The sequence below is a fragment of the Lethenteron reissneri genome, chromosome 57 (genome assembly GCF_015708825.2).
Source record: "Lethenteron reissneri isolate LAM-NWPU_2019-01 chromosome 57, ASM1570882v1, whole genome shotgun sequence".
In the NCBI taxonomy this organism is placed as follows: domain Eukaryota; kingdom Metazoa; phylum Chordata; class Hyperoartia; order Petromyzontiformes; family Petromyzontidae; genus Lethenteron; species Lethenteron reissneri.
Window position 1 is genome coordinate 9,293,894 of NC_083835.1, and position 109,352 is coordinate 9,403,245.

A 109,352-nucleotide genomic window follows, 5' to 3' on the forward strand; every position below is an offset into this window, starting at 1 on the left:
GGGTTTGTGACAGCATCACGATGACGATGATGATGACGGGGAGTGTTGTCACCACTTGTGTGTTGTGGGGGGTGGGGGGGCATGTCAAGGGGCCGCGATAATGGCCACCAGGGGCCAGTGGCCCACGGGGGCCTTGCGACAAATGCAGGTTGGGGGCTATGACGCCAGGCAGACGGTGGCGGCGGTGGCGGTGGTGACGGTGGTGACGGTGGTGGTGACAGTGGCGGTGGTGGTGGTGACGGTGGCGGTGACGGTGGTGGTGACGAGGTTGTACGAGCAGTCGGTTGAGGGATGCGGGGAGGAGGCACGTGCCCTGACATCCCACCCACCCGTGCCCCCCCCCACCCGTGCCACCCCACCCGTGCCCCCCCCCACCCGTGCCACCCCCACCCGTGCCACCCCACCCGTGCCACCCCCACCCGTGCCACCCCCCAACCGTGCCACGCCACCCGTGCCACCCCCACCCGTGCCACCCTCACCCGTGCCACCCACCCGTGCCACCCTCACCCGTGCCACCCCCCACCCGTGCCACCGCCACCCGTGCCACCCCCCATCCGTGCCACCCACCACCCGTGCCACCCCCACCCGTGCCACCCCCCCCCCCCCCCCCGCCCCGTGTGTGTGGTGAAGTTACTCGCAGATCGACGCCAAAGTCACGAAGCCGAGAGGCAAGAACGGCTGCCCTGAGACCCTGCGGGCGAACACGGTGAGCGAGTGAGCGCACGAGGACAAAGATCACCCGTGTAGCCTCAACAGACTGTTGGGGCAAGTGCTGTTAGCGAGTAGCAGCGCCTATGAAGGCCGGCACGGCGCACGAGAGGGTGGGTGGCCAACTCCTCGCTGTGTGTGGTGAGTGTCGTGGTGAGTGGCGTGGTGTCGTGGTGAGTGGCGTGGTGAGTGTCGTGGTGAGTGGCGTGGTGAGTGGCGTGGTGAGTGTCGTGGTGAGTGGCGTGGTGAGTGTCGTGGTGTGGTGGTGTTTCCCCGCTGTGCGTGGTGAGTGTCGTGGTGAGTGTCGTGGTGAGTGGCGTGATGAGTGTCGTGGTGAGTGTCGTGGTGAGTGTCGTGGTGAGTGTAGTGGTGAGCTGGTGATGGACGGGGTGGTGTGGTGAGTGTCGTGGTGAGTGTCGTGGTGTGGTGGTGTTTCCCCGCTGTTCGTGGTGACGCAGCTGCGGGATTCCGAGGAGCGGCGGGTGACCGTCTCCCTGTCCCGTATCCGGCACCTCGTCCCGGAGCCTCTCATCATCTAGTGAGTGGCGGCCGTGACGATTATCTGAACCGGTCCTGGGCCTAACCTAGGTCGACTCAGCCTCAAATGAGTACCTTGTGTGGTGTGTCAAGTGGGGATGACCCTGCCGAGGCTGCGGTGCCTCAAATATGGGAAGAAGTCACCCTCTGTGAGTGGCAGGCTGAGGTGCCATCTGTTGAGGAAGTACTGAAGGCGATCCAGAGTCTGAGAACAGGAATTGCACCGGGCAGAGATGATCTACCAAGCGAAATGCTGAGGGAGGGTGGCGTTTGTGCACAGACTGCCCTACATGACATCATAACAAGTCTGGACCACTGGACGGGTTCCGCAGGATTGGAAGGATGCCCTGGTGGTCCCCCTCTTTAAGAAGGGGGACCGTACCGACTGTAACAACTACAGGGGCATCTCACTCGTCAGTGTGCCGGGAAAGGTCCTGGCAAGGATTATTCAACATCGCCTTGCCAGGCACGCTGAGGAGAGGCTTGCGGAGTCCCAATGCGGTTTCAGGAAAGGGCGGTCCTGCACAGATGCCATATTTTGTGTCTGCCTGCTACAGCAGAGATGTAGGGAATTCCAACAAGACCTACATCTCTGCTTTATTGACCTGGTCAAGGCCTATGATACCATCAGTAGGCCTGGGCTCTGGGTTGTTCTTCGTGCTTTCGGAGTCCCTGACCCTCTGCTCACGATCATTAAAGACCTTCATGATGGTGAGCGGGCCCTGGTAAAACTTTGTGGCCGGGAGTCGGAGCCATTCCCCGTACACCTTGGGGTGCGACACGTAGTTCGTGAAGCCTTCGATGGCTCTACCGGAGGAATTTCCATCTGGTACAGATACAATGGGAAGCTGATTGATGCCCGGGTGTGGTCAAGGGATGGCTCCCTCTTGCTCAACCATGTTATGATCTGGTAATTGCTGCTCACTCAGAGGAGGAGTTGGAGGCTCTTCTGCTAAACCTGGAGCTTGCCAATAAGAGGTGGGACCTTACCATAATTCCACCAAAACTAAGCACCTGCCTGGTTATTTTGTACCATTGGATACTTCACCCCCACAACTCCCAATTGGTGATGGGGCAGTTGTGGAGAGAGTGGAGAGTTTGCCATACCTGGGCAGTGTGCTCATGACTGGCTCCGGTTTAACAGCAGAGGTCTCACTACGAATCAGTCGAGCGGCATTGTCTTTTCATCGGTTGCATAACGCTGTGTGGAAGCTACCTGGTCTGTCGTTCCACACGAAGCTTCAGGTCTTCTCGGCCACAGTCATTCCCTCCCTTCTCTACGCTTGTGAAAAATGGACCCCCCTAATGGAACATCTTCGCTAGTTAGAAACATTTAGGCTGGCCTGCCTACGATCCATCCTGGGTTTAACCAGGCTGGATTGTCTGAGGAGCTCACAAATCCTTGAAAGATCTGGACAAAATCCCATCGGTGAGCTTCTCCGACAAGCAAGGCTGCGTTGGCTGGGTCATGTGGACTTGCCGATGACTGGTGCCAGCAGTGTCAAGACGGCCTCTTTGGAGGAGGTTCGTGAAGGACGCTACTGGGCAGTTGAAGGCTGTCGCCCTCCAACAACAACGGAGGGCGGAGGAGCGACGCTCACAACAACGAGCGGAGCACCGGGTGGCTAAAGCACAGCAAGTCGGCACAGTAGGGGGCACAGGTGGTGCATCAGCCACTCATCTCAGTCAGTCGACCCGTGGCACCTGGGTCTGTCCCGTGACCTCGTGCCAGCGGGCGTTCGACACTTCACGTGGCCTCAACGTGCACATAGCCTGGCACAAGCGTCGTGGTGACATCACCGTCACTTGGTGGCGAATGGCGTTTGTTGTGTGTGATGGTGTCTGTGTGTGTGATGATGTATCTATATCCGAGTGCGCGCGGTGTGCATGTGTGCATGTGTGCGGTGTGTGATGGTCTCTATGTATGTTTGTGTGTACACGGTGTGTGTGTGTACACGGCGTGTGTGTTTGTGTGTTCACGGTGAGTGTGTGTGTACACGGTGTGTGCACGGTGTGTGTGTGTGCACGGCGAGTGTGTGTGTGCACGGTGTGTGTGTACACGGTGTGTGTGTGCACGGTGTCTGTATACGCGGTGTGTGTGTACACGGTGTGTGTGTGTGCACGGTGTGTGTGTGTGTACACGGCGTGTGTGTGTGTGTGTACACGGCGTGTGTGTGTGTACACGGTGTGTGTGTGTTCACGGCGTGTGTGTGTGTGTGTGCACGGTGTGTGTGTGCACGGTGTGTGTGTGTGTACACGGTGTGTGTACACGGTGTGTGTTTGTGCAGCGTGTTTGTGAACGGAGAGTCTCGCCAGGCGCCCGTCAGGCTGATCGTGCCGCGCCGCGTGCTCGCCAGCTGGGAGCGCGTCCTGGAGCTCGTGTCGCAGCGCGTCACGCTGCGCAGCGGCGTCGTGCGCAGGTGCTGGGAGCGGGGGCGGCGGTGGGGCCGCTAGCCGTGGTGGGACTATTGGTGGGGTCGGTAGTGGTGGGGTCGGTAGTGGTGGTGGGGCTAGTGGTGGGGTTGGTAGTGATGGGGTTGGTAGTAGTGGTGGGGCTAGCGGTGGGGTTGGTAGTGGTGGGGTTGGTAGTAGTGGTGGGGCTAGCGGTGGGGTTGGTAGTGATGGGGTTGGTAGTAGTGGTGGGGCTAGCGGTGGGGTTGGTAGTGATGGGGTTGGTAGTAGTGGTGGGGCTAGCGGTGGGGTTGGTAGTGATGGGGTTGGTAGTAGTGGTGGGGCTAGCGGTGGGGTTGGTAGTGGTGGGGCCGCTAGCGGTGGTGGGACTATTGGTGGGGTCGGTAGCGGTGGTGGGGAGGTGCTGCTGATAGTAGTCATGGTGGTGGTGGTGATGACGATGATGGTGATTGTGATTATTATGGTAATGATGATAATGGTGGTGATGATGGTGATGATGATGGTGTTAATGATGTTGGTAATGATGATGGTGGTGATGATGTTGGTGATGACGATGTTGGTAATGATGATGATGATCGTGATGATGATGTTTGTGTTGTTGATGGTGAAGATGTTGGTAATTGTCTCGGCCTCGCTGTGCGCTGCGTTGCATCGCTAGCTGAGTAGATAACCTCGCATTCAATAAACCCTCGGAGCCAGGATGAACGTCCGACTCCAAACGTCATTTATTGAGTTTAACGAGGTAAAACTGGTGAAAAAACACATATACAGCATCTGTTATAACCTGGAAACACCAACACAATGAACACCTCAGCACCAGAACATTGTCCAGATAACATGTTTCCCAGCAATAGACCCTGGATGGACCAAGCCCCCACACTACCAACTGAACAACTACACGAGAGCACAAGCCGCTGCGTTGCATAAAGGCACATCGTGTATTCATCACACTGCACCCCAAATGTACAGCATTGCACATAACACTACACTGTGGATGAGATCAGGGGCGGTTTCTTCATTAGGGCGATTGGGCGACGCACCACCAATGTCATTCAACCACAGAGTCACGCTAGCCGTCACTGTCAGCCTCTAGATATAGTCCAATTAGCGTCATGTCACGTTCTGTGGAGTACCGCCTCTTTTTGGGCGATTTCACTCTGGCTGAGAATCGCCCCGAGTGGCCCCATAGACTTACATTCAAAGATGATTTTTTTCGAACGGGGGCGCTCCAATTGCATTCTCTATGGCTTCCGGGAGGGCAAGCCCTAACGTGCTTACGTCATCATACGTGCCAACGTCATCATACGTAAGCACGTTTCATCCAACAATATAATTTATCGCCACTTAGTGGAATCTTTAATAAAATAAACTTGAGTGGTTTGTTTTAATAGTGAGTATATAAACAAACAAGATGTATTGTAAGAGTCACTTTATTTTTCATTAATATTAAAGAAGTGAAGTTGCCTTTCCATGCTTAAGCTGTTAATTTATTAATTGCATGGGTGGACCGTATCCTTATCAATCATCCAGACATTTGCCCCCCCTGAGAGATTTTGCAGGAGCCGCCACTGGATGAGATACTTCGTCATCTTTGCTCTCAGGATCGCAACATAGCCACCTGGGCACAAGTCTGACTCGACCTACTAAATCACAAGTAACATCCACAATAAGGAAAGTTGCCGCCATCTTGAATTATGTGCGTAATGGCCGACGCCCGCGTGGTTAAGCGGGAATCTTAATTCGCAACTTCCTGGTCACGTGACCAAAACCAGCATCAAAAACAGGAAATTGCTGTGTACATACGCCCTCCCCCCATCTGCCGTGAGGCAAAACTCCTGCCGTGAGGCAGAACAATGATCGTGATGATGATGTTTGTGTTGTTGATGGTGACGATGTTGGTGATGATGATGGCGATGATGATGTTCGTGTTGATGGTGCTGATGACGATGGTGATGATGATGATCGTGATGTTGATGTTTGTGTTGTTGATGGTGACGATGTTGGTAATGATGGTGATGATGATGTTCGTGTTGATGGTGCTGATGACGATGATGGTGACGATGGCCCCAGGCTGTACTCGCTGGAGGGGCTGCCGCTGACTCACGGCTCGGAGCTGCAGAATGGCCACGGCTACGTGGCACTGGGCCGGGAGCCCTTCCAGGCGCGCCGCTACGGCCTCGACACCACCGCCAGCACCACCACGCCGCCCGCACGGCGGGTCCCGCACGGCCGGCGGTACATGGGCACCATCACCACCATCACTACTACCACTACCATCACTACCACCACCATCACTACCACCATCACTACTACCATCGCTACCAACACTACCATCACTACCATCACTACTACCATCACTACCACCACCATCACTACCACCATCACTACCATCACTACTACCATCACTACTACCATCACTACTACCATCACTACTACCATCACTACCACCATCACTACCATCACTACCATCACTACCACCATCACTACCACCACCATCACTACCACCATCACTACTACCATCACTACCACCATCACTACCACCATCACTACCACCATCACTACCACCATCACTACCACCACCATCACCACCATCACTACCACCATCACTACCACCATCACTACTACCACCATCACTACTACCATCACTACTACCATCACCACCATCACTACTACCATCACTACCACCACCATCGCTACCATCACTACCACCACCATCACTACCACTACCATCACTACCACTACCATCACTACTACCATCACTACTACCATCACTACCACCACCATCACTACCACCACCATCACTACCACCATCACTACTACCATCGCTACCATCACTACCACCATCACTACCACCACCGCCAGCACCACCACGCCGCCCGCATGGCCGGCGGTACGCGGGCACCATCACCACTATCACTACTACCACTACCATCGCTACCATCACTACTACCATCACTACTACCATCGCTACCATCGCTACTACCATCACTACTACCATCGCTACCATCGCTACTACCATCACTACTACCATCGCTACCATCGCTACTACCATCACTACTACCATCACTACCATCGCTACTACCATCACTACTACCATCGCTACCATCACTACTACCATCACTACTACCATCGCTACCATCGCTACTACCATCACTACTACCATCGCTACCATCACTACTACCATCACTACTACCATCGCTACCATCACTACTACCATCACTACTACCATCGCTACCATCACTACTACCATCACTACTACCATCGCTACCATCACTACTACCATCACTACTACCATCGCTACCATCACTACTACCATCACTACTACCATCGCTACCATCACTACTACCATCACTACTACCATCGCTACCATCGCTACTACCATCACTACTACCATCGCTACCATCACTACTACCATCACTACTACCATCGCTACCATCGCTACTACCATCGCTACCATCGCTACTACCATCACTACTACCATCGCTACCATCGCTACTACCATCACTACTACCATCACTACTACCATCACTACTACCATCGCTACCATCACTACTACCATCACTACTACCATCGCTACCATCGCTACTACCATCACTACTACCATCGCTACCATCGCTACTACCATCACTACTACCATCGCTACCATCGCTACTACCATCACTACTACCATCGCTACCATCGCTACTACCATCACTACTACCATCGCTACCATCGCTACTACCATCACTACTACCATCGCTACCATCGCTACTACCATCACTACTACCATCGCTACCATCGCTACTACCATCACTACTACCATCGCTACCATCGCTACTACCATCACTACTACCATCGCTACCATCGCTACTACCATCACTACTACCATCGCTACCATCGCTACTACCATCACTACTACCATCGCTACCATCGCTACTACCATCACTACTACCATCGCTACCATCGCTACTACCATCACTACTACCATCGCTACCATCGCTACTACCATCACTACTACCATCGCTACCATCGCTACTACCATCACTACTACCATCGCTACCATCGCTACTACCATCACTACTACCATCGCTACCATCGCTACTACCATCACTACTACCATCGCTACCATCACTACCACCATCACTACCACCATCGCTACCATCGCTACTACCATCACTACTACCATTGCTACCATCACTACCACCATCACTACCACCATCGCTACCATCACTACCACCATCGCTACCATCGCTACTACCATCACTACTACCATCGCTACCATCGCTACTACCATCACTACCATCACTACTACCACTACCATCACTACTACCATCACTACCACCATCACTACTACCATCACTACCACCACTACCACCATCACTACTACCACTACCATCACTACTACCACTACCATCACTACTACCATCACTACCACCACTACCACCATCACTACCACCATCACTACTACCACTACCATCACTACTACCATCACTACCATCACTACTACCATCACTACCACCACTACTACCATCACTACCACCACTACCACCATCACTACCACCATCACTACTACCACTACCATCGCTACCACCATCTCTACCATTACTACTGTAGTAAGTATATATGGAGGCTTGACGACAGGATCGGAGGCACACTTATTTATTACACCAACACTGTTATTACAGGTCACCGGGCTACAGGGATTTCTCGACAGCTAACCCCTCTAGCCTATACCAACTCCTCCACTACGGGACTAGGGGAGGCTATCTGTCCCAGCTTGGTTAAGCTGGGATCCCGGCTCCCTGAGTCACCAGACCAGCTTCGTCTGGGCTCTCGGGGCCACGCCACCGGCTTGCCCTGGTCGGCCCTTAGAAGGACAGCGAGCCAGGGGAGCTCCGGGGCCTATACTAGCAGGTCTTCGTTCTTCACTGGTTAAAGCTGAGTCCCGACTCCCGAGCCTTTCGGCTCATCACCTTTTATAGGACTTGCCCCCAAGGGGGGGCCCGTGGGGGATACACATGCGGACGTCGGTGCGAGCGCCACCCTTGTGTACGGCCGTAACCCCGCCCCTTGTGTTTGTTGGCCATCCGTGGCCATGCATAATCACACCTCAGCATTCGTAGCCATGCGCAATTACACCTCTACATCACCCCCCCCTGTACAGCTCGCAGCCGTCCCCGGCTGCAAAAAAAAATCAGAATAAAGGTGCATCCCTCACGAAAACCCCGTGTGTGTGCCTCGCGTAATTTTTAACAAGAACAAGAAAACCCCAACAAGAACAACAAGAGGAAGAGAGAGAGAGAGAAAAAAAAATAACCCGACGCACCCTCCCCGGATAAATACCCCAAAAGCAACATATATATACACTCCGGACGCCACCTTTCCCATTGTCCGCAAGGCCCCCCAACGGCCGACCTCACAACACCCCTTCCCTTTTGTCCGCAAGGCCCCCCAACGGCCGACCTCACAAAAGTCTGCGCGTTTTGGCGCGCGTTCTCGCGGCGGGCCCGTCACAAGGGCCCGTCCCGGCACGCTCAGTGATGGTTGTTGACGGTCCGGGTGCAAGAGGGTCAGGCTTCGCTGCCGAGTGACCCCCGACCCCTCCGGGAGGGGTTGGTGGGCGTGGGCCCGTCACTCCTGTTTCACCTGGGGACGGAACAGTTGGCGTCAGGTTAGGCGAGTGCAGCGACGACGGGGAGTCGGCGACACCCTCACACGTTTGGCCATGCGTGTGTGTGTGTGAACCCCGGGGCGGCGTGACGAATGGTTTTAACCTTGAGGGGTGCACATACCACCGGCGCCTCCCCCATTTGACGCGAACACATTGCGGCCGCAAAACCTGCACGACCTCCACTGGCCCCCGCCACGGCCGTACCAATTTCGACGAGGTTGCCAGCGGCACCTGAGGACAGTGCAACCACGCCCTGTCCCCTGGTTCCCATTTGACCACCTGCACCCGCCCCAACCGAAGCCTCTCGTTCGCCTTCTGGCGGAGTTCAGAATTTTGCACGGCCGCTTCCCGCGCCTCAGACAATTGAGCGATGTTAAATTTAACGTGTTCGGACAAATTAGACTTCGCCTGGAGCGCCGAGAGCTTCAGCTGGGTCGCCACAGGGGGGTTAACTTCGCGCCCATACATTAAAAAGAAAGGGGAAAATCCGGTGGCCGCATGGGGAGCCATTCTGTAGGCCTGCAACACACCGGCTATGCGGAGGTCCCAATCCATCTGGGATACCGACACCTGCTGGGACAGCATGGACGTGATGGTCCGATGCAGCCGTTCCACCATCCCGTCAGTTTGTGGGTGATACGGAGAGGTCCGAACCTTCTCCGTACCCAAGAGGTCGCACACCTCACGTAGGAGTTTACCAGAAAAATTCCTACCCTGGTCAGTAAGCAGCCGTTCCGGAGCACCCTTGTCGAGGACATAGCCCTGGACAAAGGCCTCCGCGATGGCTGCTGCCGACTGGTTCGCCAGGGGCCAGGCCATAGGCCATCTCGTGAAGTATTCAACCCCCGTTAGTAAATACCTATTGCCCCTGGGTGTAGCGGGGAATGGGCCAAGTATGTCCAGAGCGACGAGCTCGTTAACCCGGGAAACTTTTATGGACTGCAGCGGAGGGTTGGACCCCCTAGCAGGTGGCTTCCTCTGCGCGCATTGCGTGCATGACCCCAAGAGATCCCCCACGTCCTTTTCCATGCCCGGCCAGAAGAAATCTAGCTGGAGCGTGGCAAAGGTCTTATGAACCCCCAAGTGCAGAAGCCGCTCATGAACAGCCCATACCACCTTACCCCTTAAAGCAGCAGGCACCACGAGCCGCTGGCGCCGGGTTTTACCGTCCCAGTGCATTAAAAGTCCCTGGAACAACCCCCACGAGTCAACGTTTTCCACCCCCTGGCCAACCCCCCCGGCGCGACGGCGCAGAGCGAGGAGGGAGGTGTCCTCCATTTGGAGGCGTCCCCATTCCGCGACCGACAACCCCAGCAACGAATCCCTCCCTTCTTGCTCGATAGGACCCGAAACCGAAGGCGCATCGGCAGCGGCCACGAGGACCGAATCGGTGGTGACGTTCGGAGGCCTACAACGGCCCGAACCCAAGAGGCACGCGCACTCCGAAGTGGGTGGCAATCGCGACAGGGCGTCAGCGTTCGTGTGGCGGAGACCCTTACGATATGTGGTGACAAAGTCATAGTCCTGGAGAATCTCCAACCATCGAGACAACTGGCCCGATGGTTGTTGAACCCGCAGGGCGTATTGTAGGGCGGCATGATCTGTACGGACGGTGAATCGCCGACCGTACAGATACGGGCGGTACTGCTGAATGAAATAAACAATCGCCAATAATTCCCGACGGGTAACGCAGTACCGCTGTTCGGCTGGAGACAGTACCCGACTACCGTAAGCCACCACATGCTCTACGCCCCCAATGAGCTGGGACAGCACGCCCCCGATGCCCGTGTTACTTGCATCTGTATCGAGCAAGAAGGGTTGTGAAAAATCCGGGTAATTCAACGGCGGAGCCCCCACCAAAGCATTTCTGAGGGCGCGAAAAGCAGCCTCCTCCTCCGGCCCCCAATGAAACCTGACTCCCTTGGACGTCAAGGCATGCAATGGTTTCGCAATCGTAGCGAAGTCAGCCACAAATCGCCGATAATACGACGCGAACCCAATGAAACTCCTGACCTCTCCCACAGAGGTGGGAGTCGGCCAGGAGCTGACGCATTCCGTTTTGGCGGGATCAGTGGATATCCCCGAGCGCCCAACAATGTGACCCAAATATCGCACCGATTCGCGGAGTAAATGGCACTTCTGTGGTTTAAATTTCAAATTGGCAGCCCGCATTTTGAGAAAGACAGCACGCAACCTCTGGAGGTGTTCCTCGAAGGATTTGCTAAAGACGATGACATCGTCTAAGTAAATCAAACACGAATCCCATTGCAAACCTGCCAAGACCAATTCCATTAACCGCTGAAAAGTTGCCGGCGCAGAATGTAAACCCATCGGCAAGCGGTTAAATTGGAAGAGACCTTGCGGTGTACGAAAAGCAGTCTTAGGTTTCGATTCGTCATCCAGAGGAAGCTGCCAGAATCCAGATAGCAAATCGAGGGTGGAAAAGAATCGCGCACCGGCCAAGGCGTCGAGCGACTCATCCATCCGAGGAAGCGGGTACGCATCTGCCACAGAGATTTTGTTTAGACGGCGAAAGTCGACACACAATCTCAGTGAGCCGTCGTGTTTTTTCACCAAAACGATGGGCGCGCCCCACGGGCTGTTGGAAGGGGAAATGATATCGGCGGCTAGCATGTCATCAACAGCCGATTTGACATGATCCTTTTCGGCGGGACTCAACCGAAAGGGATTTTGGCGGATTGGCGCGCTGTCACCCGTGGCAATATGGTGTCGCAGCAATTTAGTACAACCAATATCAAATTTGTGTTGACTAAAAACGTCAGCAAATTCGCTCAGGAGAACTCGCAGCTGCGCGCGCTGCGAGTCGGACAGGTCCACTGAACCCGCGCAAAGCGCATCCAGCCATCCGTCATCACAGTCCGAATGCGGTCGCGACGGAGGATCGGTGGATACCTGACCCACGAGTGGTTCCTCATAGGGTACCGGCGTTGCGTGTGCAAGCACGGTCCCTTGAGGAACCACGGCCGTTCGCGATCCCACATTAAGGACTGCAATGAAGGGGTCCCCATCCCCTCTCACCATGGTCTGAGCCGCGAGCAAATCGGGTCCATTGACCCCGGCCCGAGATGGTCCCAACAAGACCCCCCTATCCGCAACCCCTTCATTAAACGGCCGACGCAACCTAAGAGGGACGAGCATCTGAGCCCCCGGAGGTACGCGCACAGTTTTTGTCACGAGCGCCTGCACGGTGGCAAACGCCCGACGCTCCGTGGTGGGGGAAGACAAAAAAGTAACGCGTCGGCCCGATGGGAGCTCAATGCACCCCTGGTCAATCAGGATACGGATGGGCATTTTGGCCAAGAAATCCGTCCCCAACAGGCACGGAACCGCGAGTGAGGAGGAAACCAAAACAGGGCCAGATAACTTAATGTCTCCGATGCAGATAGTGGCGCGGATTTGCCCAATAATGCCCAGCGAGCCCCCGTTAGCGGCATAGCACGGCACGTCAACAGGGAGCAAGGGACGACTTTGAACGGGAAGGATGTTATAAATCAAATCAGATATAATGGTCGCCGATGCCCCTGTGTCAATTAAAATCCGCACCTCTACCCCATCAATGTGACCGACCACGACCGATGATCCCGCCGACGCAGCAATGACACGATGGGCGAGCTCCGACCACTGACCCGGTTGGAGCGCCCGCCGCATTACCGAACAATCGCGCGCGACGGATGGGGAATTTGGAGCCCTGTTTAGTTGAGCGCGTGAGTGTGTGTCGGATGTGTGCGTGGGCCAAACGTGTGAGGTGCCGCGACTCGCCGTATTTCTCTGCTGGAGCTTGGGAGGAGACGGCGTGGCGTCCTGACGAGGTGTCGCCCCGCGCTGACGGGGAGCCCCGGCATCCTGACGCAACGTGGCCTTGCAGGCCACAGTTGTAGCAGCGTGTGAGCGCCCCCGATGTCCTGGGCTGCTCCTGGCGGCTCGGTCCATTCCGAGCCTGTGGTGCCGCCGCTCTCCATTCCCCTCGCCGCTCCACCCCGCAGACCTCCTCCGATGGGAGGGCGGTAGCCGCCATGGCATGGCTGGCCGCCCCCTTTGCCGCCTTTCGACGAAGGGACCGCAAGCCCCCGTGGATGTGGCGCGCGACCAGCAGGGACGACATCTCTGCGTCGTCTTGAGCCAGGACGTTGACGTCCAGCTCGTCAGCGAGTAGCAGCAGCTTCTCAGCCACCATGGCATCCACTCCTTCCTCGTCCATCCTTGGGAAAGCAGCCTTCGCCAGAGCCAGGAGGGCCGTCCGGAAGGCCAGGGGTGACTCGTTGGCGCCCCGACTCCGATCGTGGAACAGCTGCCTGCAGTCCGAAGGCGGCCCATAGACGGCTGACAGCAGCTGCAACGCCAGGTGTAGAGTGGCGCGCTTTTCCCTCGGCGCCGAGGTGAGGGTAGCCAGGGCGTCGTTGTCCAGCATCGCTGGCAGCGCGCGTAGGGCCTCGGCGTCTGACCAGTTCGCCATCTCTTGATGAGCGATGAACCGCCTCTTGAAGCCGCCCCAGTCTCCGTCAGCGCCGACAAATTCTTTAAGAGGCGGCAGACGTTGTTGTAAGGCGGCGTCCGTGGCCGCAGAACGCTCTCCGTCGCTCCCCGCCGATGATACAGTGTGGGCGGGCCGTGCACATGGCATCGCCGGTCGCTCCGATGTTGACGCGCCGGCCGGCGTTGATGATGTCACGGCTTGTGCTTGGCGCTCAGCAGACACGTGACGCGGGCCGGCCCCGCCCTCCGCTCGTACTGTAGAGATGGCGGGAAATTTGACCGCGAGCCGCGTCGGGGTGGCGGGAAACGTCGCCCCGCGCCGGCTGCCGTCGTCGACCCGCGCTGCTCCTCCAGCCCCCAGCCGCGTGATCTCCTCCAACGCGGCGGCCGCGGCGTAGAGCAGGTCCGCCAGGCGGGAGTGGGCCAGCCGGAGTCCTTCGGCCGACGCATCCCCCTCCTCCTGTCGTAGCGGCGCGGGCGTACTCGGCCCCGGCTGCTCCGATTCAACCCCGGCCATCTCTGGTGGTGATTCGGCCGCGGCGTCTTCCATCTCCGACTCCCTGGTACGTGTCGTCCCTCGTGTGTCCATCGTTGGACGTTTACTTCTGACCCCAGATGTAGTAAGTATATATGGAGGCTTGACGACAGGATCGGAGGCACACTTATTTATTACACCAACACTGTTATTACAGGTCACCGGGCTACAGGGATTTCTCGACAGCTAACCCCTCTAGCCTATACCAACTCCTCCACTACGGGACTAGGGGAGGCTATCTGTCCCAGCTTGGTTAAGCTGGGATCCCGGCTCCCTGAGTCACCAGACCAGCTTCGTCTGGGCTCTCGGGGCCACGCCACCGGCTTGCCCTGGTCGGCCCTTAGAAGGACAGCGAGCCAGGGGAGCTCCGGGGCCTATACTAGCAGGTCTTCGTTCTTCACTGGTTAAAGCTGAGTCCCGACTCCCGAGCCTTTCGGCTCATCACCTTTTATAGGACTTGCCCCCAAGGGGGGGCCCGTGGGGGATACACATGCGGACGTCGGTGCGAGCGCCACCCTTGTGTACGGCCGTAACCCCGCCCCTTGTGTTTGTTGGCCATCCGTGGCCATGCATAATCACACCTCAGCATTCGTAGCCATGCGCAATTACACCTCTACACTACTACCACTACCACCATCACTACCATCACTACCACCATCACTACCATCACTACTACCATCACTACCATCGCTACCATCACTACTACCACCACCATCACTACCATCACTACTACCACTACCATCATCACTATCATCACTACTACCACTACCATCACTACTACCGCTACCATCACTACCATCACTACCATCACTACTATCACTACCATCACTACTACCACTACCATCACTACCACCATCACTACCATCACTACTACCACTACCATCACTACTACCATCACTACCATCACTACTACCATCACTACTACCATCACTACCATCACTACTACCACTACCACCATCACGACCATCACTACTACCACTACCATCACTACTACCATCACTACTACCATCACTACTACCATCACTACCATCACTACTACCATCACTACTACCACTACCATCACTACTACCATCACTACTACCTCCACCATCACTACCATCACTACCATCACTACCACCATCACTACCACCATCACTACCATCACTACTACCACTACCATCACTACTACCACTACCATCACTACCACCATAACTGCCATCACTACCACCATCGCTACCACTACAGCTGGTGGTGCATCTACCAGTGAATGGCGGGTATTGGTGGAGGTATGGGGAGCGGTGGTGCAGCGGTTAGCGCGCTGCGCTAGGAACCCGGCGATCCGAATTTGATTCCTGCTCACGGCCACCAACACCAGTGACGATTATCTGAACCGATCCTGGGCCTCCCTTAGGTCGACTCAGCCTCAAATGAGTACCTGATGCGGTGTGTAAACATCGCCACTGGAGAGACAAAGGCGGTCGGGCGTGGTGCTGGCCACCCACCCCCTCGTGTACCATTCCAGCCTTCATAGGTGCTCGGTAACAGCACTTGCCCCTACAGTCTGTTTAAGGCTATATGGGGGGTCTTTGTCTTTGGAGTTGATGGTGGTGGTGATAGTGGTGTTGGTGGTGATAGTGGTGTTGGTGATGGCGGTAGTGTTGGTGGTGGTAGCGGTAGTGATAGTGGTGGTAGCGGTGATAATGGTGGTGGTGAGACCGTCAGAGCCGTGCACGGTGGTTGCGGGACCTGGCAGAAGGAAGGGAGCGATGGCCGCGTGCAGAGGTGACACCAGCGCTGACCCCGTCTGTGTTTGTGTGCGTGTCAGACACAGACTGCCTCCACTGCAGAAGCAACCGGCTGGGGTGAGCACTCATCACCACCACCATCACCACCAAGATCATCATCATCACCACCATAGTCATCACGATCACCACCATCACCATCATCACCACCACCATCACCACCAAGATCATCATCACCACCAAGATCATCATCACCACCATAGTCATCATGATCACCACCATCATCACCACCACCATCACCACCAAGATCATCATCATCACCACCAGTCATCACGATCACCAATCAAAGGGCTGCCAGGTGAAAATTAGCATGTTAATGAGAGATGAGCATGTTAATGAGAGATTAGCATGTTAATGAGAGATGAGCATGTTAATGAGAGATTAGCATGTTAATGAGAGATGAGCATGTTAATGGGAGATCGCAGAGCCACAACGCACGGGCCGGCACGTGAGGTGGCTGTGTGATTGTGAACCCTGTGAAAGCGCAAGTTTGAAATGGGCGTAAAGCACAACTCACATCGGAAGGTGGTAGGATGGGAACATCACAGCCAGTTATGACTTAAACTGGTTGATAACGTCCTTCCAATGATTGTTCAGTTGGTACCCATCTTCTTGGTTGAAATTGTGTCTGTGTCCATATACAGTATATGGATGGCTTCATGAACAAATCTTTTTTGATTACCAGTGGGCTTGCAAAATTCTTTGTCTTAGAGAAATCTATTTCGTGTGAGCCCACCGCATTAAAACAATGATCAGCCACGGCCGAGGTATTTGTCCTACCGTGTTTTAGATCTGTCTTATGTTCACGAACACGGTCCGAGACTTGTCGCTTAGTTTCCCCAATGTAACTACTGCCGCAGACACAGCTTAGTTTGTAGACGCCGGGGTATTGCATGTCAGGGATCACATCCTTCACAGATGGGATCAGATTTCGATTTAAAGCTTTCGTGACTGCAGGGATTCATCTTCTTGGTTCTTTCGGTAAAGTCACGTAGAAGGAAAGTAATAAAATAATAAAAATAAAACATAATAAAATTATTCTCACGACGTTTCGGCCACAACGCAAGCAGCCGTCCTCAGGTGAAAACCAGGTCTGTCGAGGCGACAGCGTCTGAATGAAACGGCACACGAGCTTGGAGCATATATATAAGCTGGGCGCCTTGACAAAGGAATTTGCATATCAAGAGGAATTTAGCATATTTATGGGAAATGCAGGAATGTGATTAGTACTGCATATGCATGTGCATTATGCAGGATTAACAGCATCAAAGGGAGCTGCAGTTGCTGCTGCTGCTGCAGTTGCTGCTGCTGCTGCAGTTGCTGCTGCTGCTGCAGTTGCTGCTGCTGCAGTTGCTACTGCTGCAGTTGCTGCTGCTGCAGTTGCTGCCTTATCCATTTTAATATAACACTATGTATTATTCTACCCACCCTAATGTGTATCACACTGCTATATATTTACTATACAATTACGACACCATACAATTTTGGTATAGCTACCATCATTGAGTAGGTCCTGAATTTTGTTATTGTAGGTGGTTTTGTCCATGATGACTGTGGCATTGCCCTTGTTTGGCTGAGAGAATGTCGCTAATAGGTGTCTTAGCATTTTTGAGGATGGCAGCGATTTCCGATCTTGCCATGTCTGCAGTAATGTGTCCCAAACCCTTAAGGGCTACGTCGACTTGGGCAATGATATCATCAACTGGGATGTGTAACTGGACATCAATTCGGGGGGTCGTGTTCTCTCCCGTATGTAAAAAAAATGGTGGACGCGTGAGGGGCCATTCTATAGGCAGCCAGTACCCCGGGAACATGCAAGTCCCAGTTAAGCTGGGACTCGCTGACCTGATGACTCAACATGGAAGTCAAAGTCCTGTGCAACCGCTCCACCATTCCATCCGTCTGGGGGTGGTAGGGCGACGTACATACTTTCTTTGTTCCCAACAAATCACACACCTCCTGCAGCAACTTAGGAGAAAATGTTTTACCCTGATTGGTCAGAAGGTGCTCAGGGGCACCCTTATCCGTCGAGGAATGCCTCGGTGATGGCCACCGCCAACTGGTGGGGAAGCGGCCAGGCCATCGGCCACCGTGAAAAATATTCGACGCTCACCAGTAAATACTTATTCCCACGAGGGGTGGCAGGAAATGGACTGAGGACATCAAGAGCGGCCAGCTCATTTATGCGGGAAACTCGAATGAATTGCAACGATGGATAACAGGGTTTAGACGGGGGTTTCCGCAGAGCACACTGCACACACCCCTTCAATACATTAGCGACATCTTTCGCCATACCGGGCCAGAAGAAAAAAGAGCTTAAGTGTGGCTAGCATCCTATACACACCGAGGTGCAGCAGTCGCTCATGCTCCGCCTAGATGTTGTAACGGCGCAACCCTCCGTCCCAATGCATAAGCAACCCGCCTCTGAGGATGACAAGAGGCTACTCCCCGTTGATCAACCACCCCCGTCCGCCCCCTTGATACGGCATCGTAACTTTAACAGGGAAGCGTCCTCAACCTGGAGGCGTCCCCACTCCACATGGTCCAATCCAATAACGGCATCATGCACCTCAAGACCGTCAGCTTCTTCAGGGGTGTCAACCTCGACCGGAACTGCAAGGGGAGGGGCAAGACCTCGGCAGCCATCTTACAGCGCCCCGAACCCAAGAAACACGCGCACCCGTCGCTCGTTGGCAATCGCGACAGGGCATCCGCGTTCGTGTGTCGGGTACCTTTGCGGTAGGAGACAGAAAAAGAATAGTCCTGCAGGAATTCCAACCAATGTGAAAGTTGGCCAGACGGCTGTTCAATATGCAGCGCGTACCGTAGGGCTGCATGGTCATAGCGCACCTCGAAGTGTCTGCCATAAAGATAGAGGTGATAACTGCTGCACAAAAAAAACTATAGACAAATGTTCCTGGTGTGTGACACAGTACCATTGTTCGGCCAGTGACAGGCACTCTGCTGCCATATGCTACAACACTCTCCACGCCATCCACGACTTGAGACAGAACAACACCAATTCTGCTGGTGTTGCTAGCGTCTATATCAAGAACGAACAGCAAGGAAAAGTTGGGGTATCGGAGCGGAGGGGCATTGACCAAGCCATCCCAAGGCGCAACAAATGCGGCCTCCTCCTCCTCCTCCCCCCAATGGGACTTCTAATCCTCTGCCATCAGGGCGTAGAGAGGTTTGGCGATAGTGGTGAACCCGGCGACAAAACGGCGGTAATAGGATGTAAAACCAATCAAACTCCACACCTCCCCCACCGACGTGGGGGTCGGCCAAGAATGCACACACGCGGTTTTGTCCGGGTCCGTCGCTATCCCTGATTTACTGACTATGTGGGCAAGGTACCAAACAGATTTTTGGAGCAGGTGACATTGCTGTGGTTTAAATTTGAGGTCCGCCGCACGCATATTAAGAAAGACAGCATGTAATCGTTCCAGATGTTCTTTAAACATACGGCTAAAAACGATAACATCATCCAGATATATCAGGCACAAGTCCCACTGGAGGCCAGCCAGAACCAGTTCCATGAATCGCTGGAACATAGCCGGAGCGGAGTGAAGACCCATCAGAAGCCGATTAAATTCAAATAAGCCTTGTGGTGTATGAAAGGCTGTCTTGGGCTTAGAGGACTCATCTAGGGGCAACTGCCAAAATCCCGATAGGAGGTCAAGAGTTGAAAAATAATGTGCTCCTGCCAGAGCATGCAGGAACTCGTAAATTCGAGAAAGAGATCTTATTAAGTTTACGGACGTCAACACAGAAGTGCAAACTACCATCCTGCTTTTTAAGAAGAACAATCGGGGCTCCCTACGGGCTGGTGGATGGCGAGATAATATCAGCGGCCAACATCTCATCAACTACCAGCCGTACGTGGTCTCTTCCTGTGGGGCTCATCCGGTACGGGTTCTGCCGGATGTGAGCGGCTTCGCCTGTATCGATGTGGTGACTCAAAAGGGTAGTGGGGCCAATGTGAAATTTGCCTTTGCTAAGCACATCGGAGAATTCACGCAAAAGCGCCCTCAACTCCTTCCTCTGAGACTCGGACAATTCCAAATTTTCAGAACAAAGCGTATCCATCCACTTTTCATCAGGAACCTGTTGCGGCTCTATATTTGACGCCACCCCCACCCCACTAATGATGTTTTCCTCGCGAAGCGCTGGCAACGCGTGGGCCAGCACGGTGCCCTGCTGTATGACAGACGTGTCCAACCCTGCATTAAGGACCTGAATGAACGGTTCCTGCTCATTGGACACCAGAGTCTGGGCCCCCACCAACGTCAGCCCACGAATGGCTTTGTTTGAGGGTCCAAGAAGGATTCCTCCTGCAGTCACCTCCTGGTCAAGTGGCTTCCGCAATTGTAAAGGAACCAACATTTGCGTGCCGGGAGAAATCTTTACGGTCCTACTCGCAAGAGTTTGTACAGTGGCGTTGGCCATGCGCAATCGAGTGGGAGAAGGCAAAAAGGCCATGCGGTGGCCCGATGGCAATTTGAGACAACCTTGGTCAATTACAATTTTCAGGAGCATCTTCCCCAGGAAGTCAGTCCCGAGCAAGCAAGGAACAGCAAGGGACGTTGACAGAAGAACTCGTCCCGTCAATTTGATGTCTCCAATACACACCTCTGCCGTTATCTGTCTAATGATGCCCAATGAGCCGCCATTCGCAGCAAAGCACGGAACCCCGACAGAACATAAGGTCGGACGACAAGGACATGTTAAAAATCAACTCAGAAATTATAGTCGCGGACGCACCGGTATCAATGAGCATTCTAATTTCAACCCCCTCTATCATTCCGATAACTGCAGATTAACCTGCGGCCGCCGCTACCACTCTAAGGGCCAACTCTGACCACTGACCCGGTCGGAGAGGCCAGTCAGCCCGAGCAAAATCTGAACCCTCACACCCGGACACACGATGGGAATGAAAACCATCTCAACGCGATGAGTGAGGTGGATTCAGGGGCCGAGTGTGTGGTGTGTCGCGATTCACCTTGGAATATAGTGGAGTGGAGGACGGTCGGGTGGATGACGGCGGTGGTCCGGGGAGGCGTCGTCGCGACACACGGCTACCCGACGAGACGTTCCTGGCAGGCCGCAGTTGTCTCGCATGACGAGCCCGCTCCCAGGACGATGAGAGGTCTTCCGCCATTAAAGTTGTTCATCCCGTCGCACCATGCTGTCCCCCCGCCAGCCTCCGTTTTGAGCCAAAGCACAGGCTTGGACGAGCTCCACGTCTTCGGGTGTATCACGCGTCTCATGAGGTGCGGTACACGCTATCAACCCCTTATGTCGTTGCAAAAGAAAGTGCGCCTGGATGCATCTTGCAACTTTGAAAGAAGATCAATCATTTTCGTCGACAGCTGGCAGGACGATGTTGAGGTCCTTCGCCAGCGTCAGCAATCTTTCGAGGACCAGTAAGTCGACTCCGTCGTGGTCCATCTTCAGAAAGGCAGCCTTCGCCAGCGCCAATAGTGCACTGTGGAAGGTGAGAGGGGCGTCTCGGCCTCCCCCCTCCTCTGCACAGTGAACTTATGGCGAATATTTAACGGCAGTTTGGAAATTGCCGCCATCTGGGTGAAGGCTTGCTGAAGCGTGGCCCTCTCTGACGGTGTGATGGTGCAACACGCCGCCAGGGCGTCGTCGTCAAGCGCCTCCGCCTCCGTCCATCCCGCCAAGTCACAGTTTGTCTGGAACCGGCGCCTGAAGGCCACCCGGTCACCTCCCGCGGCTGAAAATTATTTAACGAAAGGTAGACATCACCTGAGGGATGGAATCTCGACAGGCAAACTTGGCGCACATTCAGACTTGGCAGGCTCTCCGTCCCGCTCCGCGAAAAAAATGGCGGCCACGTGCGCGGGCTGCACCACTGGAGGTTCGACCCCTTTCAGCTCCGGTGCTCTCTCCTCCACCGCTGGCTGTTCACGGTCGAGCTCAGCGACCATCGTGGCCACGGCCTCTAGGAGTTCCGCGAGGTGGGTGCGGAACGTGCGGCGCTCTTTCCCTGACGGCGGTGAGCTGTCGCTGAGATGGTCATCGCGATGCTCTTCCGGCGGTGCCTCACTCCCGTTTTCCGGGGTCACCATCCCCGGGGCTGTCTGGGGAATAACGCCTTCGTTGTCCTCGTCAACGTCCTGATATGTCGTCTACGTCGTGTAAGCATAACCTAACTCAGTCTATCTTACTGACATAAAAAAAGTTTGGATATTTCTAACGCCAGTTGTAATGGGTTCAATTGAGTCGCCGAAGTAGACTTTGGAGGTAACACATTTATTCAGCTACAACACACGGGGTAACTTCCCCTTAACAAAATAACAACCTAAGGTGGTGACCACCCAGCTTACTATGCTAGTTACTTCGTAACTGCTACTACGGACCGGGACCAACGACTTCGGCCCGGGTCCACGTGTTGGAGACTCGTTGAACGGAGATCGTAGACGACGGGTTTCTTCCAGGATGCACAACAACCACCCTGGTCCCTCTCGGGACCCGGCTTTTATTCTCTGTGGCATAGCCGGCTCCACCCTTGGCCACGTCCACCTTCCAGAATCCTCGGGAAGGATCTGGGTCCCAATCACGTGACCCCCCCCGAGCCCCCTCATGGTGCCCCTCTGTCAACTTAACCAGTCACGTGTCCTCCCGTGTCAACCAGAGTGCCATGGCCTCACACAACCCGATCCTTCGGTCGGCACCCACACAGCCTGTCCTGTAGGGTCGGCACTGCACTTAAAGCGTGGTGCCATCCAGCTCTATCATTTAGTGCACACCATGCGCCTCTAGGGCCGGTACTACACCCGCAACACGGTGGTATCCGGCGATGTCGCTGCACCGCACGCCTTGCCCCTCTAGGGCCGGTACTGCACCCACAGCATGGTGACTTCCAGCAATGTCACTACATCAGTATTAACACACACACATTGTAGTATTAACACACACACATTGTAGTATTAACACACACACACACTGTAGTATTAACACACACACAGTAGTATTAACGCACACACATACCGTAGTATTAACACACACACTGTAGTATTAACACACACACAGTAGTATTAACACACACACAGTAGTATTAACACACACACACTGTAGTATTAACACACACACAGTAGTATTAACACACACACTGTAGTATTAACACACACACAGTAGTATTAACACACACACACTGTAGTATTAACACACACACACCCCATTGTATTAACACACACACAGTAGTATTAACACACACACTGTAGTATTAACACACACACTGTAGTATTAACACACACACACTGTAGTATTAACACACACACTGTAGTATTAACACACACACAGTAGTATTAACACACACACTGTAGTATTAACACACACACTGTAGTATTAACACACACACAGTACTATTAACACACACACACAGTAGTATTAACACACACACACTGTAGTATTAACACACACACCCCATTGTATTAACACACACACTGTAGTATTAACACACACTGTAGTATTAACACACACACAGTAGTATTAACACACACACACTGTAGTATTAACACACACACATTAGTATTAACACACACAGTAGTATTAACACACACACTGTAGTATTAACACACACACAGTAGTATTAACACACACACACACTGTAGTATTAACACACACACACCCCATTGTATTAACACACACACACAGTAGTATTAACACACACACACTGTAGTATTAACACACACACAGTAGTATTAACACACACAGTAGTATTAACACACACACTGTAGTATTAACACACACACAGTAGTATTAACACACACACAGTAGTATTAACACACACACACACTGTAGTATTAACACACACACAGTAGTATTAACACACATAGTAGTATTAACACACACACTGTAGTATTAACACACACACAGTAGTATTAACACACACACAGTAGTATTAACACACACACTGTAGTATTAACACACACACAGTAGTATTAACACACACACAGTAGTATTAACACACACACACACTGTAGTATTAACACACACACACCCCATTGTATTAACACACACACAGTAGTATTAACACACACACACTGTAGTATTAACACACACACTGTAGTATTAACACACACACAGTAGTATTAACACACACACACTGTAGTATTAACACACACACAGTAGTATTAACACACACACACTGTAGTATTAACACACACACTGTAGTATTAACACACACACAGTAGTATTAACACACACACACTGTAGTATTAACACACACCCCATTGTATTAACACACACACAGTAGTATTAACGCACACACACTGTAGTATTAACACACACACTGTAGTATTAACACACACACAGTAGTATTAACACACACACTGTAGTATTAACACACACACAGTAGTATTAACACACACACACTGTAGTATTAACACACACACACCCCATTGTATTAACACACACACAGTAGTATTAACACACACACTGTAGTATTAACACACACACACTGTAGTATTAACACACACACTGTAGTATTAACACACACACAGTAGTATTAACACACACACAGTAGTATTAACACACACACACTGTAGTATTAACACACACACACCCCATTGTATTAACACACACACAGTAGTATTAACACACACACACTGTAGTATTAACACACACACACTGTAGTATTAACACACAGTAGTATTAACACACACACACTGTAGTATTAACACACACACAGTAGTATTAACACACACACAGTAGTATTAACACACACACACTGTATTATTAACACACACACTGTAGTATTAACACACACACAGTAGTATTAACACACACACACTGTAGTATTAACACACACCCCATTGTATTAACACACACACAGTAGTATTAACGCACACACACTGTAGTATTAACACACACACTGTAGTATTAACACACACACAGTAGTATTAACACACACACTGTAGTATTAACACACACACTGTAGTATTAACACACACACTGTAGTATTAACACACACACAGTAGTATTAACGCACACACCATAGTATCTCTCCCCCATGCTTCTCCCCCACGTCTCTCCCCCGTGTCTCCCCCGTGTGTTGTTGTCGTTGTGCAGAAGCCCAAGCGAGCTCTGGGCGACCACGACTCCGAGGCCCAGGTGAGGACCACATGCGGCCCCGGCGGGCCGTGCGGGCCGTGCGGGCCATGCGGGCCGTGCGGGCCATGCGGGCCGTGCGGGCCGTGCGGGTCGTTGAGTTCACAATGGCCATGTCGGAATCGCCGAGCCGGCACCACAGAGCGATAGATCCTGGGTTGAATCGAACTGGTGTTGCTCCGGCACTGGCAAGTCGACGGTCCAGTGTCCGGGTCAACAAGCATTGCCTTCCATTGCTTGACCCGGGTCGCCCCCTCGTGAATGCGAATCCTCTCCTGGGTCTCTTTCAGAGTTCTCATCGCATGGCAGCACAAAATCAACTCGACGCTAGGGAATGACGCATCTCCTGCCATCGTATCACTTCTGTGTGTCCCGATAGGTCCCCGTGTATCTCTCTGTATCTCTTCTGTGTCCTGATAGGTCTCCGTGTATCTCTCTGTATCTCTTGTGTGTTTTGATAGGTCCCCGTGTATCTCTCTGTACTTCTTCTGTCTTGATAGGTCTCCATGTGTCTCTTTGTACATCTTCTGTGTGTCTTGATAGGTCTCCGTGTCTCTCTCTGTACCTCTTCTGTATGTCCTGATAGGTCCCCGTGTGTCTTTCTGTACCTCTTCTGTATGTCCTGATAGGTCTCCGTGTATCTCTCTGTACCTCTTCTGTGTCCTGATAGGTCTCCGTGTGTCTCTCTGTACCTCTTCTGTATGTCCTGATAGGTCTCCGTGTATCTCTCTGTACCTCTTCTGTGTCCTGATAGGTCTCCATGTATCTCTCCGTACCTCTTCTGTGTCCCGATAGGTCCCCGTGTATCTCTCTGTATCTCTTGTGTCTTGATAGGTCCCCGTGTATCTCTCTGTATCTCTTCTGTGTCTTGATAGGTCCCCGTGTATCTCTCTGTATCTCTTCTGTGTCTTGATAGGTCCCCGTGTATCTCTCTGTATCTCTTGTGTCTTGATAGGTCCCCGTGTATCTCTCTGTATCTCTTGTGTATTGATAGGTCCCCGTGTATCTCTCTGTATCTCTTGTGTCTTGATAGGTCCCCGTGTATCTCTCTGTATCTCTTCTGTGTCTTGATAGGTCCCCGTGTATCTCTGCGTACCTCTTCTGTGTCTTGATAGGTCTCCGTGTGTCTCTTTGTACATCTTCTGTGTGTCTTGATAGGTCCCCGTGTATCTCTCTGTACCTCTTCTGTGTCCTGATAGGTCCCCGTGTATCTCTCTGTATCTCTTCTGTGTCCTGATAGGTCCCTGTGTATCTCTCTGTACCTCTTGTGTCTTGATAGGTCTCCGTGTATCTCTCTGTACCTCTTGTGTCCTGATAGGTCCCCGTGTATCTCTCCGTACCTCTTCTGTGTCCTGATAAGTCCCCGTGTATCTATCTGTATCTCTTCTGTGTCCCAATAGTTCTCTATGTATCTCCCAGTATTCCATCCATGAATCTCCATGTCGTTCTGCTTACCAAGGTCCCTCCTTACAAATGAGACTCTGAACTAAACTATGACAATTATTGTATTATTTCATCAGGTAAGGCCCCGCTGAGCTGCTAGGTGGCTCTCTTATTTTGGAAACGACTCGGCCATCACAAGCGATAGCAGCTCAACAAAGTGACGGCTTCTCATCATCGTCATCGTCAACATCCTCGTGTTGGAAATTCATACAAAGGAGCCAGATGACTCACAACGCATAGTGGCGTCGATTCTAAATGCCCAGTGGTGAAAATAACCCCAGAGAGACCCGGAGAAAAATCCACGCGACCACGGGGAGAGAGACAAAGAGACACCGCAGACTCCAGAGTCAACTTCTTGAACCGTTAAGAATTCGGTTGCTCCGAGGCGAATGTAAAGCAATAAAAGCCAGGGCGGACCTGAGTTTGACTCCTGACCACCGTTGTGGTGGACATTTTCCCGCATTCCCACAGCGGGTGACGAGTCGAAACCAGGGGATGAAGCTTCCCCACAAATTGGTGCCGAGCGGACGGATGGGCCGGATGATGGGCGGTATTTGAACTTGTCCCCTAACAGGTGCAGGCCCTGAACAGCGTCCGTGAGCGTGTCAGGATGGCCGTCAGGCAGAGCAGCAGCCTCGCTCAGCTGTCGCGGGGCAACACCCTGTCCAGTCTCGTGTCCCTCACGGTAACGGCAACGCCTCGAGCATCGGGCAAGGAAATCTCTGAGTCAGCTGCTTTGCCCTGCCAAGAGAGAATCTCTGAGTCACCTGCTTTGCCCTGCCAAGAGAGAATCTCTGAGTCACCTGCTTTGCCCTGCCAAGAGAGAATCTCTGAGTCACCTGCTTTGCCCTGTCAAGACAGAATCGCTGAGTCACCTGCTTTGCCCTGCCAAGAGATAATCTCTGATTCAGCTGCTTTGCCCTGCCAAGAGAGAGTCTCTGAGTCACCTGCTTTGCCCTGCCAAGAGAGAGTCGCTGAGTCACCTGCTTTGCCCTGCCAAGAGAGAGTCTCTGAGTCACCTGCTTTGCCCTGCCAAGTGAGAGTCTCTGAGTCACCTGCTTTGCCCTGCCAAGAGATAATCTCTGAGTCACCTGCTTTGCCCTGCCAAGAGAGACTCGCTGAGTCACCTGCTTTGCCCTGCCAAGAGAGAATCTCTGAGTCACCTGCTTTGCTCTGGCAAGATAGAATCTCTGATCCAACTGCTTTGCCCTGCCAAGACAGAATCGCTGAGTCACCTGCTTTGCCTTGCCAAGAGAGAATCTCTGAGTCACCTGCTTTGCTCTGGCAAGAGAGAGTCTCTGAGTCACCTGCTTTGCCCTGCCAAGAGTGAATCACTGAGTCACCTGCTTTGCCCTGCCAAGAGAGACTCGCTGAGCCACCTGCTTTGCCCTGCCAAGAGAGAATCTCTGAGTCACCTGCTTTGCCCTGCCAAGAGAGAATCTCTGAGTCACCTGCTTTGCCCTGCCAAGAGAGAATCTCTGAGTCACCTGCTTTGCCCTGCCAAGAAAGAGTCTCTGAGTCACCTGCTTTGCCCTGCCAAGAAAGAGTCTCTGAGTCACCTGCTTTGCCCTGCCAAGAGAGAGTCTCTGAGTCACCTGCTTTGCCCTGCCAAGAGAGAGTCGCTGAGTCACCTACTTTGCCCTGCCAAGAGAGAATCTCTGAGTCACCTGCTTTGTCCTGCCAAGTGAGAGTCTCTGAGTCACCTGCTTTGCCCTGCCAAGAGAGAATCTCTGAGTCACCTGCTTTGCCCTGCCAAGAGAGAGTCTTTGAGTCACCTGCTTTGCCCTGCCAAGACAGAATCTCTGAGTCACCTGCTTTGCCCTGCCAAGAGAGAATCTCTGAGTCACCTGCTTTGCCCTGCCAAGAGAGAATCTCTGAGTCACCTGCTTTGCCCTGCCAAGAGAGAATCGTTGAGTCACCTGCTTTGTCCTGCCAAGAGAGAGTCGCTGAGTCACCTGCTTTGCCCTGCCAAGAGAGAATCTCTGAGTCACCTGCTTTGCCCTGCCAAGAGAGATTCTCTGAGTCACCTGCTTTGCCCTGCCAAGAGAGAGTCTCTGAGTCACCTGCTTTGCCCTGCCAAGAGAGAGTCTCTGAGTCACCTGCTTTGCCCTGCCAAGAGAGAATCTCTGAGTCACCTGTTTTGCCCTGCCAAGAGAGAGTCTCTGAGTCACCTGCTTTGCCCTGCCAAGAGAGATTCTCTGAGTCACCTGCTTTGCCCTGCCAAGAGAGAATCGTTGAGTCACCTGCTTTGCCCTGCCAAGACAGAATCGCTGAGTCACCTGCTTTGCCCTGCCAAGAGAGAGTCGCTGAGTCACCTGCTTTGCCCTGCCAAGAGAGAATCTCTGAGTCACCTGCTTTGCCCTGCCAAGACAGAATCTCTGAGTCACCTGCTTTGCCCTGCCAAGAGAGATTCTCTGAGTCACCTGCTTTGCCCTGCCAAGAGAGACTCGCTGAGTCACCTGCTTTGCCCTGCCAAGACAGAATCGCTGAGTCACCTGCTTTGCCCTGCCAAGACAGAATCTCTGAGTCACCTGCTTTGCCCTGCCAAGAGAGAGTCGCTGAGTCACCTGCTTTGCCCTGCCAAGACAGAATCTCTGAGTCACCTGCTTTGCCCTGCCAAGAGAGAGTCTCTGAGTCACCTGCTTTGCCCTGCCAAGAGAGAGTCTCTGAGTCACCTGCTTTGCCCTGCCAAGAGAGAATCTCTGAGTCACCTGCTTTGCCCTGCCAAGAGAGAGTTTCTGAGTCACCTGCTTTGCCCTGCCAAGAGAGAGTCTCTGAGTCACCTGCTTTGCCCTGCCAAGAGAGAGTCTCTGAGTCACCTGCTTTTCCCTGCCAAGAGAGAGTTTCTGAGTCACCTGCTTTGCCCTGTCAAGACAGAATCTCTGAGGCACCTGCTTTGTCATGGCAAGAGAGAGTCTCTGAGTCACCTGCTTTGCCCTGCCAAGAGAGAATCTCTGAGTCACCTGCTTTGCCCTGCTAAGAGAGACTCGCTGAGCCACCTGCTTTGCCCTGCCAAGAGAGAATCTCTGAGTCAGCTGCTTTGCCCTGCCAAGAGAGAGTCTCTGAGTCACCTGCTTTTCCCTGCCAAGAGAGAATCACTGAGTCACCTGCTTTGCCCTGCCAAGAGAGAGTCTCTGAGTCACCTGCTTTGCCCTGCCAAGAGAGAATCTCTGAGTCACCTGCTTTGCCCTGCCAAGAGAGAATCGTTGAGTCACCTGCTTTGTCCTGCCAAGAGAGAGTCGCTGAGTCACCTGCTTTGCCCTGCCAAGAGAGAATCTCTGAGTCACCTGCTTTGCCCTGCCAAGAGAGATTCTCTGAGTCACCTGCTTTGCCCTGCCAAGAGAGAGTCTCTGAGTCACCTGCTTTGCCCTGCCAAGAGAGAGTCTCTGAGTCACCTGCTTTGCCCTGCCAAGAGAGAATCTCTGAGTCACCTGTTTTGCCCTGCCAAGAGAGAGTCTCTGAGTCACCTGCTTTGCCCTGCCAAGAGAGATTCTCTGAGTCACCTGCTTTGCCCTGCCAAGAGAGAATCGTTGAGTCACCTGCTTTGCCCTGCCAAGACAGAATCGCTGAGTCACCTGCTTTGCCCTGCCAAGAGAGAGTCGCTGAGTCACCTGCTTTGCCCTGCCAAGAGAGAATCTCTGAGTCACCTGCTTTGCCCTGCCAAGACAGAATCTCTGAGTCACCTGCTTTGCCCTGCCAAGAGAGATTCTCTGAGTCACCTGCTTTGCCCTGCCAAGAGAGACTCGCTGAGTCACCTGCTTTGCCCTGCCAAGACAGAATCGCTGAGTCACCTGCTTTGCCCTGCCAAGACAGAATCTCTGAGTCACCTGCTTTGCCCTGCCAAGAGAGAGTCGCTGAGTCACCTGCTTTGCCCTGCCAAGACAGAATCTCTGAGTCACCTGCTTTGCCCTGCCAAGAGAGAGTCTCTGAGTCACCTGCTTTGCCCTGCCAAGAGAGAGTCTCTGAGTCACCTGCTTTGCCCTGCCAAGAGAGAATCTCTGAGTCACCTGCTTTGCCCTGCCAAGAGAGAGTTTCTGAGTCACCTGCTTTGCCCTGCCAAGAGAGAGTCTCTGAGTCACCTGCTTTGCCCTGCCAAGAGAGAGTCTCTGAGTCACCTGCTTTTCCCTGCCAAGAGAGAGTTTCTGAGTCACCTGCTTTGCCCTGTCAAGACAGAATCTCTGAGGCACCTGCTTTGTCATGGCAAGAGAGAGTCTCTGAGTCACCTGCTTTGCCCTGCCAAGAGAGAATCTCTGAGTCACCTGCTTTGCCCTGCTAAGAGAGACTCGCTGAGCCACCTGCTTTGCCCTGCCAAGAGAGAATCTCTGAGTCAGCTGCTTTGCCCTGCCAAGAGAGAGTCTCTGAGTCACCTGCTTTTCCCTGCCAAGAGAGAATCACTGAGTCACCTGCTTTGCCCTGCCAAGAGAGAGTCTCTGAGTCACCTGCTTTGCCCTGCCAAGAGAGACTCACTGAGTCACCTGCTTTGCCCTGCCAAGAGAGAATCTCTGAGTCACCTGCTTTGCCCTGCCAAGAGAGAGTTTCTGAGTCACCTGCTTTGCCCTGGCAAGACAGACTCGCTGAGTCACCTGCTTTGCCCTGCCAAGAGAGAGTTTCTGAGTCACCTGCTTTGCCCTGCCAAGACAGAATCTCTGAGGCACCTGCTTTGTCATGGCAAGAGAGAGTCGCTGAGTCACCTGCTTTGCCATGGCAAGACAGAGATTATGCGATCTGGTGGTGGTGGTGATGAGATCTGGTGGTGGTGGTGATAAGATCTGGTGGTGGTGGTGAGATCTGGTGGTGGTGCTGGTGGTGATGATGAGATCTGGTAGTGGTGGTGATGATATCTGGTGCTGATGGTGAGATCTGGTGGTGCTGGTGATGAGATCTGGTGGTGGTGATGAGATCTGGTGATGATGGTGAGATGTGATGGTGGTTGTGATGAGATCTGGTGGTGCTGGTGCTGATGGTGAGATCTGGTGGTGGTGATGAGATCTGGTGGTGATGTTGAGTTGAGGCCATACCGAACGAGGCCGTACAGAGGAGCAGAGCGCTCGGTTTGCTACTCCGGTGGAGACAGCAGAGGGAGGCCCTCAATCTGCAGCGTTGTTGCGCTGCTGCTGATGTTGTTTCTGCTGCTGCTGCTGCTGCTGTTGTTGCGGCTGCTGTTGTTGTCTCACAGATGGACAATATGTCCAAGTCGAACGACAGAAGCGAGGTCGGGAGCCCCGAGCTGAGCAGCCCGGCAGATCCCCTGGTAAACAGCGCTCCCTGCCTCGTGTGGACATCAACGCCGCGATCATCTATCATCGTCACGATCATCGTCACAATCATCGTCACGATCATCAGGGGTGGGCGGTGTGAACGGGCGGGCAGGGAAATGCGCGTGCGGGGATCGGAGTGGAGGAAGCTGATCGGTTTCTATCCACGGTCCGCCATCGTCACCGTCACCATCGTCATCATCATCATCACTGTCACCATCATCATCATCACTGTCACCATCATCACCATCTTCGTTGTCACTATTATTGTCATCACTGCCACCACCATGTCCACCATCATGACCACCACCATCAACAACCGCCATTCGCCACTAAGTGGCGGTGACATCACCACAACGCTTGTGCCATCACCACCATGATCACCACCATCACCACCACGATCACCACCATCACCACCATGATCACCACCATCACCACCATGATCACCACCATCACCACCATGATCACCACCATCACCATCACCACTATGATCACCACCATCACCACCATGATCACCACCATCACCATCACCACTATGATCACCACCATCACCACCATGATCACCACCATCACCACCACGATCACCACCATCACCACCATCACCACCATGATCACCACCATCACCACTATGATCACCACCATCACCACTATGATCACCACCATCACCACCATGATCACCACCATCACCACCATGATCACCACCATCACCATCACCACCATGATCACCACCATCACCACCATGATCACCACCATCACCACCATGATCACCACCATCACCACTATGATCACCACCATCACCATCACCACCATGATCACCATCATCACCATCATGATCACCACCATCACCACCATGATCACCACCATCACCACCATGATCACCACCATCACCACCATGATCACCACCATCACCACTATGATCACCACCATCACCACCATGATCACCACCATCACCACCATGATCACCACCATCACCACCATGATCACCATCATCACCACCATGATCACCATCATCACCATCATGATCACCACCATCACCACCATGATCACCACCATCACCATCATGATCACCATCATCACCATCATGATCACCACCATCACCACCATGATCACCACCATCACCATCATGATCACCACCATCACCACCATGATCACCACCATCACCACTATGATCACCACCATCACCACCATGATCACCACCATCACCACTATGATCACCACCATCACCACCATGATCACCACCATCACCACCACGATCACCATCACCACCATGATCACCATGATCACCACCATTACCACCACCACGATCAACACCACCATCAACACCACGATCAACACCATCACCACCACCATCACCACCATCACCACCACGATCACAACTATCACCATGATCATCACCATGATAACCACCACCATCACCACCATCATGATCACCACCATGAACATCACCATCATGATCACCACCATGATCATTACCACCACCATCACCACCACCATCACGATCACCACCATGATTACTACCACCATCACCACCATGCTCACCACCATGATCATCACCACTACCATCACCATCACCACCATCATGATTACTACCACCATCACCACCATGCTCACCACCATGATCATCACCACTACCATCACCACCACCATCATGATCACCACCATGATCATCACCATCACCACCATCATGATCACCACCATGATTACTACCACCATCACCACCATGCTCACCACCATGATCATCACCACTACCATCACCATCACCACCATCATGATTACTACCACCATCACCACCATGCTCACCACCATGATCATCACCACTACCATCACCACCACCATCATGATCACCACCATGATCATCACCATCACCACCATCATGATCACCACCATGATTACTACCACCATCACCACCATGCTCACCACCATGATCATTACCACTACCAGCACCACCACCATCATGATCACCACCATGATCATCACCATCACCACCATCATGATCATCACCATGATTACTACCACCATCACCACCATGATCACCACCATGATCATTACCACCACCATCACCACCACCATCACGATCACCACCATGATTACTACCACCATCACCACCATGCTCACCACCATGATCATCACCACTACCATCACCATCACCACCATCATGATTACTACCACCATCACCACCATGCTCACCACCATGATCATCACCACTACCATCACCACCACCATCATGATCACCACCATGATCATCACCATCACCACCATCATGATCACCACCATGATTACTACCACCATCACCACCATGCTCACCACCATGATCATCACCACTACCATCACCATCACCACCATCATGATTACTACCACCATCACCACCATGCTCACCACCATGATCATCACCACTACCATCACCACCACCATCATGATCACCACCATGATCATCACCATCACCACCATCATGATCACCACCATGATTACTACCACCATCACCACCATGCTCACCACCATGATCATTACCACTACCAGCACCACCACCATCATGATCACCACCATGATCATCACCATCACCACCATCATGATCATCACCATGATTACTACCACCATCACCACCATGCTCACCACCATGATCATTACCACTACCATCACCACCACCATCATGATCACCACCATGCTCACCACCATGATCATCACCACTACCATCACCACCACCATCATGATCACCACCATGATCACCACCACTGTGCTCGTTCACCCAGGAAGAGGACTCGCCGAGTTTTCTCACGACACACGCGCCGCACCGTGCCGGACTGTGCCAGACCGCGCCGGACTGTGTCGGGCCGTTCCATTCCACGTGCGTGCGCGTGCAAGTGCGGAGTGTGGAGTGTGGAGTCCGGAATGTGGAGTGTGCGGAGTGCAGAGTGTGCGGAGTGTGGAGTGTGGAGTGCAGAGTGTGGAATGTGGAGTGTGCGCGTGCAGAGTGTGGAGTGCGGAGTGTGCGAGTGCAGAGTGCGGAGTGTGGAGTGTGATGAGTGTGGAGTGTGGAGTGAGGAGTGTGCAGTGCGGAGTGCGGAGTGTGGATTGTGGAGTGTGTGCGTGCGGAGTGTGTGCGTGCGGAGTGTGCGCTTCGGGTTCACGTGGGGGTGGTGGTGTGTGACGCCCGCTCCGTGTCTCGTCTCCCAGGCGGGTGACGCCGCTCACGGCGCTGACGACGACGCCGCCGGGGAGGGGCGGCCGTCTCCTGCGGGCAGCCCCGGTGAGCCCGGCTCCCCTGGACGACCACGTGCCGCACCGCGGCAACACTTGCACTCACCGCGTCGCTCCCCCCACTTTGAGATGCGCTTCTGCGGCTGATATTAGGAAGCCACTGGAGCTAGGCACTTGTAAACCAGCTAGTCTAGAACTGCTTTTTTGCGTGTTAATTTGTCGTCCTCCGATTAGCCACGGTTGCCTACGTACGGCGCGAAATTTCAACGTACGCACGTACAACACCACTATACCACCAACACCACACCACCACTACTACCACTACCACCACCACCGCTACACCACCATCACCCCCACCACTATACCACCACATCCACTAGTCCCGCGCCTCCAATTATCTCGGTTGGCTACGTATGGTGTGAAAGAAGTTCACCATACACACAGACATACATACGCACTCTCCCTCTCCGTGCGTCCCCAGAGCGCGATGAGAGCACGGGGGCTGAAGCGCCGAGCGAGAGAGCGAGCGCAGCCCCCGAGGAGCTGGGAGACCATGAGGAGGACGAGGAGGAGGAGGAGGACGAGGAGGTGGTGGGGGAAGAGGAGGAGGTGGAGGAGGAGGAGGCGGGGGAAGAGGAGCCTCATCCAGAGACTCCGTCCGCCGAGGTGAGGCCACCGGGGATGCTCGATTTGGATAGGATCAGGATCAGATCGGGATCAGGTTCGGGACGGGATCGCGCGTGATCTTTGCCACAGAATAACCGTGAGAGGTTGAGAGGCTGCGTGGGTGTCCCAGAGGTCAGGGCCACTGCGGGGCCTGGGTTCCAGTCCAGCTCTGAGCCGCCCAACTTCAGAGATTCCACCGCGGTCCCAGGTGTAGCGAGCCGATGGTCGCAGCCCGGTAACCAACGAATGGACAAAAACACCGTTCATCGCACTCAGCGTTCATCGCACTCACCGTTCATCACACTCACCGTTCATCGCACTCAGCGTTCATCCCACTCACCATTCATCACACTCACCGTTCATCACACTCAGCGTTCATCGCACTCAGCGTTCATCGCACTCAGCGTTTGTCTGCACAGAATTTGCCCGAATTGCATTGGTCACGTGCGTCGTGGGAAGGTGCCACCCCCCCCCCCCCCCCCAGCGTGGCTATGATTTAAGAAAGGGGGGTCCTGGAAGGATCATTGGGAGGAAGCATCAAACTCGCGAGGGCCGTCCCTGCCACGGCTGGAATGAATCGACGATCAAAACCAGGAAGAACAACCACGCGCACGCATGGATCTGTACCGCTCTGTAAAGCACGCACGAACACACGCACGAACGGATGCACTGACGCACGCACACACAGACACACCAACGCACGCATGCATGGACGCACTGATGCACGCACACACAGACACACCAACGCACGCACGCATGGACGCACTGACGCACGCACGGACAGCCGCAAGCACTGGATTGACGCTCTCAGCCCGTACCAGACGGCGTTAACGTGAGACGAGAGAAAGAAACAATGAGTTGTGTTCCTCAGCTGCCAGTGGCGGAGGAAGAGGAGAAGGAAGAGCAAGAGGAGGAGAAGGAAGAGGAGGAGGAGGGGGAGGAGGAGGAGACGACGGGAGAACGGAACTCAGACTCTGAGCCGCCTGAGACCACCGTGGAGCCGCCCACTCCACAGCCCGACGCAGACAAGGGGGGAGACGAGGTGGTGGAGGAGGAGGTGGAGAAGATGTAGGAGGTGGAGGAGATGAAGGAGGTGGCGGAGGTGGAGAAGGTGAAGAAGGTGGAGGAGGTGGAGGAGGTTGGAGGAGGACTCGTGGCGATTGAATCAATTGGAGTCGCCTGTTTGCTCGTTCTGCAACTCGTCCTGGGAATCACGCACCAGCGTCACACGCGGGCAAACGTCGCGGACAAGAATGCCCAGTTATGCAGTGACGTCAAAAGTAACGTGTTACCGATTACTCGAGGGCCTGGGAAGTAATCCGTTGCCGATTGATGAAGGGATTCTAAAGCAATCCGTTACTGATTACTGGATTCTAAAGTAATCTGTGACCAATTACTCGAGGGATTCTAAAGTAATCCGTTACTGATTACTGGATTGTAAAGTAATCCGTTGCCAATTACTCGAGTGATTCTAATGGACGCGATTCCCGTACCGGGTTGGGTGACCCCCACGGCTCGACTCCCGGCCACGGCTAACATCAGTGGCGATGATGCGAGGTCTGAACCTCGATCCCCCCCCCCCCGCACGCTCCAGCATGGGGAGAGGCCTTCATCTAGCAGTGGATCGACGAGACTGTGAGAAAGGGGCACGGGGGGGGGGGGGGAGTGGGAACGTGGGGACAGTGAATATCTGTGTCCCCGTGTCTCCATGTCCCCGTGTCTCCGTGTCCCCGTGTCTTCGTGTCCCCGTGTCTTCGTGTCCCCGTGTCTCCGTGTCCCCATGTCTCCATGTCTCCGTGTCCCCATGTCCCCGTGTCTCCGTGTCTCCGTGTCTCCATGTCTCCGTGTCCCCATGTCCCCGTGTCCCCATGTCCCCGTGTCCCCATGTCCCCGTGTCTCCGTGTCCCCGTGTCTCCATGTCTCCGTGTCCCCGTGTCCCCGTGTCTCCGTGTCCCCGTGGCCCCATGTCCCCGTGTCTCCGTGTCCCCGTGTCTCCGTGTCTCCTGTCTCCGTGTCTCTCGTCTCCGTGTCCCTGTTCCCATATCCCAGCATTCCCGAGTCTCCATGTCCCCCATGTCTCCATGTCCCCCGTGTCTCCATGTCCCCGTGTCTCACATCGTGTCGGTACTTTTGCTCCGCGAGTCGCTGCTGGTAACCCACGAGCTGGACGCTGTCCGCACCTCACTATCTGCGGCGATGGCATCAACGTGAGAACATCGACCCAACGTCGCATGCAGACGTCGGGGTTCTAAATCGCACAGACGTGCAACTCACCACCATATTTACCCTTTACCTGGTGCACCGCGCGCGTGCGTGTGTGTATGTGTGTATGTGTACTTTGTGCAATAATAATAATAAATGGTATTCAGTCTCAACGAGTCTCAAGAATCCTTCCCCGAGGCCGATCATTCTGCCAAGCGGTACCTCCGAGGGTTCGGGACTTCTCTCGTTTGGGATAAACCCCCCGGGGGGGGGGGGGGTAACCACACCAAGCGCCGTGCTGCACACGAAGGGGCGCCGTGACGCTCGAAGCCACGCACAGATGCATTCACGAATCCGTCGCCGCACCGAACATCGTCTTGGCCGGCACGCAGCTCGGGGACTTTGTGTTACGGTGTTACAATAAATGTGTTGTCTCGAAAAGGAACGCCTGCGACTCAGTTGGACTCACTCCAGATCCATAATAGGTTGTTTTGGGTTAGATCACGTAAATATACAAATGTGTCGTTAAACCCGCCACCAACCGACACAGCCAATTCGTAAGGGTTGTCACGTTAACAGAACGTGCCAATTCGTTACCAGTACAGCACACCGCTGCGTTGGGAGAGCCAAGCCACAACATTCACAATCTGAGTACGACGTTTCGCCAGTAATTACAACTAGCTTCATCAGGCGACAGACAGATTTGTGAAGTCCACCTGTTTCGTTCCTTAAATAGAGGCGTAGATGTGATGACAACACTTGTGCGCTCTTCCTGCGCGAATCAATGTCCATTGTGTGTGTCGTGTTGTGGATTCAGGAGACGTCGGAGATGATTCTTGGAGGCAACACTATTTATTAATGCCACACTCGGCAGTATAGTCTCACATCACTCAGGGCTACACCACTGTCTGGGGAGGTACTGTCTCCGGGCTAACGTGCCCTAACACGGGACTACACTCAGGGTCCTCCGGCTACGGGTGCCTCGGGGGAGGCTATTCTAGCTCGCCCTCACCAGGGTGCGAGTTGCGACCACAGACCCACTGGACCCGGCCCTCACAAGGACGTCGGGCCGGGGGTTCCCAGGGTCTCACCACTGAGCCGCACAGAGTCCCGGCCCTGACAAGCACAGCGGGGCTAGGGGTGTCAGGGCCCTATCTCGCTGCTCTTCGGCTTCGGTCTTCAACTGGCCCAGATCGGCTGGGGAGGTGCCCTTCTATGCCCCTTGCCCATCGAGGGGTTGGGGGGCTGCGTGGGATCCCAGGGGGCACCAGGGGGCTCAGCTGTGTGGGATCCTGAGCCCCCAGCAGCCCCTCCTCTCTTGGGCTGGCACTGCAGCCCTCCCCTGGCGGTACGAGGTACCGCCCTAGACGGGCCCCGTCCACCATTGCAGGTAAGTGCGGCCCATCTACGGCGCTACGTGTGGACTAAAATAGCCGTACCAACGGTAATCCCTATTGAAGTATGGTGGCTTGTATAGGTATGCGTTTAAACAATGTCTTATTTGATGATTCGCTTCCGAGCAGCACGAAGTCTGTAACTATCCGAACGGTTAAAATTATTTTAATTTCTCCCAATTTCGATAGGTTCTCTAATTAGTCTTGGCTAGTAGCTACTTTTGCACATAACTTTAACATTATCAAAATCAATTGAGTGTCCTTATTGGCACGCGTGTTCTGCTACTGCTGACAGTTGTATTTGGGAGTATTTAATATTTATTTGTTGTTATTTTAGTATCGTGCTGATCATTCATCCTGTTCACCCAACATAGCATTTAAGGAACGAAACAGGTGGACTTCTCCACAAACCTGGCTGTCGCCTGATGAAGCTGGTTGTAATTACTGGTGAAACGTCGTACTCAGATGGTAAATGTTGTGGCTTGGCTCTCCAACACACCGGTGTGCTGTACTAGTACACTACATTATACATTACACTATACACTACACTACTATACACTACACTACTATACACTACACTACACACTAGTGCTGTACTAGTAACGAATTGGCACATTCTGCTTACGTGACAACCCTCACTAATTGGCTGTGTCGGGTGGAGGCGGGTTTAACGATACATTTATATATTTACACGATCTATTATGGATATTGGTCGTGAAAGCCTACGCGTTCAACATACATAACATGGTTGACCAATAGGGAGCCATCCCTTGACCGCACATGGGCATCGATCAACCTCCCATTGTCTCATACCGACACGTTGTAACAAGTCACCTGCTTACACTTTATTCACCTGTTTTTGCGCCAGTTATAGGCACTCCTATAACTATCTATACGGTCACATATACTGACTTCTCCCCGCTCTTATCTATTCTGCACCTCACTTATCCTGCACTCAGCAGCTCTGCTCTGTGACTCCGCACACAGCGTCTTCGCACTCAGCGAAGACTGTCCACCCCTCATTGTGACTGGAGCCAGAGCCAGTCCACAGGACCTCCTGAATACCGCACAGATCCAAGCGGTACCGGTCCAGCTCCCAACAGAGGGGCAGCCTCTCCTCCGCAGTGAGCGTGTGAACACTCCACGTGGCCACTCGGTGCCTGTTTGCTGTTTCTGGAGGAACCCCGAGGGTGCGGGTTCAGTTTCCTGGTTCTGCCAAATGGGGTTTGGCCAGGAGACGTCATAAATGCATGTCCCCCTGGGGCCTCGGGCACAAGCTTCGTTAAGATTTTTTTTCACGTAGTTTAGTGGTACACAGATTGAAGATGGAGAGTTACCAGCCCCTCGCACCCATCCAGAGCCCTCTTTGGCCACAGTGTTGGCTATAAACGCCATGAGGGGAATGGCCACTTGAAATTGGTCCTCCCCCCATGGCACTGCTCACCACAGCGTTACCGTCCTGCACCACCGAGAAGTTAGGGGATTGTTTTGCCGGACTCTCACTCGCACACCCACCCACTCGCACACCCACCCACTCGCACACCCACCCACTCGCACACCCACCCACTCGCACACCCACCCACTCGCACACCCACCCACTCGCACACCCACCCACTCGCACACCCACAAACAGTTGTTCACTTACTCATCTACTTACTCACTCGCCACATTCACAGTCACTCATCCGCTCACTCACACGCCCACTCGCACAAAGATCACCTGTATAGCCTCAGCAGACTGTTGGGGCAAGTTACTGTTCGCGAGCACCTATGCAGGCCGGCATGGCACAAGAGGGGGTTGGGTGGCCAGCACCACGCCCGGCCCCCTTTGTCTCCCTCGCAGCGATGTTCACATAATGCACGAGGTACGCATTGAGGCCGAGTCGACCTTGGGGAGGGGCCGAGGACCGGTTCAGATATCCGTCACTGGTGTCGGTGGCCGTGAGGGGGAATCAATCTCGGGTCGCCGGGTTTGGGAGCGCATCGTACTAACTGCTGCACCACTGGCTCTCCACAGAGTGAGGTCCCCAACACCCACTGACGCAAACGTGTTCCTGTCATCACGTTTATTAAACTCACAACATCTACATCAACAGTGTGCATCCGCAACGTCTCCCCGTGCTTTCCTGTGCGCCTACCCACATCGCCGCGGGTTTCCCCGTGTGTCCCCGCGTCTTCGTGTCTCCCTGCGGCTTCCCGCATCACCTCGCCTCCCGTGTCCGCCTGAATCCAACCTCCGGGGGGTTGTCTCCGTGTCTCTATGTCGCAGTGTCTCGGCGTGAGTGTCTCTGCGACTCCGTGTCCCCGAGCCTCCGTTTCTCCGTGTCCCTGTGTCCCCGCGTCTCCGCGTCCCTCCGTTTCTCCGCGTCCCCGTGTCCCCGAGTGTCCGCGTCCCCGTGTCCCCGCGTCTCCGTGTCCCCGCGTCTCCGCGGTTTGTTGTCCCCGCGTCTCCGCGCCTCCGCTTCCCCGCGTCTCCTGGTCTCCAAGTCCCCGTGTCTCGCATCGCGGCCGTACTTTCGCTCCATGAATCGCTTCTGGTAGATCATCTGCGGGAAGTTGTCTGTGAGCACGCGCACACCACACAGCATGGTTCATCGTCAGCAGCCCGCCATGGTCTATACACTGCTGCGAACATGCCGCACAGCCCCGTGTGTTATAGCGCTCACAGTTGCTGTGATGCCACACACATGCCATCTCACTCTAGCATGCGAGCTCACTTCCTTCGCTCGCTCACTCCCTTCGCTCGCTCACTCACTCGTCTCAGCGGTCGGTACCAAGTCTACACCTCGTGTTCTCCGATCTGCGCCCACTCTTTCTCACATGTGCATGTATGTACGTATGTTCGCGTGTACGTTGAACTTGTTTCGCACCATCATACGTAGCCAACCGTGCTAAATTGAGGGTACGGGGGAAGGACAACCAACTAAACACGAAAAGTGCATAGCTTCAGTGGCTTCCTAATAGTCTATTGGGAGAATGTTCCAGACAGCCGGAGATGCGAATCTGAAAGGACAACTGTGCGTATGAGTGTAAGTTGAGGCCTTCATCGGTGCTACTCACTAAACAGCACTTGCCTTAACAGGCTATACGGGGGACCTTTGTCTTTGTGTGTATGTACATTGAACCTATTTCGCACCACTGTACGTAGCTAACCATGGTTAATGGGAAGTGTAGGATTACAACAATCTAAACACAAAACGCAGTTCTAAAGAAATTCGTTTGTCAATCACGATCAGGGGGTGGGGAACGTCCGGCCCGCGGGCCGTATGAGGCCCACGAAATCATTTGGTGTGGCCCTGCCAAGGCAACCGCAGGTGGGACTAGAAGTTATATAAATCTAGGAGCAAACCTGGAAAAGCAGTTGCGAGTAGCAACATCATCAACACCAGCTAATATCACACGCCTCGCCAAAGAGAAGCAGTTCAAGCCATCGCATTAGGGGTGAGTTAATTAAATGTTTGACCAAACATAACAGGCTAATTTTTAAGTTGATCATTTTGTATGGCCCGCAAATGGTGTTCTAAATATCCAAATGGCCCTTGGCAGACTCAAGGTTCCCCACCCCTGATCTAGATGATGATGTAAAAGTGCATAGCTCCAGTCGCTTCCTAATATCTGAAGGAGCGTTCAAGAAGGCAGAAGAATCGCGTCTGAAAGTGCTTTCTGCATCTCTGTGTCAACCCCAGTGTGCGCACCTCTCCACCCTTCTCTACGTCCATGTGTATGCTACGTGTAAGTGTATACACTGCGTTTGTGCACGCGTGCTGTGTGTCCTACGTGTGTGATGTGTGTGCTATGTATGTATAGGCTGTGTTTACACTGTGTTGTGTGTGCTGTGTGTTCGTATATGGTGTGTGTCCTGTGTGTGTACATGCTGTTATTGTCCTGTGTGTGCTGTTTGCACGTATACGCTATGTGTGTCCATTGTGTGCTATGTTTGTGTATATGTTGTGAGTTCAGGCATACTGTGTTTGTACATATATATGCTGTGCGTGTTCTGTGTGCGTTATGTGTGTGTATATGCTAGGTGTGTATGGTGTGTGTGTACATGTATATGCTATGTGTGTGTGTGTGCGTGCTGCGTATATTTGCTGTGTGTGTTGTGTCCTGTGTGTGTGTGCTTGCGTACTGTGTGTCCTGTGTGTGTGCTTTTGTATTGTGTATCATGTATCTGTGTGCATGCTGTGCATGCTATGCGTGTGCCTGCTATGTGTGTGTATGCTAGGTGTGTATATGCTGTGTGTGTATATGCTGTGTGTGCTGTGTATATATGCTAGGTGTATATGCTGTGTGTATGCTGTGGGTGTGTATGTGTGTGATGTGTGTGTATGCTCTGTGTGTGTATGCTGTGTGTGCTATGTGTGTGTATGCTGTTTATGAGTGTATGCTGTGTGTGGGTGTATGCTGTGTGTGTGTTTGCGTGTATGCTGTGTGTGTATGCTGTGTGTATATGCTGTGTGTGTTTGCTGTGTGTGTATATGCTGTGTGTGTATGTGCTCTGAGTGTGTATGCTCTGTGTGTGTATGCTATGAGTGTATATGTATGCTGTGTGTGTGTATGCTGTGTGTGTGTGTATGCTGTGTGTGTGTTTGCTGTGTGTGTGTTTGCTATGTGTCTGTATGCTGTGTGTATATGTGCTCTGTGTGTGTACACTATGTGTGTGTACACTATGTGTGTGTGTGTATGTTATGTGTGTGTATGCTGTGTGTGTGTGTGTATGCTGTGTGTGTGTGTGTATGCTGTATGTGTGTACACTATGTGTGTGTACACTATGTGTGTGTGTGTATGCTGTGTGTGTGTATGCTGTGTGTGTGTGCGTGCCGTGCGTGTGTTGCTGTGGTGCATTATTAAGCCTCACGTTTTTCAAGGGCATCTTGAGCGGCCTTCATCTCAGCTCTTTGAATACTGCACACGCACACACAGGTACACACACAGGTACACACACAGGTACAGACGCACAGGTACAGACGCACAAGTACACACACAGGTACACACACAGGTACGCACACAGGTACACACACAGGTACACACACACACACACACAGGTACACACACAGGTACACACACAGGTACACACACACAGGTACACACACACACAGGTTACACACACACACAGGTACACACACACAGGTACACACACACAGGTACACACACAGGTACACACACACACAGGTACACACACAGGTACACACAGGTACACACACACACACACACAGGTACACACACAGGTACACACACAAGTACACACACAGGTACACACACAGGTACACACACACACAGGTACACACACAGGTACACACACACAGGTACACACACACAGGTACACACACAGATATACACACAAGTACGCACACAAGTACGCACATAGGTACACACACAGGTACACACACAGGTACACACACAGATACACACACAAGTACGCACACAAGTACGCACACAAGTACGCACACAGGTACGCACACAGGTACGCACACAGGTACACACACAGGTACGCACACAGGTACACACACAGGTACACACACAGGTACGCACACAGGTACGCACACAGGTACACACACAGGTACACACACAAGTACACACATACACACACAGGTACACACACAGGTACACACACAGATAATCGTCACCGGTGGTGGCTGTCGCTTTGAGCCACCATCGGTGACTATTATCTCAACCGCACCAAGGCCTCCCCCCCTAGGTCGACTCAGCCTCAAGTGAGTACCTCATGCGGTGTGCAGCAAACATCGCCACTCGGGAGACACAGGCGGCCGGGGCGTGGTGCTGATCACCCACCCTCTCGTGCGCCGTGCCGGCCTTGACGGGTGCTGCTACTCGCTAACAGCCCTTGCCCCAGCAGCCTGTGAAGGCTGCACGGGAGTGGGTGGGACCTTTGTCTCGGTGCGGCGTCTCACCTCTGCCCTGTGCCGCAGCCCAGTCGCTCCCCCTTGAAGTAGACGGCCACCGTGTAGGTGCGCGCGTGCGAGGGGCCCAGAGTCTGGAGAATCCTGTGGGCAGAGCACATCGTGTGAACACACACGGTCCCTGTGTGTACCTGTGTGTGCCTCTCTGTGTCTCCGTGTGTACATGTGTGTGTGTATCGCTGTACGTCTGTGCGTGTCTATACATGTGTGTATGTGTGCATCCGTGTTTGTCTGTGTGTGTGTGTGCCTCTGTGTGTCTATGTGTGTCGCTGTACGTCTGTCTGTGTGTCCCTGTGTGTCCCTGTTTGTGTGTGTCGCTGTACGTCTGCACGTGTCTATACGCGTGTGTGTGTTTCTGTGTGCGTCTGCGTGCTTGTTTGTCTCTGTGTATGTCTCTGTGTGTGCGTCTCTGTGTGTGCGTCTCTGTGTGTGCGTCTCTGTGTGTGCGTCTCTGTGTGTGCGTCTCTGTGTGTGCGTCTCTGTGTGTGCGTCTCTGTGTGTGCGTCTCTGTGTGTGCGTCTCTGTGTGTGCGTCTCTGTGTGTGCGTCTCTGTGTGTGCGTCTCTGTGTGTGCGTCTCTGTGTGTGCGTCTGTGTGTGTGCGTCTCTGTGTGTGCGTCTCTGTGTGTGCGTCTGTGTGTGCGTCTCTGTGTGTGCGTCTGTGTGTGTGCGTCTCTGTGTGTGCGTCTCTGTGTGTGCGTCTCTGTATGTGCCTCTCAGTACGTGTGCTTTTTTATATATGTGTCTATGTGTGTGTGTAGTGCAACGGTTAGCGTGCTGTGCTACGAACCCGGCAACCCGAGTTGGATTGCCGCTCAGAGGCAACACCCTTGACGATTATCTGAACCGGTCCTGGGCCTCCCCTAGGTCGACTCAGGCTCAAACGAGTGCCTGATGTGGTGTGTAAATATCGCCACTGCGGAGACGAAGGCAGCCGGGCGTGGTGCTGGCCACCCACCCCCTCGTGTGCTGTGCTGGCCTTCATAGGTGCTCGCGAACAGCACTTGCCCCAAACGTCTCTTGAGGCTACACAGGGGATCTCTGTCTTTGTCTGTGTGTTTGTCTTTGTGTCTCGGTGCATGTCTCACTTGTAGACAGGGATGTCTGGCTCTCGGCCCTCTGTTCTCAGCGTGAGGCAGCACTGCTGCAGCTGGGACTTGGGGTCATTCCAGTCCTGGTTCAGTATGAACTCCTGCGATGACAACCACACACCAGGCACACAAACACTTAACCACACATACAATCACACACCCAACCATTCACTCAACCCCACACAACCACTCACTCAATCACACAACCGCTCAGTCACCCACCCAACCACACACTCAATCAACACTCAATCATTCACTCAACCATACAACCACTCAGCCGCACACCCATACACACCCAACCACTCAACCGTTCAGCCAAACACACAATCACACACCCAGACACACAACCACTCAGCCACACAACCACTTAGCCACACAATCACTAGGCCACACACCCAAACACACAACCACTCAGCCGCACACCCAATCACACAACCAACCACTCAACCACACAATCACTAGGCCACACACCCAACCACTCAACCGTTCAGCCAAACACACAATCACACACCCAACCACTCAACCACACAATCACTAGGCCACACACCCAACCACTCAACCGTTCAGCCAAACACACAATCACACACCCAGCCACACAACCACTCAGCCACACAACCACTCAGCCACACAATCACTAGGCCACACACCCAAACACACAACCGTTCAGCCAAATACACAATCACACACCCAACCACACAACCACTCAGCCTCACAACCACTCAGCCACACATCCAACCACAGACCCAACTACACACTCAATCACACAACCGCTCAGCCACACATCCAACCACAGACCCAACTACACACTCAATCACACAACCGCTCAGCCACACATCCAACCACAGACCCAACTACACACTCAATCACACAACCGCTCAGCCACACATCCAACCACTCACCGAATCAACAATCAACCACAGACTCAAATATACAACTGTTCAAACACAGTCGACCACTCAACCACAAGCATGCTCACTCAACCTGGCGGCGTTGCATGTGGTGAACGGAGTGGTGAGTGCGTGTGGTGAGCTGGCACTCGCCTTGAGCCGAGGAAAGAAGCACACGTCCATGAAGCAGCGCACGTACTGAAGGTCCTTGTCTATGTAAAGGGCGGAGAGGAAGGCTGTGGACAGAAAGACGCAGACCAGGCAGCTTCCACACAGCGTTATGCAACCGATGAAAAGATGCCGCTTGATTGATTCGGAGTGAGACCTCTGCTGTCAAACCGGAGGCGGTCATGAGCACACTGCCCAGGTATGGGAAACTCTCCACTCCAGATGGAAATTCCTCCAGTACAGCCATCAAAGGCTTCACGAACTACGTGGTCAAAATAGATGTTAAATAATGTGGTAGCCAGAGGACATCCCTGTTGTACCCCATGGTGTACAGGGAATGGCTCCAACTCCCGGCCACGTAGTTTTACCTGGGCCCGCTCACCATCATGAAGGTCCTTAATGATAATGAGCAGCAGGTTAGGGACTCCGAAAGCACGAAGAACAACCCAGAGCCCAGGCCTACTGATGGTATCATAGGCCTTGACCAGGTCAATAAAGCAGAGATGTAGGCCTTGTTGGAATTCCCTACACCTCTGCTGTAGCAGACGGACAGAAAATATGGCATCTACGCAGGACCACTTTTCCTGAAACCACATTGAGGTTCTGCAAGCCTCTCCTCAGCGTGCCTGGCAAGGCGATGTTGAATAATCCTAGCCAGAACCTTTCCCGGCACACTTAGGAGTGAGTTGCCCCTGTAGTTGTTAGTCTGTGCGGTCCCCCTTCTTAAAGAGGGGGACCACCAGGGCATGGTTGAGTTTTCCTCGGGGAGGCCCAGGCCCGGTTCAGATAATCGTACATTTGTGCGCGTGTGTGTACGTGTATGCGAGTATGTGTGCGCGAGTGTGTGTGTGTACGAGTGTATGCGCGAGTGTGTGTGCTTGTGTGAGTGTGTGTGTTTGTGTGTGTACATGTGTACGCGTGTGTGTACGTGTGTGCGAGCGCGAGTGTGTGTGCGCGAGTGTGTGTGTACGAGTGTATGCGCGTATGCGTGTTTGTATGCGAGTGTGTGTATGTGCGCAAGTGTGTGTGCGTGTGTGTGAGTGTGTGTGCGTGTGCGCGAGTGTGCGAGTGTGTGTGTGTGTGTGTGGGAGTGTGTGTGAGCGTGTATGCGAGTAAGCGAGGAAGCGGGTGAGCGGGCGAGCGGTGAGTGAGTGTGTGAGTGAGTGAGCGAGAGAGCGAACGCGTGGGTGAGTAAGCGTGAGCGAATGAGTGAATGAGCGAATGAGTGAATGAGCGAATGAGTAAATGAGTGAGTGAGCAAATGAGTGAGTGAGAGTGCAAGTGAGCAGATGAGCGGTAAGTGAGTGGGTTAGCGGATGAGTGAGTGTGTCAGTGAGTGAGAGTGTGAGTGGGTGAGTGAGCATGCGAGAGGGTGAGTGAGCGAATGAGCGTGCCAGCGAAAGGGTGAGTGAGCGAATGAGCGTGCGAGCGAGCGACTGAGACAGACCATTTGTCCATGTATGCGTGCGTGCGGGTGAGCGTGCGGGTGAGCGAGCAGGTGGGCGAGCAGTGAGTGGGCGGGTGGGTCAGCCCTAGCGCATGCACTCACACTCGAGCAGGTCGGCCAGAACCTTGGTGCGCATGAACGAGCGCTGCGTCTTGTCGTTGTTGATGGCGAAGTTGGGCAGCCCGAGGTCCAGCGCCACCTTAGCCTGCGTGCGGTTGTTCACCAGCGAGCTCCGCAGCAGCTGCGCCACATCGCAACCACAACCACATCACAACCACAACCACACCACATCGCAACCACACCACAACCACACCACCACAACCACACCACCACAACCACACCACCACAACCACACCACAACCGCACCGCAACCACCGCACACCACCACAACCACCCCACAACCACACCACATCGCAACCACACCACACCACCGCAACACAATCGCAACCACACCACCGCACCGCACCCACACCACACCACCGCACCACACCACACCCACACCACACCGCACGGGATATCATACGTCACAACCACGGCACCAAGACCGCCATAAGCTATAACTCATAAACTATTTAAATTTTTTCTAGATTTGAAGCTTTCGTGGCTGCAAGGATTCATACTCTTAGGTTTTTTTCGGTAAAGTCACGTAGGTAAAAAATTAAATTAATAAAAGTTAAATAAAAATACAATAAAATAATAAATCACGACGTTTCGGAGGCAACACAAGTCTCCGTCATCAGGTGGGACCGTCACAGCCAGATTTACTGTATCAAGTGAGGCAAAAAATTCCAAGATACAAGCTCTTAAATATAAGTTAAGGGGGGGGGGGAGGAGGGGGGCAGGAGCTTATCTGAGTGTGGTAGCCAATGAATGGAACGTATTGTGGGGGGGGGGGGGGCTAAAAGAGAATGTTACCACTGAGCTTTGTAGCTCTTTGTCAGAAGCGACCTGGCTAATACTAATGACAGCTCAGCCAAGTCGCTTATCATCGTGCGGACATTGATAGACGCCATATACTCAAATCGTGTGGTGATGTTGATTATAAAAGTGGAGGAAAAACCGGAGGACCCGGAGAAAAACCCACACGACCACGGGGAGAGGTGTCACGCTCAGGATCGAACCAACGACCTCCTTTATACCTGGCCTTTGACTAGCACAGAGACCCGTAGACTCACGCAGAGACACACAGACTCACACAGACCCGTAGACTCACACAGAGACCCGTAGACTCACGCAGAGACCCGTAGAATCAAACAGAGACCCGTAGATTCACACAGAGACCCATAAACTCACACAGAGACCCGTAAACTTACATAGAGACCCGTAGAATCACACACAGACCCACAGACTCACACAGAGACCCGTAGACTCACACATAGTCTACACAGACTCTAACATAGACTCATAGACTCACACAGAGACCCGTAGACTCACACAGCGACCCTAAGACTCACAGAAAGACCCGTAGACTTACACAAAGAGACCCATAGACTCACACAGAGACCCGTAGACTCACACAAAGAGACCCAAAAAATCACAATGAGCCCCGTAGACTCACACAGAGACCCATAGACTAACACAGAGACCCAAAGACTCACAGAGAGACCCGTAGACTCACACAGAGACCCGTAGACTCACACAGAGACCCATAGTATCACACAGAGACCCAAAGACTCACAGAGAAACCCGTAGACTCACACAGAGACCCGTAAACTCACATAGAGACCTGTAGACTCACACAGAGACCCGTAGACTCACACAGAGACCCGTAGACTCACACAGAGACCCGTAAACTCACATAGAGACCCATAGACTTACACCCCGTAGACTCATACAGGGATGAGTCAGGTGAATAACGGTAAGCGTGTGGTGAGAGCATCATCGTGAGTGGCGCAGTGAGTCACGGTGAGTGCGGTGAGTGCGGTGAGTGAGTCATGGTGAGTGGGTCACGGTGAGTGGGGTGAGTGGGGTGAGTGTGGTGAGTGTGGTGAATGGGTCACGGTGAGTGGGGTGAGTGTGGTGAGTGGGGTGAGTGTGGTGAGTGGGGTGAGTGGGTCACGGTCAGTAGGGTGAGTGTGGTGAGCGTGGTGAGTCACGGTGAGTGTAGTGAGTGTGGTGAGTGTGGTGAGTGGGTCACGGTGAGTGTGTTAAGTGGGTCATGGTGAGTGTGGTGAGTGAGTCATGGTGAGTGTGGTGAGTGTGGTGAGTGAGTCATGGTGAGTGTGGTGAGTCTGGTGAGTCATGGTGAGTGTGGTGAGTGTGGTGAGTGTGGTGAGTGTGGCAAGTGTGGCGAGTGAGTCATGGTGAGTGGGGTGAGTGTGGTGAGTGTGGTGAGTGAGTCATGGTGAGTCATGGTGAGTGGGGTGAGTGTGGTGAGTGTGGTGAGTGTGGTGAGTGGGTCACGGTAAGTGTGGTGAGTGGGTCATGGTGAGTGTGGTGAGTGTGGTGAGTGTGGTGAGTGGGGTGAGTGGGTCACGGTGAGTGGGGTGAGTGAGTCACGATGAGTTCGGTGAGTGTGGTAAGTGTGGTGAGTGAGTCATGGGGAGTGTGGTGAGTGTGGTGAGTGAGTCATGGTGAGTCATGGTGAGTGTGGTGAGTGTGGTGAGTGTGGTGAGTGTGGTGAGTGGGTCACGGTAAGTGTGGTGAGTGGGTCATGGTGAGTATGGTGAGTGGGGTGAGTGGGGTGAGTGGGTCACGGTGAGTGGGGTGAGTGAGTCACGATGAGTTCGGTGAGTGTGGTGAGTGTGGTGAGTGTGGTGAGTGTGGTGAGTGTGGTGAGTGAGTGTGGTGAGTGTGGTGAGTGAGTCACCGTGAGGTGGCCCTCGTGGTGCTCTGGGAAGTGCCGGTAGAGGTATTCCGTTGTCACCATCTGCATGATGGAGTCACCCAGGAACTCCATGCGCTGATTGTGACCCCTGGGCGAGGGGTCAAGAGGGGTCAAGTGGGGTCAAGACAGGGGTCAAGACAGGGGTCAAGTGGGGTGTGGGGAGCCAGGTGGGAGCTGCCGAGACCGGGATAGAGTCCCGATCGCAAGCGCAACACAAACAATAAAGTGCAGCAGGAAGCACGGAGCAATCGGCACAAAAGAAACCACATCACATGAAAAAGTTACACTTTAGTGAGTGGTGAGCGAGTGGTGAGTGAGTGGTGAGCGAGTGGTTACTGAGTGGCGAGTGAGCGGTGAGCGAGTGTGAGCGAGTGGTTACTGAGTGGCGAGTGAGCGGTGAGCGAGTGTGAGCGAGTGGTGAGTGAGTGGTGAGTAAGCGGTGAGCGAGTGGTGAGTGAGTGGTGAGTAAGCGGTGAGCGAGTGGTGAGCGAGTGGTGAGCGAGTGGTGAGCGAGTGGTGAGTGAGCGGTGAGCGAGTGGTGAGCGAGCGGTGAGCGAGTGGTGAGCGAGTGGTGAGCGAGTGGTGAGCGAGTGGTGAGTGAGCGGTGAGCGAGTGGTGAGCGAGTGGTGAGCGAGTGGTGAGCGAGTGGTGAGTGAGCGGTGAGCGAGTGGTGAGCGAGTGGTGAGCGAGTGGTGGGTGAGTGGTGAGCGAGTGGTGAGTGAGTGGTGAGCGAGTGGTGAGCGAGTGGTGAGCGAGTGGTGAGTGAGCGGTGGGTGAGTGGTGAGTGGTGAGTGGTGAGTGAGTGGTGAGTGAGTGGTGAGCGAGTGGTGAGCGAGTGGTGAGCGAGTGGTGAGCGAGTGGTGAGTGAGTGGTGAGTGAGCGGTGAGTGAGCGAGTGGTGAGTGAGTGGTGAGCGAGTGGTGAGCGAGTGGTGAGTGAGTGGTGAGCGAGTGGTGAGCGAGTGGTGAGTGAGTGGTGAGCGAGTGGTGAGCGAGTGGTGAGTGAGCGGTGAGCGAGTGGTGAGTGAGTGGTGAGTGAGTGGTGAGCGAGTGGTGAGTGAGTGGTGAGCGAGTGGTGAGCGAGTGGTGAGTGAGTGGTGAGCGAGTGGTGAGCGAGTGGTGAGTGAGCGGTGAGCGAGTGGTGAGCGAGTGGTGGGCGAGTGGTGAGTGAGCGGTGAGCGAGTGGTGAGCGAGTGGTGAGCGAGTGGTGAGCGAGTGGTGAGCTCACAGCGTGAGGTGGTTGAAGCCTACGGTGCGCAGGGTGAAGGCCCGTGCCAGCAGGCGGATGTGAGAGAAGTCCACCCCTGGTGAGCGAGTGGTGAGTGAGTGGTGAGTGAGCGGTGAGTGGTGAGCGAGTGGTGAGCGAGTGGTGAGTGAGTGGTGAGTGAGTGGTGAGTGAGTGGTGGGTGAGCGGTGAGTGAGCGGTGAGTGAGTGGTGAGTGAGTGGTGAGCGAGTGGTGAGTGAGTGGTGAGTGAGTGGTGAGCGAGTGGTGAGTGAGCGGTGAGCGAGTGGTGAGCGAGTGGTGAGCGAGTGGTGAGTGAGTGGTGAGTGAGTGGTGAGCGAGTGGTGAGCGAGTGGTGAGTGAGCGGTGGGTGAGTGGTGAGCGAGTGGTGAGTGGTGAGTGGTGAGCGAGTGGTGAGTGAGTGGTGAGCGAGTGGTGAGTGAGTGGTGAGCGAGTGGTGAGTGAGCGGTGAGCGAGTGGTGAGCGAGTGGTGAGCGAGTGGTGAGCGAGTGGTGAGCGAGCGGTGGGTGAGTGGTGAGTGAGTGGTGGGTGAGTGGTGGGTGAGTGGTGAGCGAGTGGTGAGCGAGTGGTGAGTGAGTGGTGAGCGAGTGGTGAGTGAGTGGTGAGCGAGTGGTGAGTGAGCGGTGAGCGAGTGGTGAGTGAGCGGTGAGCGAGTGGTGAGTGAGTGGTGAGCGAGTGGTGAGTGAGTGGTGAGCGAGTGGTGAGTGAGTGGTGAGCGAGTGGTGAGTGAGTGGTGAGCGAGTGGTGAGTGAGCGGTGAGCGAGTGGTGAGTGAGTGGTGAGCGAGTGGTGAGCGAGTGGTGAGCGAGTGGTGAGCGAGCGGTGGGTGAGTGGTGAGCGAGTGGTGAGTGAGTGGTGAGCGAGTGGTGAGTGAGTGGTGAGCGAGTGGTGAGTGAGTGGTGAGCGAGTGGTGAGCGAGTGGTGAGTGAGTGGTGAGCGAGTGGTGGGTGAGTGGTGAGTGAGTGGTGAGCGAGTGGTGAGCGAGTGGTGAGTGAGCGGTGAGCGAGTGGTGAGTGAGTGGTGAGCGAGTGGTGAGCGAGTGGTGAGTGAGTGGTGAGTGAGTGGTGAGCGAGTGGTGAGTGAGCGGTGGGTGAGTGGTGAGCGAGTGTGAGTAAGTGGTGAGCGAGTGGTGAGCGAGTGGTGAGTGAGTGGTGAGCGAGTGGTGAGCGAGTGGTGAGCGAGTGGTGAGCGAGTGGTGAGTGAGTGGTGAGCGAGTGGTGAGCGAGTGGTGAGTGAGCGGTGGGTGAGTGGTGAGCGAGTGGTGAGTGAGTGGTGAGCGAGTGGTGAGTGAGCGGTGAGCGAGTGGTGAGTGAGCGGTGAGCGAGTGGTGAGTGAGTGGTGAGCGAGTGGTGAGTGAGTGGTGAGCGAGTGGTGAGTGAGTGGTGAGCGAGTGGTGAGTGAGCGGTGAGCGAGTGGTGAGTGAGTGGTGAGCGAGTGGTGAGCGAGTGGTGAGCGAGTGGTGAGCGAGCGGTGGGTGAGTGGTGAGCGAGTGGTGAGTGAGTGGTGAGCGAGTGGTGAGTGAGTGGTGAGCGAGTGGTGAGTGAGTGGTGAGCGAGTGGTGAGGCGAGTGGTGAGTGAGTGGTGAGCGAGTGGTGAGTGAGTGGTGAACGAGTGGTGAGCGAGTGGTGAGTGAGTGGTGAGCGAGTGGTGAGTGAGTGGTGAGCGAGTGGTGAGCGAGTGGTGAGTGAGTGGTGAGCGAGTGGTGAGTGAGTGGTGAGCGAGTGGTGAGCGAGTGGTGAGTGAGTGGTGAGTGAGCGGTGAGCGAGTGGTGAGTGAGTGGTGAGCGAGTGGTGAGTGGTGAGCTCACAGCGTGAGGTGGTTGAAGCCCACGGTGCGAAGGGTGAAGGCCCGTGCCAGCAGGCGGATGTGAGAGAAGTCCACCCCTGGTGAGCGAGTGGTGAGCGAGTGGTGAGCGAGTGGTGAGCGAGTGGTGAGTGAGCGGTGAGCGAGTGGTGAGCGAGTGGTGAGCGAGTGGTGAGTGAGTGGTGAGCGAGTGGTGAGTGAGCGGTGGGTGAGTGGTGAGCGAGTGGTGAGCGAGTGGTGAGTGAGTGGTGAGCGAGTGGTGAGTGAGCGGTGGGTGAGTGGTGAGCGAGTGGTGAGCGAGTGGTGAGTGAGTGGTGAGTGAGCGGTGAGTGAGTGGTGAGCGAGTGGTAAGTGAGCGAGTGGTGAGTGGTGAGCGAGTGGTGAGCGAGTGGTGAGCGAGTGGTGAGCGAGTGGTGAGTGAGCGGTGAGGTGAGCGAGTGGTGAGTGGTGAGCGAGTGGTGAGCGAGTGGTGAGCGGTGGTGAGCGAGTGGTGAGTGAGCGGTGAGCGAGTGGTGAGTGAGCGGTGAGCGAGTGGTGAGTGAGTGGTGAGCGAGTGGTGAGTGAGTGGTGAGCGAGTGGTGAGTGAGTGTGATCGAGTGGTGAGTGAGCGGTGAGCGAGTGGTGAGTGAGTGGTGAGCGAGTGGTGAGCGAGTGGTGAGCGAGCGGTGGGTGAGTGGTGAGCGAGTGGTGAGTGAGTGGTGAGCGAGTGGTGAGTGAGTGGTGAGCGAGTGGTGAGTGAGTGGTGAGCGAGTGGTGAGCGAGTGGTGAGTGAGTGGTGAGCGAGTGGTGAGTGAGTGTGAGCGAGTGGTGAGCGAGTGGTGAGTGAGTGGTGAGCGAGTGGTGAGTGAGTGGTGAGCGATGGTGAGCGAGTGGTGAGTGGGTGGTGAGTGAGCGGTGAGCAAGTGTGATGATGGTGAGCGAGTGGTGAGCGAGTGGTGAGTGAGTGGTGAGTGAGCGGTGAGCGAGTGGTGAGCGAGTGGTGAGTGAGTGGTGAGCGAGTGGTGAGTGAGTGTGAGCGAGTGGTGAGCGAGTGGTGAGTGGTGAGCGAGTGTAGCGAGTGTGAGTGAGTTGAGCGAGTGGTGAGTGAGTGGTGAGCGAGTGGTGAGCGAGTGGTGAGTGAGTGGTGAGTGAGCGGTGAGCGAGTGGGTGAGTGAGTGGTGAGCGAGTAATGGTGAGTGGTGAGCTCACAGCGTGAGGTGGTTGAAGCCCACGGTGCGAAGGGTGAAGGCCCGTGCCAGCAGGCGGATGTGAGAGAAGTCCACCCCTGGTGAGCGAGTGGTGAGCGAGTGGTGAGCGAGTGGTGAGCGAGTGGTGAGTGAGCGGTGAGCGAGTGGTGAGCGAGTGGTGAGCGAGTGGTGAGTGAGTGGTGAGCGAGTGGTGAGTGAGCGGTGGGTGAGTGGTGAGCGAGTGGTGAGCGAGTGGTGAGTGAGTGGTGAGCGAGTGGTGAGTGAGCGGTGGGTGAGTGGTGAGCGAGTGGTGAGCGAGTGGTGAGTGAGTGGTGAGTGAGCGGTGAGTGAGTGGTGAGCGAGTGGTGAGTGAGCGAGTGGTGAGTGGTGAGCGAGTGGTGAGCGAGTGGTGAGCGAGTGGTGAGCGAGTGGTGAGTGAGCGTAAGTGAGCGAGTGGTGAGTGGTGAGCGAGTGGTGAGGCGAGTGGTGAGCGAGTGGTGAGCGAGTGGTGAGCGAGTGGTGAGTGAGCGGTGAGCGAGTGGTGAGCGAGCGGTGAGCGAGTGGTGAGCGAGTGGTGAGTGAGTGGTGAGCGAGTGGTGAGTGAGTGGTGAGCGAGTGGTGAGTGAGTGGTGAGCGAGTGGTGAGTGAGTGGTGAGCGAGTGGTGAGCGAGTGGTGAGCGAGCGGTGGGTGAGTGGTGAGCGAGTGGTGAGTGAGTGGTGAGCGAGTGGTGAGTGAGTGGTGAGCGAGTGGTGAGTGAGTGGTGAGCGAGTGGTGAGCGAGTGGTGAGTGAGTGGTGAGCGAGTGGTGAGTGAGTGGTGAGCGAGTGGTGAGCGAGTGGTGAGTGAGTGGTGAGCGAGTGGTGAGCGAGTGGTGAGTGAGTGGTGAGTGAGCGGTGAGCGAGTGGTGAGTGAGTGGTGAGCGAGTGGTGAGTGGTGAGCTCACAGCGTGAGGTGGTTGAAGCCCACGGTGCGAAGGGTGAAGGCCCGTGCCAGCAGGCGGATGTGAGAGAAGTCCACCCCTGGTGAGCGAGTGGTGAGCGAGTGGTGAGCGAGTGGTGAGCGAGTGGTGAGTGAGCGGTGAGCGAGTGGTGAGCGAGTGGTGAGCGAGTGGTGAGTGAGTGGTGAGCGAGTGGTGAGTGAGCGGTGGGTGAGTGGTGAGCGAGTGGTGAGCGAGTGGTGAGTGAGTGGTGAGCGAGTGGTGAGTGAGCGGTGGGTGAGTGGTGAGCGAGTGGTGAGCGAGTGGTGAGCGAGTGGTGAGCGAGTGGTGAGCGAGTGGTGAGCGAGTGGTGAGCGAGTGGTGAGCGAGTGGTGAGTGAGTGGTGAGTGAGCGAGTGGTGAGTGAGTGGTGAGCGAGTGGTGAGTGAGTGGTGAGTGAGTGGTGAGTGAGTGGTGAGTGAGTGGTGAGTGAGTGGTGAGTGAGCGAGTGGTGAGTGAGTGGTGAGTGAGCGAGTGGTGAGTGAGTGGTGAGCGAGTGGTGAGCTCACAGCGTGAGGTGGTTGAAGCCTACGGTGCGCAGGGTGAAGGCCCGTGCCAGCAGGCGGATGTGAGAGAAGTCCACGCCGATGGAGACCTCCAGCTCGGTGAGCGAGCGCAGCACGGGAGATGCCGCCACCAGGTGCCGGTCCGTGCCGGGCTCCTGGGACTAACCGTGACAACCACCACAACCACCACAATCACTATCACCACCACAAACACAGCCACCACAACCACCACAACCAGTATCACCACCACAAACACGGCCACCACAACCACCACAACCAGTATCACCACCACAAACACGGCCACCACAACCACCACAACCAGTATCACCACCACAAACACAGCCACCACAACCACCACAACCAGTATCACCACCACAAACACGGCCACCACAACCACCACAAACACTATCACCACCACAAACACAGCCACCACAACCAGTATCACCACCACAAACACGGCCACCACAACCACCACAACCAGAATCACCACCACAAACACGACCACCACAACCAGTATCACCACTACAACAATCACGACCACGATCACCACAACCACTAACACTGCCACAAACACAACCATCACAATCACAACCACCACCACCCCCACAACAACCACCACCACAACCACCACAATCACTATCACAGTAGCCACTATCACCACTATCACTACCACCTCAACCACCACCACCACCACAGTCACTATTACCACAACCACTATCACTGCCACAAACACAACCATCACTATCACAACCACCACCACAACAACCACCACCACAACCACCATAAACACTACCACCACCACCACAACCATCACAACCACAATCAGGAGGGGATTAGGGGTTTAGGAAAGTGATCAGGTGAACGGTGAGGGGATCAAGCGAGGGATCAGGGGAGGGGTGAGGGGGGGATCAGGGGAGGGATCAGGGGAGGGGTGAGGGGGGGATCAGGGGAGAGAATCAGGGGGGGATCAGGGGAGGGATCAGGGGAGGGGTGAGGGGGGGATCAGGGGAGAGAATCAGGGGGGGATCAGGGGAGGGAGGGGCACCTGTAGTGGGTGCTGGGGGTAGTTGAGCCAAACTTCCCTGAGATTCTGAAACAACAACAACAACAGCAGCTACAACAACAACAACAGCAGCTACAACAACAACAACAGCAGCTACAACAACAACAACAGCAGCTACAACAACAACTGAGAGAGAGTGAATGGTGCTGCGTGTGTCTGTGTGTGTACAATGAACTTCTTTCGCACCTCCGTACGTAGCCAACCGCGCTAATCGGAGGAGCTGGTGGAAGGACAACAACTCTAAACACACCAAGCAAGGTCTAAAGAAATGAGCTGGATGATGTAAAAGTGCAGCATAACTCTGAGTGGCTGACTAATATCAGAAATAAAGGAGCATTCCAGATGGCCGCAGAAGCCAAATCTGTGTTTCTGTGCTGTTAGTAGTGTGGTTGTTTAGATTGAAAGCTTTCGTGACTGCAGGGATTCATCTTCTTGGTTCTTTCGGTAAAGTCACGTAGAAGGGAAATAATAAAATAATAAAAATAATACAAATTCTCACGACGTTTCGGCCACAACGCAAGCAGCCGTCCTCACGCCTGAGAAAATAGTGTGGTTGTTGTGTTTCTGTGCTGTTAGTTGTTATCGTTGTTGTTGTGTTACTGTGGTGTTAGTAGTTGTGGTTGTTGTGTTACTGTGTTGTTAGTTGTTGTGGTTGTTGTTGTGTTACTATGGTGTTAGTAGTTGTGGTTGTTGTGTTACTGTGTTGTTAGTTGTTGTGGTTGTTGTTGTGTTACTGTGTTGTTAGTTGTTGTGGTTGTTGTTGTGTTACTGTGGTGTTAGTAGTTGTGGTTGTTGTGTTACTGTGTTGTTAGTTGTTGTGGTTGTTGTGTTACTGTGGTGTTAGTAGTTGTGGTTGTTGTGTTACTGTGGTGTTAGTAGTTGTGGTTGTTGTGTTACTGTGGTGTTAGTAGTTGTGGTTGTTGTGTTACTGTGCTGTTAGTAGTTGTGGTTGTTGTGTTACTGTGCTGTTAGTAGTTGTGGTTGTTGTGTTACTGTGGTTAGTAGTTGGTTGTTGTGTTACTGTGCTGTTAGTAGTTGTGGTTGTTGTGTTACTGTGGTGTTAGTAGTTGTGGTTGTTGTGTTACTGTGCTGTTAGTAGTTGTGGTTGTTGTGTTACTGTGCTGTTAGTTGTTGTGGTTGTTGTGTTACTGTGCTGTTAGTAGTTGTGGTTGTTGTGTTACTGTGGTGTTAGTAGTTGTGGTTGTTGTGTTACTGTGCTGTTAGTAGTTGTGGTTGTTGTGTTACTGTGGTGTTAGTAGTTGTGGTTGTTGTGTTACTGTGTTGTTAGTTGTTGTGGTTGTTGTGTTACTGTGGTGTTAGTAGTTGTGGTTGTTGTGTTACTGTGGTGTTAGTAGTTGTGGTTGTTGTGTTACTGTGCTGTTAGTAGTTGTGGTTGTTGTGTTACTGTGGTGTTAGTAGTTGTGGTTGTTGTGTTACTGTGTTGTTAGTAGTTGTTGTGGTTCTTGTGTTACTGTGCTGTTAGTTGTTGTGGTTGTTGTGTTACTGTGCTGTTAGTAGTTGTGGTTGTTGTGTTACTGTCCTGTTAGTAGTTGTGGTTGTTGTGTTACTGTGCTGTTAGTAGTTGTGGTTGTTGTGTTACTGTGCTGTTAGTAGTTGTGGTTGTTGTGTTACTGTCCTGTTAGTAGTTGTGGTTGTTGTGTTACTGTGGTGTTAGTAGTTGTAGTTGTTGTGTTACTGTGGTGTTAGTAGTTGTGGTTGTTGTGTTACTGTGCTGTTAGTAGTTGTTGTGGTTGTTGTGTTACTGTGCTGTTAGTAGTTGTGGTTGTTGTGTTACTGTGCTGTTAGTTGTTGTGGTTGTTGTGTTACTGTGCTGTTAGTAGTTGTGGTTGTTGTGTTACTGTGGTGTTAGTAGTTGTGGTTGTTGTGTTACTGTGCTGTTAGTAGTTGTGGTTGTTGTGTTACTGTGGTGTTAGTAGTTGTGGTTGTTGTGTTACTGTGTTGTTAGTAGTTGTTGTGGTTGTTGTGTTACTGTGCTGTTAGTTGTTGTGGTTGTTGTGTTACTGTGCTGTTAGTAGTTGTGGTTGTTGTGTTACTGTCCTGTTAGTAGTTGTGGTTGCTGTGTTACTGTGCTGTTAGTAGTTGTGGTTGTTGTGTTGCTGTGCTGTTAGTAGTTGTGGTTGTTGTGTTACTGTCCTGTTAGTAGTTGTGGTTGTTGTGTTACTGTGGTGTTAGTAGTTGTAGTTGTTGTGTTACTGTGGTGTTAGTAGTTGTGGTTGTTGTGTTACTGTGCTGTTAGTAGTTGTTGTGGTTGTTGTGTTACTGTGCTGTTAGTAGTTGTGGTTGTTGTGTTACTGTGCTGTTAGTTGTTGTGGTTGTTGTGTTACTGTGCTGTTAGTAGTTGTGGTTGTTGTGTTACTGTGGTGTTAGTAGTTGTGGTTGTTGTGTTACTGTGGTGTTAGTAGTTGTGGTTGTGTTACTGTGCTGTTAGTAGTTGTGGTTGTTGTGTTACTCTGCTGTTAGTAGTTGTGGTTGTTGTGTTACTCTGCTGTTAGTAGTTGTGGTTGTTGTGTTACTCTGATGTTAGTAGTTGTGGTTGTTGTGTTACTCTGCTGTTAGTAGTTGTTGTGGTTGTTGTGTTACTGTGCTGTTAGTAGTTGTGGTTGTTGTGTTACTGTGCTGTTAGTAGTTGTGGTTGTTGTGTTACTGTGCTGTTAGTTGTGGTGGTTGTTGTGTTACTGTGTTGTTAGTAGTTGTGGTTGTTGAGTTATTGTGCTGTTAGTAGTTGTGGTTGTTGTGTTACTCTGCTGTTAGTAGCTGTGGTTGTTGTGTTACTCTGCTGTTAGTAGTTGTGGTTGTTGTGTTACTGTGCTGTTAGTAGTTGTGGTTGTTGTGTTACTGTGCTGTTAGTAGTTGTGGTTGTTGTTGTGTTACTGTGCTGTTAGTAGTTGTGGTTGTTGTGTTACTGTGCTGTTAGTTGTTGTGGTTGTTGTTGTGTTACTGTGCTGTTAGTAGTTGTGGTTGTTGTGTTACTGTGTTGTTAGTTGTTGTGGTTGTTGTTGTGTTACTGTGGTGTTAGTAGTTGTGGTTGTTGTGTTACTGTGCTGTTAGTAGTTGTGTTTGTTGTGTTACTGTGCTGTTAGTAGTTGTGGCTGTTGTTGTGTTACTGTGCTGTTAGTTGTTATCGTTGTTGTTGTGTTACTGTGGTGTTAGTAGTTGTGGTTGTTGTGTTACTGTGTTGTTAGTTGTTGTGGTTGTTGTTGTGTTACTATGGTGTTAGTAGTTGTGGTTGTTGTGTTACTGTGTTGTTAGTTGTTGTGGTTGTTGTTGTGTTACTGTGTTGTTAGTTGTTGTGGTTGTTGTTGTGTTACTGTGGTGTTAGTAGTTGTGGTTGTTGTGTTACTGTGTTGTTAGTTGTTGTGGTTGTTGTGTTACTGTGGTGTTAGTAGTTGTGGTGTTGTGTTACTGTGGTGTTAGTAGTTGTGGTTGTTGTGTTACTGTGCTGTTAGTAGTTGTGGTTGTTGTGTTACTGTGCTGTTAGTAGTTGTGGTTGTTGTGCTACTGGGTGTTAGTAGTTGTGGTTGTTGTGTTACTGTGCTGTTAGTAGTTGTGGTTGTTGTGTTACTGTGGTGTTAGTAGTTGTGGTTTGTTGTGTTACTGTGCTGTTAGTAGTTGTGGTTGTTGTGTTACTGTGCTGTAGTAGTTGTGGTTGTTGTGTTACTGTGGTGTTAGTAGTTGTGGTTGTTGTGTTACTGTGCTGTTAGTAGTTGTGGTTGTGTGTTACTGTGGTGTTAGTAGTTGTGGTTGTTGTGTTACTGTGTGTTAGTTGTTGTGGTTGTTGTGTTACTGTGGTGTTAGTAGTTGTGGTTGTTGTGTTACTGTGGTGTTAGTAGTTGTGGTTGTTGTGTTACTGTGCTGTTAGTAGTTGTGGTTGTTGTGTTACTGTGGTGTTAGTAGTTGTGGTTGTTGTGTTACTGTGTTGTTAGTAGTTGTTGTGGTTCTTGTGTTACTGTGCTGTTAGTTGTTGTGGTTGTTGTGTTACTGTGCTGTTAGTAGTTGTGGTTGTTGTGTTACTGTCCTGTTAGTAGTTGTGGTTGTTGTGTTACTGTGCTGTTAGTAGTTGTGGTTGTTGTGTTACTGTGCTGTTAGTAGTTGTGGTTGTTGTGTTACTGTGGTGTTAGTAGTTGTGGTTGTTGTGTTACTGTGTTGTTAGTTGTTGTGGTTGTTGTGTTACTGTGGTGTTAGTAGTTGTGGTTGTTGTGTTACTGTGGTGTTAGTAGTTGTGGTTGTTGTGTTACTGTGCTGTTAGTAGTTGTGGTTGTTGTGTTACTGTGGTGTTAGTAGTTGTGGTTGTTGTGTTACTGTGTTGTTAGTAGTTGTTGTGGTTCTTGTGTTACTGTGCTGTTAGTTGTTGTGGTTGTTGTGTTACTGTGCTGTTAGTAGTTGTGGTTGTTGTGTTACTGTCCTGTTAGTAGTTGTGGTTGTTGTGTTACTGTGCTGTTAGTAGTTGTGGTTGTTGTGTTACTGTGCTGTTAGTAGTTGTGGTTGTTGTGTTACTGTCCTGTTAGTAGTTGTGGTTGTTGTGTTACTGTGGTGTTAGTAGTTGTAGTTGTTGTGTTACTGTGGTGTTAGTAGTTGTGGTTGTTGTGTTACTGTGCTGTTAGTAGTTGTTGTGGTTGTTGTGTTACTGTGCTGTTAGTAGTTGTGGTTGTTGTGTTACTGTGCTGTTAGTTGTTGTGGTTGTTGTGTTACTGTGCTGTTAGTAGTTGTGGTTGTTGTGTTACTGTGGTGTTAGTAGTTGTGGTTGTTGTGTTACTGTGCTGTTAGTAGTTGTGGTTGTTGTGTTACTGTGGTGTTAGTAGTTGTGGTTGTTGTGTTACTGTGCTGTTAGTAGTTGTGTTTGTTGTGTTACTGTGCTGTTAGTAGTTGTGGCTGTTGTTGTGTTACTGTGCTGTTAGTTGTTATCGTTGTTGTTGTGTTACTGTGGTGTTAGTAGTTGTGGTTGTTGTGTTACTGTGTTGTTAGTTGTTGTGGTTGTTGTTGTGTTACTATGGTGTTAGTAGTTGTGGTTGTTGTGTTACTGTCCTGTTAGTAGTTGTGGTTGTTGTGTTACTGTGCTGTTAGTAGTTGTGGTTGTTGTGTTACTGTGGTGTTAGTAGTTGTGGTTGTTGTGTTACTGTGCTGTTAGTAGTTGTGTTTGTTGTGTTACTGTGCTGTTAGTAGTTGTGGCTGTTGTTGTGTTACTGTGCTGTTAGTTGTTATCGTTGTTGTTGTGTTACTGTGGTGTTAGTAGTTGTGGTTGTTGTGTTACTGTGTTGTTAGTTGTTGTGGTTGTTGTTGTGTTACTATGGTGTTAGTAGTTGTGGTTGTTGTGTTACTGTGTTGTTAGTTGTTGTGGTTGTTGTTGTGTTACTGTGTTGTTAGTTGTTGTGGTTGTTGTTGTGTTACTGTGGTGTTAGTAGTTGTGGTTGTTGTGTTACTGTGTTGTTAGTTGTTGTGGTTGTTGTGTTACTGTGGTGTTAGTAGTTGTGGTTGTTGTGTTACTGTGGTGTTAGTAGTTGTGGTTGTTGTGTTACTGTGCTGTTAGTAGTTGTGGTTGTTGTGCTACTGTGGTGTTAGTAGTTGTGGTTGTTGTGTTACTGTGCTGTTAGTAGTTGTGGTTGTTGTGTTACTGTGGTGTTAGTAGTTGTGGTTGTTGTGTTACTGTGCTGTTAGTAGTTGTGGTTGTTGTGTTACTGTGCTGTTAGTAGTTGTGGTTGTTGTGTTACTGTGGTGTTAGTAGTTGTGGTTTTTGTGTTACTGTGCTGTTAGTAGTTGTGGTTGTTGTGTTACTGTGGTGTTAGTAGTTGTGGTTGTTGTGTTACTGTGTTGTTAGTTGTTGTGGTTGTTGTGTTACTGTGGTGTTAGTAGTTGTGGTTGTTGTGTTACTGTGGTGTTAGTAGTTGTGGTTGTTGTGTTACTGTGCTGTTAGTAGTTGTGGTTGTTGTGTTACTGTGGTGTTAGTAGTTGTGGTTGTTGTGTTACTGTGTTGTTAGTAGTTGTTGTGGTTCTTGTGTTACTGTGCTGTTAGTTGTTGTGGTTGTTGTGTTACTGTGCTGTTAGTAGTTGTGGTTGTTGTGTTACTGTCCTGTTAGTAGTTGTGGTTGTTGTGTTACTGTGCTGTTAGTAGTTGTGGTTGTTGTGTTACTGTGCTGTTAGTAGTTGTGGTTGTTGTGTTACTGTGGTGTTAGTAGTTGTGGTTGTTGTGTTACTGTGTTGTTAGTTGTTGTGGTTGTTGTGTTACTGTGGTGTTAGTAGTTGTGGTTGTTGTGTTACTGTGGTGTTAGTAGTTGTGGTTGTTGTGTTACTGTGCTGTTAGTAGTTGTGGTTGTTGTGTTACTGTGGTGTTAGTAGTTGTGGTTGTTGTGTTACTGTGTTGTTAGTAGTTGTTGTGGTTCTTGTGTTACTGTGCTGTTAGTTGTTGTGGTTGTTGTGTTACTGTGCTGTTAGTAGTTGTGGTTGTTGTGTTACTGTCCTGTTAGTAGTTGTGGTTGTTGTGTACTGTGCTGTTAGTAGTTGTGGTTGTTGTGTTACTGTGCTGTTAGTAGTTGTGGTTGTTGTGTTACTGTCCTGTTAGTAGTTGTGGTTGTTGTGTTACTGTGGTGTTAGTAGTTGTAGTTGTTGTGTTACTGTGGTGTTAGTAGTTGTGGTTGTTGTGTTACTGTGCTGTTAGTAGTTGTTGTGGTTGTTGTGTTACTGTGCTGTTAGTAGTTGTGGTTGTTGTGTTACTGTGCTGTTAGTTGTTGTGGTTGTTGTGTTACTGTGCTGTTAGTAGTTGTGGTTGTTGTGTTACTGTGGTGTTAGTAGTTGTGGTTGTTGTGTTACTGTGCTGTTAGTAGTTGTGGTTGTTGTGTTACTGTGGTGTTAGTAGTTGTGGTTGTTGTGTTGCTGTGTTGTTAGTAGTTGTTGTGGTTGTTGTGTTACTGTGCTGTTAGTTGTTGTGGTTGTTGTGTTACTGTGCTGTTAGTAGTTGTGGTTGTTGTGTTACTGTCCTGTTAGTAGTTGTGGTTGTTGTGTTACTGTGCTGTTAGTAGTTGTGGTTGTTGTGTTGCTGTGCTGTTAGTAGTTGTGGTTGTTGTGTTACTGTCCTGTTAGTAGTTGTGGTTGTTGTGTTACTGTGGTGTTAGTAGTTGTAGTTGTTGTGTTACTGTGGTGTTAGTAGTTGTGGTTGTTGTGTTACTGTGCTGTTAGTAGTTGTTGTGGTTGTTGTGTTACTGTGCTGTTAGTAGTTGTGGTTGTTGTGTTACTGTGCTGTTAGTTGTTGTGGTTGTTGTGTTACTGTGCTGTTAGTAGTTGTGGTTGTTGTGTTACTGTGGTGTTAGTAGTTGTGGTTGTTGTGTTACTGTGGTGTTAGTAGTTGTGGTTGTTGTGTTACTGTGCTGTTAGTAGTTGTGGTTGTTGTGTTACTCTGCTGTTAGTAGTTGTGGTTGTTGTGTTACTCTGCTGTTAGTAGTTGTGGTTGTTGTGTTACTCTGCTGTTAGTAGTTGTGGTTGTTGTGTTACTCTGCTGTTAGTAGTTGTTGTGGTTGTTGTGTTACTGTGCTGTTAGTAGTTGTGGTTGTTGTGTTACTGTGCTGTTAAGTAGTTGTGGTTGTTGTGTTACTGTGCTGTTAGTTGTGGTGGTTGTTGTGTTACTGTGTTGTTAGTAGTTGTGGTTGTTGAGTTATTGTGCTGTTAGTAGTTGTGGTTGTTGTGTTACTCTGCTGTTAGTAGCTGTGGTTGTTGTGTTACTCTGCTGTTAGTAGTTGTGGTTGTTGTGTTACTGTGCTGTTAGTAGTTGTGGTTGTTGTGTTACTGTGCTGTTAGTAGTTGTGGTTGTTGTTGTGTTACTGTGCTGTTAGTAGTTGTGGTTGTTGTGTTACTGTGCTGTTAGTTGTTGTGGTTGTTGTTGTGTTACTGTGCTGTTAGTAGTTGTGATTGTTGTGTTACTGTGTTGTTAGTTGTTGTGGTTGTTGTTGTGTTACTGTGGTGTTAGTAGTTGTGGTTGTTGTGTTACTGTGCTGTTAGTAGTTGTGTTTGTTGTGTTACTGTGCTGTTAGTAGTTGTGGCTGTTGTTGTGTTACTGTGCTGTTAGTAGTTGTGGTTGTTGTTGTGTTACTGTGCTGTTAGTAGTTGTGGTTGTTGTGTTACTGTGCTGTTAGTTGTTGTGGTTGTTGTTGTGTTACTGTGCTGTTAGTAGTTGTGGTTGTTGTGTTACTGTGTTGTTAGTTGTTGTGGTTGTTGTTGTGTTACTGTGGTGTTAGTAGTTGTGGTTGTTGTGTTACTGTGCTGTTAGTAGTTGTGGCTGTTGTTGTGTTACTGTGATGTTAGTAGTTGTGTTTGTTGTGTTACTGTGCTGTTAGTAGTTGTGGCTGTTGTTGTGTTACTGTGCTGTTAGTAGTTGTTGTGGTTGTTGTGTTACTGTGTTGTTAGTTGTTGTGGTTGTTGAGTTATTGTGTTGTTGTGGTTGTTGTTGTGTTACTGTGGTGTTAGTAGTTGTGGTTGTTGTGTTACTGTGGTGTTAGTAGTTGTGGTTGTTGTGTTACTGTGGTGTTAGTAGTTGTGGTTGTTGTGTTACTGTGCTGTTAGTAGTTGTGGTTGTTGTGTTACTGTGCTGTTAGTAGTTGTGGTTGTTGTGTTACTGTGGCTGTTAGTAGTTGTGGTTGTTGTGTTACTGTGGTGTTAGTAGTTGTGGTTGTTGTGTTACTGTGGTGTTAGTAGTTGTGGTTGTTGTGTTACTGTGCTGTTAGTAGTTGTGGTTGTTGTGTTACTGTGCTGTTAGTAGTTGTGGTTGTTGTGTTACTGTGCTGTTAGTAGTTGTGGTTGTTGTGTTACTGTGCTGTTAGTAGTTGTGGTCTCACCTCTTCGTCAAACAACAGCCGCCCGAACAGCTGGCGAGCAACGTCCATACCTCCCTCATCATAGAGCGCACCTACAGCATACACACACAAGGCATACATAGCACATATCACATATATATAGCATACACACACAAGGCATACATAGCACATATCACATATATATAGCATACACACACATAGCAGACACACACATAGCATATACACACACATAGCAAATACTTAGTGCACACACAACATACACAACCCACAGCGTCTCAAGGGACAGCGACCCCCACAGAGACAGCGACCCCCACAGAGATAGCGACCCCCACAGAGACAGAGTCCCCACAGACACAGCGACCCCCACAGAGATAGCGACCCCCACAGAGATAGCGACCCCCACAGAGACAGCGTCCCCCACAGAGACAGCGTCCCCCACAGAGACAGCGTCCCCCACAGAGACAGCGTCCCCACAGAGACAGCGTCCCCCACAGAGACAGCGTCCCCCACAGAGACAGCGTCCCCCACAGACAGCGTCCCCACAGAGACAGCGTCCCCCACAGAGACAGCGTCCCCCTCAGAGACAGCGACCCCCACAGAGACAGCGTCCCCCACAGAGACAGCGTCCCCCACAGACACAGCGTCCCCCTCAGAGACAGCGTCCCCCACAGAGACAGTGACCCCACAGAGACAGCGTCCCCCACAGAGACAGCGACCCCCACAGAGACAGCGACCCCCACAGAGACAGCGTCCCCCTCAGAGACAGCGACCCCCACAGAGACAGCGTCCCCCTCAGAGACAGCGACCCCCACAGAGACAGCGTCCCCCACAGAGACAGCGTCCCCACAGAGACAGCGACCCCCACAGAGACAGCGTCCCCCACAGAGACAGCGACCCCCACAGAGACAGCGTCCCCCTCAGAGACAGCGTCCCCACAGAGACAGCGACCCCTACAGAGACAGCGACCCCCACAGAGACAGCGTCCCCCACAGAGACAGCATCCCCTACAGAGACAGCGACCCCCACAGAGACAGCGACCCCCTCAGAGACAGCGACCCCCACAGAGACAGCGCCCCCCACAGAGACAGCGTCCCCCACAGAGACAGCATCCCCTACAGAGACAGCGACCCCCACAGAGACAGCGTCCCCCACAGAAACAGCGTCCCCACAGAGACAGCGTCCCCAGAGACAGCGTCCCCCACAGAGACCCCCCCCCCCCACAGAGACAGCGTTCCCCCCCACAGAGACAGCGTCCCCAGACACAGCAACCCCACAGACACAGCAACCCCACAGACACAGCAACCCCACAGAAACAGCGACCCCACAGAGACGGTGTCCTCCCTCTGGGTACCTATGAGAGCCTCGAAGCAGTTGGCCATAGCGTGGCGCAGATCGGACTCCCGGCAGAGGTCAGGGCCGTGGGCGTACAGCATGAACGCGTCCAGCTGTAGCTTCTAGCAACAGCGTCACAACGGCGTCACAACAGTGTGACTACAGCACGGTTGTGGCGTGGTTGTGGCGTGGTTGTGGCGTGGTTGTGGCGTGGTTGTGGAGTGGTTGTGGCGTGGTTGTGGAGTGGTTGTGACGTAACCTTGACGAGGATTTCGTGATGCTGTACGCGTGGTTGTGGTGTTGTTGTGGCGTGGTTGTGATGTTGTTGTGGTGTTGTTGTAGTGTTGTTGTGGCATGGTTGTGGGTTGGTTGTGGTGTTGTTGTGGCGTGGTTGTGGTGTTGTTGTGGGTTGGTTGTGGTGTTGTTGTGGCATGGTTGTGGGTTGGTTGTGGTGTTGTTGTGGCGTGGTTGTGGTGTTGTTGTGGTGTTGTTGTAGTGTTGTTGTGGCATGGTTGTGGGTTGGTTGTGGTGTTGTTGTGGGTTGGTTGTGGTGTTGTTGTCGTGTGGTTTTTGGCGTGGTTGTGGCGTGGTTGTGGCATGGTTGTGGCATGGTTGTGGCATGGTTGTGGCATGGTTTTTGGCGTGGTTGTGGCATGGTTGTGGCATGGTTGTGGGTTGGTTGTTGCGTGCTTGTGGCGTGGTTGTGGCGTGGTTGTGGCAGAACCTTGGCGAGGATGGCCAGGTGCTGGTTCTGGACGATGGCCGTCCGGTACGTCGCTAGGCCGCCCTCCTCCAGACTCGGGAAGAGGAAGTAGAGGTGAACGCTGCAACCACAACAACAACAACAACCGCAACACCAATGGTGACTGAGTGCGGCTGTGTGAGTGGTTATAAGTGGGTGCGAGTGGTTGTGAGTGGCTATTCATGAGTGGCTGTTAGGGCTGCAGTGCCTCAAATATTGGCAGAAGTAGCCACCTCTTCTGAATGGCTGGCTGGGGTGCCATCTGTGGAGGACGGGCGAGGGGCGATCCGGAGTCTGAGACCAGAAAACGCGCCGGGCACAGACGATCTCCCAAGCGAAATGCTGAGGAAGGGTGGCATCTGTGTGCAGACTGCCCTACATGACATCATCACAATTGTCTGGACCACAGGATGGATTCTGCAGGATTGGAAGGATGCCCTGGTGGTCCCCCTCGTTAAGAGGGGGGACCACACAGACTGTAACAACTACAGGGGCATCTCACCTCTCAGTGTGCCGGGAAAGGTCCTGGTAAGGATTATTCAACATCGCCTTGACAGGCATGTTGAAGAGAGGCTTGCGAAGCCCCAATGTGGTTTGTGAGTGGTTGTGTGTGGTTGAGTGTGGTTGTGTGTGTGGTTGTTCTCACCTGGAGAGGAATTCTACGACAGCGTCGCCCAGAAATTCGAGTCGTTCATTGTGAGAAATCCTGCAGCAACAACAACCACAACTCAGCCACAAATCAACCACAACTACAACCACAACTACAACCACTCAATTACAACCACAACCACCCCTACCACAAAAAACTACTCAATCACAACCACAACCACTCAGCCACAACAAATCTGTCGCCGTGTCTCGAAGTCCCAGTGTCGCCAAGTCCCCATCTCTGTGTCCCTGTCTCCGTGTCCTCATGCATCCATATGGCCCCATATCCCCCGTTTCTCTCCGCATCTCCCCAGCCCCTCAGCATCTCCCCTCGCGTGTCTCCCCCCGTGTCTCTCCGCGTCTCCCCACCCCCTCAGCATCTCCCCCCGTGTCTCTCCGCGTCTCCCCACCCCCTCAGCGTCTCCCCCCACGCGTCTCCCCCCCGTGTCTCCCCACCCCCTCAGCGTCTCCCCCAACGCGTCTCCCCCCGTGTCTCTCCCCGTTTACCCACCCCCTCAGCGTCTCCCCCCACGCGTCTCCCCCCCATGTCTCCCCACCCCCTCAGCGTCTCCCCCAACGCGTCTCCCCCCCGTGTCTCCCCACCCCCTCAGCGTCTCCCCCCACGCGTCTCCCCCCGTGTCTGTCCGCGTCTCCCCCCCCCCGCGTCTCCCCCCGTGTCTCCTCCCCCCGCGTCTCCCCCCCGTGTCTCCCCCCGTGTCTCCTCCCCCCGCGTCTCCCCCCGTGTCTCCTCCCCCCGCGTCTCCCCCACCCCCGCATCTCTCCCTCGCATCTCACCGTGAAGGAGTGGGTTCCTGGTGGCCCAGGCGAGACATGATGTTAATCAGGGTGTTGATTCCTGTGGGAGTGCAAGGGGGGATCAGTGGGGGGGGGGGGGGATCAGTGGGGGGTGATATCAGTAGGGAGGGCAGCAGTGCTCAGTGCGTGAGAGGGATCAGTCGGGGTACGATGCTGACACCGCGCGTGGCGGGACGCCGCGTGTGCTATGTGACCGTGTGTGGTACGCGTACGTGGTGCGACGTCGTACGTGGTTTGACACTGGGTGTGCTAAGATGCCACATGTGGTACAAAGTGCACGTGGTGGTGCCGATGCTGCGCGTGGCACTACGCCGTCAACAGGCGTGGTATGACGATGCCTCACGCGGCACGGCGCCATGTGTGGTACGACACCGTCTCCACTCGCGATACGACACCACGGGGTGTGATGTCATGTCGTGTGCGGCGTGACGCCGCTCCGGTACGATGTCGTGTGTGGTGCGACGCCATTGCCGGTACCCTTCTTCCTCTGGTGCAGGTGCTGGGCACGCCGGTCCCCGTAGGTCGGCTGGCGCACGCCGCAGTTGGAGAGCGCGTTCCTCGCGTGGTCCGGGTTCATCCCGAAGTTCAGGTGGTGGCTCGGGTGGGTCATCGCCAGCTGGGGTCATCGGGGAGGTCAGGTTGCAATTGTGGTGGTTGTGGTGGTAGTTGTGGTGGTGGTTGTGGTGGTGGTCGTGGTGGTAGTCATGGTGGTGGTTGTGGTGGTAGTTGTGGTGGTGGTCGTGGTGGTGGTCGTGGTGGTAGTCGTGGTGGTAGTCGTGGTGATAGTCGTGGTGGTGGTTTTGGTGGTGGTTGTGGTGGTGGTCGTGGTGGTAGTCGTGGTGGTGGTCGTGGTGGTTGTGGTGGTAGTTGTGGTGGTGGTTGTGGTGGTGGTCGTGGTGGTAGTCATGGTGGTGGTTGTGGTGGTAGTTGTGGTGGTGGTCGTGGTGGTGGTCGTGGTGGTAGTCGTGGTGGTAGTCGTGGTGGTGGTTTTGGTGGTGGTTGTGGTGGTGGTCGTGGTGGTGGTCGTGGTGGTAGTCGTGGTGGTGGTCGTGGTGGTGGTTGTGGTGGTGGTTGTGGTGGTGGTCGTGGTGGTAGTCGTGGTGGTGGTCGTGGTGGTGGTCGTGGTGGTGGTCGTGGTGGTGGTCGTGGTGGTGGTCGTGGTGGTGGTCGTGGTGGTCGTGGTGGTAGTCGTGGTGGTGGTGGTTGTGGTGGTAGTCGTGGTGGTAGTCGTGGTGGTGGTCGTGGTGGTAGTTGTGGTGGTGGTTGTGGTGGTGGTCGTGGTGGTGGTTGTGGTGGTAGTCGTGGTGGTGGTTGTAGTTGAAGGTGGTGGCTCGGGTGATTCATCGCCAGCTGGGGTCATCGACGGGTCAGCGGGTGACATCACCACAGTTATCAGGTTGCGATTGACTCTGGTTGCAGTTGCGGTGCGAGTAATGGTGGCGGTTTTCAGTGGCGGTGGTGGTTATGAGTGGACTCGCTGATGACTGGTACCAGTGATGTTAAGATCAGCCTCTAAGGAGGAGGCTCGTGAAGGACACCAATGGGCCGTTGGAGGCAGTCGCCCTCCAGCAACAGGACAGAGAAGCGACGCTCACAACAACGAGAAGAGAGCTGGGCGGCTAAAGCACAGCGAGTTGGCACAGTGTGGGGCACAGGTGGTACATCTGCCAGTCGTCTCAGCCAGTCAACCCGTGGCACCTGGGTCTATTCCCGTGACCTTCATCAGCAGCGGGCCTTCGACACTTCACGTGATAGCCTCGAAGTGCACCTGGCCTGGCACAGGCACCGTGGTGACGTCACCGTCACTTAGCGGCGAATGGCGGGTATTGGTGTATTGGTGGTTATGGTGGCAATTGTGGTGGTTGTGGTGGTTGTAGTTGTGGCTAAGGGGGTTATCATTGTGGTGGTAGTCATGGTGGTGGTTGCAGTGGTGACGGTGGCTATGATAGCCATTGTGGTGGTTGTATTTGAAGTTATGGTGATTATGATGGTGGCTGTGGTGGTGGTTGTGGTGGTAGTGGTGGTAGTTGTGGTGGTTGTAGCAGTGGTTATGGTGGTTATGGTCGTTGGAATTGTGGTGGTTTTATCTTCTTGGTTCTTTCGGTAAAGTCACGTAGAAGGGAAGTAATAAAATAATAAAAATTAAACATAATAAAATAATTCTCACGACGTTTCGGCCACAACGCAAGCAGCCGTCTTCAGGTGGAGAACAGGTCTGTCAAGTAGACAGAGTCTGTCACCTGAAGACGGCTGCTTGCGTTGTGGCCGAAACGTTGTGAGAATTATTTTATTATGTTTTATTTTTATTATTTTATTACTTCCCTTCTACGTGACTTTACCGAAAGAACCAAGAAGATGAATCCCTGCAGTCACGAAAGCTTTAAATCGAAATGTGGTGGTTTTAGTTGTGGTTATGATGGTTGTTGCGATGGTGGTTGTAGTTGAGGGTATGGTGGTTGTGGTGGTGGTTGTTGTGGTGGTGGTTGTACCTGTAGGAGCTCGCGGTTGTTGAACCGGTACCCCAGCAGAGTCTCCAAGTGCTGTAGGCACTGGTGGTAGCGGATGTGGTGAGTAAGCACAGGCAGCATCATCGCGTGCTGCAACAACAACCACAACAACAACCACTACAATCACCAAAGATAAAGATCACCCGGATAGACAAAACAGACCGTTGGGGCAAGTGCTGTTTAGTGAAGGCCGGCACAGCACACAAGGGGGTGGGTGGCCAGCACAACGCCCGGCCGCCTTTGTCTCCCTAGTGGCAATGTTTACACACTGCACCAGGTACTCATTTGAGGCCGAGTCGACCTAGGGGAGGAGGCCTGGGCACAGGTTCAGATAATCTCCGTGAGCGGGAATCGAACTCGTGTCGCCGGTTCGTAGCGCCACGCACAAACCGCTGCACACGTTGAAATGAGGATCACATTAAGTCATTGCCGGTGTGAGGGTCAGGGCAGGTGAGGTCAGGGTCAGGCTCAGGTGAGGTCAGCATTGTGACAGCTGAGGTCAAGGTGGGGTCAGGTGAGGTCAGGGTCAGGGCAGGTGAGGTCAGGGTCGGGACAGGCGATGTTGTGGTCACCTGACAGACGTCCGACCGCAGCCCCGTCCGGTAGAAGCCGCGGCTGCTGAGCTCCACGGTGACCTCACGTCGCATCGAGTTCTTCTGCCTGATCCTCTGCAGGGCCTCCTACACAGAGACAAAGATCCCCCACATAGCCTTTAGCAGACTGTTGGGGCAAGTGCCGGTTTATTTATATATATATACACAGTGAGTTGCGCGCACGAAAGCCAGCAGGGCGCACGAGACGGTGGGTGGCCGCCTTCATCTCCCCCGGCGGGGATGTTGACTACACGCCGCGACGGGTACTCGTTTAAGGCCGAGTCGACCTAGGGGAGGAGGCGCGGGACGCGGTTCAGATAGTCGCCGCGGTTATTGGTCGCAAGCGGCAATCGTACTCGGGTCGCCGGGTTCGTAGGGGGGGGGGGGTGCGCTTACCGCTGTGCCACACACACACTCACCTCTCTCTGCATGAGCCTCTGCTTGTAGGAGGCTTTCCCTTTGGGGCTGTTTGCCAGCAAATGTCTCAACTTCAGATAACTCCTCCACAGCTTCTGGTACCTGGCGATGACACGGGGAGACGAGGGGACACGCGGGGAGACGCGAGAGACGAGGGGAGACACGGGGAGCAGAAGGGAGATAGCAGTAGGAGCAAGGAGTCACAAAGGGTGAGAAGGGAGAGAAGTATTGGTGAGTATTGTTGATAAGTGGTGAGCATTGCGGATAAGTTCTGAGCGAGTGGCGAGTGGGTGGCGAGCGAGTGAGTGGTGAGCGGGTGGTGAGTGAGTGAGTGGTGAGCGGGTGGTGAGCGAGTGGGTGGTGAGCATTGCGGATAAGTTCTGAGCGAGTGGTGAGCGAGTGGCGAGTGGGTGGCGAGTGAGTGGTGAGCAGGTGGTCAGTGGGTGGCGAGTGAGTGAGTGGTGAGCGGGTGGTGAGCGAGTGGTGAGCGACTGGCGAGTGGGTGGCGGGTGAGTGAGTGGTGAGCGGGTGGTGAGTGGGTGGCGAGTGATTGAGTGGTGAGTGGGTGGTGAGCGAGTGGCGAGTGGGTGGCGAGTGAGTGAGTGGGTGAGTGGTGAGCGGGTGGTGAATGGGTGGCGAGCGAGTGAGTGGTGAGCGGGTGGTGAGTGAGTGGTGAGCGGGTGGTGAGCGAGTGGGTGGCGAGTGAGTGAGCGGGTAGTGAGTGAGCGAGTGGCGAGTGGGTGGCGAGCGAGTGAGTGGTGAGCGGGTGGTGAGTGGGTGGTGAGTGAGTGGTGAGCGAGTGAGTGGTGAGTGGGTGGTGAGTGAGTGAGTGAGTGGTGAGCGGGTGGTGAGTGGGTGGTGAGCGGGTGATGAGTGGGTGGCGAGTGAGTGAGTGGCGAGCGAGTGAGTGGCAAGCGAGTGAGTGGTGAGCGTGTGGTGAGTGGGTGGTGAGCGGGTACTCACTGCGGGTGGTGAGTGAGCGTGTGGCGAGTGGGTGGTAAATGGGTGGTAAGTGGTGAGCGAGTGGCGAGTGAGTGGTGAGCGTGTGGTGAGTGGGTGGTGAGCAGTACTCACTGCGGGTGGTGAGTGAGTGGGTGGTGAGTGGGTGGCGAGTGGGTGGTGAGTGGGTGGTAAGTGGTGAGCGAGTGGCGAGTGAGTGAGTGGTGAGCGTGTGGCGAGTGGGTGGTGAGTGAGTGAGTGAGTGGTGAGCGCGTGGTGAGTGGGTGGTGAGTGGGTACTCACTGCGGGTGGTGAGTGAGCGGGTGGTGAGTGAGCGGGTGGTGAGTGGGTGGTGAGTGAGCGGGTGGTGAGTAGGTGGCGAGTGAGTGAGTGGCGAGCGAGTGAGTGGCAAGCGAGTGAGTGGTGAGCGTGTGGTGAGTGGGTGGTGAGCGGGTACTCACTGCGGGTGGTGAGTGAGCGTGTGGCGAGTGGGTGGTAAGTGGGTGGTAAGTGGTGAGCGAGTGGCGAGTGAGTGGTGAGCGTGTGGTGAGTGGGTGGTGAGCAGTACTCACTGCGGGTGGTGAGTGAGTGGGTGGTGAGTGGGTGGCGAGTGGGTGGTGAGTGGGTGGTAAGTGGTGAGCGAGTGGCGAGTGAGTGAGTGGTGAGCGTGTGGCGAGTGGGTGGTGAGTGAGTGAGTGAGTGGTGAGCGCGTGGTGAGTGGGTGGTGAGTGGGTACTCACTGCGGGTGGTGAGTGAGCGGGTGGTGAGTGAGCGGGTGGTGAGTGGGTGGTGAGTGAGCGGGTGGTGAGTGGGTGGCGAGTGAGTGAGTGGTGAGCGTGTGGCGAGTGGGTGGTGAGCGGTACTCACTGCGGGTCCCCCGCGTAGCTCAGCTGCGCTGGGCGGATGCCGAAGTGCACGATGATGGGACTGGAGTCGTCCTGCGACCCCTGGGGCCCCTGCGAGGGGTCGCGGTCCAACTGATCGATTCTCACCGAGGTGGGTTTCTAACGGAGGCACAGGGACAATGTAGAGAGTGCTGTATTGTAGTGCCGAGGATATCACACCGTAGAGTATTATATAGCACTGTATTGTGTAACCACGGTGATGTGAGACGGACACACGGGCACGATGGGGAGAGACACTGGGAGATGGAGACACGGGGGCATGGGGAGACATGGGGAGACACGGGGAGACACGGGGAGACACGGGGACATGGGGAGACATGGTGAGACACGAGAGACATGGGGAGACGTGGGGACAGGGGGAGGGGCACATGGGGAAACACGGGGAGATATGGGGACATGGAGAGACACGGGGACATGAGGAGAAACGAGAGACACGGGGACATGGGGAGACATGGTGAGACACGAGAGACATGGGGACATGAGGAGAAACGAGAGACATGGGGACACAGGGGGACATGGGGACACAGGGGGAGACGTAGGGACAGGGGGAGAGAAGGAGACATGGGGCGACATGGGGAGACACGGGGGAAAGATGGGGACATGGGGACATGACGGGACATGGGGAGACACGAGAGACATGGGGAGAGAAGGGGACACACCGGGAAACACGGGGGGACATGGGGAGACGAGTACATGTATCCCCCGCTATAAGTTGCCGCAGTATGCGTTGTTTCACATACATGTTTCTGGCTAATTAGGGAACTAATTTTCTTCTAAGTCTAATGTTTTCCCTTTGCATTCTTTTTTTTAATTGCACAAATGCATTTTTTCTTACATTTTCAACTAGCAACACAGTATACCACTTTGTCTAGTGATATTACAGTATACCACACTGTATAGTATTACCACAGCATATCACATTCTTGCAGTATTACGATAGGATATCGCATTGTGTAGTATTACTAGAGCATACCCACATCGCACGCACACACGCACGCACGCACGCACACACGCACACGCGCACACACGCACGCACACACACACGATGCGTGCACGGTATTGCTACGGGACAACCGCAGAGTATACGTCGTCACTACTACGACTATTACTACGTCACCACAAAGACGTCACCACGACTACGTCACCACGACTACGTCACCACGACTACGTCACCACTACGTCACCACGACTACGTCACCACGACTACGTCACCACGACGACGTCACCACAAAGACGTCACCACGACTACGTCACCACAACTACGTCACCACGACTACGTCACCACGACTACGTCACCACGACGACGTCACCACAAAGACGTCACCACGACTACGTCACCACAACTACGTCACCACGACTACGTCACCACGACTACGTCACCACGACGACGTCACCACAAAGACGTCACCACGACTACGTCACCACAACTACGTCACCACGACTACGTCACCACGACTACGTCACCACGACGACGTCACCACAAAGACGTCACCACAAAGACGTCACCACGACTACGTCACCACAACTACGTGACCGTGACGACGTCATCGCGTCACCGCGGCGACGTCACCACAACTACGTCACCACAACTACGTCACCACAACTACGTGACCGCGACGACGTCACCGTGACGACGTCACCGCGTTGACGTCACCGCAATGTCGCCGGCGCTCTCACCGCGACGAGGTCACCGCGGCGACGCCGCCGGTGCTCTCACCGTGACGGGGTTGGTAACGATCATGCCCTTGCACTCCTCGGCGAAGCGCTGCCAGCGCGCGTCGGTCCACGAGCGCAGTTCGGCCTCCTGGGGGTCCGACACGAGGGGAGTGGCGCTGCGTAGCAGGAAGAGCAGCACCTGGTGCAGCGACAGCACCTCCTTGCCGTTGTCTGCCGCAGACAGACCCACAGGCCACAGGTGCCCCCCCCCCACCCCCCCCAGAGTAGCGTCAACAGGCTGCGGGGTGGGGGTGGGGGTGGGGCGGAGGCAGGCTTGGGGTTGGGGGCAGGGATAGTTGTCTTTGTGGTGGTGGTTGTGTTTGTGGTGGTGGTGATGGTTGTGTTTGTGGTGGTTGTTGTTTTTGAGGTGGTTGTGTTTGTGGTGGTGGTTGTGTTTGTGGTGGTGGTTGTCTTTGTGGTGGTGGTTGTGTTTGTGGTGGTGGTTGTGTTTGTGGTGGTGGTTGTGTTTGTGGTGGTGGTTGTGTTTGTGGTGGTTGTTGTTTTTGAGGTGGTTGTGTTTGTGGTGGTGGTTGTGTTTGTGGTGGTGGTTGTGTTTGTGGTGGTGGTTGTGTTTGTGGTGGTGGTTGTGTTTGTGGTGGTGGTTGTGTTTGTGGTGGTGGTTGTGTTTGTGGTGGTGGTTGTGTTTGTGGTGGTGGTTGTGTTTGTGGTGATGGTTGTGTTTGTGGTGGTGGTTGTGTTCGTGGTGGTGGTTGTGTTTGTGGTGATGGTTGTGTTTGTGGTGGTGGTTGTGTTTGTGGTGGTGGTTGTGTTAGTGGTGGTGGTTGTGTTTGTGGTGATGGTTGTGTTTGTGGTGGTGGTTGTGTTCGTGGTAGTGGTTGTGTTCGTGGTGGTGGTTGTGTTTGTGGTGGTGGTTGTGTTTGTGGTGGTGATTGTGTTTGTGGTGGTGGTTGTATTTGTGGTGGTTGTGTTTGTGGTGGTGGTTGTGGTGATTGTGTTTGCGGTGGTGGTGGTTGTGGTGGTGGTGGTTACCGGGCAGCGAGCGCACGAATCTTGGGAAGAAGTGGAACCGCGGGCACGAGGAGCGGCCATCGGGGAACTGGGGTCCTGACAACAACAACCACCACCGTCAACAACTAAACCACCACACCCAACCACTCAACAACAACAACAACAACCACAACAACAAGGCGAACCTCACCAGAGAGGTCCCAGTCGTGGAGCTCCAACAGGTCCCAGAAAATGAACGACGACAGCAGCTCCAGACCCCGCACCGTGAAGTTCTAACCACAACCACCACAACAACCACAACAATCACAACCACAACAACCACCACAACCACAACAACCACCACAACCACAACAACCACAACAATCACAACAATCACAACAACAATCTTAACAACCACCACAACCACAACAACCACAACAATCACAACCACCACAACCACCACCACAACCACCACAACAACCACAACAACCACCACAACCACAACCACCACAACAACCACAACCACCACCACAACCACCACCACAACCACAACCACCACCACAACAACCACAACAACCACAACAACCACCACAACCACAACAACCACAACAACCACAACAACCACAACAATCACAACAACCACCACAACCACCACCACAACAGCCAGATTAACCACCACAGCAACCACAACAACCACAACAACCACAACAACCACCACCACAACAGCCAGATTAACCACCACAGCAACCACCACAACCACCACAACCACCACCACAACAGCCAGATTAACCACCACAGCAACCACATTAACCACAAACCAAGATTAATCACAACCACTGCAGCAACAACCACAACAACATCCACAACAACCAAATTAAGCAAATTAACCAACAACAACCACAACCACCACAACAACCATAACCACCATAACCACAACCACCATAACCCCAGCAACCACAACAGCTACCAGATTAACCAACAACCACCACAACAACCACAACCACCACCACAGCAACCACATTAATCACAATAGCCAGCCAGATTAACCACAACAACCACATTCGTGGAAACACCCACAACCACATTAAGAAACAACCACCACATGAACCACCAACCACGACGATAAACACCATAACCACATTAACTACAGCCACATTAATCACACCAACAAACACAATAACCACAACCACATAAACCACTACAACCACAACCATACTAACCACAACCACCACATTAATCACAACAACCACCACAATAACCATAACCACAATCATCACAACATCCACAACAACTACATTCCTCACAACATTCACAACCACCACATTCCTCACAACAACCACAGCAATAACCACAACCACAATAGCCACAGCAACCACAACAGCCACCACATTTATCACAACAACCACAACTACATTAACCACCACAAACATACAAGCACCCAAGCATCCGAGCTGGTAAATGTGTGCATTAGTGAATGAGCGAGCGAGCTAGTAAGCTAGTGAGTGATATGGCAAGCTAGTGAGCTAGCGAGTTAGTAAGCTAGTTAACGAGAGGAATAGTCGACTGTTAAGCAGGCAGGTTAGTAAGTAGACTGGTTAGTGAGTGAGCGAGTGAGCTGTTAATCTAGTAAGCAGGTGAGCAAGAGAACGAGTGAGAAAACCAGTAAGCTTGTGAGTATACTGGTTAGTGAGCGAGCTAGTGAGTGTGTAAGCTGGTGAGCTAGAGAAAGAGAAGAGTAAACTAGTAAATGAGCGAGCGAGTCAGTAAACGAGTGAGCATACTTGTTAGTAAGTGAGCTAGTGGGTTGATAATTAGCGAGTAATCTTTTGAGCAGGGCAGTTGTCAATCTAGTGAGCAAGTGAGTAAACTAGCGAACATGTGAGCTGGAGAGTTAGTGAGCGAGTGAGCTAGTAAGGTGGTGAGCGCGTGGGCGAGTGAGTTCGTAAGGTGGTGAGCGAGCGCGTGGACGGGTGGGTGAGTGAGTCAGTAAGGTGGTGGGTGGGCGAGTGGGTAGTGGGCAACTGAGCGAGTGAGATAGCGTGGTGGTGAGTGAGCGAGTGGGGGAGTGAGTTAGTAAGGCGGTGAGCAGGTGAGTGTGCGAGTAAGTCAGTAAGGTGGTGAGTGGGCGAGTGGGTAGTGGGCAACTGAGCGAGTGAGTTGACATGGTGGTGCGTGAGTGAGTGGGGGAGTGAGTTAGTAAGGCGGTGAGCAGGTGAGTGTGCGAGTTAGTAACATGGTGAGTAAGAAAGTGAGCGAGTGAGTTCGCATGGTGGTGAGCGAGCGAGTGGGTGAGTTAGTAATGTGGTGAGCGAGCGCGTGGACGTATTGGCGAGTGAGTCAGTAAGGTGGTGGGCGAGTGGGTGAGTGAATTTGTAAGGTGGTGAGCGGGCGAGTGGGTAGTGGGCAACTGAGCGAGTGAGTTCACATGGTTGCGAGCGATCGAGCGAGTGGGTGAGTTAGTAACGTGGTGATCGAGCGTGTGGGCGAGTGAGTCAGTAAGGCGGTGGGCGAGCGAGTGAGCGGGCAAAGCGGAGCAGTACCTGTGGCAGCGTCTCCTCCAAGAAGATGATGCTGTAATCGATGTTGAAGCGGACGACTTTACACAGTGTCACCTACATCCACCATACAGTGCAGGGTGAGCGAGCAGGGGTGAGCGGTGGTGAGCGGGGATGGCAAAAGGTGAGCGATGGCGAGCGTGGACGAGCGATGGTGAGCGGGGGCGAGCGAGGGCGTGAGGGTGAGCGAGCGAGGGCGAGCGTGGACAAACGAACGAGGGTGAGCGGCGGTGAGCGAGTGCTCGTGCGTGCGGATGAGCGCCAGCGGTGAGCGGTGTACGCACGTCCTTGAGGGGCGAGTGCGACAGGAGGGAGAAGCCTTCGAAGATGTACTCGTGGTCGTCAAAGTCAATCACCGTGGGGCGGTCCGTCTGCACACAAACGCAGCACACAAACGCAGCACACAAACGCTGCACACAAACGCAGCACACAAACGCAGCACACAAACGCAGCACACAAACGCAGCACACAAACGCAGCACACAAACGCAGCACACAAGGCCGTTGGGGCAAGTGCCGCGAGCCGAGTAGCGCCCGGGCGGGCCGGCACGGCGCACGACGGGGTGGGTGGCCAGCACCACGCCCGGCCGCCTTTCTCTCCCCAGTGGCGATGTTTATACATCACACCAACTACTCATATTGAGGCTGAGACGACCTAGGGGAGGCCCAGGATCAGTTCAGATAACTGTCACTGGTGTTGGCCGTTAGTAGCGCGGCGTAGCGGTAACCGGTACACTACCACTCCCCACTAACGCACACGCACGCACAGATGCACACACACGAACACGCACTCATACTCAGACTTACGCACATTTCCACACACATCCATACTCACTCATACACACACGCTCTCACACTCACTCACTCTCACACGTGCACACGCGCGCACACACACACACACAAGCACGTACCAGGAAGTTGGTTGCCGGGGAGACGGTGACGCGGTAGTGGAACAGGCGCCCAGCGTTGTTCCCCGTCGGGCGGCACGCTTCAATCGGCTGCTCGCAACCACGGCAACCACGACCATCCAGTCAACCACAACTGCCACAGTAACCATGTGGTGTGGGTGTTGTGTGGGTGTTGTGTGGGTGTTGTGTGGGTGCGGCACTGGTGTGGCGTTGGTGCTTTGTTGGTGCTGCGGTGGAGTGGTGGAGCTGCGACATTGGTACAGTGTTTCTGCCGCGTGGTTACGGTGTTGGTGCGGTATTGGTGTAGTATTGGTACGGTGTTGGTGCGGTATTGGTGCGGTATTGGTGCGGTGTTGGTGTGGTGTTGGTGTAGTATTGGTGCGGTGTTGGTGCGGCATTGGTGCGGTGTAGCTGCGGCGTTGCTCCGGCGTTGTTGCGGCATTTGTAAGACGTTAGTGCAGCAATGGTGGGGCGCTGGTGCGGCGTTGGTGCGGCGTTGGTGCGGCGTTGGTGCAGCGTTGGTGCAGCGTTGGTGCGGCGACCCCTCACCTCCTCGCCAGGGTAGATGGCGTGTCTGATCCCCGTGCTCCTGGCTCGCGCGCTGCACTTACACAGCGGCCCGTCGTTCATCTACACCACCACAACACAACAACCACAACAACCACAACTACAACAACCACAACAACTACACACTCACCACACAGCGGCCCGTCGTTCATCTACACCGCCACCACAACACAACAACTAAACCAACCACAACTACAACAACCACAACAACTACACACTCACCACACAGCGGTTCGTCGTTCATCTACACCACCAGCACAACACAACCACAACTAAACCAACCACAACCACTACAACAACTACACACACAGCGGCCTGTAATTAATCTACACAACCACATTCACCACAATCACAGCCGCATTAACCAGGTAACCAGGTCATAGTAGTGTGTATAGGTTAGCGCAACTGCGCTAAGAAATTTCCAACCCGCGTTCGATTTCCACTCGTGACCAAAAACTGTGGCGAATATTTGAACCAGTCCTGGGCCTCCCCTAGGTTAACCGAGCCCTAAATGAGTACCTGGTGCTGTGATAATCAGCACAGCGTGGGAACTGGGAACCCACCCCCTCGTGTGCCGTGCCAGCCTTCATTGGTGCTACTCGCTAACAGCACTTGCCCCAATAGTCTGTTAAGGCTATACTGGGGATCTTTGTCTTTGTCGTACCTGCCCCGTATCGTACCTGCCCTAGATCATTGAACCACAGCTCCGGGTGGAGTCTGTCTGGGTGACTCTTCCTGCGCCTGATCTCCTCCACCACGTCCACCGCACCCAGACCGCCCCCCGCGGCCCCTCCCCCCTCCCCCTCACTCCCGCACTCCGACTCCGACTCCGAGTCCGAGTCCGAGCTGCTGCTGCTGTCCGAGACGCCGCACGAGTGGCCTGCGAGACACGGGGGGAGACGCGGGGGGGGGGGATACGGGGAGATGAGGGATGAGGGAGGACACGGGGAGGGGGATGAGGGGGGACACGGGGAGACGAGGGGAGTCAAGGGACATGGGGGGGGGCGCGGGGGGACGTGGGCAGAGATACGGCGGGAGATACAGTGAGACACGGGAACAAGCGGAGACACGGGGAGAGACGCGGGGAGAGACACGGGGAGAGACGCGGGGAGACACGGGGAGAGACGCGGGGAGAGACACGGGGAGAGACACGGGGAGAGACGCGAGGAGAGACACGGGGAGAGACACGGGGAGAGACGCGGGGAGAGACACGGGGAGAGACGCGGGGAGACACGGGGAGAGACGCGGGGAGAGACACGGGGAGAGACACGGGGAGAGACGCGGGGAGAGACACGGGGAGAGACACGGGGAGAGACACGGGGAGAGACACGGGGGGAGATACAGTGAGACACGGGAACAAGCCGAGACACGGGGATGCGGGGAGGACACGGGGAGGCGAGGGGAGACAAGGGAGAACACAGAGACAAGGGGAGACATGGTTATGCGGGGATACACGGGGAGATGTAGGGAGACACGGGAGAAGGGGAGACACAGGGACACGGGGAGACAGAGTGGTGAGCACGGGGAGTAATGGGGAATGTGGTGAGTCGTGGTGAGGAGCGGTGAGGGGCGGTGAGGAGCGGTAAGCGCGCTCACCCTGGCTGGGGGGCGGCTCCCAGTGGGGGCGCGACGCCCGGGCGTCCCTCCTCCTCCTCCCCAGGCGCTGCTCAAACTCCTCGCAGAGGCTCGTGAGCAGAGACGTGCCCACTGCGGTGCTCTCACCCTGCTCACCACACACGCACCACGCTCACCACGTGCTCACCACGTGCTCACCACACGCTCACCACGCTCACCACGTGCTCACCACACGCTCACCACGCTCACCACGTGCTCACCACGTGCTCACCACGTGCTCACCACACGCTCACCACGCTCACCACGTGCTCACCACACGCTCACCACACGCTCACCACGCTCACCACGTGCTCACCACACGCTCACCACGTTCACTACGTGCTCACCACACGCTCACCACACACTCACCACACACTCACCACACACTCACCACACACTCACCACGCTCACCACGCTCACCACACGCTCACCACACGCTCACCACACGCTCACCACACGCTCACCACGTGCTCACCACGTGCTCACCACACACTCACCACACACTCACCACACACTCACCACGCTCACCACATGCTCACCACGCAGCCGACACACTCACGCTGCTCACCAGTGTGCAGTATTTAGTGTAAAGAGTGTGGTGTAGAGTGGAGTATGGACAGTGCCTAGTGCGATGTAGCATCTATAGCGAAGTGTAAAGTTTATAGTACAGTGTGGTATAGAATATATATAGTGTAGTATATAGCGTAGTGTGTAGTGTATAGCGTAGTATGTAGTGTATAGCGTAGTGTAGTGTATAGTGTACATCGTAGGTTGTAGTGTGTAGTGTATAGCGTAGTGTATAGCGTATAGCGTACTGTGTAGTATGTAGTGTATAGTGTAGTGTATAGTGTACTGTGTAGTGCAGGGGTGGGGAACCTTAAGTCTGCCAAGGGCGATTTGGATATTTATAACATCATTCGCGGGCCATACAAAATTATCAACTTAAAAATTAGCCCATTATATTTGGTCAAACATTTAATTAACTCACCCTAATGTGATGGCTGGAACTGCTTCTCTTTGGCGAGGCGTGTGATGATGTTAGCTGGTATTGATGATGTTGCTACTCACAACTGCTTTTCCAGGTTTGCTCCTAGATTTAGTGAATTTCGAGTCCCGCCTGCGGTTGCCTTGGCAGGGCCACACCAAATGGTTTTGTGGGCCTTATATGGCCCGCGGGACGGACGTTCCCCACCCCTGTTGTAGTGTATAGCGTAGTGTAGCATATAGCATAGTGTAGTGTGCAGTGTAGTGTATAGCGTAGTGTAGCATATAGCATAGTGTAGTGTGCAGTGTAGTGTATAGCGTAGTGTAGCATATAGCATAGTGTAGTGTAAAGTGTAGTGTATAGCGTAGTGTAGTGTATAGCATAGTGTAGTGTATAGCATAGTGTAGTGTGTAGTGTAGTGTATAGCGTAGTGTAGTGTATAGCGTAGTGTAGTGCATAGCGTAGTGTAGTGCATAGTGTAGCGTAGTGGTAGTGTATAGCGTAGTGTAGTGTATAGTGTAGTGTATAGCGTAGTGTAGTGTATAGTGTAGTATATAGTGTAGTGTATAGTGTAGTGTATAGTGTAGTGTATAGTATAGTGTATAGTGTAGTGTGTAGCATATAGCGTAGTGTAGTGTATAGTGTAGTGTAGTGTATAGTGTAGTGTATAGTGTAGTGTATAGTGTAGTGTAGTGTATAGTGTAGTATAGTGTAGTGTATAGTGTAGTGTATAGTGTATAGTGTAGTGTATAGTGTAGTGTATAGTGTAGTGTATAGTGTAGTGTATAGCGTAGTGTAGTGTATAGTGTAGTGTATAGTGTAGTGTATAGTGTAGTGTAGTGTATAGTGTATAGTGTAGTGTACTGTATAATGTAGTGTATAGTGTAGTGTATAGTGTAGTGTATAGTGTAATGTATAGTGTACTGTATAGTGTAGTGTATAGTGTAGTGTATAGTGTAGTGTATAGTGTAGTGTATAGTGTAATGTATAGCGTAGTGTATAGCGTAGTGTAGTGCATAGCGTAGTGGACACCGCAGGGTGTGTAGGTGCTCTGCGGGTGGCCCACCACTTGGTCGAGGGGGTCCAGGGAGAAGTAGCTCTCGCTGGTGGAGCAGCGCACCCACACGGGGCGCTCCGGGTTGAAGTCCTCGTGCCGCGGGGGCAGCGTGGCAGTCGGGCCTGGGGAGGGGGAGGGGGGGTCGGCCCCCTCCCCCCGGCCCCGCACGGCGTGGGGGCGAGGGGAGGGGCGGCGGGGGGAGGGGTCGTCGTGGCGACGGCTCTCGCGACCCCGCGACCCGCTAGGGGTTGCACGTGGGAAGGGGTGAGATGTCAGAGAGAGACCAACGAGTGGTAACTTCCCGTCTCCTCGCAAGTTCACGTAGCCAAGTCCCCGTGTCCCTCTCTCGCATGTCTATCTCTCCCCGTGTCCTTCTCTCCCTATGTCTCCGTGTCCCTCTCTTCCCATGTCCCTCTCTCCCCGTGTCTCCATGTCCCTCTCTCCCCGTGTCCCTCTCTCCCCAAGTCCCCGTGTCCCTCTCTCGCGTGTCTCTCTCTCCCTGTGTCTCTCTCTCCCCATGCCCCCGTGTCCCACTCTCCCCATGTCCCCGTGTCCCTCTCTCCTCGTGTCTCCATATCCCTCTCTCCCCGTGTCACCATATCCCTGTCTCCGCGTGTCCCTCTCTCCCCGTGTCCCTCTCTCCCCGTGTCTCCATGTCCCTCTCTCCCCATGTCCCTCTCTCCCGTGTCCCTCTCTCCCCGTGTCTCCGTGTCCCTCTCTCCCCGTGTCTCCGTGTCCCTCTCTTCCCGTGTCCCCGTGTCCCTCTCTCCCCGTGACTCCACGTCCCTCTCTCTCAATGTCTCCGTGTCCGTCTCCACCTGCGTCGTCTCCTGGAGGATTCGCGGTCTCCACTCCGCCGACTTGAGCGGTGGCGACGCTCCCTACAACCACAACCACCGCACCCACAGTGATTGTTGATTAAGTTGTTATTGTCATGTTGTTTTCATGTTGTGTTGGTGTTCATGTTGCTATTACGTTATGTTGTTAAGTTATTCTTATTATGTTGTTGTTATGTTGATGTTCATGTTGGTGTTGTTGTTGTTTATATTGTCATGTTGCTGTTATGTTACGTTTTTCTTATTGTTATGATGCTGTTATGTTGTTGTCACGTTGTTGCTCATGTTGCTGCGTTGTTGTTGTGATCTCACCTGCTCTCACTCCGTGACCTCTTCCTGCTCAACGGGGGGCGTGAGGGGGGAGGGGATGGAGGGGAGGGGCCCCTCCTCCCCCCCACAGAGCCCCTCCCCTCCCTCCATCCCCCTTCCGGGGCCACATCCACGTTCCGGGGCACCAAAGAGCCCCGCCCCTCTCTCCGTGCCCCTTCCGAGGGCCCATCCACGTTCCGGGGCCCCACAGGTGGATTCCAATTCTCATTCCGGGGCCCCACAGGTTTTTTCCAATTCTCATTCTGGGGCCCCACAGTTGAATTCCAATTCTCATTCCTGGCGCCCGAGGCCGAACTCCAATTCTCATTCCGGGGCCCAGATGCTCCGGTCCAATTCTCATTCCGGGGCCCAGACGTCCCAGTCCAATTCTCATTCATGGGCCCAGACGTCCCAGTCCAATTCTCCTTCCGGGGCCCAGATGTTCCGGTCCAATTCTCCTTCCGGGGCCCAGACGTCCCAGTCCAATTCTCATTCTGGGGCGTGGATGCTGAGGTCCAATTCTCATTCCGGGGCCCAGATGTCCCAGTCCAATTCTCATTCCGGGGCCCAGATGCTCCGGCCCAATTTTCCTTCCGGGGCCCAGACGTCCCAGTCCAATTCTCATTCCGAGGCCCAGATGTCCCAGTCCAATTCTCATTCCGGGGCCCAGAGGCCGGATTCCAATTCTCATTCCGGGGCCCGGATGTCCCAGTCCAATTCTCATTCCGGGGCCCCGAGGCCGAACTCCAATTCTCATTCCGGGGCCCGGATGTCGAGGTCCAATTCTCATTCCGGGGCCCGGATGCCGAGGTCCAATTCTCATTGCGGGGCCCGGATGACGAGGTCCAATTCTCATTGCGGGGTGCCGAGGCACGAATCCAATTCTCGTTCCGGGGCCCTCCGGTCGGTGGCGGGAGGCCGGGCCTGCCCCCTCCGTGGGAGGGAGGGGGGGTGCCGAACGGAGGGGGGCCCGGCGCGAAGGGAAAGCCGCCGCCCTGGGGAGGAGCCATCGGCGGCGGAGGGAAGGGGGGTGCCGGAGGGGGTGGCGCACCCCCCCTCGCAATGGGAGGAGGAAGGGCGTAGGAAGAATGTGGGGGGCCCATCGCCCGACCTGCGGGAGGGGGGTAGCTCTGTGGGGGGCCAAAAACCCTCCCCGTGTGAGGAGGAGGAGGTGGAGGATGATAGCCCTGTGGGGGGGGCATTACTCTACCTGCAGGAGGGTAATTCTGTGGGGGGCCCGTAACCCTGACTGGCGGGGGGCCCACCTGTGGGGGCCCACGTGGGGGGCCTAGGAAGCTGGGGGGCCCTTGAGGGAAGGGGGGAGGTGGGGGGCCCGGGTAGGGGGCGCGCCCCCACGGGGGGAAGGACATGGGGAAAGACGACGGAGCTGGAGGTGGCGACGGAGATTCTGCATAACGACACACCACGACAACAACCACGACAACAACCACGTTACTGCCAAGTTACACACAACCACAACTACCACATTAGTAGGCCTCGGCAAGGTAAGGTAATTTACCCTTTTTACCGGGTAAAAGGGTAAAGGTAAATGATACAGGTGTCGACATGCCAAGGGGTAAAGTAAAGGGTAGGGTAAAGGTAGCGCGGAAGAATTACCCGGGAGTGTAAAGGTAGCGCAAAGTATTACCCGGTAAATACCTTGTTTACCGCTAAAAGCTCCGTGGTGCAGTCCGTGGCCTCCATATTAAATTGCGATCATTGATGTCTGACCAGATGGAGACGGACCATGTTCTTGAGGTAGAGGACGAGGTCGAGGATGCCAGCAACAGCATTTTCAGGGTCGCTGCGAACAGCAATCGAAAGAGGCAGCGGCATGCGTTCCCGTGGGAGCACATGCACGATTGGATGGAGGGTGATCCCCATGTGCAGCAAGGAAAGCGGCCAGTGCGTGCACTGCCGCAAGTGGTTTTCCTTCCACACGAAAGCGTCGGGGTGGAAAGCCCACCTCAAGAAGCACAACGTGCTCGCCCCAGGCAGCGAGGTCGGGACGTCGGCGTCGGCGAGCCGCCGAATACAGCAAACGCTGAGCCGGCCAGCAATCCCGGATCTCCCCCTGGTAAACTTTGAGAACGCGGTGGTTGATTTTGTTACCCGAGGTGCAAAATTTCTTTGCGAGCCGCCGGCAGCGCCAAGTTCAAGACCTTAGTCCACACATTTACACAGGGATACGAGGACCCGTCGACCCGCACCATCATTCGCAAGATTGTCGAGCATCACACCATCATGCTGCCCATCGTCGGGGCGTTCTTCTCCAACCTGGACGTGACCATCTCGCTCACCATCGAAGGGTGGTCGAACCGCAACCTGAAGGGATTTTGGATGGTCACGGTGCACTGGATCGACACCAAATCTGGTGCATCAAAATCCATGCTGCCGACGATCCTCGATGTGAAGTCCGGAAGGGGTGTCGGCAAGCGCATTGGGGCCGCTCTGTTTGAGCACCTCCAAAGCCTCGGGCAGAATGTGTCGACCAAGCTGCTCGTTGTCACCAACGACAATGGCTCCGATGCAATCAGTGCTATCAAGACGTTGTTCTCGTCCTGGTCAACGCGGACGCCAGATATGAGCAGTTGCGGGCTTGCCACCATATTCGCTGCACGAATCATTCGGTCCAGATCGGCGTCGTCCAAGATCTCAAACTGATCAAGTCGACCAATGCCGAACTGCGCAAGGCGCTCGTCAATATCAGGCGCAGCAAGGTCGTCCGGCAGTCGTACCGCCGCGAGGCTGAGATCGCCAAGCTCGCCAGCAAGGAGCCGACGCACCAGGACTCGCCGACCAGGTGGCATTCGACGTTTCACATGGGCGACAACGCCATAAAGAAGCGTGTCCCATTGGACATTATCATGGCGCGCTTCCAGGATGTGATCAGCGTCGGTGCTTTCTCTGAACTGCAGTGGGCAAACATCGAGGGCGTGACAGCATTCCTGCGAATGCCGTGCCAGGTCATGACCTCATTGACGGCGGACCGCAAGTCGACATTGGATCTCGTGCCGGTGACGATGGAGCACCTGATCCGTCATTGCGATCGCGGTGAAGCCGCTCTTAGAGCGATCGATGAGTCCTTGACCGCGACGGGGATGAAGGCCGAACTGGTGCGGTACCGCGACTTCCTGGTTCAGGAACCCACCATTGTGGCATCCTACTTGAATCCACAGCTGCCGAAAACGTCAGAGCAAGATGAGCTGGCTACACGGAAGGCCACGATCCGCTCTGTCCTGCAGCATCGTGACTCGGATGTGCTCGCGATCCCGCCGACGGCAGTCGCTGCCCATATGGAGGAGCGGTCGCTATTCGGCACCCTATTCAGCAACGTCGGCAGCTCTATCGACGATGGTGATGAAGTCGATCATTTTCTGAGCATGGGCGTCACGACCGCCAGCGCCTTCATTGACCTAATGCAGTGGTGGTCTCTCCGCAAAGAGCTGCTCCCCGCCCACTACAAGATGGCCTGCGACTACTTGGGAGCGCCGGCGACGTCAACTCCCTGCGAACGCGCAAGTAGCGGAGCCGGGCGGGAGTTCACGGCGTTCGCCAGTCGCTGTCGTTGACGCTCTTCATCCAGTCCATGTGCCTTGCGCTCGTGGATCGCGGCTGGCTGCCTGAAGGTCCCGTCTAACCGGGCCGGAGTGGCGCAGGATCTTATTGCTCGTCGTTCGTCCGAGGACGACGGCAATGACGAACTTGATCAGGTTGTTGATGAGATCGTCATGGACCAAGACGACTGGGACGAGGAGGGTATTGAGGATTCGAGAGTATTCTATATGAATAAAGCGCTCTACCTAGCATTTACCTGTTATAAACCTTTTTCACGTGTAGTAGTACCCCAGTAATTACCCTGTAATCGGGTCATTTGTATGGGGTAAGGGTAAAAAGTAGGGGAAAGGTAGGCTCGTTGCTTTTGACATTTTACCTTTTACCTTACCTTGCTACAACCACCATGCTCCCACAAAGTTACACACACCACGACAACCACGTTACCGCCAAGTACACACCACAACCACCACGTTACCACCAATTACACACCACAACCACCACGCTACCGCCACGGTGGCGAAGAGATGTTAACTACCTCGCCTCGTATGCAGGAGGTAGTGGGTTCGATCCCGACCCTGACACCTGCTGTATATTTGGAGTTCTCATGTTTCTCTCTCTCTTCCAGTGGTCGCGTGGGTTACTCTCCGGGTCCTCCGGTGTTTCCCTCCACATTTAGAATCAACGTCACACGTTTAGAGTATTTGGCTGCGATAAATGTCCACTAGGATGATGATGAAAAGCCACTTTGCTGAGCTATCATTTGTGATCGCCAGGTGATTTCTGAAAAAGAGCTACATAGCTCAGTGGGGCCTTATCTGGTAAAATAAAAATTGTTTATACAGTAGTTTAGTTTCTAGTGTTACCCCGAGACTGGTAATGGCGTTCTTTCCCCAGGGCCAGACTCATTCAGCTCGATCCACTGCTGGTCTGCCCCCCCCCTGATCCCGGCCATCACAAACCCGCACTTTGCAACTGGCAGTGGGGCAAGAGCTGTTAGCGAGCAGCACCTGTGAAGGCCAGAACGGTAAACGAGGGGGTGGGTGACCAGCACCACCCCTGGCCGCCTTTGTCTCCCTAGTGGAGATGTTTACTACGCATCGAACCAGGTACTCATTTGAGGCTGAGTCGACCGAGGGGAGGCACAGGCACCGGTTCAGATAATCGTCACTGGTGTTGTTGGCCGTGAGCCGGAATAGAACTCGGGTCGCCGGGTTCCTAGCGCAGCGCGCTAGCCGCTGCACCACCACTTCCCTCTACAAAGACAAAGATCCCCCGTATAGCCTGGACAGACTGTTGGGGCAAGTGCTGTTAGCGAGCACCTATGAAGGCTGGCACGGCACACGAGGGGGTGGGTGGCCAGCACAACGCCCGGACGCCTTTGTCTCCCTCGTGACGGTGTTTAGGGAATGCCCAGGACCGGTTCAGAATAATTAATCATCACGGACGATGATGATGAGGGCAGGATTGGTTCCCTTCTGAATAAGAGCTCTACACAGCAAATCGTTCATAGTTTTAGCTGGCTACGTTACCCGCGTTACCTCAGCTTTGCCTTGTCGTTACCTTCCATTACCCTGCGTTACCTCAGCCTCGCCTCGTCACCCGCGTTACCTCCGCCTCGTCTTCGTTACCTTTCGTTACCCGCGTTACCTCAGCCTCGCCTCGTCACCTTTCGTTACCCGTGTTACCTCAGCCTCGTCGTTACCGTCCGTTGACCTCAGACTCGTCGTCGTTACCTTTGGTTACCCGTGTTACCTCAGCCTCGCCTCTGCGTTACCTTTCGTTGCCCGTGTTACCTCAGTCTCGGCGTCACCCTTGTTACCTCAGAAGCGTCGTTACCTGTCGTTACCCCGCGTTACCTCAGCCTCGCCGCCGTCGTTACCTTCCGTTACCCCGCGTTACCTCAACCTCACCTCGTCATTACCTTTCGTTACCCCGCGTTACCTCAGCCTCACCTCGCCGTCGTTACCTTCCGTTATCCCGCGTTACCTCAGCCTCACCTCGTCATTACCTTTCGTTACCCCGCGTTACCTCAGCCTCACCTCGTCGTCGTTACCTTTCGTTACCCCGCGTTACCTCAGCCTCACCTCGCCGTCGTTACCTTCCGTTACCCCGCGTTACCTCAGCCTCACCTCGTCGTCATTACCTTTCGTTACCCCGCGTTACCTCAGCCTCACCTCGCCGTCGTTACCTTTCGTTATCCCGCGCCGCCGTCCTCATTCACTGAGCGCGCGCGTGCGCTGATGACGTCGCCACGTGGGGTGCTCGCGGATGACGTCACCGCGTTCGGCTGCGTTGCGCATGGGTACGCAATGACGCCATCGCGTTGGCGGCGTTGCGATGGAAACGCGATGACGTCATGGCGTCGAAACGTTGCATTAGATTCGATGACGTCATTGCTTTGGCAGTGTTGCTTCGGAGACGCGTTGACGTCATCGCATCGGCAGTGTTCTGTGAATAAGCGACGTCATCTCGTCGGAGCGTTACTTCGGAGACGCAATGACGTCACCCCGTTGGAAGTGTTGCTCGACGCGATGACATCATCGCGTTCAAATTCTGGCTGGCGATTGGCCGAGCCGCCTCACAACCCCCTCTTGATTCCGAGGGCGATAAAACGAGAACCACTTTTGAGTGGGGACATCAGCGCTCGTTTATAACAAAAAATTGCTCAACGCAGCCAAACAATCACGCGAGCCTGGCGCTGCTGATGTGAGACCCTCAGCTCTGAACCCATACGGTTTAGGGGCCGTCCATAAATGACGTCACGCACCTAGGGAGGGGGTCAGACATTTGTGACGATGTGTGACGAGGGGGGGGGGGGTTTGAGAAATGTGACGTCACATCAAAATGCGCAACTTTAAATAAATACAGACAACACGTTCTACTTAATTAAATAGACTTCATAATAAATGTTTTCTCCTACAACATCAGAGTGCAGCGCCACATTAAATACGCACTACAATGACAATAGTTGAAAGCGATTTGAAGCATGGTTTATTTGGGGGGGGGGGGCAGAGCTTTGTGACGTCATATTTGGGGGGGGGTTTGACTTTTCGTGACACCGTGTGACGATGGGGGGGGGGGTCAAAAATCGTCCAAAATCGCGTGACGTCATATATGGACGGCCCCCTAGTGCAGCAGTCAACCCACGGCAGCTGGGTCAACCCATGGCACTTGACCTCCTGTCAAGTTCAAGTTCATGTATTAGGTGTAGCCCTGTGAGCCATTCGGCTCTTGAATCGGGTGCAACCGCAACAAACAAAACACAAAAACATGAACAAGAAAACATCTTAAAGTGAATATGTGACTGAGTGCAAACAGAAAATCCAAGAAAAGACAGCAAAATATTGCAGAAAAAGCACCGTACACCAACGCTGTGTGCAAAAATCCCAGTGGGATGCAAGTCAAACAACAACAACCACAAGACAACTTAGATTAAGGCCATCAGTCTAACTGTACTACAACAAACAAACATGGCCAAACCAAAACACTTTTCGAAATCACCAAAATAAAGCCATGAAAGCGGGCCTTCGACACTTCACGTGGCCTCAAAGGTGCACCCAGCCTGGCACAAGCGCCGTGGTGATGTAACCCCACTTGGGGGGGAGAATGGCGGCCGTTGTTGATGTGACAAGTTTGGTTCTGACTCAATTTTAAATCGTGCACAAGTTTGGGGTGCGTCTTTTACGATTCATAGAATAAGAGAATAGAGGCAAAACCTCGCATCTGGCAAGGGGCCTCGAGGTGGGGGGTGAGCCCCCACCCCTCCCCCGAGGGGGGCGGGGCCTGCACCTGCACGTGACCAGGCGGCCCCAGGGATTGACTGCAAAGCAGAGGTCGCAACCGGGTACCAGACACCCGTACCCTACCCGATACCCGCACCCTACCCGATACCCATACCCTACCCGATACCCGTACCCTACCCGATACCCGTACCTTACCCGATACCCGTACCCTACCCGATACCCTACCCGATACCCGTACCCTAGCCGATACCCGCACCCTACCCGATACCCGTACCCTACCCGATACCCGTACCCTACCCGTACCCTACCCGATACCCGTACCCTACCCGTACCCTACCCGATACCCGTACCCTACCCGATACCCGCACCCTACCCGATACCCGTACCCTACCCGACACCCGTACCCTACCCGATACCCGTACCTTACCCGATACCCGTACCCTACCCGATACCCGTACCCTACCCGATACCCGTACCTTACCCGATACCCGTACCCTACCCGATACCCGTACCCTACCCGATACCCGCACCCTACCCGATACCCGCACCCTACCCGATACCCGCACCCTACCCGATACCCGTACTCTACCCGATACCCGTACCCTACCCGATACCCGCACCCTACCCGATACCCGTACTCTACCCGATACCCGTACCCTAGCCAACACCCGTATCCTACCCGACACCCGTACCCTACCCGATACCCGTACCCTACCCGATACCCGTACCCTACCCGATACCCGTACCCTAGCCGATACCCGTACCCTACCCGATACCCGTACCCTACCCGATACCCGTACCCTACCCGATACCCGCACCCTACCCGATACCCGCACCCTACCCGATACCCGTACTCTACCCGATACCCGTACCCTACCCGATACCCGCACCCTACCCGATACCCGTACTCTACCCGATACCCGTACCCTAGCCAACACCCGTACCCTACCCGACACCCGTACCCTACCCGATACCTGTACCCTACCCGATACCCGTACCCTAGCCGATACCCGTACCCTACCCGATACCCGTACCCTACCCGATACCCGTACCCTACCCGATACTCGTACCCTAGCCGATACCCGTACCCTACCCGATACCCGTACTCTACCCGATACCCGTACCCTACCCGATACTCGTACCCTAGCCGATACCCGTACCCTACCCGATACCCGCACCCTACCCGATACCCGCACCCTACCCGATACCCGTACTCTACCCGATACCCGTACCCTACCCGATACCCGCACCCTACCCGATACCCGTACTCTACCCGATACCCGTACCCTAGCCAACACCCGTACCCTACCCGACACCCGTACCCTACCCGATACCCGTACCCTACCCGATACCCGTACCCTACCCGATACCCGTACCCTAGCCGATACCCGTACCCTACCCGATACCCGTACCCTACCCGATACCCGTACCCTACCCGATACTCGTACCCTAGCCGATACCCGTACCCTACCCGATACCCGGCTACCCGGCCGGGTACGGGTAGCCGTTTGCGACCCTGGTGCGGCCGGGTACGGGTACGGGTAGGCCATGAGTCACTGGTGAGTAGCCGTTTGTCACTAATTTCGGGTAGGGTACGGGTAGGGAACGGGCCGGGTACGGGTACCCATTTGCGACCCTGGTGCGGCCGGGTACGGGTACAGAGGGTAAGGCATCAAAACCCGTTTGCGACCTCTGCTGCAAAGCCACAACAGCAGCAGCAGCCGTGGTCGATCCACTGCCTCCAAAGACAAAGGTTTCCCGTGTAGCCTGAACAGACTGTTGGGGAAAGTGCTGTTAGCGAGCACCTCATGAAGGTCAACACGGCACACGAGGGGGTGGGTGGCCAGCCCCACGCCCGGCCGCCTTTGTCTCCCTCGTGGTGATGTTGAGGGAATGCCCAGGGCCGGTTCAGAATAATGGTCACTAGTGTTGACTGTGAGCGGGAATCGAACTCGGGTCGCCGGGTTCGAAACGCAGCGCGCTAAGGGGCCGTCCATAAATGACGTCACGCTATTTTAGACGATTTTTGACCCCCCCCCCCTTCGTCACACGACGTCACAAAAAGTCAGATCCCCCCCCCTTCAAATATGACGTCACAAAACTCCCCCCCCCCCCAAAAAAATATAAAACATGCTTCAAATAGTATTAAACTATTGTCATTTTGTGCGTATTTAACGTGGCGCTGCACTCTGATGTAGGAGAAAACATTTATTAAAAAGTCTATTTAATTAAGTAGAACGTGTTGTCTATATTTAAAGTTGCGCATTTTGATGTAACGTCACATCTCACCCCCCCCCTCGTCACACATCGTCACAAATGTCTGACTCCCCCCCCCCCCCTAGGTGCGTGACGTCATTTATGGACAGCCCGAACCGCTCCACTACCGCTCATCCTCAATCCTCCATCATCCTCGGTAGCAGCCAGGGTCAATCCACTGCTGGATGATGATCAATGTGATGATGTCTTGAGCCTGCGAGATGTCAACTACCTCGCTCGGTGTGCAGGAGGTCGTGGGTTCGAGCCCAACAATTTAAACTTATAAGTGAATTCAATAAACAGTCGTCTTCGTGGAACGGATTAAAGGCTTAACCGCGCTTCTACTGGTACTGAAGAAGAAACGGTGATGGCTGGAGAAATAATACATAAGTGATATTAAAGAGAATTTTTTTTTTAAAACACACTTTAATGAAATGTACCGTACTAGTAATGGAAGAACTCCACGACTCCAGGAAGTGGCCCCGAAGCTCGCCACAACGTAAGGGACCGTGGTCATTTACAGCCAACGTCAGTTGAGCGTGGACAATTAGACCCAAGCCGAAACATGACAAATAAAAAAGAATGTTTAAAAATATATGTTTTTCATGATATAATATAGTATTGTCATCAGTAAGACATAAATATACCAAGTTTGCAGTCGATACCACATTGGAAAGTGGGTAAAAATTGAGTTACAAGATTTGAGGATACGACAACAGACAGAGTTGATAGAAAGTGTGTAATATAAAAAAGGTCAAACTTCTAGATCACTCGAGGTTTTGCCTTTGTACTGTTCGCCCATGGCGTTGTTCTCTAGCCTGACATTGGTGATGTAAGGCCACAAAGACGGTTTCCTGCCTCTGGTGTAAGGCCAATCAGTTTGCACCATCTATAATGATCTTACAGCATATCCATGTTTCCATGTTCTCACCACAAGTCCCGTGTCTGGTTAATGCAGTAACTTTATTCCTTGCAAGAGATATCTCTTTGGTGTTAGAACATCTTAACACCTCCGGTTTTATTGCCAGAAAGGGTAAAACCTATTATTTGTTATACTTTGAAACTGGCAAAAAGGTCCCGTGATACCTCAAGACCAGTGGTTCTTAACCTGGGGTACGAGACATGGGCAGAGGTTTTTTTTTAAGGTAAATAATCGAAAACACAAATTAAGCACGGCACGGTAGTACAGCAACTACCTTGCATCGTCAATTTCAGTTGAGTTTATTTTGATGTACCCTGTCAGGCCAGAAGCTCTGAAAGTCGAGTTTCGGCAACATCAACACCGACACGGCTTCTCCCGACAAACGCAACACGTCACCGTAAAACACATTGTCCTGCGGAGGGAGCTGGTAGGAACGTTGGGTTGCTCGGTCAATGGCCTGCAGGGTCAACGGCGGCGTGGTGTATTCCGCAAATATGCCCGACTGTGAGGGCGGGCACAAGCCGGCATGAGTAGGTTAAACGTTGAGTTTTATAAGGGCACCACGGGGTGACCAGCCCCTCCCCACCCTCCCCACCCAGCCCCTCCCAGCCCCACCCTCCCCACCCAGCCCCTCCCCACCCTCCCCTCCCCTCCCAAACCCACCCAGCCCCTCCACTCCTCTCTCCACCCAGCCCCACCCCTCCGATTTTTGGATGCACGACGGACGGACACAATAATCCCCTGTGGGCTGGTGTAACCAGGAGGTTCCTACCAGTAATACATCAATAATAAATAATGACGGATAAGAGAAGGAAAAAATTCCAGCTTAGCAAATCATAATCGCAAGAGCACAATTATCTTAAAAACTAAAATCTAATTACCACGCTGTATCTCTAAAAAAAATACGAATGTAAATCTTCCGCAGTAATTATAACGCAGATTGGGCCTCAAACACGGTGGCGAGGAATACAAAGTGCACAGCTTCCATAAAGACCGCCTTGTAAACAACGCACACACACACAGTGGTCTCGTACAGGCAAATAACATTTACATCTCTCTCGACTACCTTATCATGGAACTTTTTTGTTGCCGGTATCAAAGTATGAAAATAAGAGTAGATTAAATCTTGACCTAAAGCTTTCGTGACTGCAGGAATTCATATTCTTTGGGTCTTTCGGTAAAGTCACGTTGATAGGTTCAAAGAAAATAGCAAAAAAACTTCGACGTTTCGATCGCAACACAAGCGATCGTCATTAGGAGGACAAAACACGTAGCTTTTTATTTTCTTTCAACCTATCTACGTGACTTTACCGAAAGACCCAAAGAAAATAAGAGTAGGTGTTTACCCTTTCTGGCAATACAAAAAATCCAGGTGTTGTGTTAAGATGTTTAAACACCTGTAGTGGATTTAACTGAGTTGCAGACTTTCTCTTTGGAGGCAACACATTAGCACAAAAGGGTTACTGCCCTCCAACCAGATAACCTATGGTGGTGGTGGACCACCAGGCTAACTTCGCTAACACACGAGGAGTTTAGCTTTCACGAACTGGACCCAGGCTTGGGTCCTCGCCACGTGTTGGTGACTTCTTCTTGGACGACGTAGAACGTAGACAGAAGATCTTCAGGTGACCGTAGCAACGCTGAACCCCGCTCCCTGTGGGGACCCCGCTGATAGGCTCCCGGGCCGGGGCCCCGCCCTTGGCCCCGCCCTTGGCCACAGCCCACCTTCGAGAGAGCTCTGTGTCTCCCTCTCTCTCAACCTTTCCCGTCGGATCTTATCCAGTCACGTGACCACCCCTAGCCCCCACCTCGGGCCCTGCGTAGATCTTACTTGTCACGTGACTTCCAGGGTCAACCAGAGTGCCAGTGGCCTGGGGTAACCTCATCCCCTGGCTGACACTCTCACACTCCCTCCTGTAGGGGTCAGCACTGCACGTCACGTGTGGTGCCACTGAGCGCTATCCCAGCGCTCACCGAGCCCCCTCTAGGGCTGGTACTACACCCACCTACAGGGTGTCCGCGATGACAAAGCATCGCACGCCGTGCCTCGCTAGAGCCGCATTACTGAGTGACACTCACGATGTCGCCACACACGTGGTGTCCGCGATGTGAGTACATTGCAAGCTGTGCCTCGCGAGAGCCGGCATCATGCAGTGACATCCGCGATGTCACTACACACCAAATAGAGACCTCTTGCAGGGAATGAAGTTACTGCATCAACCACACACGGTACCTGTTTTATTCAACGGGTTTACGTAACTTGATTCCACTGTTTGTCGAGGTCAAATCTTGCAGTCAACATTTCGTCCACTAACCGCTGTCCAATCAATTCCACATCGAGCACGCGTACTCAGATCCGGTGACAATGCATGCCTCTATCAATTAATTAATAAGCTACTTACATTTGTATGGACGCCTTATTATTTATATATATTTGTGTGTAGGTCAAACACGCCGCGGTCCCTAAACTGTGGAATCGGCTGGCACACAACGCAGGCGCCGCGTGACTTCTCGGCCGTGAGTTGAACGAAGTTGTGAATGAAACCGTTGTTTAAAAAAAACTTTCTTAAAGGAGTTTATTATTGCCAGAAAGAGTCAAATCTACTCTTATTTTTCATACAGCTACTTTGTTTCATCGAACGAAAATGTATTTATTACGTTATACTTTTTTAAAGATTGAGAACTAAAAGGGGTGCAAGGCTGCAGTGAAGACGAATCACCACACTGCACTGACGATCAAAACTAACAGAGGGGGTTAACAACAACACACAACGCACAAAAACCTCTGGTCTGGCAAACCCTACGGATAGGGGGCGTGACCTCTACGCTCCTCCCCCAGCAGCGGCGGTGGGCGGGGCTAACTCCCCGCCGGAAGTGACATCGCCTCGTGATTGGTCGGCTATCTCGTGACTCCCCCCCACCCTCCACGCCCCTCCCCCCGGCAGCCCCGCCCGCATCCCCGTGGGGGTGTGGGCGGGGCTATCTCCCCGCCAGAAGTGACATCGCCACGTGATTGGTCGGCGAGCTCGTGACTCCCCCCCAACCTCACCGCCCCTCCCCCCGGCAGCCCCGCCCGCATCCAGTGTGATGGGCGTGGTCATAACCTCCACGCCCCTCCCCCCGGCAGCCCCGCTCATCCCCGGGAGGGTGTGGGCGGGGCCATCTCCCCGCCAGAAGCGACATCGCCACGTGATTGGTCGGCTCGCTCGGCCACGCCCCCCCACCCTCACCGCCCCTCCCCCCGGCAGCCCCGCTCATCCCCGTGGGGGTGTGGGCGGGGCTATCTCCCCGCCGGAAGCGATGCCTCCTCGTGATTGGTCAGCGAGCTCGTGACTCCCCCCCACCCTCACCGCCCCTCCTCCCGGCAGCCCCTCTCATCCCCGTGGGGGTGTGGGCGGGGCTATCTCCCCGCCAGAAGCGACATCGCCACGTGATTGGTCAACGAGCTCGTAACCCCCCACCCTCACCGCCCCTCCCCCCGGCAGCCCCGCTCATCCCCGTGGGGGTGTGGGCGGGGCCATCTCCCCGCCAGAAGCGATGCCTCCACGTGATTGGTCGGCTCGGCTCGCTCGGCCACGCCCCCCCCACCACCCTCACCGCCCGAAGTTGCAGCCGGCTGCTAACGGGAAGAGCCGGCAGGTTCATTTGGCCTTGATCGGCACTAGCCAATCAACGATCAATTGAGATTGATATTGATTACAGGATAATCGAACGAGGAGAGGCTGTGGGTAACTCGGCTTCGTATCACACGGGTTCGGGCGGGATCATCGAAGGGCACGGCTCGGCACGGCTCGGCACGGCACGGATATTCATTCAAAGTGGAGGGAGCCGCGCTTCAGTGACCCGGGCCCCCGCAGGAGGTCAGGGGGGTCAGGGGAGGTCAGGGGGGGTCAGGGGGCTTCTAGTCGAGTTGCAGTTTCGCTAACGCGGTGGTCAATAATTGTCCGGCGCAGAGTTTAATTGGCCAGGAGCAGGGGCAGGGCGGGGAGGCGCGACCCCAACTCGCTCGGACCTGCGGCAGCTGGAGAACGGGGGGGGGGGGGCAGCTGGAGAAGAGGGGGGGGGGCAGCAGCTGGAGGGGGGGGCAGTAGGAGAAGGGGGGGGCTAGAGAAGGGGGGGGGCTAGAGAAGGGGGGGGGCGGCAGCTGGAGGGGGGGCAGTTGGAGAAGGGGGGGGGGCTAGAGAAGGGGGGGGGCAGCTGGAGAGGGGGGGGCAGCTGGAGAAGGGGGGGGGGCTAGAGAAGGGGGGGGGGCAGCTGGAGGGGAGGGGGCAGCAGCTGGAGGGGAGGCAGCTGGAGAAGGGGGGCAGCAGAAGGGGAGCGTGCAGCAGCAGCGAGAGAGGGAGGGAGGGAGTGAGTGAGAGGACGGCAGAGTAGGGGGTGCCACGAGGGGTCCAGGCGAGGGAGGTATAAGGGCAGCAGCGGAGGGCAGCACAGAGGCGGCAGGTGGTGGCACTCTCGGCCATGGACACGACGCACAAGTTGGAGCGACCCAACCCGCTGCATCGCGCCAACCTTGTCTCCAGGTTGTGCTTCTGGTGAGAACTGCACCCCCCCCCCTAGGTCCACTCAGCCATTAATGAGTACTCTACCCGGTGTTGTGTGCGTGATGAACATCAGCGCTGGGGAGACAAAGTCGGCCGGGCAGACGCGCGTGGTGAGCTGAGTGATGTGAATTCTAGTGATGTTAGTGAAGGACTGGAGAGCTGAGTGAAGTGAATTATAGTGATGTTATAGAAGTGCTAGAGAGATGAGTGATGTGAATTCTAGTGTTGTTAGTGAAGGACGAGAGAGCTGAGTGATGTGAATTATAGTGATGTTATAGAAGGGCTAGAGAGCTGAGTGATGTGAATTCTAGTGATGTTATAGAAGTGCTAGAGAGCTGAGTGATGTGAATTATAGTGATGTTCTAGAAGGGCTAGAGAGCTGAATGAGTGATGTTAAACTATAGTGTTGTTCTGGAAGGGCGAGAGAGCTGAGTGATGTGAATTCTAGTGATGTTATAGAAGGGCGAGAGAGCTGAGTGATGTGAATTCGAGTGATGTTATAGAAGGGCGAGAGAGCTGAGTGATGTGAATTATAGTGATGTTATAGAAGGGCGAGAGAGCTGAGTGATGTGAATTCGAGTGATGTTATAGAAGGGCGAGAGAGCTGAGTGATGTGAATTCGAGTGATGTTATAGAAGGGCGAGAGAGCTGAGTGATGTGAATTATAGTGATGTTATAGAAGGGCTAGAGAGCTGAGTGATGTGAATTCTAGTGATGTTCTAGAAGGGATAGAGACCTGAGTGATGTGAATTCTAGTGTTGTTCTCGAAGGGCTAGAGAGCTGAGTGAGTGATGTTAAACTATAGTGTTGTTCTGGAAGGGCGAGAGAGATGAGTGATGTGAATTCTAGTGATGTTCTAGAAGGGACAGAGAGCTGAGTGATGTGAATTATAGTGATGTTATAGAAGGGATAGAGAGATGAGTGATGTGAATTCTAGTGTTGTTCTAGAAGGGCTAGAGAGCTGAGTGATGTGAATTCCAGTGATGTTAGAGAAGGGATAGAGAGCTGAGTGATGTGAATTCTAGTGACGTTATAGAAGGGCGAGAGAGCTGAGTGATGTGAATTCTAGTGATGTTAGAGAAGGGAGAGAGAGCTGAGTGATGTGAATTCTAGTTATGTTATAGAAGGGCTAGAGAGCTGAGTGATGTGAATTCTAGTGATGTTCTAGAAGGAACAGAGAGCTGAGTGATGTGAATTCTAGTGATGTTAGAGAAGGGCTAGAGAGCGGAGTGATGTGAATTCTAGTGATGATTTAGAAGGGATAGAGAGCTGAGTGATGTGAATTCTAGTGATGTTATAGAAGTTCTAGTGAGCTGAGTGATGTGAATTCTAGTGATGTTAGAGAAGGGCTGGAGAGCTGAATGATGTGAATTCTAGTGATGATTTAGAAGGGATAGAGAGTTGAGTGATGTGAATTCTAGTGATGATTTAGAAGGGAGAGAGAGCTGAGTGATGTGAATTCTAGTGATGTTAGAGAAGGGCTAGAGAGCTGAGTGATGTGAATTCTAGTGATGTTAGAGAAGGGAGAGAGAGTTGAGTGATGTGAATTCTAGTGATGTTCTAGAAGGAACAGAGAGCTGAGTAATGTGAATTCTGGTGATGTTAGAGAAGGGCTAGAGAGCTGAGTGATGTGAATTCTAGTGATGTTAGAGAAGGGCTAGAGAGCTGAGTGATGTGAATTCTAGTGATGATTTAGAAGGGATAGAGAGCTGAGTGATGTGAATTCTAGTGATGTTAGAGAAGGGAGAGAGAGCTGAGTGAGTAATGTGAATTCTAGTGATGTTCTAGAAGGAACAGAGAGCTGAGTAATGTGAATTCTGGTGATGTTAGAGAAGGGCTAGAGAGCTGAGTGATGTGAATTCTAGTGATGTTAGAGAAGGGATAGAGAGCTGAGTGATGTGAATTCTAGTGATGTTATAGAAGGGCGAGAGAGCTGAGTGATGTGAATTCTAGTGATGTTAGAGAAGGGCTAGAGAGCTGAGTGATGTGAATTCTAGTGTTGTTATAGAAGGGAGAGAGAGCTGAATGAGTAATGTTAAACTATAGTGTTGTTCTGGAAGGGTGAGAGAGATGAGTGATGTGAATTCTAGTGATGTTATAGAAGGGCGAGAGAGCTGAGTGATGTGAATTCTAGTGATGTTATAGAAGGGAGAGAGAGAGCTGAGTGATGTGAATTCTAGTGATGTTATAGAAGTGCTAGAGAGCTGAGTGATGTGAATTCTAGTGATGTTCTAGAAGGGCGAGAAAGCTGAGTGATGTGAATTCTAGTGATGTTATAGAAGTTCTAGAGACCTAAGTGATGTGAATTCTAGTGATGTTCTAAAAGGGACAGAGAGCTGAGTGATGTGAATTCTAGTGATGTTATAGAAGTGTTAGAGAGCTGAGTGATGTGAATTCTAGTGTTGTTGTAGAAGGGCGAGAGAGCTGAGTGATGTGAATTCTAGTGATGTTAGAGAAGGGATAGAGAGCTGAGTGATGTGATATTAAACTATAGTGTTGTTCTCGACGGGCGAGAGAGATGAGTGATTGATGTGAATTTAAACTATGTGCATGACGCTCCCGCGGGTCATTCTTACGAACGCGACGCCCGATCCAGGACAACATTAAACGCAGGGTGCTCTGGTCACGGCAGGCGCGGTACGCATTGCTGCTTATTGCATAATCTCTACAAGTTGTCCTCGGAGAGTTCACGAGCTTCGTTAACTGTTAACCTGCACGGTCACTCATTTTGTGGCTGCCTTGTCAGAATGAGAATGTTAATTGATGCTGGAGAAATCCGATGAGCTGCGAAGAAGCTCTTTAGATGATCTTTTCTGCGCCCTAGAAAACGTAAGCCGAGTCTCGTGGCTGGTTGCCAGGAGGGTCCTGCTCCACACCGATTTTAAATGTTGCATCTTTAGCTACGGGGAGGAGGAAACCCGTGAGAGAGAGAACACAAACGCCTCCACACACGAGGAGAGGGAAAAGCAGGCGCCCGCGTCGGGAATCGAACCCAGTTGCCACCCAGTGATGGCCTCGAAGCGCACCTAGCCTGGCACGAGCGCAGTGCGGCGACGTCCACGCCACTCGGTCGTGAGCGTCAGTTTTCCCTGCGTCTCTTTGCGCGTGTGGGGAGCGGTGGCGCAGTGGTTGGCGCAATTCCGCTGTGATATTGCCACAATTCCTTTGACGCCTCTAGGTAGACTCGGCCACAAATGAGTACCCGGTACAGTGTGTCAATATCAGCACTCGGGAAACAAAGGCGGTCGAGCGTGGTGTTGGCGAACCACGCGGCCTTCAGAGGCGCTCGCTAACACCACTTGCCCCAAGAGTCTGTTCAGGCTACACGGGTGAGCTTTGTCTTTGCGGGTGTGTGGGTGCCACCCACCCCTCGTGTGCCGTGTCGGCCTTCACAGGTGCTCACTGACAGCACTTGCCCCAAGAGTCTGTTCAGGCTATACGGGGGAGCTTTGTCTTTGCGGGTGTGTGGGTGCCACCACCCCTCGTGTGCCGTGTCGGCCTTCACAGGTGCTCACTGACAGCACTTGCCCCAAGAGTCTGTTCAGGCTATACGGGGGAGCTTTGTCTTTGCGTGTGTGTGGGTGCCACCACCCCTCGTGTGCCGTGCCGGCCTTCACAGGTGCTCACTGACAGCACTTGCCCCAAGAGTCTGTTCAGGCTACACGGGTGAGCTTTGTCTTTGCGTGTGTGTGGGTGCCACCACCCCTCGTGTGCCGTGTCGGCCTTCACAGGTGCTCACTGACAGCACTTGCCCCAAGAGTCTGTTCAGGCTACACGGGTGAGCTTTGTCTTTGCGGGTGTGTGGGTGCCACCACCCCTCGTGTGCCGTGTCGGCCTTCACAGGTGCTCACTGACAGCACTTGCCCCAAGAGTCTGTTCAGGCTACACGGGGGAGCTTTGTCTTTGCGGGTGTGTGGGTGCCACCCACCCCTCGTGTGCCGTGTCGGCCTTCACAGGTGCTCACTGACAGCACTTGCCCCAAGAGTCTGTTCAGGCTACACGGGTGAGCTTTGTCTTTGCGGGTGTGTGGGTGCCACCCACCCCTCGTGTGCCGTGTCGGCCTTCACAGGTGCTCACTGACAGCACTTGCCCCAAGAGTCTGTTCAGGCTACACGGGTGAGCTTTGTCTTTGCGGGTGTGTGGGTGCCACCCACCCCTCGTGTGCCGTGTCGGCCTTCACAGGTGCTCACTGACAGCACTTGCCCCAAGAGTCTGTTCAGGCTATACGGGTGAGCTTTGTCTTTGCGGGTGTGTGGGTGCCACCACCCCTCGTGTGCCGTGTCGGCCTTCACAGGTGCTCACTGACAGCACTTGCCCCAAGAGTCTGTTCAGGCTACACGGGTGAGCTTTGTCTTTGCGTGTGTGTGGGTGCCACCACCCCTCGTGTGCCGTGTCGGCCTTCACAGGTGCTCACTGACAGCACTTGCCCCAAGAGTCTGTTCAGGCTACACGGGTGAGCTTTGTCTTTGCGGGTGTGTGGGTGCCACCACCCCTCGTGTGCCGTGTCGGCCTTCACAGGTGCTCACTGACAGCACTTGCCCCAAGAGTCTGTTCAGGCTACACGGGTGAGCTTTGTCTTTGCGGGTGTGTGGGTGCCACCACCCCTCGTGTGCCGTGTCGGCCTTCACAGGTGCTCACTGACAGCACTTGCCCCAAGAGTCTGTTCAGGCTACACGGGTGAGCTTTGTCTTTGCGGGTGTGTGGGTGCCACCCACCCCTCGTGTGCCGTGTCGGCCTTCACAGGTGCTCACTGACAGCACTTGCCCCAAGAGTCTGTTCAGGCTACACGGGTGAGCTTTGTCTTTGCGTGTGTGTGGGTGCCACCACCCCTCGTGTGCCGTGTCGGCCTTCACAGGTGCTCACTGACAGCACTTGCCCCAAGAGTCTGTTCAGGCTACACGGGTGAGCTTTGTCTTTGCGGGTGTGTGGGTGCCACCCACCCCTCGTGTGCCGTGTCGGCCTTCACAGGTGCTCACTGACAGCACTTGCCCCAAGAGTCTGTTCAGGCTACACGGGTGAGCTTTGTCTTTGCGTGTGTGTGGGTGCCACCCACCCCTCGTGTGCCGTGTCGGCCTTCACAGGTGCTCACTGACAGCACTTGCCCCAAGAGTCTGTTCAGGCTATACGGGTGAGCTTTGTCTTTGCGTGTGTGTGGGTGCCACCACCCCTCGTGTGCCGTGTCGGCCTTCACAGGTGCTCACTGACAGCACTTGCCCCAAGAGTCTGTTCAGGCTACACGGGTGAGCTTTGTCTTTGCGGGTGTGTGGGTGCCACCACCCCTCGTGTGCCGTGTCGGCCTTCACAGGTGCTCACTGACAGCACTTGCCCCAAGAGTCTGTTCAGGCTACACGGGTGAGCTTTGTCTTTGCGGGTGTGGGTGCCACCCACCCCTCGTGTGCCGTGTCGGCCTTCACAGGTGCTCACTGACAGCACTTGCCCCAAGAGTCTGTTCAGGCTACACGGGTGAGCTTTGTCTTTGCGGGTGTGGGTGCCACCCACCCCTCGTGTGCCGTGTCGGCCTTCACAGGTGCTCACTGACAGCACTTGCCCCAAGAGTCTGTTCAGGCTATACGGGTGAGCTTTGTCTTTGCGGGTGTGTGGGTGCCACCCACCCCTCGTGTGCCGTGTCGGCCTTCACAGGTGCTCACTGATAGCACTTGCCCCAAGAGTCTGTTCAGGCTATACGGGGGAGCTTTGTCTTTGCGGGTGTGTGGGTGCCACCCACCCCTCGTGTGCCGTGTCGGCCTTCACAGGTGCTCACTGACAGCACTTGCCCCAAGAGTCTGTTCAGGCTATACGGGGGAGCTTTGTCTTTGCGGGTGTGTGGGTGCCACCCACCCCCTCGTGTGCCGTGTCGGCCTTCACAGGTGCTCACTGACAGCACTTGCCCCAAGAGTCTGTTCAGGCTACACGGGTGAGCTTTGTCTTTGCGGGTGTGGGTGCCACCACCCCTCGTGTGCCGTGTCGGCCTTCACAGGTGCTCACTGACAGCACTTGCCCCAAGAGTCTGTTCAGGCTATACGGGGGAGCTTTGTCTTTGCGTGTGTGTGGGTGCCACCCACCCCTCGTGTGCCGTGTCGGCCTTCACAGGTGCTCACTGACAGCACTTGCCCCAAGAGTCTGTTCAGGCTATACGGGGGAGCTTTGTCTTTGCGTGTGTGTGGGTGCCACCCACCCCCTCGTGTGCCGTGTCGGCCTTCACAGGTGCTCACTGACAGCACTTGCCCCAAGAGTCTGTTCAGGCTACACGGGTGAGCTTTGTCTTTGCGTGTGTGTGGGTGCCACCCACCCCTCGTGTGCCGTGTCGGCCTTCACAGGTGCTCACTGACAGCACTTGCCCCAAGAGTCTGTTCAGGCTACACGGGTGAGCTTTGTCTTTGCGTGTGTGTGGGTGCCACCCACCCCCTCGTGTGCCGTGTCGGCCTTCACAGGTGCTCACTGACAGCACTTGCCCCAAGAGTCTGTTCAGGCTATACGGGGGAGCTTTGTCTTGTTGACACCACTTGCCCTGACACTACACAGATGGGGGGGGGGGGGGGGGTTTGGCACTCGCCCGAACACTTTGTACGTTACCACTGCGTCACCCTGGCGACGGAGAGCACGGGAGAGAGTGGGAGA

The 109,352-nt window shown here is 53.6% G+C and overlaps 1 protein-coding gene across 3 annotated transcripts; it reads right to left on the reverse strand.

Annotated features, from left to right (window-relative positions):
• Window positions 1-41,460: 41,460 nt before the first annotated feature.
• Window positions 41,461-93,534, reverse strand: DROSHA (drosha ribonuclease III). 3 transcript variants are annotated; one of them, XM_061574996.1, is made up of 32 exons: window positions 93,444-93,534; window positions 87,715-89,119; window positions 87,385-87,447; window positions 86,576-86,807; window positions 84,507-84,633; window positions 83,591-83,790; window positions 82,893-82,973; window positions 82,347-82,433; window positions 81,721-81,807; window positions 81,422-81,493; window positions 79,093-79,174; window positions 78,924-78,998; window positions 77,935-78,104; window positions 76,180-76,316; window positions 74,376-74,475; window positions 73,936-74,043; window positions 73,346-73,453; window positions 71,334-71,472; window positions 70,836-70,896; window positions 70,039-70,098; window positions 69,375-69,474; window positions 68,670-68,772; window positions 67,340-67,410; window positions 58,485-58,529; window positions 57,443-57,600; window positions 51,731-51,836; window positions 49,024-49,162; window positions 47,460-47,542; window positions 46,417-46,520; window positions 45,322-45,414; window positions 44,268-44,314; window positions 41,461-41,969 (listed from the first exon to the last, which is right to left on the reverse strand). In XM_061574996.1, the coding sequence occupies exons 2-32, from the start codon at window positions 89,079-89,081 to the stop codon at window positions 41,668-41,670; spliced, it is 4,707 nt and encodes a 1,568-aa protein (XP_061430980.1). In that variant the 5' UTR covers window positions 89,082-89,119; window positions 93,444-93,534; the 3' UTR covers window positions 41,461-41,667. The 3 variants fall into 3 exon arrangements, 2 of the variants coding, with proteins under 2 accessions (XP_061430980.1, XP_061430979.1); XM_061574995.1 differs by having other exon boundaries at window positions 93,458-93,533; XR_009756934.1 differs by lacking the exons at window positions 41,461-41,969; window positions 44,268-44,314; window positions 45,322-45,414; window positions 46,417-46,520; window positions 47,460-47,542 and having other exon boundaries at window positions 57,466-57,600; window positions 93,458-93,533.
• Between the last annotated feature and the right edge of the window lie 15,818 nt (window positions 93,535-109,352).

Excerpts from the sequence above, each read along its gene's own strand:
- DROSHA (XM_061574996.1), bottom strand. The coding sequence starts at position 89,081 with ATGTCCTTCCCCCCGTGGGGGCGCGCCCCCTACCCGGGCCCCCCACCT. Across the intron at positions 82,974-83,590 it reads GGTTCAATGATCTAGGGCAG|ATGAACGACGGGCCGCTGTG; the intron begins GTACGATACGGG and ends GTGGTGGTGTAG. Across the intron at positions 78,105-78,923 it reads ATTCGTGCGCTCGCTGCCCG|ACAACGGCAAGGAGGTGCTG; the intron begins GTAACCACCACC and ends TGTCTGCGGCAG.